This window comes from Adiantum capillus-veneris, chromosome 27, assembly GCF_014529385.1.
Source record: "Adiantum capillus-veneris isolate H3 chromosome 27, ASM1452938v2, whole genome shotgun sequence".
Lineage (NCBI taxonomy): Eukaryota > Viridiplantae > Streptophyta > Polypodiopsida > Polypodiales > Pteridaceae > Adiantum > Adiantum capillus-veneris.
Window position 1 is genome coordinate 14,492,089 of NC_140957.1, and position 144,179 is coordinate 14,636,267.

Genomic DNA, 144,179 nt, shown 5'->3' on the forward strand with positions numbered 1-144,179 from the left:
AGTTGAGTCGACTGCATCCCACAATATGACATTTATGTACATGGTTCCACTGTCTCTACAATAAGATAGTGAGGCAACAAGAGAGTCTACACTTTGGCACCATTTCCGGGGACGAGGTGATCTAAACTAGAAAAAAATATCAATGATTAGTAGCATTTTCTGAAACTTCCATTGGATTCACCTAGAGTACAAAAACCAACTTGTAGAAACCACACAATTGAGGTGGTCTAGTTTAGCTGTGTAGAAGTGTCTTTGGAGTAGTTGTACTCATCAAGGACCTTTAGGCTTAGATTAGGTTGTTTGTGTTGGAAGCTTGGACTATGTCGAAGTCTAGGAATTGACACTCTTTTCAAAAACAAAAACAAGAAAAAAAGAGTGTTGGTGGACATTTTCCACTACCATTTGTTGAGTTGACTAGGAGTAGGGTAAGTAGAGTTCGAGAAGGATTTCCAACCTATCTCACCCTTTAAATTTCCATCAATGAAGTGTTTTGCAAAATTTCAAAGATTTCAGGTAGGATAATCATGAGGTGAGCTTAGAACACAAAAACAAGATTTTTGGTCATCATTGATCTTGGGAAAGCTTGGTAAGTCAAAAATCAGCTTTCAAGAAAAAAGTCAAATTTTGGCTAAAAAAGAGCTTATTATCTTCTTTGTATTAGATGCATGCAAATGTGATTATTTTTTTCCAAGAGTACTTGAAATAGCGTGTAGAAAACCAAAATGCCATTAAAAAAATTAAAACAGTACAGATTCTAGCCAGTAGATAATCACTACTTTGTATGAGGGCTAAAATCAAACTTTTTTCACATGTATATCTTGTTTGGGTGAGGTGTAAACTCTTCTGTGAAGGCACAAAAGAATTTGATACCATTTTGGTGTAAAAATTGAGCCAAAACAACTTTCACCTTGGATGGAGAAAAAAATGGCGCTAAGAACACTCAAAACTGAATAGAACTTGGTGAGACCTCTTGAGGTCTTGAAATACTTTGTTACAGCGCATGAATTATATGATGAGAAATATGCAAAGGATGCCTGTGAGACGGCCAAGACAAGGTCCACTACAAGGGGAATCAATTCGGGACTGGCAAGGCCATTTAAATGGTGTGCCATTGAAGGGAAATGGACTAACCATGAGATGAATGCGTGCTACTATCGATCAAATATTTTTGAAACATTCATTATGTGCCAATGCAACAACATGAACAACTTATGTATATGTATCTGCCTAACATGGGATAAATGCAAAAGCCACCCATGGCTATGGAGAGACCATAGCCATGCTAGGTCAACAACCATCCCTACAAAGAAACAATGATGTGTTAAGTACATGCATCATGAGAAAAAGTTGAAGAGTAATCCATAATTCTAGTTACGCCCTTCATCAGCTCTGGTAGTAGAGGAGTAGTATATTCAACAATTGCAGACTACCACAACAAAACCATTCTATCAAGAACCTCCAAAGGTAGCATCGATCTACTTCATTGCAATCTAGGGGGCTAGGCCACCCATGGTGAAACAAATGCCAAAGCCCAAAGTGAAAAATTTCCATAATTGTGGATCTGACGATCATTGAAAAAATAATTTTCCAGAGCCTGATAAGAATGCTAAACCGGTTGAGGCTTACTGCATGCAATCCAGCTAAAAAGGGGGTGTTTTCTTAAATATTTTCTTAGGAATCTTGCAAATAAAGGAAAAAAGGCCATAACATTGTACAAGTCATGCCAAGTAGTTACTCAAATAGTGAACCTATGGTTCAATCAAGTTTGTAACAAGGACACATGCCAAGGAAAACAAACACAACAGTGCTAGAAAATTTGATAGCAACAAGAAGTCTTCAAAAGACGTCCATGCTACGAGCTTAAGAGAAAATAACAACAAAGGAAAGTTGAAGAGAAATCCCAAGAAATGGTTGAGGAAATAGCTAAGTCTATGTTAAATTCTTAGACATATTGTCTCAAAAATGGCATTGCAAAACTAATATGAAAAAAGCGGTAGTGATCGTTGAAATGCCTAGACTAACAAATATCAAGGCAGAATCAATAATTCATGGAACATTGTGGATACTATTGTAGATATATCTACATGTACGCTATCATTGCTAAGCCCATTTATGCCCTTATCACTCACCTGGTATGGATCAATGAGTTGTGAAGAGTCATTTCAAAATCTCAGACAGGCTTTGTCTTTAGAACCTATCTTGAAGGCTCCATACTGGAGAAAAATTTTCCATGTGCATGTCAATGCTTCAAACTTTGCTATTGGTAGCATATCAGCACATCCAAGAGAGGGAACCATGGATTTTTCCATCTCATATGCTAGCAGGTAATTGAACATTGCAGGAAATAATTACACCATGAAAAAAACGAAAGGACTTGGCATGGTCTATGTGGTAAAATAGTTTATGCACTACTTATTAGTAAATAAGTTTTTCTTCTTTGTAGACCACCAAACTCTCCTCTATCTTGTCAACAAACTATGTAATACCAATAGGATTGTAAGATGGTTAATCATCTTGTTGGAGTCCGATTTTACAATGGTTGTTAAGAAGGGCACCACACATCAACGAGGATATCACCTATGGAGAATCACCTCAAGAGAACCTCCCAAGGGGGTTGATAATGACTTGCCAATTTTTTTATCTATTCTTGGTTGAGATAATTCCTAGATGGTTAGAGGATCTAGTTACTTTGATAACTATAGCTCAAGTAGACTCACATATCCCACTTCCTATAACACCATGGATGATTGAGCAAGTGGCTATATATCAGTTGTTGGTAGGGAGGCTGTATTAAAAAAACAAGGATGGGATTCTACTTTTGTGCATAAGGCCATAAGAACAAGCCAACTACTTACATCAGGCTCATACAACAGTGGTGGAAATCCATTTTATTAAGGAGAAAACATTGAGATGACTTACATGATTAGGGGTTCACTATCCAAACATGAAAAAAGATGTTCATGCCTATGTAGGCAACTACTCTCAATGAAAAAAACAAGTAGCAATACCACAAGCTACTTTGTTCCAAATCTTGATTGCACCTAAGTGGAGAAAATATCCGGTAGAGTGCTTGGTGAATAGAAAATTCCTTGAAGACATGAGTAAACAAAGACAAAGAGCAATTAAGGAAAAGGCAAAAAAAGTACTCCATGACTGCCAATAGCTATATAGATGAGGAAAGGACCAACTACTAGAGATAGTAGAGGAAAGGAACAACTACTAGAGATAGTGCCAATGAAGATGAGGACATTCCTATCTTGGAACAAGCACATGCTGGTGTAGCAGATGACCATTTCTGTCATGAAACATAGAAATATAGATGGTTGGCATATGGTGGCCAACTCTATTTGTAGATGCAAAAGAGTTTATTAAAAATATGTTACTCTTGTCAAAGAGAAAAAATATTGATTAGAATGGATAGCATACTATTGCAACCAATGATGGGAGCAAGAGGATTTCTAAATGGGGTATAGACTTTGTTGATCCAATACAACCACCTGCTTATAAAACTCAGGCACAATATATTATGATTATTTGACCAAGTGACTGGAAGCTAGGGCATTCTTGTATGAATGTATATACATGCAATGCGAACTTCCTATTGAGTGCATGTATTCACCTGATGTGGACTTCCTATTGAGCTCATGAGTGATCGAGGGACACATTTCCTCATGAGGTGATATAAATCTTTCTTAACGAGTTTATGGTCATCCATAATAAATATGCACCCTATCATCCTCAAGAAAATGGCCAAGTAGAGCATACAAATAAGATCCTTAGCTCAGTGCTTACAAAGATTGTAAGCTCAAGAAGAACATGCTAGGAGATGAATCTTCATTCAGTCTTATGGGATTATAGGGTTTCATAAAAACAACTCTGAATGCCACTCCATTTAATTTGGAATATGGACTTGATTCTAAAATTTCCAATGAAGTTTTTATTACCAACACTCAGAGCTGCACATGAAGTAGAGTGGGCATGTCATGTCCTCTTGGAGAACTAGAACATCTCAAGCAATTAGACGAGCAAAGACTAGCAACTATTGCATACATTTATGCTCAAAAAAGGAAACAAAAACAGTTCTTCAACTCACACTTATCAACAAAAATCTTCAAGCAACAAGATTTGGCATTAGTCTATTCACTAAAGCAACACATCCCTAAATTCAAGAAAAAGGGACATGGTCTTTTTTTCATTCAGGGTGTTTCACCAAGTGGGGTGGTTAAATTGGCCACCTAAAATGAAAAAAAAAATTGGATTAGTGGATGTCGTTTGTAGAGATACAATATTCCATAGACTAATGATCTCTTAGAGAGGATTCTTGCGACAAAAGAATACAAGATTAAGTGACAATAGGTTGTAGACGAAGCTCTCGCATTTGAGTTTTAAGAAGGAAAGTGGCAATGCAACCAGACCCTTAAGCCATGCAAATTAACATGCCTCAAATTTAGATCTGCATTTCACTCAAGCTTGAGCAGAGGATGAAGTAGAGACATACAATTAATGGTTGGATGGACTAGACATGAGGATAACAGTAAGTTTGAAAGATGGATTCAGAGTCAAGTCATTGGTAGATATACGTACTAGGATAAATGCAATAATCTATTTAATATATAAGAAGGTGACTATTCAATCATTGGAGTATTGTAGAGCTAAAGTGAAAGTGTGCCATAAAGAGTCTACTCCAACCTTGGGTATGATCAAACTGAATATCTTGGTGCACAGGTTTCTTTGCTCACACAAATTTATTAGCCTTCTAGATTAGCATATGAATGAAGATATGATACTAGGAGTTCCATGGATGTGAACATATAAAGCTGCTCAAGGTTGAGATGCAAAAGTGTTGGAACTAACAGTCAAAAGGGGACAAATAAAGGTAGCATTTTCTCACATCAAGGAAGAGTCCAAGGCAGATCTCAAAGGTTCAAAGTCAGCAAAACAAAGTCCAAGCATTGCACCATTGTCAATTGCTAAGCATAGGAGTTGTCCTCATAACTCAGACATGCAAGAAACCAGACAATATTGGGTACCAAAAGCTCAACTTCATGATAACCCTGAGTAGATCTAGGTACCTAAGAACCAAAACAGCAAAACACATGCGGTTCATCACAAATAGCTCTACAACCAAGAAATCCACACCATCCCTTTGAACTCCTTCTTCTCCCCTCGCTCCCCATTGAGCCACTTCTCCCCCTCCCTCCAAGATTTACATAGTTGCAGCACATATGGAAGCTTTTCATAGCTACACCACCTGTCTCCTCCTTTCATCTACACCATCCCTTTGAACTATCTCTTCTCCGCTTACTCCCCATTGAACCACTTCTTCCCTCACTTCATTGTTGAAGCAACATGCCTATCTCTTTAACACCATAACTCTTCTTCTTTCGGTGCTACCATGTCAACCCCTCCACTTCAAGGAAGCCAAAGGCCGAGATAGAAGTGGTTTGCTTGCATAGCACTAGGGATTCTGATGGGGAATGTGTGCCGCAAGTGTTTCCTAGAGAATCTTGGGTCTTCATGCAACCTGTAGTTATCGGGTCCTATCGGGCCTCATCAAGTACGAAAGCGTGGCAACCTCAACGAACATTGGAATGAGAGACTTCTTGGTTTCAAGAACCATAGTGTCAATGTCATAGTGGCCATTGCTCAACACGTGTTAGTTTGGTCACAAGAGAAGCACAATGTCACAAAGAGCTTTCGCTCGTGAATGCAATGATGGACAATTCATGAGGGAGTTATGAGATTGAGAGAGAAGAAGGAGAGTACATAATGCAATTCATGAGGGAGTTATGAGATTGAGAGAGAAGAAGGAGAGTACATAGTTCTCTCTAGAAGACTTCATATGCTTATTATCCAAAAAAAATTCAAAATATTTACAAAAGTTGGATTTTATATCTCAGCAAAACGTTTTAAGCCAAAAATGGGTATTCTTCTAACTGTTCTACAGCAGCCTAGGGAATTATTTATACAATTAAATTACAAAGGAATTTGGCTAGAGACATCCAGATTGCTTTAAAAATGACAAATCACCATACAGTCTATTACATAAGCTCCAATTTTAGCAATGTGGCTAACATTTCAGCCCCTCCTAGGTTGGATCGTCTGCAACATAGCTTTAAGGGATTGAACAGTGATCTGGCTTTCTTGCCTCCCATTACTTTTGTAAAGCTTCAAGGGCATGCTAATACTTAATGTGCATTTTCTTGTTTGCTTCTGCTAGAAATTGTAGGTCAATGGGAGTTTTGAGCTCCATGGCCATGTAGCCAACAAATCTGGCACGCAAATTTTATACCACAGAGCCAAAGATACATTATCTAAAAGTGAAGAACCCCATGTAGAAGGCCTCCTTAGATGTTTACATGTAGTAAAATGGTAGAAACATGAATCTGGCAAAGATGCTGTACAGAAATTCATCAAGCAGTTGATTTATCAAGTCAAAATAAAGCCCCTAGTTGCCTTCAAGGAAAGCCATCCACGGAGCATCAGTCTTCTCTACTTGGTGAAACATCTATATACATGTGAAAATCATCTTTACAATTTTGATGAACATGATGTAGGCAAGGTCGAGGATCCTCTTGATGATCTCAATGGCCTCTATGAGAGTCTTGAGCATGTAATCTTTAGTTTTTTTGCCTTTGGGTGGAGACAATCATGGATAATTGAGCCAAGTAGGGGTTGATTCAAAATGAGTTGGTGACTTTCCCAACTTTGGGCTCTAGGCATCGAGCAGATAGTAGGATCCTTGTGAATTTTTGGATGATTGTGGGTGAGCGGAATCAAATACCTAGGATTCCTCTTTAACCATAACTTCCTCTAGGCCGGGTGTGGATCTACATTGTGTGCGTCCTGATTTTTAATTATTCTTTCCTTGACTTTGAGGATCCTGTAATTGACAAGAGGATGTTGGAATTAGGGTTGCAGAGAACGCACACAGCTTGGAGAAGACGAAGGAAGCTCAAGCCACACAACAGAGAGTGTGTTACTTAGTATGTAATGGAAAGATAGATAGTCCTAGAGTGATGGGCGTATATACAATGCTTGGGGGGAAAAACCTCCTAAAGAGGTAAAAAATGCACCGGTGGTCCTAGTGTGTTCACATACATCACTACCACATGTATATGGTAACAAATCCCCCCTGGAGTGATGCGGTGAACGAGAGCTGGCACATGAGTAAAGGGAAGTGCCATGTCCTGAGGACATGATCAGTCCACAAAGGGGAGTAAGCCCAAATCTTTGCAGAAAGCTTCAAGCTTCTCACGAGACAATGCCTTTGTGAAAAGATCTGCAAGGTTGTCCTGTGTTGGTACATAAGCCAAGATGATCTCTCCTGCTGAGAGCCTCTCCCTGACATAGTGGTAATGCACCTCAATGTGCTTTGTGCGAGCATGAAAAACTCGGTTCCTCGGAACAACTGCCAATGAGCTCTAACTGTCAGTGTAGATAGTGTTGGCAGTGTCCTGTCCAACACCCAAATCATCCATAAGGCTTCTGAGCCATAGACACTCAACCGTAGCTGTGAAGACTGCCATGTACTCAGCCTCACAACTCGAAGTGGCCACAGTAGGTTGCTTCTTGCTCAACCATGATATACAAGAACTGCCAAGCATGAAACAAAAACCACTTGCGGCCACTCACGTGTCAAAACAACCAGCCCAATCTGAGTCTGAAAAAGCATGTAAGCCTAGCGGCAATGATACCCCCTTGGGATAAAACAAGCAAAGATGTAAAGTGCCACTAAGGTGGTGGAAAATTCTCTTGTTAGCGAGTCGCCGCGACGGACGTCTGCAGCATAGCTCTTTTGTACTAACATAATGTCAATATGCAAGGAAGCGACTCGGGGTGGGGCACGGAGACTTAATGAGAGTGTCAATCTCACCAAAGTGAACTTGAAGACTACTCGTTCTTATAACAAAAGCAAATCAACCACTTCCTAGTCAGACAATCAGTATGTGTCCATTCTCAACACTCAACACAATCACGCCATTTCGGTATCCAAACGAATCCGGAATGTCACAAAACTTAAGGAGAGGTATTACAACACTTACAGGCTCAATCCTACCAAGTTCTGTCACCATCTGGGAAGGTACATAAATCACGATCCATCACAAAAAATGTGCAGAAAACTGAAACAGAAGTACTTGGAAAGATCTACCTTAAGCATAGAAACACTTATCCAAGGTCAAAACACCAAAAAACAACCATTTTAACTCCCAAATCAATGCATTTAGCTCACAAACGACTCGTCCCGAACCACAGCAGAATTGGAAATGATTACACTTAGATCGAAGAGCAAGAGACAAGGAACGCAATGTACTATTCGCAATAAAATTCTGATTACCCGTTCAGGAGAAATGATGATTACAAATTGTAGTCACAAGAAGCTTTCGCAGTGCACGTTTTCTTCTCCAAGCTAATGATAATCCACCTTTCAAAACTAAGGGTTTTGACTTTAAAAGTTAGGGGGCTTTCCCATGGCCATCCGGACTCTTACAAGGGGTAGACTCGGAGAAAATAAAAAGGAGTATGGTCCAATCTCGCTATGATTACAACTCATTTTAGGCAGAATTACAAGGTTTTTGCCGAAAAATAGAGTATTCGTCGGGTTTGGTATGCATACGCATGTTCGCTCGTATCCACCAAACATTTCCCCCTTCCTATTCATTGCACGCCCTCGTGCAAGCTGCAGCTGAGGGAGTTCACTTTAGTACCTTCTTTTGAGTGTTGCGGTGAGATTTCTGAACTTTTGCACTCTGGCTTCGATCTCGACTTTGGTTGCCAGTTCTCTGAAGGGATTATTTGCGATAGTGCTCTTATAAGCAATGTGACGGGCTGTCAGATCTTTCATCATTGGATTGAATATGGAAGAGTCCACTTCGAAGAAACCTGTCATGAAAGCTTCTTCGAAGGTCAGCATGTATTGAGATGGCAGAAACATGACTCTTGCATATAATCCCATGGTAATATTTATGTTGGGGATTTCAGTCTCCATGTTCCAGCCGATACCCCGTGTGCCCTTGACAAACATCTACCATGGATGCTCTGCCACTTCAATGTATGTGAAGGTTGTAATGCTCGTGATGAGCATTTTGGCAATCTTTACCAGCATCTGGCAAGCGAGATCTGGGATCTCCTTCATCATATTGATGACTCCTTTCAAAGTTTGAACCATGTAAATATCCTAATGGGAGGTTATTATTGATCGGCTTGGCTATTACAGGGTAGTTCAACACTGCCAGTCTTTTGCTTTGCTAACTATAAAAACTGTCCCAGGATTGTCGCCTGTTGATAGGACAGTAAGTGGGGTCGATCCTGAGATGTTGGGGTGCATTCCTGTAATATGTTTCGTCAGTAGGTCGCTGATCGAAACATTTATTTCTCCAGAGGGGTTGATTGCCAAGGATTGTTTCAATCTGAAGAGCTGTAATTGGAACCTCTCTATAATCCCCTCTGTTGTTTGGTTCAATTTATAGGAGCATGTTTTGTTTCCATAATCGAACCTCTTGCCGCATCAGCGATAGTGCGATCATTTCGTGCCTAAAATTTTTTGCCACCTCATCTGGAGTAATCATGAGGAGGGCTGCTGATTCCATCACTTTTAATTCATATTGCAGATATGCCTTGTGTGACGGGTCTTTGACTTCTCAGATCCAACGTTGAATTTCATCTTTTGCCGACTTCGAGGTGGATGTCGTGGTTGGATCTGCAGACTCTTGCGTGCCTTTTCCAGTGCTTGTAGTTGCCATCTCCGTTTGTTGAGTTTCAAACTCGAAGTGATCGAATTTTTCTCCCTGCTCAAATTTTCATGTGTCCTGCTGAACCTTTGTTTGATTTGCTTTCAGATCCTCTACTTCCTTTCTTGCCTCAGCCAGCTGCTTTTTCAAGTCTTCAATTTCCTCATCCTTTGCCTGTTGTAGTGCCCTATGACCTGCTGTCATGATCTGTCTATCATATTTTTCTTGTTTTAGGGCTTCTTTTAACTCTTTGATCTCCTGGCTCAAGGAAGTAGAGCCGGCAGGCATAGTCAAAGAGGATGGTGTCTTCTGTATTTCCAAAAGTTGAGTGAGAGACCTGTTGGGGTATAAAGCCCAATGTGGTCGCCCAGGTAAGTGGGCGGGCTGCCAAGTATGTACACATATTCTTTTGTAAAAATCTAATAAGAACTCACTATGCTCTACACATTACAGTAGAGCGAGTTCACCATATCGTCGTGCTCTTCTTCTCGCACTCTCTCTCATGTCGCACTTCCGCTCGTACTCCTTCAACTTGTATCAGAGCTTAGATCGAGGCTCGGGGCAGCATTTGTAGGTAGCCAGAGTCACCTGCTCAGATTGGAGTGAGATTCGACAGGCGAAGACACGGCCCCAATTCCTATGGGACAGCCCAAAGGGCTTGGTGTTCTCAGATTTTCATTCTGAGGTCATCTCGGCCACCGTTCGGCTTCGACAAAGTTTTGCGCAGGCCATTTTCAACTACGTGGTCTCGGCGGGTGCAGATCCGACTCTGCAAATTTGGGGTTTCGGCCTACGACTGCAGGTGCTGAGGATATCGGCACTCCCAGAGTGCTGATTTGTGGCTGTCTACACATCGAAGGACAGCTCACAGTTCTTGGAGGCGTGTCACATGCGACACGGGCGCATCTACACACAGATTGTAGGCGACATCCACTAGTTCATCAGGTAGCTTGTGTTTGCTGCTTGATATTCCAGATTTCATCCTGACATTGCAGGTACTTCCACATGGGATGTATTGTCAGAGATGATGTATGTCTGTTGAGGGTTTGCTGGCTGTGAGTCACGCAGCAAACAACCGCCGCAACGGTTACAGCATATAGTGGGAAATTTGTGGATGTATGACTTTGTGGGAAGTCTATGTATTGTCAGATTTACTGCAGCCTTTGTTGAGGGTCGAGTGAGGTGTTATTGAGCTGAGGGATTCTCGAATGTTGAGATCCTTTCGGTGATACAGGTCTTGGAACGATCCCTCGAGCACCCTTAGATAGGCAGCTAGGATGTATTGACTATGAGTTAGACAGTTGGGATTGCATCTTTGGTTTACTGCCGTTGAGGCATTGTCGCAGTCTATGCTTACAGGACAATGACAGGACAGTGAGAGACAGTACAGGTGCAGGACAGGTTTACCCGCAGCTTACAGTGTCAGAGAGACAGTGGTTTTTTGAGCTGTTTTTGGTCTGTTTTTTGAGCACCAGAACCATTTTACAAAGGAGACTGCCGAAATTTCTGCAGAATCTGAAGATTTCTTGGTTCATTTGACAGGTTGATATTGGTTCAGAGGTCAATTTACAGGGGAAACTCTGCCAAATTTTTCCCAGGAAAGTAAACTACTGTGAAGCGTAGCTATGGCTGGATCACAGGACACTGCTCTTTACAATATCAAGAAGCTGGATGGAACCAATTTCCCATTGTGGAAGAAGCAGATTTGGCACGTGCTGGTACAAAAGAAGCAGATAAAACCTATAAGCTCAAGGGGATAAAACCAGAAGATATGGACAAAGATGAATGGAGCGAAATGGATGAATTGGCACTTTCTACCATTATGCTGACTTTGGCAAAAAGCGTTTACTTCAATGTAGCAGACAAGATGTCGGCTTATCAAGCATGGTTAAAGCTGAGTGACCTTTATGAGAAGCAGAGTGCAGCTTCACAGGTATACTGGCTTAAGAAGCTTGTTGACTTGAAGATGAAAGAAGGGACACCTATGTCCAATCATCTGAATGAATTCAACAACATCTACAGTCAGTTGTCAGCTCAAGGTGTCAAGTTTGATGAACCTGTTAGAGCTATGTTCCTGTTGATCACATTGCCAGAAAGTTGGGACACTTTTCACATAGCTTTGAGTAATTCTGCACCTCCATATGGTTTGAACAAAGCAGGTGTAGAAGGAAGTCTGCTTACTGAAGAAACCAATAGAAAGACAATGGACAAAGGCAAAGGAATAGCCTTAGTTGTCAGGGGAAGGACCAAAGAAAAGTACAAAGGTGGAAAGAGGAATCAGTCTCGTAGCAAGTCCCGCAGTGCTAAAGGCAAGAGTGACATAGAATGCTACCATTGTGGCAAGAAGGGTCACATGAAAAGAGACTGCAGAGAATGGAAAGCAGAAAAAGGCAAAGAGAAAGCTGAAGACCATGGTGAGAAGAACAAGTCCTCATTGAAGATTCAAGAAATAAATGTGACAAACACTGTTGCAGAGGATGACAGTCTAGTGTCGGGAGACATCCTCTCAATAACATGATCATTTATTGGCAGTGGATAGTTATCCCTAATGGTGGTTGCATTTACTTGCTTAAGATTTATGTGTTTTCAGGCCCATCATATAAAGTTCATGGTTCTTTGGGATCTCGTTTGGGTTTTCGCACCACTATCTTCCTATCCTAAATGGTATACTTCTTATAGTGGGATGGTGTATCGAATTTATCATCATTTGATTCCTCGTCAGTTTCCATTTTGATTGTCCGAACTTCTTTCAATGCCCGTTTGAAATCATTGTATTTGACTTTACGTTTCATTTTGGACAACTTAGACGGTTTTTCGATATGTTTCTCTTTTTTTGGTTTATGTTTTAATGATGTTTTGGTTGAATCATGTTTCATGTATCGCTTTGATATCCTGTCCTTGAGGCAGTTAGTTGCTTCGACTAATCTCAAGTACTGCGTTTTGTCAGTTAACAGAGGTACTAAGTTCTCGTGGTGCTTGTTGTGGTTGTTTCTACATTTATCTCAATACCTGTGTTGTCTTCGAGGGTTTTGGTTTGGGAAATCATAGTAGATCACTCGACGATCCTTCCGTTTGATGCTCAAGATCGAGCTACTGGATAGCTCATCGTCCACGTTCTCCTCTAGCGTCTTATCAGTCGAGTCTTGAAACTCTTCTTCGTCATCAGTGTTTGGACAAGGTCCCTTACAGAGATTTTGTCCACTATGCGTCGGCACTCGGCCATCCCTTCCTTGTCAGGTACGTCTTCCTCAGTATTCGGAGTTAGACGAACATTCATCATCTGGAATGGAATGATATCGTACCCTTTCTCATCACAAAATTTGGTGAGGGTCACTTCGTTGACACAAACATCAAGAGTAGCTAGTATTTGTTGCCATCCAAACGGTTCGAACATCTCCTCTGGAAAAGGTTCTTGTATGTATGCTTCATCTTGTGCAATCCTTTCAAGAATGCAGTCTTCCTTTTTTAGACTTCCAGAATCCGAAGCTTCTCCTGTCCATTGGTAATCTTTGTTTTGGAGCCAAGCCGGTATTCCTCCTTCCGGGTCAGTTGTGGACTGTAGGTCTTCTCCTGGGGCTCTGTCTACGTCTTTATAGCTATGATCGATGACACTAATTTTTGTAGTGACATCCTTGTTCCTCAGATAGATATAGTCGTAACCCCAATCTTGGACCATTTTGAGCTGACTCATGAATGGTCTACCCAGAATGATGTCGAAATTGCTGCTCTCATCGAAATTCATGATAGCAAAGGTGTGTTCGTATGCAATTCCACAAGAGGTTTTTTTCAAATTTTTTGCGACCTCTCCCCAAAGATGCAGTCTAATGTTCAGCAACTCTGACAAAGTCAGTGTAATTTCCTTACCTCTGATTGAGTTTCAGGGTTACAAATAAATGAAGGTAAAGTCTTCAACGATTGTGGTTTACTGTCTTCCGATATCGATGGTCTGCATCTCCATACAATGATTGGATGTCATTTGGGTAGAGCTCATGCTCCAGGTGGATTTCCGGGATAGGAGCTGACACAAGTGTGACACTTCCATCCTTCCTATTCCTGATCTGTTTCCATAGCTCTTGAGTCCATTGTTCTTCTACCTCTGGATTTGGTGGTGGTACTTGAGAATGCGTTCCATTTGTTGCATTGGCTACTACCCTCGTGTCCAAAGGTGTTTCGTCGACCAGATTGGGTAGGTTATTCACTTCAATTCCCCTCTCATCTAACTCTCGAATCTTTTCTTGTATGAGTACCTCGGTTTTTGGAGTCGTAGGAACTGATGGTTCCATAAGCACTTGAGCGGCTTGAATGAGCTCTTTGCACATCTTTAGCCTCTCTTTCTCATACCCTGGATGAGGGTACATTAACCACCGATCCTCTTGGGTTTGGTTAGGCTTTAGCCTTGCTTTGTAAGCTTTCAATATTGCGTCCAAGGATTCAACCACCTTGTCTACTAGGATTGACCCCCCAGAAGGCAGTTCTGACAGTTTCTTTGTCTCGTTGTTACCATTAAGGCCTCTTTCCCTTTGAAGTTGTTCCTCCATTTTCCACAATTTGGTTTCCAATGCCGTTTTTTCCTTTTCTCTTTTGGCCTTCATCTTGTTTCATTTTGCCTTCCGGGATTTTCTAGGGGTTCGGACAGACAAATTGTCTATCTCTGTTTGGTTGGCTGGGACACTCTTTGCTACCTCATGTGCTTGAGCTCTAGTGACCGATTTTATTCCTTTCTATTTCTGATCCACTTGAGCTTGACACGATCCCTATTTTGTTCATGGTTGCTTTTCCTTTATTTTTGGGGTTTTTGGGCAGTGTGGAATAAGATGGTCCGTCGTGCATGCGTTTGCAGAATCGAAAAAGTTTCACCCGCTCTCCTTTGTTTGGACACACTCTAGCCCAGTGATCCCCACCGCATTCATAGCATGATCCTATAGGTGGTGGAGAAGCTTGAGGAGCTCCCATTGGTTTTCCTATTCTAGGAGGGTAGCCTCTAGGTTTACAGCCCTGATTTGCCATAAACATTAGCATATTTTCATCGACCAGGTAATGATTTTTGGTTGGTTGTGCTATGTATGAGGGCTCGGGCATTTCATCTGGGATTATCCATGGATTATATCCCTCTAGAGCATATGCATTCCTATCACTTTCCCTTTCATAAGTATTGTCTGAATCTTCTAGGTGTGGGATTACCTGGATCATACTCTAATCAGATGGTGGTTCTATGGGTTGAGAAATCCTTACCATAGCCCTATTTTCCTCGGGTAAAGGAGGTTGATGTCCCAACACCGTTTGAGCTTTTTCCTGACCCAATATTGCGTTATTTGGCCCCACTTGGTACCTTGGAGGGGGTGGAAGTTGTTGTCCTCCAGGTGGTCCGTATTGTCTCTCCCTAACATAGTTCCGACTGTAGAAACATTCATGAGTTTCATGGTTTGTCCATTTTTGTTATGTAGAACACCATTTCAACATCCGATGTGCATTAGCTATTGGCCTTTGTTGAAGGTTGCACCACTGGGTTGGATGGTCATCTCCACAAGTATCGCATTTTTGGGTGGGTGGTTGTCGTGTGTTTGGGTTCATCCTGTTTCCTTGGTTCATCCTCCTGATCACTTCCTCGATCACTCGATCAAAGTCCGGTACACTTGGGTTTTTCCCTCCCGATTTTGTCGTGGACTCACTCGTAGTTGAATAGGTGCTACTAGTCCCCTGATCTGTGTCTTCAGTCACCTCCCCATATGCTTTGCCTCTTTCATGACTTTCTCAAAGGTGACACAGGCTTTTAGGTGCAAGTCCTTCTTGAGCATGTCATTTTGCAATCCCTCTATGAAGAGGACTGATAGTCTTTCATCCTGAGGTAGTTCTCGAGAGGGGCATCTTTCAATGTACTGCCTGAAAGGAAGCGATGCTTCTTTTACTTTTTCCTTTTCTTTTTGCCTAAATGCATAAATCTGGGAGACAGTGTTATGCTTGATCCCTCTTTTTGAGAATTCCTCAGTGAATTCTCGGAGAAGTTGCTCAATACTTGGGAATTCTAAGTTGTTTAATGGTTGAAACCAAGTCAGGGCATTACCTTCCAATGTCAACCCAAATCCTTCATACTAAATATGGAAATCATTCACCTATTCCATTCTCAATACTTGTTTAAAGGTTGAAACATGGGCGATCTGATCGCCATATCCATTATACTTTTTGGGTAAGCATTTTGCCACTTGGGATGGTCGCATATGCCTCTGTAACCATTCTAACAACTCCTGGTCCCCCTGGGATGGCTTCTCTTGGTTCGTAATATCCTCTTGGTACTAACAGTGGTATCCTATCCGCCCTACGTTCATCAATTCGATCTCTTGTGATAGTCGGAGGGATTCCAGTGGTGTAAGTGAATTCAGGAACAGAGATGCCCCTATATGTGTTCATAAAAGCCCTAGTCGCCGTCGACCCTAAGGGTTCTGTTCTCGAAACTCGTTCATGTCCATAAGAATCCTCCACTCTTGTTCTCAAGGGACTCTCAAGTACAGTCTCAAGTTTGATGTGAGTAGTTGTGGTTTTTTCAGCTTCCGGATTTACATAGTATTGGTGGATTGGTCCTCCAAAATATGTATATCTCTCTAACTCCTTCTGGTCCATTGGGGAGTACTTTCGGCCATACTTGTCCACTATGACCACCTGAATACTTCTACCCTCCGTGTAAGTGTAAACATACAAGTTTTTCCGGTCGGTTAATTCTTTGATGCCGGGCTCGTCACATCTGTAATAGAGTGTTTGGTCTCCATTATTGAATTTATAAAGCCCCACATATGTGTTGTCTGTGTTAAGGCGCTCAGTCTCATTGGTGCATCTGAGTACCGCATTTTGTTTCCCTAATTTGGGTGGTGCATCGGCCGGTTCATTATCTACTTTGTCCTTGGTGCCGGTCATTCCCCATTTATCCACAATATACGGGTTATGAACCACTAAGTACATCATTCCCTCTCGATCGAAATACCTATCCCCATCATAATCAACATCTACAAGGTCTCTGAACTCGCTCGGCCTATTTTCCAACTTAACACAGTAGTGGTCCATTCCATCCTTATAGATTTTGGCTTTAAGCACATTTTCAAATTGAAACTTCAGATACAACAACTTCACATTAGATGTGGGTTGTGAAGGACCTGCACCCATCGAATATGTTCCCTTAGGGTTTGACTTGTTAGAATCTTCAGTCATGAGGCCGTATGATCTCTCAGACAAAGTGTCAAAGAAACTCTCCTCTAAAATGGGTTCCAAAGGTGGTAGTGGTCTCTGATTCACACTTTCTTCTGTTGAGTGATTACTCCCTTGATCAAAGATATTGTGGTTCCTATTCTGGTACAATCTTCTTGATCGTAGATTCCCTTAGGGTTTGACTTGTTAGAATCTTCAGTCATGAGGCCGTATGATCTATCAGACGAAGTGTCAGAGAAACTCTCCTCTAAAATGGGTTCCAAAGGTGGTAGTGGTCTCTGATTCACACTTTCTTATGTTGAGTGATTACTCCCTTGATCAAAGATGTTGTGGTTCCTATTCTGGTACAATCTTCTTGATCGCAGATTCATGAATAATGGGTAACAAGAAAAATCCAAACCGAGTTACCTCATTAAATAATTTGAATCTCCCGTTTGTTCTTGCTTGCTGGATAGTATCTTCTAATACCTGTAACCTGCTAAAAATGTGCTTGATAGCTATAAGCTTACAGCTGTTCTTGTCAGTTCTTGCTTTTGTTAGATAAAACTTGGCACACAATTCCCTACACAACCTCAATAATTTTGATCCAATTTCAATTTTGAAAGAAGCACCTGGTTGCTATGGCCTAGCCCCTTGTGTGGTAAGTTTCTGTCTCTGTGCTGGCTCAGAGGTACATAGATCGCGATCCATGTTGGGAAGCCATTTGAACTTTTGTTGATACCCTCAACTTCAGCATGGTTAAGGGATCTTATGGTATCAATGTTTTTAGAAATGAATCTCTGGATCGGAAGCTAAGTTGATTTTGTCACTTTGCCTGAGCTCCTGTCAGTTCTGAGCTTTTGGAAGGGTTTCTTGCACCCAATTTCAACTCTGGAAGGACCACTAGACTCTCTGTGATCCTCTCTAGCTATGATACTAGTTTGGTGTCAATTTGTATCAGAGGAACATGGATCGCGAACCATGTTCCTTTGTGTCAAAATACATTGAATTTTGTCCCACAGCCAGTCCTTGGCCTAGTGATGCTACCTATATGGTTTTTGAATGCTTTAAAGCTTTTTAGGACAGGCAAAAAGTCAATTTTAAGGTTTGTATCAGTGGTTTCCTCCCTTGACTTGATTTTTTTCACCTTTGCCCTCTTTTTGAGATTTCCTGATAAGGGTTTTTTAGGAGAAAGTGCTCCAATTTTTATCAGTGCCCTGCTTGTCTTTTATCGGCTCAAACTTCCAAAAAGGTACATGGATCGCGATCCATGTTTGGCATGATTTTGGAATGACACTTTGTGAGCTGATCACACAAGGTATGATGATGCTATTCCCCAAATATTTTTGGATTTGGTCTGTTTTTTCCAAGTGAGAAGCAAAGTTTTGTGTCTATTTTGCGGTTTTTTGCAACCCACTCCCTTTCTGGTATTTTGACCAACTTTTTTCACTTTTTGTCTATGGCTCCTTTTGGAAAAGTTGTTCAACTAATAATCAGGAGTAAAGTGGTCAAATCTTGATGTCAGATGTCTACCTGGAACATGGATCGCGATCCATGTTGGAAAGCACCTGGGCATGAAATTTGGTTCAGTGGATTCCTTATTTCTAGTTGGTCCCAATTCTCATCCCTTTTTGAATTTGGCCATTTACAAGTTCATTTTTTCCTTGTTTTCCCCTTTTCTCCAAGGTTTTGGTCTGCTCACCCCAATCTTGATTTTTATGATCTTCTAGTCCTCTTCTTCTCACCAAACTCAATGTTATGATGCTTGAGAGCCTGTCCTAAGCAGAGGAAATAATTTTAGCACATTTTGCCAAAAAGGTACATGGATCGCGATCCATGTTGAGCAAGATTTTTGACAGGTTTTTGCATAGTCTTTTTCAACAAGTGTTTTTATCCCCTTCTTGAAAGTTTTACTGAGTTTGGTCCAGTTTTGAAGCTCTAACCATCACTTCTTCAATTTTCCCGAGTTATGGTCTTCAACACCAAAATAAGATTTTTGATAGTTTTTTCCTCGATCCTTTTGGCCACAAATGATGGTGTAATTTGTTACCTAACCTACTCCTACAACTGAAATGAATGTGCAAACATAACTGAACTTAATAGTACTGTGTGGTGGAACAGCCCTTTCCAAGCATGTGAAAAATCAAAGAACGAAATACTATCTTGTACCTCACTCACAGCTTTCTTTGCTCTTAAGGTATAGCACTGGCTAGTCTCGGACTCCAGTCGCTATTAAGCACTAAACCTACGTTTAGCTGCTTCATTGTCTATGGGTAAACAGAACCTGTATCAAAAGCTTGAAGGGAGATTTCTCTTTTTGTTTTTTTGTACACTGAGTCACTCACCACCTAAGGATTGGTTTCCCCGGTAGTGGCGCCAATGTTAGCGGGTCACCGCGACGGACGTCTACAGCATAGCTCTTTTGTACTAACATAATGTCAATATGCAAGGAAGCGACTCGGGGTGGGACACGGAGACTTAATGAGAGTGTCAATCTCACCAAAGTGAACTTGAAGACTACTCGTTCTTACAACAAAAATAAATCAACCACTTCCTAATCAGACAATCAGTATGCGTCCATTCTCAACACTCAACACAATCACACCGTTTCGGTATCCAAATGAATTCGGAATGTCACAAAACTTAAGGAGAGGTATTACAACACTTACAGGCTCAATCCTACCAAGTTCTGTCACCATCTGGGAAGGTACATAAATCACGATCCATCATAAAAAATGTGCAGAAAACTGAAATAGAAGTACTTGGAAAGATCCACCTTAAGCATAGAAACACTTATCCAAGGTCAAAACACCAAAAAACAACCATTTTAACTCCCAAATCAATGCATTTAGCTCACAAACGACTCGTCGCGAGCCACAGCAGAATTGGAAATGATTACACTTAGATCGAAGAGCAAGAGACAAGGAACGCAATGTAATATTCGAAATAGAATTCTGATTACCCATTCAGGAGAATGATGATTACAAATTGTAGTCACAAGAAGCTTTTGCAGTGCACGTTTTCTTCTCCAAGCTAATGATAATCCACCTTTCAAAACTAAGGGTTTTGACTTTAAAAGTTAGGGGGCTTTCCCATGGCCATCCGGCCTCTTACAAGGGGTAGACTCAGAGAAAATAAAAAGGACTATGGTCCAATCTCGCTATGATTACAACTCATTTTAGGAAGAATTACAGGGTTTTTGCCGAAAAATAGAATATCCGTCGGGTTTGGTGTGCATACGCTTGTTTGCTCGTATGTACCAAACACCTCTTGACAGCCTGCCAATGCTTAGACCCTGGGCTATGCATAAATCTGCTGACCTGTGAGACTGCAAACTGAATATCTGGCCTCGTGATGCATACATAAATGAGGTAGCCAACAGCAGTTTGGTAAAGAGTGACATCAGCACGATCACCAGCATCATGCAAACTCAACTTCAAACCTGTTTCCATGGGAGTGGCAATAGGTTTGCAATCCTCAAGTCCAAACTTACATAGCAATGTCTCTATGTAACTTTTCTGACACGAGGCAATATAACCATCACACTGCTTAAACTGTATACTCAAGTAATGATGCAACAGCCCCAAATCTTTCATCTTGAAAGTAGCATTCAAATCAGCCTTAAATTCAGTAATATGTCTCTCATTTGGTCCAGTGATCGGCAAATCATCGACATAAAGAACCACAATGAGAAGTACATCACCCTCACGCTTTACATACAATGTGCTTTCAGTTGGACTGTTACGAAAGCCTCGTTTAACCAAATGAGTGTCAGCTTTCTCATACCAAGCAAAAGGAGATTGCTTCAACCCATACAAAGCCTTCTTACATCTGCACACTTTGTCCTCTTGTCCTTTTATGACAAAACCGCGAGGCTACATTACATAAACTTCCTCAAATATGTCACCATTCAAGAAAGTAGTAACAATGTCTAATTGATGTACATCCCAACCAAAATGAGCTGCCAATGCACATAGAAAAGGCACAGTAGTCATACGACAAGTGGGAGCAAAAGTATCTTCATAATCTATGCCTTTTTGTTGTGCATAACCCTTTGCAACAAGTCAAGCCTTATGGTGATCGATCTCACCATCCGGCTTGCGTTTCAACTTGTAAACCCACTTCTTACCAATGGCCTTTTTGCCAGGAGGCAAATCACATAAAGTCCATGTGTCATTTTCTATAAGTGCATCATATTCTGATTGCATGGCAGCCATCCAATTTTCTGAATTTTGTGCTTCATCAAAAGATAGAGGCTCCTCAACATCATGTAAACTAGGCACAGCCAAAGCATAACAATCTGATGCATAGGATGCATGGCGAGAGCCTGAACAAGTACGACTAGACAAAGGTGCATCGAATTTACTGTCATGCAAAGTGTGCACCAGCCATTTTGGCATATCTCTAGCCTGCTCATTTTCAGCCCTTTCCTCATCAAGTACATCATGTACATCTGCATCAGTAATAGGCTGATCTAAAACATTTTCAGAAACCCCCATACGACCTGTAACCTTTGCTTTTAGCACTATAACCAACAAAAATGCATTTGACAACCTTATTATCCAATTTTCTGCACTGTGTTTGTGGCACCAAAGCATATGCCAAACATCCAAAAACACGCATGTGCTCAATAGAAGGTTTTCTATCATGACATGCTTCATATGGAGTAATAGACTACAAAGCTTTCGTAGGACACCTGTTTAGTACATAAGTGGCACACATGATGGCCTCAAGCCAAAAGGAATGCGGCAAATCTTGACTTTTGACCATACATCGTGCCGTTTTCGTCAGTGACCTGTTTTTCCTCTTATCAACATCATTTTGCTAATGTGTATAAGGCAATGTACATTGGTGTTTTATCCCACGACTAGCCAGAAATGCATTAAATTCATGAGACATATACTCCCCCCCCCTCGATTGGAACGGAGGGTGTCCATAGTGCATTTCAAGACATTTTCAGCCATAGCCAGAAATTGTTTGAAGCACATAAAAACTTCGAACTTCGCTTTAAGCGAAAATACCCATGCATGCCTAGTGTAATCATCAATGAAAGTCACGAAGTAAAGGTAATTGCCCAAGGATGGAGTTTGCATGGGCCCACAAACATCACTATGCACAAGCTGCAACCTGCATGTGGCCCGAACTGAACCATCCTTTGGAAACTTAGAACGCTGCATCTTACCCAAAATACAACCTTCACAAACATGTTTGACAGCTGCTTCAAGAGGCGGCAAAGAAGCAACCATACCAGATTTCTGCAAACGCAGCAAACTGGCAAAATTCAGATGACCAAAACGTGCATGCCAAAGTTTTGCATCTGAAATAGCCCTTGAATCTGCAACAACATTTGCAAAATTTTTTCCACACTTGTCATACAAAGTGAGCTTATACAGCCCATGGCACAAAAGGCCAGATGCAACAATTTCATCACCAAAACTGAGATCATGAACTGTACATCTGTCATCCACAAATTTGACTACAAGTCCAAGTCTAGCGAGTGCGGATACAGACAAGAGATTCTTCTTGATCCCAGGTACAAGTGCATCAACAAGTGTGAAGAACTGCCATTTGCAGTAGTAAGCACAATCTTTCCAACTCCCTGAACCGGATAAGAGGCATTGTTGGCACAAGTGACTGAATTCCCATGAGGGACAGACTCGAGAGAGGTAAACAATTCACGATGTGAGGTAATATGCTTTGTAGCACCACTGTCGAAATACCACACATGTGAATCTGCAGCAAAACTGACAAGCATGCATCATGGACAGCAAGATTGTAAGTGCACTCTGCGCTAAAAGCCCATTCTGCATCAACATCAGCAACACAGTCTCCTTTCACAGAAGACTCAACAATGGTTGCATTTGTAGTGGAACCACTCTGCGCTAAAAGCCCATTCTGCATCAACATCAGCAACACAGTCTCCTTTCACAGAAGACTCAACAATGGCTGCATTTGTAGTGGAACCAGCATTTGCAGTGGAACCACTCTCTTTCTTCTTAGCCTCTTTGGCCTTCAACTTAGGACACGACTTGATCAAGTGATCATTAGCTTTACAATAATGGCAACGCATCTTCTTTTTGCCCTTATCACCAGAATTTCCAGATGAATTGCTGCCAGTAGAAGCATTAGGAACAGAAGTTTTGCCACTTGCAGCAGAACCATAAGAAGTTGCCGCATTGTTGTTACCACCCTTTCTTTGAGAAGCAATAAAAGCATGTTCAACTGCACACTGGCTAGTTCTGTTTTTTTTGGAAAGTGACTCTTGCAACAGCAATGTGCATAATGCATCAAACTTCACAACTTCAGGATTTCCTTGGGTCATCAGTCTCCAAGTACTAGCAAAAGTCTGGTAGGAATCTGGTAAGGCATCAAGAACAGTCTGCACAAGGGAACTGTCTGGAATGACTTCACCTGTAGAAATAAGTTGCTCATTGATATCCTTGACACTAGCAAGGAAAGTTTCCATATCATCTTCCTCATGCATAATCTTCGACTCCATCTCTTTACGTAGCAAAGCAATTTTAGCCTCATTGCGGCTTGCATAAAGACCTGCTAGAATATCCCAAGCCTATTTTGTAGATTTTGTTGAACGAACGTGAGGAACAATGGTGCGCTTCACAAAAAATGCAATCAATGCATGAGCCTGCACATCCTTTACATCCCAACGAGCTTGTTCTGCCGTAGGCAAAACAACTCTAATAGCAGCAAGAACTGCAACATCCTCAACATCGCCTACATCCTCAGAACCAGGACGTACATTAATGACTTGCACAATGTTCCAGACGCCCTTTGACACAAGAACATGTTGCATCATATAAGCCCACATGGGGTAGTTGTCCCCATCCAACCTATCCTCAACAGCAAACATCTTGAACACATCTGTGTTGTTGTCAGCCATGGTAAATGCTGCACCTGATGTAAAAACTACCCGAAAATAGGAGAAATGGAGCGGGAACAACACGTGCTATATAGCACAAACCGTAGAAGACTATGAGGCACCTGTTATGCAAGAAACGGCACTGACAGAAATTTTGCACAAAATGATGAAATTGCTTGTGCAGTACTGCCTATAGTGGAAACGGCGACCAAAATGAGCCCAAATCAAAAATCTGAGCAGACTGAGCTCCACGAGCACTCCCAAAATTTTTGTCAACCTGTGAACGCTTGCCAAACCTCACTGAGGTCGGAGAGAGTGAGCAGGCGTGTGCTAGAGCAGCTGGCGACTAAGCTCGGGAGGACGCAACCTGCTCTGATACCAATTGTTGGAATTAGGGTTGCAGAGAAACACACACAGCTTGGAGAAGACGAAGGAAGCTCAAGACACACAACAGAGAGTGTGTTACTTAGTATGCAATGGAAAGATAGATAGCCCTAGAGTGATTGGCGTATATACAATGCTCGGGGGAAAAAACCTCCTAAAGAGGGAAAAAATGCCCCGGTGGTCCTAGTGTGTTCACACACATCACTACCACATGTATATGGTAACAGAGGATAAGGAAGCAATTGATGATGCCATGTGTCTATGATTTGTTGGGAAGTCAGGTAGGTGACTGGCAGAATGTAGTATACATTGTTCTTAGGCCATTGCTTCCTTCCATATATCATTTGTCTCTTGCTAGATGTTCACCTTCAAAGCCTTTTTAGATTCTCCATTGAAGTTGTCTAAGGATCCTTGCTCTACCTGAAGTTCAATGGGGGCGGACTCTGGAAGTGTGGTGGTAGACTCGGTCTCCTCTTCATATTGTAATAATTGCAAGGCTTTTGCTTCTATTGGTTGTGACTAAAGAATAACCTCTTCGTGGAACTTTTGTTTGCCCTTCAATTGCTCTTGAGCTTCCATCAAAGCTACTTGCAAAGTGGCAATATGCTTCTAATATGTGTCTTTTTTGTTCATGAAATAGAGGGACAGCTCTCGGCTTTGCATTTGCTCCAGCTTTAGCTCGGTCTTTTAGGTCCTTGTTCCTCTTTTCCATGCACTAGTAAGCTGGATTTGACCCCTAGAGAGTGAGAAATGTGGGGTTGGCCTTCAACTTCTCTAGCAGCTCACTTTGGTCCTTGAGTCATACCTCTACCTATGCCGCCTAGAGGTTAGTCACTTAGTCATGTCCTATAAGTTTTTTCTTGTTTGGATTTCGTTTTCTTGGTAAACTAATGAGATTTTTTTGTGGCATAGTAGTTAGCTTCTATTGTCTGACATGTAGTAGAGTGTAGATAGGGATTGAGAATGTTTTCCAAGAGATTGAAAATCTCTTGTAGCCTTCATGTACTAGTCAAGTTGACTCTATCCCACGGTATGAAATTTATGTTTGTGGTTCTCACTGTCAGTAACATAAGATAGTGAGGCTTGGAATTCGGCGAGCCCCAAATTTTGGCGTCGTTGCTAGGGATGAAGGTGACCTAAACTAGAAAAAACCTCAGTGCTTAAGTAGAATTTTCCAAGAAAGTCCTCTAGGTTTTCCTGGAGTACTTGAACAAACTTTTAGAAATCGCACGATTGAGGTGTGTCTACTTCAACTGTGTAGAGGTGTCTCGGGAGTAGTTGTACTCACCGAGGATCTTTAGGCTTAGATTAGGTCGTTTCTAGTGGTTTATAGCTTAGATTATGCCAGAGTCTAAGGATTCACTCACTTTTCAAGCAAAAAATAAATAAGAACCAGTGTTGGTAGACACTTTTCACTATCTTTTGGCAAATATTAGGAGTAGGGTAGGTAGGAATCGAGGAAGGTTAGCAATCCATCTCTCTCTAAATTGACATCAATGAATTTGCTTGTGAAAAAATTCAGAGTTTTTAGGAACGGGACTGATAAGATGAATTCAAAGCTTCAAAATCGCATTTTTGGTCATCACTAGCCTTGGAAAGTCTATAGCAATCCATAAGTAATTCAAAAATCAACTTTCAAGAAAATTTTCAAAGTTTGGCCAAAAATCAACTTATTATCTCCCCAGTGATAAATGCATGCAAAAGTGAGCCTTATTGGCTAAAAGTGTTTTCATAGGCTTGTAAAGGACATGATTGCCATCAAACTCCCAAGAAAGTACAAAATTTGTCATGTAGATATTAAGCAATTTTTTTCAGACTGAAAATAAACTTTTTTCACATGAACAACTTGCTTGGGTGATATGTTAACACTTTTGTGAAGGCACAAGTGATTCTAACTCAATTTGAAGAGGTAAAATTGGGCCAAAACAACCTTCTCTTTGAACAGACACACAATTGGGGATAAGAGCACTTGATATTGAATAGAACTTGACAAAACTTCTTGACAGGTCTTTAAACACCTTGTTAAAATTATAGAAAGTGAAAAATGTGACAAAAGTTGCAAAAATCACCATCAAGATATTAAGCGCTCTTTGCTAACAAAGAAAAACTTTAATCATTCCTCAACTCCATAGGAGTCTAAGGAGGCTCTAATTCAAGCTTGGAAGCAATTGGACTTGCAGGTCGTCAAATAGGCTTAGAAATCACTAAAACCAGACTCTAGACACAAAATTTGGCTTAGAAAATTCAAAACTAAACTAAACTTCATGAAACTTGATTTGTGACTTAATTAGAGTGTGCACATTCAGTATAAGCCAAAAAGTTGAAAAATTGCTTCATTTTGACCCTGGAGATAATAAGCGCGCTTAATATCTCTTGCCCTAAAAATTGAACTTTTGTAAGTTTTTCCAAAGGGGATTGGGTCTAGGGTAGCAATACGATTCTTGGAAGAAGTTTCAAGTAATTTGGACATCATTTGACCTACGTGACCATTAAATTTGCAACTAAAGCTGCTAGATACAAAAACTCTCAGGGAATAAAGATTTATATGGATCCTAATGAAGAGTATGTGGTAAAGATTGGTGATCACACAATTGAGTTTGAAGAGGAGGTTAGAGCCAATTGAGTTTGAAGAGGAAGTTAGAGCCAATAAAGATTTATATGGATCCTAATGAAGAGTATGTGGTAAAGATTGATGATCACACAATTGAGTTTGAAGAGGAGGTTAGAGCCAATTGAGTTTGAAGAGGAGGTTAGAGCCAATAAGGAGGATACCTTCTCTATAGGCCAAAATAGAGTGCAATATCTCAAAATAAATAACCCTAACATTGTGGACAAATGGGGATTAGAAGCCGATATTTTGATTTTAGACATTACCACCAAGGAGAGATTGTCAGTGTTAGAATTAGAAGGGTACAACCAAATAGATGCTAAACCTCTTAAATACATACCTATTGATATTCCACGACTTGGAGTTTATTGCTGGGAGGACAATAATGTTACTGACTTAATATGGACATCTCATGCTAAACCAGAGCAGTTTACACCCTTGAAATCATGTACACCTTCAAGATAAGGGAAAAAGGCCTAGTAGACCTTCTCGCCCATCCCTTTAGGGATTGTTAGAGCAATAAATGTGTTATGATGACTCCAAAGGAGGTAAGAACAAACAAATTACTATGGATACTCAATCCAAGAAATCATCATGGATATGAGACTTGAAACAAAACAAAATTTGGGACCAAATGAAAGATCCTTTTGAAGTATGGCCAATCAACATGGAAGCAAGGCTTGAGGGAGCCACCTCAATGATGGAAGTTGGAGGAGAGACGCAAAAACTACCATCAATTGAAAAACAATGGGTGATACAAGGACAAGAAGAGGTCCACATGTGCCATACCTACCAAGAAACTGGTTTGACGGCTTACTACGCAAAACACTGGCTAGGAGAACATGTGCTAAACATAACCCTAGGGTTAGACCAGTTGATTTTCAAAAAAGGGTCAAAAAATATAGTGGATCAAGGGATCCATATGAACATTTTGCAAGCTTCAGGCTAATACAAGCCTAATATGACAAAATAGTCGCGTATGTGCCAATGAGGCAATAGAGACAGTCCATGTATAGGTATCCACCTAACATGGTCCCGATACACAAATCGCCTATTGCTATAAAGAGATCGGAAGCGGTATTAGGTCAATAGCCACATCTACCAAGAAACAATGTTGTGCCATTTAAGTACATGCTTCTTGAAGGGCAAGTGGATGAGAAGGCTCTAGTATCAGTTGCACCATACAATGAAGCAAGTTTGTCAACCTTAGGAGTCGAGGACCAGTGGTCCACTCAGTCAACTCCTACCATGGTGGAACAAGTTTATCAGACACCTCCAAAGGCAACACCAATTTACTTTATTGCAAACCAAGGAGCAAGATCAAAACCAATGCCTAAGCCAAGAACAAGGAATTTCCATAATTGTGGTTCAGATGCCCATTAGAAAAATAATTGTCCCGAGCCAAATAAGAATGCTAGACCAATTGAGCAGTATTGCATGCAATGCAGTAGAAAAGGTCGATAGTTTTTGGATGACTGCCCTAGAAATCCAGCTAACAAAAGAAAAATAGCCACAAATGTAGTGTAAGTCATGCAAAGTATCTCATCTAATGGTCAATCTACTAAATCAATCCGGATAGTTACTAGGGTACAAACCAAGAAAAATAGACAAAACAGTGCAAGCGGGTCAGATACACCCAACAAGCCTTCAAGAGACTCTAAGAGAGAAAGATGCAAACGATACAATCTCAAAAGGCAAAAACAATGAAGGAAAATTGAAGAGAAAGTTCAAAAAAGAGTTGAGGAAAAAGCTCAGTCAATGTCATTGGAGTTTAAAGAATCAAAACCAATATCAAAACAATAGACAAAATTTACAAACCAATCAATGCAACCTTGGAAGCTTTCCAAGCAAGATTGAAAGTGCATCAAACATTGAAAACAAAATGGAAAAACTACCCAACACCTGATATGAAAGCCACAAATCTTGAAGCTTATAAAAACTTAGTGTGAATCACACAGTCAACACTGGAAGCACAAAAACCAAAGCTAAAAATCATAGAAAAACCAACGAAAAAAGAAACGAATCCAAAACCTATGAAAGATGCTAAAGAATCAACAGAATCTTTAGCAAGAAGGCGGGAGTTTCATTAAGGTATAATCCTTTTGTAACCTACTTTTAGTTTGACATACTAAATCCATTAAGTGACTTCTTTCCAGTGGACGTGTCCCACATTGGGTGAACCACGTATATCATGTTCTGTGTGTGTGTGTGTGTGTGTGTGTGTGTGTGTGTGTGTGTCCCACATTGGGTGAACCACGTATATCGTGTTCTCTCTCTCTCTCTCTCTCTCTCTCTCTCTCTCTCTCTCTCTCTCTCTCTCTCTCTCATGTGTGAAGATTATCTCTCTCCATTAAGTAAACTACTCTAATATCTACTTAACTATGTCCTATTTTCTAACAATTGGTATCATAGCAAGGTTTGCTCATAACTAAAGTATCTTAAGGAAAAGATTCATTGAACTGAGTGGGAGTAATGGCGAAGGAAGGTAAGCTCAAGATCGATAAGTTCAACAGTATAAACCACCAACATTGGAAGACGCAGATTGAAGACTATCTCTACCAGAAGGACCTTAATTTGCCACTACACAGTCTTATAAGGAAGCTCGCAACAATGGCACATGAAGTATGGATATTCCATGATCGAAAGGCATTAGGAACAATCCGGTTAAGCTTGGCATTGATGGTGGCCTTCAACGTTTTGGAGATGAAGACCACGGAGGACTTGATGAAGTCACTTGACGGCCTCTACAAGAAACCATCGGCATCCATATAAGGTATTTCTCATGAAGTGCTTGTTCAATCTAAAATGGTAGAGGGTGGTTCCGTTGCAAAACACCAAAATGATTTTAACATCAACATAAGTCAACTTTGATCTATGGAATCCTGAAGATGGTAAAATCTTTAGAAGTAGGGATGTAATTTTCAGCAAACAAAATATGCACAAAGATTACTTAAAAAGAAAACGAACAAAAGATACAGGTGATGAGTACATGGAGCTTGAGGACGGTGAAGACTCAAGGAGTGTAAACGATGACAACGTGCAATAACGTCAACCGAATGAGGAGCCTCAACCTATGCCCCAAACATCTACAAGAGCAAGTAGACCTCCAGAAAGGTTTGTTCCTTTCTTCATCCATCTCTTGGTCTTAGATTCTGGAGAGCCAGAATCATACGAAGAAGCTATGCAATACGAATCAAAAGAAGAATAGTTGAAGAGCATGCAAGTGAAGATGGACTCATTACATTGCAATCAAACATGGGATTCGGTTGAGTTGCCTAAAGGTAAGCGGGCACTGTAAAACAAATGGGTGTACAAGAAGCTGAACGAAGAAGAAGGTGGAAAGAAAAGGTACACGTCTATGCTTGTGGTAAAAGGGTTTTCTAAAAAGAAAGGTATTGATCTCAATGAAATATTTTCTCTTGTTGTAAAAATGAACTCAATTAGGCTTTGTTCTAAGCCTTGTGACTGCTCATGATTTAAATCTTGAGCAAATGGATGTAAATACGGGGTTCCTTCATGGTGACTTAGAGGAGAAAATTTACATGCTTCAACGAAAGGGATATGAAGGAAAGAGTAAGAATAAAATGGTTTGCAGATTAAAGAAGAGCTTGAATGGTCTAAAACAAGCATCAAGACAATGGTACTTGAAGTTCGATCAGTGGATGTTGGATCACGGATTCAGAAGATGCAACTCAGATCACTGCGTCTACACAAAGAATTTGGGAGATGGGAAGTTCATCATCCTAATATTGTATGATGATGACATACTGATTGCAAGTGCTAACATGCTGGATATCAAAGATACAAAGAGGAGCTATCTAAATATTTTTCAATGAAAGATTTATGTGCTGCAAAGTGGATACTTGATATGAAGACATCAAGGGACATGACGAAGAAGAAAGTAAAGCTATCTCAAGAGGATTACATCAAGAAAGTACTAGAAACATTTGCAATGTAAGATGCAAAATTTGTTTCTACACCTTTGGCTAGTCACTTTAAACTAACCAAGGATATGTGTTCAAAGACATAAGAGGAGATAGCCTATATGTCTAAGTTCCTTATGCTGCAGTGGTAGGTTCTCTAATATATTCTATGATCTGGACAAGGCTGTATATTTCACACGTAGTGGAAGTTGTGAATATGTTCATGGATAATCTAGGTAAAGAGAATTGGTAAGTTGTGAAGTGGATACTTAGGTATCTAAAAGGAACAATAACAAATGATTTGTATTTTGGAGGCACTGATATTTTGTTGCAAGGGTATGTTGATACAGATATGGCAGGTGACAAAGATACTCGAAGGAGCACTATTGGCTATGTCTTCATAGTTGGAGGCACAGCAATAAGCTGGGCTTCAAAGATACAGAAAGTTGTCTTCAAAGATACAGAGATACACGGAAGCAAAGTATGTAGCAATGACGGAGGCAAGCAAAGAAAATTTGTGGCTTCACAGATTCTTGGAGGAGCTTGGGTGGATATAAGCAAGACAATTGTGTCTTGTATAGTGACAGTCAAAGCGCCATTCATCTTGCGAAGAATTCAGTCTTTCACTCAAGGACAAATCACATTGAGTTGAGATAGCACTTCATACATACTCTTTTGGAAGAGGGACAACTAAAGCTAGGAAAGGTGCACACAAGTGAGAATCTTGCAGACATGTTTATAAAAGTGGTCAACAAGGAGAAGTTGAGCTTTTGCTCATCTTCAATCGTCATACAAGGATAAGAAGCCAAGATGAAAAGCAGTCACACGTTTGGTGTGGAGATCAGTTTTTGAGTGGAAGATTGTTAAGTATGGAACCTGATTTACCCCTTGTAACTTCTAGTCTTAAAAATGCACATTTATAAGCCCCCCATTATGAGAAGCCATCGTGTGTAAGAAAAATCACTCGTCGGAAAACCAAAAATTTATTGAAATATTCTCTTTTTCGTCAGAATATTTATGGTCGAACGACGATCGAAAAGTGATCAAAAAACAGCCAATCAGTTGGCCAGTGGCCAAAAGTCTTTGGCCGGTGGCCGCATTCAATGATCGATGGCCGATTTCTAGGCAGACTTGTATTCTCAAGGACGGCCACACATGGATGCATGGGAGAATTCAACTCGGACTTGTTTACACAAAGGCGGCTACACACGGCTACCTCTAGGGCAACCCTTTTGGCCTATAGAAGGAGGCCTCTTCTACAACACAACATGCATTGTGAAGCTGAAGTCAAGGTGCATGTAAGTGGTGAGAGTAAAACAAGGCGGGAGTTTCATTAAGGGTATAATCCCTTTATAACCTACTTCTAGCTTGAAGTACTACAGCCATTGAGTGGTTACTTTTCCGTGGACGTAACCCATATTGGGTGAACCGCGTATATCGTGTGTGCTATCTCTCTCTCTCTCTACTCTATAATCTCTCATGTGAGAAGATTATCTCTCTCCATTAAGTAAACTACTCTAATATCTACTTAGCTACCACCCTATTTCCTAACATCCCATTCCCATCACATTCTCTTCTATCCCACTGTCTCTATATTATTCTCTTAAGACTCTTCTTCTTGTCTATTCTCTCTCTCTCTCTCTCTCTCTCTCTCTCTCTCTCCTCCCAACCTATTGAAATTAAATAATGTGCTAAAACTTATGTGACAAGTGAAGAAGGTACATCTTACGAGGCTTTAAAGAATCAAGGTGAAACTTCAAAACCTATAGACTTGGTGCATCAAGAATAAATGAAATAGGTGCATCCATCCAACAAGCTTAAGGAAATTAAGGGTGTGAAGCCACGAATTGAACTTTAGGAAATCAAGGTGAAACTCCAGAACCTATAGGTTTGATGCTATCAAAAACCAATGCAATAGGTGCATCTATCCAACAAGCTTAAGAAAATTAAAGATGTGAAGCCACAAATTGAACTTTTTGAGCACACAAAGAAAAACGGAGTGGTGCAAGCCAACCATCGACAAGAAGAAAATCAAGGCACACCTTTAAAAACAATAGAAAATCAAGACAAAGCTTCATCCCTTGTTAGCTGTTATGAGTTTGGACACCCTCCTATTGTATGTGGTTAGCATTACAATTGAGATAGTTGGCATGTAATGGTTAATTACGGTGTTTATTTGCACGATGTTTTAGTTATTTTGCCAACAAGGTTTTATTGTATATATTTAGTGAGAACTGACCCTATAAAGGGTCATGCAAGAAGTGATAGCCACCACTCTTGAACTAAAGTGTAAAGAGGAGACTCAAATGCTTGGCACCTAAAATAGGTTTTCTGATAAAATTAAAGAGGTTCTGTGGAGTTTGGGGGCTAGAATTTTAGGCCATTCTTGTGCAAGATTTTCCTCTCTCACTCTTATGCTAAGTGTTTGTGCGGAAATCATGTCTACACTACAAATGTATCAAAAAACTAGAGACTGCATCCTTCATTGGGTCTTACATTGCAGGTGGCAGTTTTTATGTGCTAGCCCTAGGTAACTTGCAAGAGGAAATAAGTCTAAGGCAAAGAGTGGATTGAAATTCACAAACCATGTTTTGCTATATCATCTAGTCTCCCATAAAAAACCTTATTCCCAAGAAGGCAGCAAAGAAAAAGTTGTAAATGTCATAGAATCATGTGGTATAATGAAGAAGCATATACATGACGAAGTAAAAGGGCCACCTTAGAGCATGTCTTCACCAAAGAAAACCACATTGTTAGACAAATCTAATCCAAAAGCTCTATGCCAAGTCATGGAGTTAAGTCTAAGATTGTAGAAAAGGCTAGAGGTGGTGAAGTCCAACTTCACTATACTCAAGGAATCCCATTGATGGCTACACCTAGTGCTAGCACATATCCAAGCATTATTGCGCCCTCCATGGTGAAGTCTTATTCACCAAGATAGTCAAAGAAAGTGTATGCAAAATGTAAGCTTCCTATGGATTCATCTAGATGTGAAGCTCAATAATATCTAACAAGCTCAATGGACTCTAGAGCATCAATTGCAAGGGCACCAACACCACCCAATCCACACCCAATGTGCCAGGTCATCTTAGAAGACAATCAACAATAAGCGTCATTGACAATGACCACCAAGGGTGTAGAATCCTCAACAACCTCTACACCACCTACAAAGCAACAAACAATGTCAAATTCTTCAAATCCAAGGGAGCCCCATAATGCACCCACCAAGCAAAAACTTGAGGTCGCTAAGGAATAGGGAAAAAAATGGGCCAACTACACCAAATCCAATGGTTCAATCAAATAGAAGCCCCTCCACAACTTAAGTGAAGATGCTTAATGGTACTTTAACTTCTTCCACAAAGGCTTCTCCAGAGAGTGCACCCAATGACCACGTTTAAACCCTCCATGAGGATTACAAAAATGCTTTACCATTTGAATGGCTTTAGTTTAAGGTGTAGTGCACTAATTAACAAAGATGCAGAATTCAATATGGTGTTTGAAAGTATTTGGCATCAACTTGGTCAACCAATGCATGCATGTCAACAAAACTATAACGACGTCTTTTGGCACGAGCAAAGGGGTTGAGTTGACCATTGGCTTAAATGATTATCTAGGATCAATTTGAGGTGATGGACAAGGCACACCTAGTTGAAGAAGTGATCCCTCGTCAGCCCCATGTCTTTTTATCAAAGCAAGCTCCAAAAAAATTTGTAGTGCTAACATCTTCCAATACCAAGCCAAGCTATGTTAACAAGGCCAAGGAAAAAGTGAATCGAGCCCCAAAGAAGTTGAGAATAGCGATACCACATGCTTTGTTGTTCATGCATAGCTACATGGGTAACAAGACAAGGAAGGAATAAGAGTTCGCGTACAATGGTGCCTACTTTGCTAGAACTCATTCCAAGCAGCTATAAGAGGTAGCAATTTAACCCTAGATACCTATGAAGGAAGCAAGCATCCAACTTTAAGCCACGATGGTCCACTTCCTCACAAGTAAGCCGACACTCATATGATAAGTTAAGGTGACAAACACATATATACAATTGTTAATGAATCAAAAGAATGGTTAACTACTCATAAAGATAAAAGCATGTATTAGTGGTACCACTTTTTGCACTGTTTGGTGATACCCTTTAAAAAAAGAGAAGAGAGGTAAATTTTTTTCAAAAAAAAACAATTAAAACTTACTAAACTTTATAATTTTAGATTCTTCGTGAAAAAATATATCCATTGATATACAACATGCTAGTTTATTTTACATGTAACACATGAAGATGGGGCTTGTAAAATGCTACCAAAGGACTGTCCAAGACACCCCCCTTTTGGTACATGCTTTGGCCCATACGTCATTAGTTGCAAAAGAGTATTACAGTGGTCAAAGAGATTTGTGGCTACTAAGTCCATAAGTCACAACATACAAAGTATAGTCAAAGAGTGACTGTACAAAGCAAAACCGCGGTACAAATATAGACAAAAGTCTCAATCATCTAGGAAGAATCATCCCCAAGTCTACAATGACAATAGAGCTACTACAAACGCTATCAAAGCCTGGCATTGCACACCATCACATATTGCAAAAAGTGGATATTGAAGAATCTCCTTACTTCATAAGAGTACTGTGAAGGCCATTGCCATTGCGAGGCAAAATCAACTACCAATCAACCCAAGGCCAAGTTCAACTCGATCAAAGCTATAAGGAGATCTTAACAGCAAATATGGACTCATAAAGGAAACAAGGGTATGGCTTTCAAAAGCTTTTCAATGCAACGAAAACCACCTCAACCATGTGACATGTTGAAATAGTGGCATATAAATATGTGTGTGTGTGTGTGTGTGTGTGTGTGTGTGTGTGAGAGAGAGAGAGAGAGAGAGAGAATAAATTAGTACATGGGTGTGTGAAGCAAGCCTAAGTTAAGGTTTAAGAGGAAACGACAAATAGAGGAGCCCATTGAGAACTACTCTTGCTCTAGCATTTCCAAGAAGGGTTTTAACAATCTTGAGAGCCAAAGTCCATGGCAGTTAAAGCTAGCAATTATAAAGGACCACTCAAGTCTTTCATAAGCTTAGTCAAAATCCACTTTGATGACAATGAATTCTTGTCCTGACTTGTTTGTATGCTTAAATCCCTCCCATATTGAGATGACACCCTCCATCCTTGATGAACCCTTTCTACTATGAACAAATCCTCTTCATCAAGTGGAAAGTAACCATGTTGGTGGCTTCCTTAGCAAGCTGCTAAGTACAGAGCTTGATTCACTCCTTGCCTCAAAAAATTACATTGATAAGGCCCCCGCTATGAAAAACCATCGTGCATGAGAAAAATTGCTCGTCTGAAAACAAAAAATTCATGCTTGAAATTTCTTTTCGCTGGGATATTATGATCGGACGGCGACCACCGAAAAGTGATCGAAAAACCAAACGATTGATGGCGGTTGGCCGATGACCGAAAGTCTTTGACCGGAGGTCGAATTCAATGGCCGTTGGACAAATTTCAAGCGAACTTGTCTACGACTATATATGGGCGCATGATTGAATTTAAGACAAACTCGTCTACTTACTAACGGCCACACATGAGCACATGAAATAGTTCAAGATGAACTTGTCTACACAAGGACCACTACACACGAGTCTCTCATGAGAGTGGGTAGCTCTTTTGACCCATAAATGAAAGTCTCTTCTACACACAAAACGAAATGAAGGTGCATTGAAGGGTGTCTCAACTTGTGAACGGTGATGAGTGAAGCGAGGCGGGAGTTCCATTAAGGATTGTTAATCCCTTTGTAAATTACTTCAAGATTGAAGTACAAAGCCATTAAGTGACCACCTTCTCATAGACGTAGCCCACGTTGAGTGAACCACGTATATCATGTACTCTCTCTCTCTCTCTCTCTCTCTCTCTCTCTCAAATTCTTTCCATATTAAGTAAACCGCTCTAATCTATACTTACCTTTGTTTCTTAACAATTGGTAGCAGAGCAATGTTTGCTCGTAACTAAAATATCTTAAAGAAAGGATTTCTTGAATTGAGTGGGAGTAATGGTAGAAGAAGGTAAGCTCAATATCGAAAAATTCAACGGCAAAAACTACAAACACTGAGGAGAGCATATAGGTGGTGGGAGGTATTGCACACCGAGATGGCGGCTTCCCTTATTCATTTTCTAAGGATATGCACTTCATTTTGAAGCACACACAACGTTGGATTTGTGAAGGTAAAATTTGTTGAAGGTAGCTAAAAACATGTGTTTAACAAACCACTCGTCCACATAGCATGTTCATCATCATGTTTCTACTTTTCATGCATATCCTTGACATTCAAATAAATACTTACTGCATTTTCAGTGTGCTTGTGGACTTGAAATTAAAACCCTAAAAAGACATATAGAACTCCAGATTTTCCATTATTGCTAACAACCAATATTACACCAAAGCACGGCACCAACATGCTTTACCCCAAGGCTCTAATATTTTAGGCAAGGGCTAAATAATGTATGGGGTGTGTGTGTGTGTGCACGCGCGCACGTGCGTGCATGAGCCTGCTTGGATAAAGTGAAGAGCCTCATGCCTCCACAATCGATGCAAGAATGCAATCACCAGCATCCTCTACTACGGTTCCTCTGAGACATGAACACTCGTATCATTAATATGCCTTGTAAAATATACTCTCCTTCTACAAGCACCCTTACCTCTTGCCTCTGGATGTTGTAGTCTTTCAAATGTTGATGAAGTTGAGTTTGCCTTTCAAGCAGCAATTGGAGGTCCTGCAAAATTCAAGAGTTCACCATAAGCCTGTAAACCACAATTAACCAAAAGCAAAACACAGTGTGTGCTCTTCTTGCAGGAATATATCCCCTCCAAGCTGAGAGTTAAAACACTCTCAGCTGAGGACGTTCTTCAAGGTTAGCACCCACATTCAGACAGAAGTGTGAACCTTAGAATTGCTACTAGCTAATTTACAAACCTTTCGAGTCTCACTTAGCCCCGTCTCTAGTGTCCTTAATCGCTCCAAGGCTGCAGTTGTGAAGCTTTCCTTTGCAGCACGAAGGTCCCGTCCCTTGCTTAACAGGGTAACCACCTCCTCTAGTTTATCTAGCCTTGAGTGAATTGTTGGACAAGTGTCCAGGTAAAGGGGAGGGTAAATACCATATGGAGGCTCAAGACCACCGACTGGATGTACTCCATGGTCACAGTCATGCAATAATTTACGAAACGGTCGCCTGCGTTCAGTAGTGTGAGCACTTTTGTGATAACACTTGATGTGGCGAACTCTTGTCCAAAGGCTCACCAAAACAGCCACGAGGACTGCCACCACACTTTGTGGTAATTTGCAAATCAAAGCCCTCCACTCGGTCTCATTGAAGAGTCCTGAAACAATGCTAGGGAATTATTCATTTAACTTAAAGAACATGTAAGCACAAACATAAATCGAAGCAACCAAACCATTCCTACCTAACCTAAGTATTGTGCTTTTACTGCTTCCACATTCACTATCCATGGCCTTATCAACCACAAGATTGCAATCTCGTTCAGCTGAATCCAGTGGTATTCCTTCGCTCGTGAATGGATCCACAGGATTTGCATCACAATTTGACTGAGTGAACAAGAACAAGAGAGCAACTCTTTAACACTAGCGACACATCATTGTCCCAATAGTCAATCAGCCAAAAGGAAACCGATTGTTAAGTTTATTTCCAAATTAATTTACAAGTTGGTGTTTCATGTCTACTTGCAGTCTTAGGAGAAAATGAGAAGCATCTTTCGACATACACAAACCAACAATTTCCACAACACATTAGGCAAGAGTCGAGAAAAAGGTGACCATTCCTATCACTCATTAGTTGGAAGAAGCAATCATAAAGATCCGAAATCAGTATCCCAAAGTTAATGAATGCAGGAGTGCAGAACAAGAGAGAACAGTAATGATCCGGGTAACAATTTGATCAGAAGGTAGAAAATAGGGCATGGCTCACACGTATTAATTTTCCTTAGAAATGGATGTAGCTACGTGAGCAAAACTATAACAGCAGAGATCCACAGGAGGAAATGATATTTCACCCAGTATTTCTAGTCACCCTTGAAAGAAAATCACCACTCTCAACTTCAGAATTGTGGTGCTCCATCATTACTCATTTGCCCTTGCAGCTATCATTTAACACCACTAACTCTCAATGAGTACATCCAACATGACAAACACTTTGCAACCTCTGAAGAACCATATATGTGCAAGCTCACCCTTTCTACTATAATTCAGTGGTGATGCCTTTGCACTTTAAGAAGCAACAAAACATTCGCCCATAAAAACCACTTTCATAGATGTTCTCACCTCTTCACAAACAGGGGTCAATTTTGGACCATGAAGGCTAATACTCCCTTGTGGTGATATGATCTCGTCCACGTCAGATCCTGACTCTGCTGTTGAGAGAAACGCCTCTTTACCCTGATAATTAATCGCAAGAAAAAAATGAGGACCAAACTAATCATCAAGACAATAAACTTTTGAGCGAATACAAAACCAGAACAAGTGACACTGTAAGGGTTAGTCTGTGACCGATGGGATCAAGTACAGTGATCTTTGGGAAGATTGTAGGCTGCATATCAATCCAAGCATGACAATAAAACAAATTATCAAGCATACTACTGAGGCAAAAATAAAGGTCCTGACACTCAAGTTAAGCATAGTCTACGCAAGGTCCTGATATTTCCACTTCTTAAGTAGAAAATTCTCTCCAACACAATAAGGCCAACAGGAGAGGGACCTGCCTGCATGCACCGAGGTAGAACTTCACCCTGACCCCCCTCGGCACGTTCAAGCCGGGAGCTTTAATAGGCTTGGACACTCCAAGCGAGAAATCTACAGCAACACACGTGAGAAAACTACAAACAACTGAACTGAACTTGAAGAGAGAGAGAGAGAGAGAGAGAGAGAGAGAGAGAGAGAGAGTCGACACAAAGCAGCAGAGTTCCACTTCCAGATACACTGGCGCCAAAGACTGCCTCTTTCGGTACTTCTTTCTTATTGATGCTTCACAAGGTACAATGTCCAAGGGTCCTCTCTCTGCAGCGCTTCCAAGAGAGAGGCCCTAGCAGTTTATTTAAAGGGCCTTGGCCTAAAAGCATACAAGGTGAAAAGCTCTCATCTCCAAAAGCAACTTCCCACAAAAGTTGGCACCCACATGGCCGCCTGCGTTTTGCGGATATCCGTATGGCTAGCCATGTCAGCAGCTTCCGATCCGCTGGTACTCTGCTGTATCTACCAGTCTCGATCTGAAGCTGGTGTGAAGATGTGCGTATCTGGCCAATAGCAAATCGTATCCCATGAGATAAGTGGGTGTCCATGTATCTGGGCCTCGTCACAAAACCATCCTTAGTAAGCTGGAGAAGATTCTCTCTATAGAAAGCCATCTTTGTGCCCAGCTCCTGTGCCGAGCTCCTGTGCCGACTGTATCCAAGTCCTCGAAGTTCATGTTTTCAATTGTCTGGTCAACGATAAAATCAAGGCATGGCTCATCAAACGGATCTCCCTCCCTGACTTCGCTATATGCCAATGCCTCTCTTAGTTTGCAGATGATACCAACGCCCTCTTGGCTAATGATGATGCTTCTCTCCTTAAATTCTAGCTCCATTAGTTGGCGCTTAAGCCCAACATTCTCACTCTTAAATTCATTCTTTGCACACTTGATGTCTCTTGCAGTGCCTCATGTTCTGTCACAAAACGGGAGCGTACACGAGCACTTAGAAAATCTGAAAATTATAATTCTTTGAAAACATGAGAGAAGGGAGAAGATCGACACAGTATCGGGGACCAGAAGACGTGCCCCCCCCCCCGTTAAGAGTATTCTTTTATTCAGGGAGAATTCTTATACAAGCACGAGAACCCAAGGAAACCCCTCCGTTCTGTAATCTTAGACCCGAAGGTCGTGCTTCCCCGTAAAAGGACTTGGGCACAAGGCCGTCCCTTCCCGTAAGGGACTTAGGCACGAAGCCGTACTTTCCCGTAAGGGACTTAGGCGTGAAGCCGTACTTTCCCGTACGGGATTTAGGCGTGAAGCCGTACTTTCCCATACAGGATTTAGGCGTGAAGCCGTACTTCCCGTGAGACGGGAGTTTCCTACAAAACAAACCACACAGAGCAACAATTCTCAATGCGTATCAACACCTTATACCTGTCGCTCCTTGTGAGGAGAATCGACCTCCGTACTCAGTCGTCACGCGAACACTTGCAAAATTCTGTCGCCAATCTCTGCTCCAGAATCCTAGCGCTAGTGCTTTTCTGCTGCTTCCGGCCCTCTCAAACTGAAACGCTGGCTACCCTTTGATAGGGTCTGACACCCGGCAGGAATAGGGGTCCAAAAGCAGAGCTTGGCGCTCCTAGAAAGAGGAGAGAGAAAATCGCGTTTTCTAGAGAGAGGAGAGAGAGAGAGAGATCGCAATTCAGCCCCCTCCCTTAGTTTTAGCGCTGGCTTTTTTTATTAGAAGCCTTGCTTGCTTTATTTTATTAATAAAGGGGCCGGTCACTTAAAAGTGATCGGTCACTTTATAAAATAAAGTGTGAACCTGTTCAAACTTTAAAACTCACTCAGTTAGTGAAAACAATGCTACACGGACACATTCCTGGCGTCCCCGGGTGCAGGACGCGACACAGATGCAATGCAGACACAGACTCCTCGCAGAAAAACGTCTGTCCTCCCGCGATTGTTCCTGCTTTTTGTAAAAAGCGTCATTGAACCCATCTTTATTCTTGTGCTTGCGTTCTTACGCGTACTTTCTTACTCAGTTCGGATTTCCTCCTTAGCCTACGGGATGCCCCCTTACTGATGCACCCGTCACCCATCATGTGACGCAGCAGGGGCACTCGTAACCCGGCCCTTTCCACCGAACTTACGGAAACTCCTTCGCGATGTTTACAGTCACCCATCAAATGACACATCAGAGTTGTCCGTTCCTGATGGCAGTTCCTGTAGCTACAATCTTTTAACAGTTCTTAGTGCACATAATAAAATATCATAAAAAGAAAAGATTAATCATAAGAAAATAGTCCAATTAGCAACATCCCTCTGGCTTCTAAACAGTTGACCTCAACTGTAGTGCTTGGACATATACCTCCAGTATCTCGGGATAAGCTGCTAATTCCTCCTACGTCATCCACTCAGCATCTAGATTCGAGTAGTTCTTAAACTTAACCAAATACTTCCGTGTTATCTTTCCGGATTTGAGAGACCGCTCCTGATGACTCACTATCTGCTTCGGTTGGAGTATTTCTTCTGTTTCCTCAACCTCAGGAGGTTCCTCAGCATTAGGCTGGCTTGGAGGCGGTCCCACATACGGCCGGAGTAAACTGACATGGAAAGCATTATGGATCTTCCAATTAGGCGGTAGCTCTAATCGGAAAGCGACATCATTCACTCGCTCAGTGATCTTAAACGGCCCATAATAACGGGTAGAAAGTTTTACCACTTTCCCCTTATGAGACGCTTGTTTCTTAAGTCTTGCCTTCTCAAACTTGAGTAAGACTAACTGTCCGACTATTAAGTCTAGATTCCTTTTGTGCTTGTCTGCAGCTTTCTTATGCTTTTCCTGAGAGCGTAGAATAGCTCTCCTAACTTGCCCGTAGGCAGTGTCCAAATCCTGAACAAATTCATCTGCTGCAAAGATCTTATCCTTAGTTAAAAGGATGGGTGGAAGCAAAGGCTTACCATAAAGAATCTCAAAAGGTGCTTTCCCCGTCGATGAGTGTATGGTATTGTTATACGCATACTCGACAAGAGGCAAATATTTCTCCCAGTCAAATTGCCGGTCTGACACATAAGCTTTTAACATATCTAATACTGTGGAATTGGCTATCTCACTTTGCCCGTCCGTTTGAGGATGGTAGGCAGATGAAAAATTCAGCTTTGTACCAAGATTATCCATCAAGGCACGCCAAAAATTTCCTGTCATGCGAGGATCTCGATCACTCACAATTGACTTAGGCATTCCATGATGTTTAAAGATCTGTGCCAGGAAGACCCTAGCCATATGATCTGCTTTGATCGTTTTCTTGACTGGTATAAAGTGTGCTTGCTTGCTAAACCTGTCCACAATGGTCCAGATCGCGTCATTTCCAGTCTGAGTTCTAGGGAGGTCCATGATGAAGTCCATGGCAATACTTTCCCAAGGTTCATTAGGCACATGCAAAGGTTGTAGCAACCCAGGTGTCTTATGCCGATCATACTTCACTTTTTGGCAAACCAAGCATTCCCTGACATACTTATCAATGTCTACTTTAAGGCTAGGCCAAAAGAAGGGAGAATACCCCGATGACCCGCATAAGGCGAAGCGTGTGCTTCATCCATGATCTTCTTTCTGGTCTGATGGTGGTAGAGATAACCGTCCCAAATGGAATAGGGAAACTCATTCTCTCCACGATGTAGCTTTCCCCAAATGCTGGGGAAGTCTGGATCATTCGGATACAAATCCGGTAGTGCTTCTAATTCTTGGTGATACACCGAAGTGATAGCATTCACCCTTGGCCGCCTAGACAGTACGTCTGCGACTACATTCTTACTCCCAGCCGTGTGAAGGATCTGGAAGTGAAACATGGACAAAAAGTTTGCCCATCTCATCTGCTACTCAGATAGTTTCCTTTGCGTAAGAAACAATCCTTGTACTTTTCAATAAATTGAAGACGCTTAATTTCCAAACTAGAGAGAGAGAGTCCCTACTAGTTTTATCCTTTGTAAAAATCAAGTAAGCAGAAACACACTTCTTCATTTCTTTCTTAATGGAGATATGGCTTACAATTGGGAACTGCCAATCTCCTGCATCAACTTGAATCTTTATTTTCTTACCCCCATGATCAAAAGTGAGGGTCTTTTCCACATAATCGGGAATAGGTGTCATGTGAAAGTGCCATGGCATACCCATGATATCAATGGCATACCCAAGATGATATCACATCCCTCGATGGGTGCCATCAAAAATGATTCGCGGTCCTTGTACTCGCCAATCCGAAGATTGAGATGTCCTTGCACGGGAGTTGCATTGGTTGTCAACCCCTCGAATGCCGATCCGGATGTAACCGGTGTGCCAAGCTGAGCCGGTGTGAGGCACAAACGTTCCGCAGTATCCAGGGAGATGAAGTTATCCGTGGATCTTGGATCATAAAGAATCAGTACTCGCTGGTTGTTCAAAAGACCCCCAGCCCTTTAGAAGTTGACGCTTCCCTTTCTCCGTTTCTGTGTTTCCTTGAACATCTGGAATGGAGTTCGAGCTTGGTGGTGCGGGTTCCTTCCTTGCTTTCTCTTGCCTCATAGAGGCTTGCTCTTGCCGTTGCTGCTTTAGCGGGCAATCCGGTTTCATATGTCCTTTCTCGCCACAGTAGAAGCATCTTCCTTCCTCTCTGAAAGTTTGAAGTTGAGTAGGAGAAAGGTACTTAGTTCGCTTGCCAGTGCCCTCTGGCTTCTGAGAATGATCATCGTCTCTAGATGGAGGACGTTTTCTTCCTTGGCCCCCTTGGTCATCGTAGACCCCTCTTTGTCTTGCACGGTAAATGCTATGCTCCATCTTTCTCGGCGTCCCAGTTGAGTGCAAATCCTCAGCAATGATTGCTGACTCCATCATCCTCTGAAGAGTATCATGAGGATACACCTTCATACTCTTTCGAAGCTGCAGTTGGAGACCCGATTCGAACTTTCGTTTCTTTTCCTCGTCGGCAATCTTCATGAAGGGAGTGAATTTCAGAAGAACCGACCAATAATTGTCCACATAGGTCGTTACTCTTTCATGTTCCTTCTGGGCAAGTCAGTCCCATTCCTTCCGTATGTCTTGCTCGAAGTCAGGCGGAAGAAATTGTTCATAAAATTCAGATTTGAAGCTCTCCCAAGTTCTGGCCCGAGAACCTTCCAGAATCTTGGCTAACCACCGATTACTTGCCGTTCCCTTGAGGTGCATCCCCACATGGCGTAATTTGGATTTTTCTGTGAAGTGCCCATTGGTAAAGGCGAATTCAAACTGTCTGATGAAGGACAGTGCTTTGGAGATGTCTCTCCGTCCATTGTAGGTTTCGAACTTGATGTCCTTGTCGCCCGATTTGAAGACTCTCATGCGATGTTGAGACTTGCGACCATGCTTCTTGAATCGAGGTTTATCTTTAGGTTGATGTAGGGTAGTGGCAGTAGTAGCGGCTTCCTTCTTCTGACGAGATGATCGAGAAGTAGAAGTATAATCAGGAGAGTAAGATGGAGATGAGATAGAGATGTACTTGCTCTCGTCTAGCAAAGAGAGCGCTTTTTCCTGGCCTTTCCTTGAAGTAGGCCGTTCATTCCGATCCGTAGATCCTTTGTGCACCTCGGCACGTTCTTCTTCTCTTGCCTCCTATGGTCTCACGCCAACAGTGTTGTCTGGATGCTTGGCTGCATCAGTTCCATTCGTTTTCTTCATTCCGCCCAAAAGCTTTTGGACGTCTGGCAACAGTAAGATTTGTTGCAACTCCGCAAGCTGAGCTTGCACTTGTTGAAGCTCCTCTTCAACGCTTCTCCCTTGGCTCGACATGGTTCTTCCCGTTCTTCCCGGAATCGTCCTTCTTTGCAGAGAAAGAGAGGAGTCCGAGCTCTGATACCACTGTCACAAAACGGGAGCGTACACGAGCACTTAGAAAATCTGAAAATTATAATTCTTTGAAAACATGAGAGAAGGAAGAAGATCGACACAGTATTGGGGACCAGAAGATGGGCTGGTCCCCCCTGTTAAGAGTATTCTTTTATTCAGGGAGAATTCTTATACAAGCACGAGAACCCGAGGAAACCCCTCCGTTCTGTAATCTTAGACCCGAAGGTCGTGCTTCCCCGTAAAAGGGCTTGGGCACAAGGCCGTCCCTTCCCGTAAGGGACTTAGGCGTGAAGCCGTACTTTCCCGTAAGGGACTTAGGCGTGAAGCCGTACTTCCCATGAAGGGCCTTCCCGTGAGACAGGAGTTTCCTGCAAAACAAACCACACAGAGCAACAATTCTCAATGTGTATCAACACCTTATACCTGTCGCTCCTTGCGAGGAGAATCGACCTCCGAACTCAGTCGTCACGCGAACACTTGCAAAATTCTGTCGCCAGTCTCTGCTCCAGAATCCTAGCGCTAGTGCTTTTCTGCTGCTTCCGGCCCTCTCAAACTGAAAAGCTGGCTACCCTTTTATAGGGTCTGACACCCGGCAGGAATAGGGGTCCAAAAGCAGAGCTTGGCGCTCCTAGAAAGAGGAGAGAGAAAATCGCGTTTTCTAGAGAGAGGAGAGAGAGAGATCGCAATTCAGCCCCCTCCCTTAGTTTTAGCACTGGCTTTTTTTATTAGGAGCCTTGCTTGCTTTATTTTTATTAATAAAGGGGCCGGTCACTTTATAAAATAAAGTGTGAACCTGTTCAAACTTTAAAACTCACTCAGTTAGTGAAAACAATGCTACACGGACACATTCCTGGCGTCCCCGGGTACAGGACACGACACAGATGCAATGCAGACACAGACTCCTCGCAGGAAAACGTCTGTCCTCCCGCGATTGTTCCTGCTTTTCGTAAAAAGCGTCATTGAACCCATCTTTATTCTTGTGCTTGCGTTCTTACGCGTACTTTCTTACTCAGTTCGGATTTCCTCCTTAGCCTACGGGATGCCCCCTTACTGATGCACCCGTCACCCATCATGTGACGCATCAGGGGCACTCGTAACCCGGCCCTTTCCACCGAACTTACGGAAACTCCTTCGCGATGTTTACCGTCACCCATCAAATGACACATCAGAGTTGTCCGTTCCTGATGGCAGTTCCTGTAGCTACAATCTTTTAACAGTTCTTAGTGCACATAATAAAATATCATAAAAAGAAAAATTTATCATAAGAAAATAGTCCAATTAGCAACATGTTCTAAAATAAACCATCATAAAACGGGGTCTTGTGGAGCGGCCGCCCGCTGACCATTACCCTATTCATATACATATACAGTCAAGAAGGAGCTCCTCACTTTGAGTTGTGCTCCATTCCGAGATTTTAGGGATATTGACTGGCTGACGGTATTTTGTTGAATGACTTTATGAAAAGATGTACATTGAAATGGGATTCCTAAAATGAACTTGTTACATGTGCTTTCTTATGTGTGTATTGTTTGAGTACGTGTCAAAAAGATGAAATGGTTGCAACATTTTATCTATTCACTTGATGGGTGATGTGAATGTAATAGTAACAAGATTTAATAGATCAAGACATCCGTGAAAAGATCAACGCGGTCTGGATGTGATTGTTAAATAAGTCACGATGATCATGATTCTCATTTGAGATCTGGACAGGGATGTAAATGTGATGTGAATATTCAGTGACTTTCGTCTTTATGCCAAGTGTTGGATGTGTGCAGTCTAGTGCGTAGGTACTTAAGAGTCAATGTCTATTGAGCTAGTTTTTGTCCTTTGTCTGTTTTGCAAGCGTAATCAAGGGCGATTACTATTCTTTCAAGAGGAGGGTATGTCACAAGTTTGTGACGTGGCATACTCAGAGGGTTAGGTTATAATAAACCTAACGCTCTCGACTTGAAAGATTGGCCGAGGGGGGCACTAGAGGGTTAGGGTTTCCTCCCATCTTATCAGAGTGTAGCCGAGGGGCCTTAAACCTAAAATAAAGCAAGACATGGATTGCTAACGAGGCACAGCATACAGTCACTAGCACAAAACATGTCCCCTATGTCACATGGAGCCTGAGACAGAGTTGCACTACACATGTCGTTGCCCAATTTATTATGAGATATGAAGCTGCTTTCACTAGCTCTTTAGAGAGACCTTTGGCCTGCTCTCTAGAGCCATGGGGTATGAGGACCAGAGATGTCTGGGACTGTTTTTGCTCGAGCTATGCAGACACAGAGAGAGCTAGATGAGAGGAGAGGCTATCCAGTCTCAGAGACGGATCACAGACTTCTTTAGAGCGGACACTGGGCAGCCGAAGCTCACGTTCTTCTCACACCACAGACACGTTGATCGATCGAGCGATCGAGCTAGGGAGATCAAGACGCTCGCGACTGTAGAGCACTACACATTATCGACAGAGGTTGCATCAGAGGATTCGGATCACTTTGGCCCGACATGCACAATGCCCGGTCACACTACTAACCATGGAGGAGATTGATGAGATACGCCAACGATGATGATGGATCTCCTGTGATTTAGCTCTTTTGAAGATTGTACACCTTGCTTACTTGTACCAGCCTTCATATCAGCCTTTGTATCAACTTTTACCCATTATATCCCCACACACACACACACATTGTGTTGTATTAGCCCTCAATCACTACTTTGTGTAAGAGTGAGCAGCGGAAAGAGTGTGAGCCACGCGCGTTGAAAACGTTGGAGAGAGAGAGAGAGAGAGAGAGAGAGAGAGAGAGAGAGAGAGAGAGAGAGAGAGAGAGAGAGAGAGAGAGAGAGAGAAGACCCTAAGCATTCTATTTATAGAATCTTAGGTTGAGGTAGGGCAAAAATGTGTAACTGGTGCAAAAAACATAAAAGCCCAAAAAATGGCTAAAAATGTGTGCACCCAACCAGGCTCTAAAAATGATCAGACGGACACGTGCTAAAAGTGTCCACCCATGCAATCTACATGATGTGCGATGGGTGGCCAACCCGGGGCAATCACTAGCCGTACAAAATGGCGCAGCAACGATGGTGTAACTCTTAACACCCCCTCTCAGCAATATATGTTGAGACAACACAGAGGAGTCGAAGGTGAGAAGCCAAAGTCCGCTGAGGTACAACCTTCATGAAGATGTCTGTTGCATTGTCCGTTGTAGGAATATACTCCAAGTGAAGATCTCCAGCCAAAACCCGCTCCCGAACATAGTGGTACTACACCTCAATGTGCTTAGTCCGAGCGTGAAAGATAGGGTTCTTGGCAATAGCATTGCAACTCTGATTGTCGCACAAAAGACGAGTAGTAGCAGTATGAGGAAAACACAACTCTCCCAGTCCATATGGCCTCACAAGCAGCATAGCAAGCTACTCTGTACTCCGCCTCTGTAGAAGATAGCGCAATGGTGGGTTGCCGCTAACTGCTCCATGAAATGGGTCCCGAGCCGAGTGTGAAAACTACTCCTATAGTAGAGCGCCGAGTATCTCGATTTCTTGCCCAATCTGAATCGCACCAACCAAGTAAGGTGCAACCCTTGGAACGACCATAGAACACACCATGGTCCAAGGTGCCGCTGATGTACCGCAAAGTACGCTGGGCTGCCAATGTCACTGATGAGGTCGGGTGTTTTTTTTTCCCAAAAAAAAGATCCTTCTATTAGTTAATGAAACTGCCCATAGGGCTACAACCACCTCTGCAAGAGAGGGCTACAACAATCATGATGGGGAAACTCTCCCAATGAAAAAACAGCATATGTACAATGAGGCTAAAGCAAGATGGGAGGAGGGAAAAGCCACACACGTGGACAGTAGTGCCATCAGAGCACACCCTGGACCATGGTGAAAAAAGGCCCAGGATGCCAGAGTCGAAGGAAAGCCTCTCTGCGCTCCCGCATGCGGTCGGAGCTACCCTAGAGTCTCTCGAACTGTCCTCTGAGAGTATGGATCAGCTCTAGCCAAAGATCCCGAACTGTCTCTGCTGGTGGTACAGGGCGAGCCTCGAAGATGCGAAAACAGCGGGCCCGCCAGATGAACCAGAGTGTCGGGCCGTTGATGAGCTCCAAACACTCCTCTCTCTCACTGCACCACTCCTGTGGAGTAAGCTCTGTAGCAGGCTGGAGTGTATCACTATTCGACCCCCTTGCATCACTATCATCCTACTGGTGGAGGATAGCTCAAATTGAAGTGTCGGACCCGTGAGAATAGACCAAGCAGCTGCCCCCAAGTGTACTGCCGAGCTGTGGAAAGAGCTGGCATCAGTCGAAGAACACGAAGCCACACCTGTTGTGCCAAAGGATAGTCCCAAAGACAGTGACGCTGACTCTCCACAAGATGGTCACAAGCTGCACATGCGGCCGAGAGACCACAATGTACAAGCCAACTCCCAACTGCTGTAGCTCTGTGTGCAACCAGCCACTGGAACAAAGTGACTCGCCTCGGCTGTCTGGAGTCCCACAACCTCTCCCAGAAAGCTGGCAAGAACTCAGCTGTCAGACCCTCCTCTTGCCAATGAGGTGCTGCACAGCAGGACGAGCCTCTCTCTACGCTGCCAGTATGTGACGTCCCAGTCGAACAGTGTACTGAAAGAAAGGGACACCTGGATGGTCTGCTGAGGAGAAAGGGTCCCTCCAAAGCCACTCTCCACGATCGCACTATACTCGTGCAAGTGGACAGCTCTCCCAAGCCCACAGTCTCCAGTGGCCAGTCTCAAGAGCTGCTGGGTCAAGATCTATGACACAAGTCCTCCCACAGATGCCCACCACTTGGATCCTCTTAAAACAGCACTCTGCAACTTGTGGGGCCTCTACTGCAACTCGGTATAAGCGTCCCTCACCCTGTAGCTCGAAAAACAGGGAGGGGACAGTCTTTGAGCAAGCCCTAACTGAGATGAGAACCTCCAGTCGCGTAAAGGCCCCCATCCATCTAGGCGTTGCTGACTCGAGAGGTGTGAGTCACTCAGCTGGTACTGCCTCTGAGATGTCCTGACACATACTCTGCACCCCTCTCATGCCCTGTAGCTAGATGCCCTGAAGCTCCTCTGACAACCCTGAAAACTGTAGCCAGTCATCTAAAGTGTGTGCTGGACCCTCTGCCATGGGACCCCAGGAAACATGAGGCCGATTACCAACCAAGTGGCCTCTCTGAGTGCTAACCATGGGGTTCCAAACAAGGGGCTATCTCAGGCGCTCCTCCGTGCAAGTAGGCTAACGCTGCTCCAGCCCTCTCCGCAGTTGCTCCCAGGATCGGAGCAAACTCACAGCAAAGCGGTCCTCCAGTCTCCTGCTCAAGCCAACTCTGCGCATCCTTGTGAAATCCATCTGGTCGAAGGTCGCCAGGGGCCTCCAGCTTGCGGCACCCTAGCACTGAGCCGCTGAAGCAAGAGCTCCTTCCAAGACTCCTCTCTTGGAAGAAGTCCTCTGACGATAAACTTCCTTAGAAGGGCTCTACTCTGTTGTGCTGAGTCTATGATCCCCAACCCTCCCTGAGAACAAGGAAGAATGATGACCCGCCATGCCACTTTCGCCCGGGCTATCTGAGTGTCACACCCTGACCAAAGGAGTCCTTGATCAGCCTCTCTACCTACCTGGCTGATGCAAAAACTCAAAAAGATCCAACAAGAGGTGATGTATCACATAGTAGCCAGCAACACTTGGTTGGCCACTACAACTCTGCCTACCAGAGAAAGTCATACGGAGCTCCTATGTAACAACTTCCTCCTGATGGACAGGAGGAGATGAGCAATTTGCTGCTCGCAAGACAAGTCCAAGCCAACCTGACAGCCCAAGTACCGAACTGCAGTCCCTAGGGGAATCCACCTGAAACCCTCATCTGGCATCTAGTCAGGCGTAGGAGCACTACCAACCAAGAAAGCCACTATCTTTCTCCAGTTGATCAGTGCGCCTGATGCACAACAAAAAGTCTCAAGAGCCTGCACACACCTGTGAAGGTTGGGCTCGTGGCCATCCAAGTACAAGGTTGAGTCGTCTGCAAACTCAGCATCCAGTAGCTATCTCCCCGAATAGGGAGCGCTAAGCCACGTAGACCAACCTGTTGTGAAACCAGAATCCTGCTCATCGCCTCAACATAGAACAGAAAGAGGAAAGGAGCAAGAGGGCAGCCCTGTCTGACTGACCGTGTGAGCATGAAACGATCACCTCTACCTCCTGACAAAAGTACCTGACTGTGTGCCCGTCTGTACAGAGCTGACACACCTCTGATCCTAGCATTTGAGAAGCCCATAGGTCCTCCTCCATCCACTTCGCATCCAATGCATGATAGTTCTTGAACTTAACCAAGAACCGTCAATTCGCTTTACCTTCTTTCTTTCTTTCTGTGCCAATTTCTGTTCTGGAACAAGTATCTGCTCGTTTTCGTCCAATTCGGGTTGCACCTCTGGCTTCCCATCATCGGGCACATCGCCTTCAAAAGGCTTTAAGAGACTCACATTAAAAAAAATATTGTGAATACTCCAAGTATTCTGGTAGCTTCATTTCAAAGGAGATGTCATTTATCTTTTCGGAAAACCTGGAAAGGTCCACACTATGTCATGCTAAGCTTACCAAAGAAGCCACTCCTTTCCCTTTTGTTTTCTTTCTCGGTCGTGCCTTCCCATAATGTAAGAGCCCCAATTCTTCTCCTTCAATTTCAAATCGCAACAATGGCGATCTGCTGCAGAAAAAGTCTTATCTTTCATGCTAAGGAAGGGTAGAACCTTCGTAGCAAATTCAAAAATCTCAAATGGAATCTTCCCCATCAAAGAGTCAAACGTGTTTCACTGAATTAGCAATCTCTGATTGCACGTCAGAGATTGCACGTCAGTCTGCTGGTGGAACGATGACAAGAACTGCAACCGCGTTCTCCCAAACAGCCGTCCGAAAACAAACTCGTGAACCTAGGGTCCCTGTCGGAGACAATCATTTCAGGCATGCCATGTAATCTGAAAACCTGGGCAATAAACAGTCATGCCCACACTGTGTTCTTGGGAGATCCATTTGCAATACTTTCCCAGGGTGGGTGGGTTTGGGTAAAGGCTGTAACAATCCCTCTGCTTTATGCCTGTCAAACTTGACCTTCGGGCATACCAAGCAACTGCACACAAACTCTTCCACATCCTTCTTGAGTCTCAGCCAAGAGAAGTATGTCTCTACCTCTTTCAAGGTGGTAGCAATGCATCAGTGACTCGTTAAAAGGTGGACAGTGGCATTCGGTTAGAACCTTTTCCCTCAACGGCTGTGTAACGCACAACATGATTTTCTTCATCAAGTAGCCATCCCGAATAGAATAACCCGCTACTATCTCCCCTTTCTGTATTCAATTGAATACATCTGCAAAATCTGTTCTGCGGCGTACTAACCGACCATATCCTCGAAGTTCCTATGATGTATCGCGGAAATAGCCAGAACCAACGGCTTTCGGAACGAAGTATTTGCCACCAATTTTTTTTGTCCCTGCACATGGACAATCCGGAAGTAGATGTTGGCCACCGCATGTGCTTTTTCCGGTAGCTGCTTCCGTGACAAGAAGTAGCGTAAACTCGCATCATCTATGAAAACCGTAAAATCGGCTCCGAGTAGGTAATGTTGCCACTGAATAAGAGCATGGATAGCCGCCAAAAGCTCTTTCGCACAAATCTGTGCTGTCAATTCTGGCCTTGAGACCAATCGGCTCTCATAGGCAATGACATTGGCCTTCTTGCATTAAGACCGCATCCAAACTACGACCATAAGTATCACAACATACTTCAAACGACTTCTGCAAGTCCGGCAAAGTCAAAACTGGTCCCTGGTCAATTTCTCTTTCAAAACCTGAAAGGCAGTCACCTCTGTGGATCCCCACGAGAAAGGGACTCCTTTCTGTGTCAAGATATGCAAAGGGGAAGCAACCTCTGCAAACTTTCTAATGAACCACCTGTAGTACGAACACAATCGCAAGAAGCTACTAACTTCATGGACATTCTTCAAATCGGGCCAATCACGGATAGTCTCTATCTTAGCCGGATCCATTCATACTCCTGTTGTTGCTGACACACTGTGTCCCAAAAAGTGTATCTCTGGTAGGAAAAAATCACTTTTCTTTGCATTAATCACCAACTTGTGATCTCGTAATGCCTGAAAGACCTGAAGCAGATGATCTTTATGTTCAGCCTCATTCTTGGAGAAAACAATGATATCGTCAAAGAAAGTGCCAACAAATAGCCTGTACTCTCCAAAAAAATCTTGTCCATCATTCAGTTAAATGTCACAGGAGCATTGGTTAAGCCAAAAGGCATCACCAAAAACTCAAAGAACTCAAAAGTCGTCCAAAAGGCTGTCTTGTAGACGTCTCCCGGCGCAATTCGGATCTGATGATATCCACTCTTCAAATCAATCTTGCTAAAGCACGAGGATCCCTGTAATCTGTCGAGTGTATCATCAATCCTAGGAATCGGAAATCTATTCTTGATGGTGATTTTGTTGAGAGCTCTATAATCGATGCACATTCTCCAAGATCCGTCTTTCTTCAAAACGAACACTAGAGAGCAATACTGTGAAGTACTAGGCTAGACAAGACCCTTTTCCAAGAGGTCTTTCACTTGGTTCATAATCTCTTCGTTCTGGGCTCGGCTCACACGATAAGGTGGCCGGTTCAGTGGTGTGCTTCCAGGTATTAGATCAATAGTAGGATGAGCGGATGGTAGCTCGCCTGACAGGCCCTCTGAAAAGCAATCAGCATGAGTGTAAAGAAAATTTTGGCTTCTTTTGTTCAGGTCAAAACATATTCGGCCTTTATCCATAGTTCAGTTCTCTCCCAAAAAAAATGAGTAAAGAAACTGAAGTTCATCAAGTACAATCTCTGAGCCCTTCATTTGTAAAAGTCGCTTTCTCCGCCCGGTAGTCAACCACGGAGTTGTTGTTGTGGTACCAAGGGATTCGAGTAGAACGTCACAACCTTCCAAGGCAAATACGTAAAACTCGGTGTGCCGTAAACACCCCTATCATTGCAAACGAATTTTGCCAATGCTCGGTGTAATGGCAACATCCTGTCCAAGTGCCACTCGAACTACCTCCGCCGGTGACCTCAGCCTATCGGGCATAATTCTAAATCGAGCCGCCAATTCCAAGTGAAAAGAAGTTGGCCTTGGCTCCTTCAAAAGAGCTTCCTAATCTTTCACTTTGCCCCAAAAGAGGCAAAGTTTGTACTTTCATTCATTTGATTTGGTTCAGGCCCCACGCAATGTGGTAACAGTTCTGCTTTTTATCGCCTTTTCTACCACGTCTCTCAGTTGCTTTAGAGTTCTAAGGCCTTTCTTCATCCTGTTCATTCGGTGCCTTTTTAGGGCACTTCGCGGAGATATGCCCAATTTCCCTGCATTCAAAGCACTTCCCCTCCTTTATGTAGAGAGCCCTCTCTTAAGGAGTAAGCTTGGGTCGTGCATCTTTCTTTTCTAGGTTGCTCTTTCTCTTTCTACTTTCATTTTTGAAGTCTGTTCGGCTCTTTGTGTCATGATCTCATTGGTGGGGTAGGTCAAACTGCCAGAGTGAATGGCAAACCCCGTTTCGCATGACTCATCAACTCCTGAATAGAAGCTAACTTCTGTTCCAAGCAGTGATCTTTGATCTCTATAGGAAGACCCAAGGTGTCATGGGGACGTGGCAACTGTTAACTATGTCACGAGGACGTGGCACCTGCTAACTTTAGTTGTTGGTTTCTTTCCAAGGGGTTTTGATTTATTTTTGAGACCCTCTTCTTGAAGTAGAGAACGGTCGGACATTGTATAGCCAATGTGAACGGTAGTTTCACCCGCAGATGGGTAGTGGTCGGCACTGGAATTCGTATGGTAAGAGGATGTCTAGGCTCAGAGCAAGATCATATAGGTTCCCCCGTCGCACTTAGCAAGTTGGTGGATACTAGGAAGTGAACTCAATAAAGGCCTAAAGTCAAGGTGTGACTACCAACAGAAAGTATCCGACAGTTGGGCCACATTGCACTTTTGGATGCGATCCCAATGAGGATAGATGGTCAGATGACCACAAGGAGCCCAACGGAATCATTTCCTACAATTTAGGGAACTGCTATTTTGGGCCGTGAAATGTGTTCGCGTCATTACCTCCGGTATGACTAGGGGAACATTTTACAACTCTGCCGCGAAGTCAACTGGGCGACCAGTTGGGAGATTTTTAAGCGACGAACCCGAAACAGGAAAATGCTTGTAAATGCGCCAAGTGGCACATTTCTGTGCACTTGCCTCACAAAGGAAGAGTTTGCGCTGAATTTTAAGCTGAGAGGAGCCTCATTTTGCATCTGCCACAGGTTAAGAGCTATGGAGTGCTTCCTTTCCCCCTCGTGTACAGTGCGATGCCAGGAGTGATGCCCTGCACAGATCTTCTTGAATGAAGAGGCGGGTAGAAAAGAGCTCCAGAATCTCTCGCAATAAGCGTCCACTGTATCCCTCTTGGTCATCTGGAGATGGTTCCAAGCAGCTCGTATATCGCGTTCATACTCTCGAATCAGCCACGAAAAAAAAAAAAAAAGCTTCTTAAATTTCAACCATTTAACTGGCGCAGTCTTTTTTAAAAGAAGCGTGGACCACCAAGTTCGAGCATTCCCCCCAAAGTAAGAGGGGGCTCTCCGAATCTTAGAGTGCTCTAAGTAGCGTCCTCCCGCGAAAGCGATGTCAAACTGATGTACAAAAGACAACCTTCGAAGCCTCTCTATATCCCGAAAACGTGACAAATTTAATTGACTGTCCACCTTCTTTAAACTCTCGGACTTTCTTGCTTGTCTTCCAGAAAGTCATACTGGTTGGCTCTGTAAAAATTCTTCTTCTTTGCATAAAAGTTGTTGTCGTCAGAGTCTGAAATGTCTGTACACGAGTCCTCTGTAGAACTGTCACTCACGGGACGAGATTTAGACTTCTTTGCCTTTTTCTTGCCCTTTCCGAAGCGTTGCTTTTTGCTTCGCTTTTTGCCTTTTCGGTCTTCTTCGCTCAAGTCAGATGAGCTAGAAGAACTGTCTGAAGAAGAAGAAGAAGAAGAAGAAGAACTGGGTACTCCTTCAAATCGAACACACTTCTTTTGTTTCTTTGCCTTCTCAAATGTCGACTGGCGACCATAATAACCCGGGAAGTCAGTGCCTTTCTTCTGCTTTTTGTCTTGCTTTTTAGCTTTGTTCTGCGCGTCAAAAAGCTGAGCAATTCGTGCATCAACCACCGCTTCTAATTCCTTCTCTGTATATTTCTTGTGAGCAGAAGGTTTCTTGAGAGCGGATTTTGGAGGTGGTGTTGTGGTTTTCTGCCACTACGCGTGCACTTCCTGAAAAGAAGTCTCACTCATATATTTTGCAAATTTTGGGTCCTTCGCAAAATTGAGCATCATCTTTGTTGCATCGCCGATCAATTGACAACGCTCCATCTCTCGACGCTCCACCTGAGTAGGCCGAGGCAGGCCATACTCCTTGCCGGAATCTTCGTTGTGATCCCTTGCCGCATCTTCGGATGCAGAGGGAGTCGACTGATCTTTGCCTGAAGCCATAGGTGCCGCGGAAAAAAAATTGGGATCGGATCTCCCATAGAAGAGAAATCAGCCGTGCTCTGATACCACTGTAACAGACTTGGACACTCCAAGTCAAGAATCTACCACGACAGCACCACATAACCACTTCAAAACAGTTCACAGTTCACAATTGATTCAACACTGGCCCGGCGGAGTTCCGTGCCTAGAGATATTGGCCCCAAAGACTGGCGCCCCTTTCGGTATTTCTTTTTGTATTAATCTGAGTTCAAAGTACAAGAGTGCGGGCAGTCGCTCACACTCAGACTCTGCGTCCAGATGCTCTAAGTTGAGAGTGGCCTACCCACTTATTTAAAGAGTACAAGGGTTGCTAAAAGCAGAGCCCCAAAAGCTGTAAATCAAAAGCCCAAAAGCTTTGTAAAAATAAAGCAGAGGCTCTTTCTTTCTCTCTCTTATGCTTTATTAAAATAAAGCAAAAAGAATTCCCACTCTCTCTCCTTCAATTTGCGTAGAAAAAAACAGCAAGCTTTGCGTAGCATAAAAAGCAGAAACTGCCGCTGATTTCAGCCCCACAAGCTGCACCGTAAATCACGGGACTCTGCCACGTCAGCATGCGTGAAAACCACCGCAAATTCCGCAACCAGCTACGTTGCCATTTCCCAAGAAAATGTACAAGGGAGCCATGTCAGAATTAGGGTTTCCTGCAGGAGGTCTTTTTCGCACCTAGGGGTAGTGTGTGTGCATTGAGCACGCCATGTCACCAGTTTGTGACAAATTATTTGTGGTGTCGTGGTAGATTCTTAACTTGGAGTGTCCAAGTCTGTTACAGTGGTATCAGAGCACGGCTGATTTCTCTTCTACGGGAAATCTGATCCCTATTTTTATTTTGCGGCACCTATGGCTTCAAGCAAAGATCAGTCGACTCCCTCTGCATCCGGAGATGCGGGAAGGGATCACAACGAAGATTCAAGCAAGAAGCATGGCCCGCCTCGGCCTACTCGGGCGGAGCGTCAAGAGATGGAGCGTCGACAATTGACCGGCGATGCAACAAAGATGATGCTTAATTTTGCGAAGGACCCGAAATTGGCAAAATATATGAGCAAGACTTCTTTTGAGGAGGTGCACACGCAGTGGCAAAAGACCACAAAACCACCCCGAAAACCCGCTCTCAAGAAACCTCCTACTTCCATGAAGTATACAGAGAAAGAATTAGAAGAGGTGGTTGATGCACGAATTGCTCAGCTTTTTGACACGCAGCCAACAAGGTCAGTGTCCTAGGCCTTGAAAGTTGAGAGGGCCTATTTGACCTTTTGAGGCATCAGCAACAGCATACCCCGCAGGCATATGTCCCCTAGTCATCCGAGGCACAAGATTGCGGCACATGGCTATTTGATTAATTGTAGGTCCAAGTAGTCCCCATTGCAATGTATTTATTTATAAAGATTCTTGGCTAGGGGCAAAGGCAGAGGCATAGAATGTTGTTTGGGGGGCTTGGCTACGGTTGGCGTAACTAGTCTGCACCACGTGCCAATGGGAAAACCACTGAAACAAACTCTAATACAACTGGAAAATAACTCAGAACACTTCACACTCGTTGACCCAGAAAAAACGGAATTCCCCTTCAAAGTGTTGGCCTGCCCCTCAACCGGGCTCCAAAAGCAATTCAAAAGCATCTAATATTACAACTGTGCTCAAAAGAGCTCAAATCATCCCCTATGTACAACATCCAAAAGTAGCTTAGATGAGAGATCAGCAGCCTTAGTCTTTGGTTCATATAGAGGGCTCTGTGTTTCCACGTCTTCGAGGGGTCACCAGCGAGCGACATTTCAAGCTTTCTGCCTTGAGCTGATCCACACATTCAGAGGGCAGTATGACAGCAATTGGGGCAGCTTAGACGGGGCTGCAGATAGCACCAAGAATTCATAGGTCTACAGTGGCGACCACAACCTTTTTACACGATGGAGCAAGGTCTTTATTGGTATTACAGACCACCTGTTCACCTTTTACGACCTCCTATTTCGTGATGTAGTTATTGTGTATTATCTGTCGATCATTTTAAGAGAGTCTCCCCTTGTACAATTTACCATCATGGTAGGGGTGATGTAGCCCATTAAGCAGATTTTCCAACTAATAGAACAAATTTTTGGTGTTACCCTGAAAAGCTCGCAGTTTGAGGAAGCTTTCTCATCGAAACTAGAGATTGTAACTATCTGCCTGGCATTCTGTACTTCACCATCAATGACTGCCTGAAACATACAATATGAAACGCTTCTCAATCTTATGAACTAGAACTGGCTTTTCAACCAGAATTTTACAGAGAAATGGAAAGGGATCAGCAAAATATACACAATTGGCATTGAAGAAGTGCGAAAAGAGACCCAGAAAATGCTCAGGAATTAATTGACCTGCATGATAAGTGAATCATTCCAAGGGCCCTTGTCAGAGCGAAGGCAACCTCCTTTATTTGCACAGCTACAGCTTCCTCCCAAGAAATCAGGCAATTCACTACAAAAGCAAAAGAAATTTCAAGAAAGTGCTGCAAATCCAAGAATTTAAAAGAGGAGACCAAACCAATTTTACCTTTCATCTATCACCTCTAAAAGCTTACTCTGAAACTTGTTTCCTAGAACCTATTTGTTGCAAAGATGCAGGTTAGATGGCCATGACAAGATAACCATTATGAGAAGGCATGGATAAATTAAGATCCTGTTAAAACCTGTAAGAAGGCTTTAAGGCATAGATAAAATAAGCATTACACTGATTTTGCCAGTGGTCTTTGGATCCAAGAAGCTCTTCATAGAATTCCACAAAATCCTAAAGCCTGGACCAGCATTTACGATGAACATGTGATGCAAGGTCTGTAAAATCATGGTAAGTATTCCAAACAATCAAGAGAAAACTTGAGTTTTAATGCACAAAGTCAAGAATATAGAGTTAGATTGTGAAGGTACCACAAGAAACTGTTAGTTTTGATTACCTCTGGATAATTATCGGCATCAATCTTATGTAATTGTAATGCAAGCTCTCGAGCACTCTTGCTGACATTCTTCAAGCCCTGCATCACCAAGATGTACATCAGGACACAATTCTCAACAGAGACCACAGCCCCGTCCAGAATTGCAAAGGATAGGAAAACGTATAACATCCAGCAGGCTAACAAACCTTTTTGTTGGGCAGGTGTAACTGGAGATTAATGACCAACTACTAGGAAATGAAATAAGACCCAGAAAAAGGCATGTGCAATTGAATGTAAGTTGGAAGGCCCAATAGAGAGGAGAGGATAAGTTCATCGAGACGGCAAAAAAAAATCAACTTTCCATCCCTGGGTCTGCAGACACTTCCCACTACTATCTCTGTAGTCATTAAACAGACTAAGTTTGTTAAACCCTATTATCAACCCTGTCATACAGATAATCGTTTCGTTTGATAGCAATTCGTTGTGCACCTATCAATTCTTTGGAAGACAATAATGCAACCATATTGCTATGCAGGGTTCCACTGACAGCTTCTCATTTTCAAGGAGTACATTGCACGCAGGTCGTGTGATCTTGACCTACGGATAGATTTTGAGCACTTCAAGTGCTTCGAGCGCTTCGATCTCCCTTGATTTCAAAAGCTTTGAGGTTTTTAACGGATACCGCTGCTGCCACATCAGCAGCAGTGCTCGAAATTTATCATCGCCCGTGATCTTGTATATCACGAGGATTTGCTGCATCAATTAACCTATATCTTGTACCATTCATTTATGTTGTTAACACATGTGCACGTGCGTGTGCATGTGCGTGTGCGTGTGCGTGTGCGTGTTAAAGTGGCTGGCAAAGGATGTGAGTACAACCTCTAGCAGTGCCTGTTAATAGTTCAGATACAGGTGGTCAACTGTAGTACATTAAATAGACCTACAAAGGTCGAACTCCTGCTTCAAATAACTAAAGAAATAGTAGCATGGATCCAAAGGAAAAGAGACGTGAGACTCATGAAACACAAAAAAGTCTTCTTTCAAAAACCTTACCAATCCAGCGACATCCAATATAGTGGTGATACTGTCAATGTGCTTCTTCCCTGCAACTGAGCAGGCTGGAAACTTCTTCTTGAGTGATCTCTCAAACTCCAAGATGTGATGTTTGATATACCTTTCGACTGTAGTTACTTTGATCAATTTACTTGGGTCCACTTTCCCCAATCTTTCGATGTATACAGGTCTTCCTTCTTTGTCCAGCCCATGGTAGCCCTGTGGGTAGTATTTGCGCACTTCCTCTAGCTCCGTATAATCAAAGTCCTATATAAGGATAAAGAAGCTAATAAAAATGAGCATATGAGAACCCCTCTGTTCAGAAATCCACAAAAATTTACAGGAAAAACTTTCTCTGCAAGTGGGAGTGTATCACCTCCTCGATTGTGTCAACACCAAAAGATTCTCTCCAGTCAAGCATGTTAGCCCACATGTTTTTTGTCTTTTCCAAATCAAATTTGCGAGCTTTCAAAAACCTGCAAGCCAGCAGTAAGGCAGTAAGGCAGTTCCCCAATGGTGTAGTATTTGCAAGATTAGGTTGCTCATTACTAGAGAAATTTCAAGCCTTGTGATTGCTTGAAACCAAACATGCAACAAATGCCACGACCAGCTTATATTGTTTACTTCAGTTCTTGAGGTAGCATGTCAAGGAAGCCATTCACAAAACAATTGGGCTACCTGAGAAGAGTGTGGTAGTCATCATGCCTTTTCGGCAAAAGACTCTCCCCTATTAAGACCTGCCGAAAGGCTTCTACAAATCTCTGCTCTTGCTCATCTCGGATGTCTTGAATCGCAAAATAATGGACAAGCCTGTGGGACTTCCTTGCTCGTCTCCTTAAAGAGTTCCTGATTCTATGTGAGTTAATCATAGCCCTTAGAGTTGCCATCTTTCTTTTGCCCTTTCTCTCATCATCTGTGTCGTGCTCTGCATCCGACTTCCTTTCCCGTCCCTCATAAGCCATGAACCCCCAGCTTTAAATTTCAACATCAACATTCAATAGGAAGTGTCTTGAAATCCTGCCCCAAAAACAATGGAGGCATTAGATATGAATGAACACATCATTAAGCAGTCTTATCAAAGGAAACATCAAAAAAACCACCCCAACAGAAACCATTTTATTTAAAACACGAAAATGGGAACTCTTAATTCTTTGAGGAATCAAACGCACAAACATTATTGCAACCCTTCTGACTTTGAATATGCTCGCTAATCCTGCAACCCCCCCAGCCTGCGTGTGTGGCCTGCTGCAGGCCACCTTCAGCATAAACCTCTCCCAGATAACTGAGCATGCTTTATACATCTTGCGCATGCTAGGGTTAGGGCGCATTAGACTTGGCACTTGGTTGCACAGCCAATGCATATGTATACACTTGTATGTTCTTGTGTCAGGTTTTAAAGTTAAGATTCTGCCTCTAGATCAAAGATGCAATTGGCCATCACATCCATCTGGCCAGTCACAGATTCTCTCTCTAGAAAGGTGGTCCATGCCAAACTCCGGAATCCTCATGTCCTGTGCACTAGCTCTCTCTCTCTCTCTCTCTCTCTCTCTCTCTCTCTCTCTCTCTCTCTCTCTCTCTCTCTCTCTCTCTCTCTCTCTCTCTCTCTCTCTCTCTCTCTCTCTCTCTCTCTCTCTCTAGCTTCTCTCTCCTCTCTCATCTCATCTCTCCAAAGAGTGCTGATATTCTCCCTGTAAACCTAATGTTCTCTCTAGACTGTTCTTTCTCTAAAACAGTTCAGTTCTCTTCTGGACTGTTCTCTCTCTAAAATCTGCTCTCATGTTCCCGCAAGAAGTTAAATCTGTATTTGAAAGAGAGCAGATTTCTTAAACTTTTTTTTCCCTTGCTTTTCGTGTCTTAATGCCATGAATGTAGCACCAAAAGGTGGCGCTATCCCTCCTCTATGCATTCCCTCTCACCAAAGGGGATAGCCCTGCATGCCAAGCCATACCTTGCATACCTCCCATGTATCTCGGCATAGAAGATACAAAGGCCATATAGCCTCCCTGATGCATCCATGGACTCGGCCTCTGTATCCAGGATAATTGGGCATACCCCCCGCCGTCTGCTATGTTGTTGCTTCAAAAAGGGCGTCGGTAGTCATTCAACAGAGTTAGCATCCTTGGGTGTTGGAGGACTTTGTTTCCTTCATTGAAGCCTGGATTTTAGAATCGTAGGCACCTTGATCTAAGAATTGTTTGAGTAGTGTCTTCATAGCCTTCTCTTGCATGTGCTTAGCATACCTTAATCCTTGGAATGCTCCAAGAGGTTGTGAACCTCTACCTTCCTTTCATTGTCATTGTTCCTCCACTCTTGTGTGATCTTCACCCCAACCCGTGTGCTCTTCATTCCTCGTCTTCTTCCTCTTCCACAATGACCTCCACCTCTTCATACCCTTCATATTGTGTTGTCACAAACTCAAGTTTGTGACATGGCATACTTGTCCCCAACTTATAAGTTTGGCCGAGGGGACAACAAGGAATTAGGGTTTTAAACTCTAACCCTACCCAACTTATTGAGCATAGCCAAGGAGTCTAAACCCTAAAAATAAAGGAGTTGATGTCACAATACAGGCACCACATGCCAATAGAAAAGAACAGACTGAAAAGACTTTTAGCACTTCAACAACAACTAAACTGAAAGAGAGAGACAACACACGACACGGAGTGGCGGAAATCCAGCCCAGAGAGTATTGGCCCCAAACCTTGGCGCCCCTTTCGGTATTTCTTTATATTGCATCAACACAGTACAAGCCGGTACTCCACGCTCTGCACCTTCTCCCAGAAGTGTGTCAGAGAATGAGCCCTAGCCTCATATTTAAAGGCCCTTGGCCAGTAAAAGCAGTTTACATGAAAAGCTTTAAACTCAAAAGCAACTGGTCCACAAGTTCCAAAAATCTGCCAACGCGTTTTGCGGAAATCCGTACAATTGCCACGTCAATAGCGCAAAATCCGAAAATCCGTACAATTCTGCCACGTCAGCACAGCCAACGCAAAATCCAAAAATTCATACAATTCTGCCACGTCATCAGCTCCACGCGTGTGTGTGTGTGTGGGGTCTTGCTTTATTTTATTCTCTTGTGTCACTTGGGCTGTCACGATTGTGACTATGTTAACAGCATTACATCTACTCCTAGTTGCAGATACGCGAAGTGCCATGCCAAGGAGAACCCCTACGCTTGGATGGTCACGACCCTTCGCTCAAGAGTCGTGCCTCTTCGCCAAAAGCCACACTCCTTCGACGATTGGTCACACCTCTTCGCTCTACGGGTGCGACTCTTCGCCCAATGGTTGCAACTCTTCGCCGAAAGGATGTGTCTTTACGTCTAAAGTCATGTCTCTTCACCAGGAGACATGTCTTTTCATTTGTGTCTCTTCATCTCCTATATAAGGAGCCTATTGTACTCACTTTCAAGCAGTCATTCAATCAATCAAACACAGAGTCTTTTGAGTCTTGTTTGTGAGTTCAGTTCAAGTTTCTTAAGTCTTAATCATGAGTTTAAGTACTTAATTAAGGATTAGTGAAACCGGCCTGTTCAATCCAAAAAGGGCGGTAGACTTTACTTTAAACCTTGATTTAGCTTTCACCCATTATTAGTCGTCTATTTTACCTGTACTTTCAAGACACAACAAAGGGGAGAGGGATACAGGCTGCTAGATTGCACCTGTATGAGTAGACGGACACCAGATTGGCCCCTAACTTAGGCGCCCCTTTCAGTATTTCTTTATTGTTCAAAAGAGGGAATAAACGTTGTGGTTCCCTACAAGCTGCCCCGCACAAACTCGGCTGAATTTCCACTTTTCCAGCCCGATTTCGGCAGCATAACTGTACTAGAACCCTTCACAGTCAGTATTCCCACGCATTGAATGACTTTCCCGACGCATACGGGCACTTTGCAAAACCTGGCGAGAATCTGCAGCACGCTGAATTCTCTGTTTTCAGCCCTGAAAATGCGCCAGATCACCTGTACAACGGTCCCCTTACGTCCCCGAACCTCCTGGGGGTATTAGGGTCCGTTTAGGGCCAAAACCCTAAACCTGCAAAAATACACAGCAGGCTGTAATTCACTGTTTCGGGCTCCGTTTCGCGTGCCGGTCGCATCCGTAGCAAGTCCTCGAGCTCCCGCACCTGTAGGGCTACTTGCCCTTTGAATCGGACGAGATTTCTGGCGTGAAACCTCTCCGAATTCACCTGTACCTGCGGGGGGATTAGTGATAACACAGTTGGTGACTCTGCAAGTTCACCTTCTTCCATCCACTTAGCATGCATTGGTGGATAGTTTCTGAACTTTACCAAGTAACGCCTAGCAACCTTGCCTTTCACTTTCCTTTCTTTGTGTGCCAAAATCTGTTCCGGGACCAAGATCTCGTCAAGTTCCTCGACTTCCGGCTGATCTTCAGCTGGCATATCTTCTGGCACATCACCCACATAGGGTCTGAGAAGACTCACATGAAACGCATTGTGAGTCTTCCAACTGTCAGGCAATTTCAGCCTATATGCAACATCACTAATTATGTCGCATACTTGAAAAGGCCCATAGTAACGCATGCTGAGCTTTGGAAACAGTCTTTCCTTGCCCTTCATCTTCTTTAACCTTGCCTTTTCAAAGCGTAAAAGCACCCAATCACCAAGTGAATATACCACTTCACGACGGTGACGATCAGCTGCTTTCTTTTGCTTTGCCTGAGTCCTTTCTAAGGCCACTTTGACCTTCTTGTACATTTCATCCATGTCTTGAACATACTTATCTGCTTCAAATATCTTGTCCTTTGTATGCAGTATGGGAGGAACTTTCTTGCCACCTTCAACTATCTCAAAAGGTGCCTTGCCAGTTGATGAATGCACAGTATTATTGTATGCATACTCCACCAATGGCAAATATTGCTCCCACTTTCCTTTATGCTTTGACACATAACACTTCAACAGATCTAGGACAATAGAATTTGCCTCTTCTGACTGCCCATCTGTTTGAGGATGAAATGACGAAGAGAATTTGAGCGTGGTGCCCATATTCTCAAACAAGCCTCTCCAGAACAAACTTGTCATGCGTGGATCACGGTCGCTAACAATCGACTGTGGCATGCCATGATACTTGAAAATATTGCTCATAAACAAGCGTGCCATCTGATCTGGCTTTATCTTCTTCCTGACAGGAATAAAATGAGCCTGTTTGCTGAATCTGCAAATAATGGTCCAAATACCATCGTTTACTGTCTGCGTTCTCGGAAGATCAAAGATAAAATCCATAGCAATACTTTCCCATGGTTTATCTGGAATAGGTAGTGGTTGCAATAACCCTGGTGCCTTTTGCCTGTCAAACTTGACCTTTTGGCATATTAGGCATTCTCGCACAAAGGCATCCACATCCCTTCTCAATGTAGGCCAATAGAAGAATGTCTCAACCGCTTTAACTGTAGCATCGATACCACGATGCCCTGCATACGGTGGGACATGACTCTCTTCCATAACTTTGTGTCGCAATGGCTTTGTGACACACAATCTGCCATGCATCATCATGAACCCATCTTTAAGAAGATAGTGTTCATGACGTTGTCCATCCATTAGTTGCTCGAAGACCCTTGCAAAATCTTCATCATTTGCATATTGTTCTCTCATATCATCAAGTTCATGATGATAAGGAATCGACACAGCTGAAATTTGTGGCTTCCTTAACAAGGCATCAGCCACAACGTTCTTCTTGCCTTCCACATGCACAATCTGAAAATGGAACATGGACAAGATATTTGCCCATCACATATGCTTCTCAGATAACTTTGTTTGTGTCAAGAAGTATCGCAAGGTCTGATGGTCCGTTTGGACAACAAAGTCTGCACCTAGCAGGTAGTGTTTCCAACTTAAGAGCGCATGAATCACAGCCAGTAACTCTTTCTCATAGACCTGCATGGTCATCTCTGGCCCTTGCAAAATTCTGCTCTCATAGGCTACTACCCTGCCATCTTGCATTAGCACTGCACCAATGCTACTACCACAGGCATCACACTGGACCACAAATGACTTCCTAAGATCTGGCAACACAATGACTGGATCTGAAGTCATCTTTTCCTTTAAGAGATTAAAAGCTGAAATCTCTTTTTGAGTCCATCTAAAGGTAACTGCCTTCTTTTGAAGAGCATGTAAAGGTGAAGCAATCTCAGCGAAATTTCGGATAAATCTTCTGTAATAGGAGCATAGTCCCAAAAAGCTTCGGACATCATGCACCGTCTTCAAATTTGGCCATGACTTGATCGCTTCAACTTTTGCAGGATCCATTCTGACACCATCCTTTGAGACAATGTGTCCCAGAAAGTGAATCTCTTCCAGAAAAAACTCACTTTTCTTTGCATTGATGAGCAACCTATGACTGCATAGCTCTTTGAACACAATGGCCAAGTGATGCCTATGCTCCTCTTCATTCTTTGAGTAGACTATCATGTCATCAAAGAATGTACCAACAAACTGCTGGTGTGGACGGAAAATTCTGTCCATCATCCTATTGAACGTAGCAGGAGCATTTGTGAGACCAAAGGGCATCACTAAAAATTCGTAAAGGCCAAACGTCGTTCTAAAAGCAGTCTTGTGCACATCCTCTGATCTAATGCGGATCTGATGGTACCCACTCTTTAGATCTATCCTGCTAAACGTAGCTGCTCCTTCTAATTTGTCCATAATATCATCAATTCTAGGTATAGGAAACCTATTCTTGATGGTATTCTTGTTCAGTGCACGGTAGTCGATGCACATACGCCATGAGCCATCCTTTTTCTGCACCAACAACACTGGAGAACAGAATGGAGATGAACTGGGCTGAATCAGCCCCTTTTCTAACAGCTCCTGTACTTGGCCCATTATCTCTTTCTGCTGAGCCGCACTAACCCTGTACGGAGGCTTATTTGGTGGGCTACTGCCTGGCACCAAATCTATCGCATGGTCCTCATGTCTCTCTGGCAATAATTGAGACGGTAATGAATCGGAAAAACAGTCACTATACTGTTGTAAAAACATTGACCTTTCTTTATCTAGCACAGATAAATTTGATTCATCACAATCTGACACTTCACGTGCAAAAACCAAGTACGCAGAAAGATGCTTTTTCATTACAGAAGTAATAGCAAAAGCTGATACAGTAGGAATAGACTCCCCTTTAAGCTTTACATCCAGAATGTGAGTCTTTCCCCTGCTCTGTACAGTGATCTTTTTGTTGTAGGCATCCATGATTCCCTGTACACGAAACAACCAAGGAATACCTAACAACACATCACATCCGTCCAGTGGCATGATGTAAAATTCTTCAGCATCTACATAGGACTAGATATATAGACGCAACTTTCCAATGATGGGTGTCACAGCCTCTATATGGCCAGGACATGCCAAACTTGCCTCTGCTGTATACCCCATCTCTTCAGGTCTAATTCCCAACTTTGAAGCCAATTCTGGGGAAATGAAGTTGGCTTTGGCACCTGGATCAAAGAAGATAAGCACTGTTTGATCCCTGACCTTTCCGCATGCTCTGCAAAGCTCACTTGCATCTGAATTTAGCTTGTCGCCCACCATATCTGGCACTAGACCAGCCATGGGCTTCTTTCCTTTCCTGTCCTCCTTGTCTTCAGAATCAGCTGGCCTTTTCTTTGTAGGACAATTGTAAGCAATGTGGCCAGGCTGCTCACATATAAAGCATTTGTTCTCTGTCCTAAGGACCTTCTTTTGCTCTTCTGACTTGCGAGGAAAACGTCTTTTCCATTTCTTTGCTGGTCCTTTTTCTGATTCAGCCGTAGCTTTGTATTTCCCTGCGTTGGCTGACTCCTGAGTCCCTTTAGGAGCCTCATTGGGAACGTGCTTCTTGGCTGAATTTTTCTTGCCTGATCCTGCCTTGACGCCAGTGTTAAATTCACAATCTTCTCCCTTGAGCAAACCATTGCCAGTGTTTGCTACCTCGATGAGCTGCGTCAAAGTAGTGACTTTGGTCTTCGTGCAGTATTTTCTCAATCCTTTAGGTAGGCCACAACAGTATTTTTCAATATGTTCTGCCAATGGCACAAACCTATAGGAAGTTACTGGAAGTAGAGCTTTCCAAAACTTCCGATTGTAATCATCCAGATTTCTGCAAGTGGCAGCATTTAGCTGGTGCCATTCTGTCATGACATCTGCTTCAAAGTCATCACATAACCATGCTGCTGCAAAAATCTGCTTGAAGTAAATCCATGTGGACGGAGCTTGCCCTTGAAGCAATAAAGTTGTCCACCATTGTCCCGCATTCCCTGTCAAGAAAGTGGTTGCCTTGCGGACCTTTGAAGCCTCTGTAAAGTTTCCCCCTGCATAGGCCTTGTCAAACTACTGGAGGAATGAGAGAGCCTTCTTCCTGTCATCAAACCCTGTAAAGGTTGTGAATGACACACCTTTGCCACCTTCTTTGTACGGAGTTGGCCTCTCCAGCGGCGTTAAATTGTCATATGGAAGTGACTGAAACATGGGAACACTATTAGGGTTCATCTGTGTTCCTTAGCCGCTATTAACTTGACCTGGAAATGCCATATTTGGCTGCTGATTTGTAATTCCAGCCATACCAAAATTTGCCAGTGGCATCCCAAATTGGCCCTGAGTGCTCTGAAACCCTGGTAGCATGCCTGTGACACCATACATGGGGTTAGGCATCATCGTTTGAGCACCCCCAAACACTGTTCCTGGCGTGTAAAACTGATTTCCAGGTGCATGACCAGCCATGCTCTGGAATACCGATCCACCTCCAAAATAGCCAGGATGTACTGAAGGTGGTGGGAAGACCTGTTGCATAGCCTGTAGGTTGCTTCCCTGCCCATTAGAACCAGCTATAGGCTGCTGAAAGGTGGCGGGCTGACCTGGTACAACCTGAAAGACTGGCATCTCAGCCACCTGTTCTTGCACCTTAGGCACAGGTTGTGGAGAATGCATGTTCTCCGTCAAGTGTACAGGTGTTTCCATTCATTGTGCAGTATGAATCACCTGTGCTCGAGCCTTAACAGGCTTTTGAATATGATCCAGTGACCCAACTTGCTGAGACGGAACAGGAGGTTGCAGAAAAGCTAAAAACCTCGGGTTCTGCATTACTTGTGTGAACATAGCCACAGCAGTAGCCAACTAGGTCCTGAATATATCGTCATCTGTCTGTGGTGGTCTTGACGACTCACCCACTTCATGTGTCTGTTGACCCTGTGAAGAGGAAACCTCTTCAGTCACATCATCTGGTCTGTCAGCCATAATTGCAATTCCCTGTGTCTTCAAACCCAAAACTGACCAAGGCTCACTTCTATGGGAAAAAGTGATTTAATCCCATCGATGGAACCATGAAACCGGCCTGTTCAATCCAAAAAGGGCGGTAGACTTTACTTTAAACCTTGATTTAGCTTTCACCCATTATTAGTCGTCTATTTTACCTGTACTTTCAAGACACAACAAAGGGGAGAGGGATACAGGCTGCTAGATTGCACCTGTATGAGTAGACGGACACCAAATTGGCCCCTAACTTAGGCGCCCCTTTCGGTATTTCTTTATTGTTCAAAAGAGGGAATAAACGTTGTGGTTCCCTACAAGCTGCCCCGCACAAACTCGGCTGAATTTCCACTGTTCCAGCCCGATTTCGGCAGCATAACTGTACTAGAACCCTTCACAGTCAGTATTCCCACGCATTGAATGACTTTCCCGACGCATACGGGCACTTTGCAAAACCTGGCGAGAATCTGCAGCACGCTGAATTCTCTGTTTTCAGCCCTGAAAATGCGCCAGATCACCTGTACAACGGTCCCCTTGCGTCCCCGAACCTCCTGGGGGTATTAGGGTCCGTTTAGGGCCAAAACCCTAAACCTGCAAAAATACACAGCAGGCTGTAATTCACTGTTTCGGGCTCCGTTTCGCGTGCCGGTCGCATCCGTAGCAAGTCCTCGAGCTCCCGCACCTGTAGGGCTACTTGCCCTTTGAATCGGACGAGATTTCTGGCGTGAAACCTCTCCGAATTCACCTGTACCTGCGGGGGGATTAGCCGCTAGCTAATCCAGTACCTGTGCAAGAGGCTCTTGCCTCGGCAATCGCGCATGAACCCACACAACTGTACATTGGTCAAATGAAGAGCCCACTAGAGGGGCATAACATACTGCCAAAGGGGAGAGAGAGGGCAGTGCGTAGCGTGCAGGGCATCACTCCTGGCACCGCACTGTGCATAAGAGGGAAAGCAAGCACTCCATAGCTCTTAACCTGTGACCGAGACTTGCAAAATGAGCCTCCCAGCTATAAATCACGTTTTTGCCTTCTCTATAAGTAGTAAACTGGCCTCAGAGTGCCAAGTGTCACTCATTTGTGCATTTTCCCCCTTTAGACCCTCGGGTCTAAAAATATCTCACCTGCAGCCTCTGTTGATTTGGCCACAGAGTAACAAAATGATCCCCATGTCAAACTGCACGTAATGACGCGAAGACATTTTCAGGTCCCAAAATAGTAGTTCCCTAAATTTTAGGAGATGCTGCCATTGTATCTTTCTAGGTCATCCGACCCTCTTTGTACACTGCGGCCACATCCAGAACTGAAATGTAGCCTCTGTAGCAAAGGATTCCACTTTGGCTAGTCAATAACCCCACTTGGCTAACCATAGTCCTTGTCCAACCTTAGTGCTCTCTTGCCCTCAGGCCTGGACTCCCTCTGGACAGTTCCACTAGCTATGCAATGCAGGGCAGTTAGATTTCCTGAGGGGTGTTTCCAAAAAGTGAAAGTAAATAGATAATAAGAAAGAAATCAACAAAAAGGATAGATAGTAGTCACACGCTGGTGACAATTAGTACCTAGAATCCTTACAATGGTATCAGAGCAAAAAAAGTTCTCGGGACCCAAAGGTTGTGAGCCTCTCACCCTCACCGCTACACTCTATCCCCTTCTAGAAGTTGCATGCAAGCAGAAGAAAGATGAAATTCAACTTCTTCGTTGATGGTATGAGGTAACATGAATTTATCTGTTCCAATTACATAAAATAAAAGACAGAAGAGCTATGTGTGTGTGTGCGGCGTACCCGAAAAGCTCGCACCCCTTCGTCGGATTACGCCTCTTCGCGCCTGTGTACTCACACCCTTTCCTCTGAAAGGACATTGCCCTAGCAAACAAGTACCTCCTCGCATTCACACCCCTTCATGCAAAAGGATGGGCCTCTTGATGTTGGACTGCTAAATCAGTGGGCTGAATTGTGCCTTTTTACTCGGCTAAGGATCCTTTGCATGACATGGTACTCGTGCCTTCCCTTCTTGCGCACACCCTTTCCAAGGCACCCCTTGGCGCACCCTCTTTCATGCTTAACACTGCTGGGTTGAAACGTTGCTGGCTGCTCACGTTTTTCTGCGTTAAAAGTTTTGCTGGGTTTTTTTCAACGCACCAGCAAGCCAGCGTACCTTTTCTTTTAAAAGCCCTTTGGCCGGCCAATGCACCTAACTTAACCCCTAATGTGTAAGCCCTCTTAAACGTGCCCCTTCAATAAATTGAAGTTACGTACAACAGCCATGTCAGCCAGCGTCTCATCGTGGGTGCGAATTCAGCCAGAATATAGCTTTTGGGGCAGCAGCGAATTTGGAAAACAAAACCCAGCGTGGGTTCAACAGATTTGTAAGTCTCATTACCCCGGATATTGGCAATCACCCACCCTTCGCCCACAACATGGTTTCGCTACCCCCTTGGTGCCTAGTTTGCAGACGAGCACAGCCCAATAATGGTTCAGCATACTCTCTTCTCCCAGTAGCTATTGCTACATAATCGGCGACGACAATATATTACCGAAGATCCGATAGCAGTTTTCAAAAAGGAGATGGCAGCAACTTCAACAAGCCTTGCATTGATTCACACTCGCTTGGATCAGATGCAAATGCAAACCTCTTCTCGGAGTCAACCAACAACTTCTCGGACAATACATGCATCTTCTTCCGACGCTTCAGTGATCGACGAGGCAGAACCACTCAAATCAAAGGCTTCAGAACTCAAATTTTTCTGGCACAAAGCATGGTTTCTCAAAGACAACTAGACACAAAGTACCTTCGTGCGAGCAACAAAAGTCTCAGTATGAATATTCTTGGAAATGCTACAGTTCTAAGCAACCAACTTCTCATTGGAATCATCAGCAACAAAAGCAGCAATATGAAGCTTCCAACGGATCATCAACGATATCAAGATGGGCTTACTAAGTGGCACATATATCCGACCCTAGTCGAGTACTCGGTCGTGAATCCCGCAATGCCGGACAAGTTCCCCCTCGCGAGCCATGCCCTACATTTAAGTCTTTCTTATCTGATGGTGGTAAAGTTGAAGATTTATTGATCCTTTCCTTGTGCAAGAGGATCCTTCAGAGGTCTAAGAGGCAACAACTCCCTCGACCTCCCCCTTCTCTATTGGAAGCCTTAATACCCGCTGAAACAGCTGAAGATTCAGAAGATTCTGGTTCTTGTGCGACAACGAACAAGCACAGGACCCCTTCTATGGCCGTGATCTAGGCAGAAAAAGTCGCCTCATCACCGCCCTTGCAGAATACACTCTTTGTCTCTAAACAAATACCAAATGCAATGGTGAATGATAATTTTTCAAACTTGAAGACTTCAATTCTTTCCTTCAATGGTGCAAAGGATAAAGCAGATACAGACTCTTGCAGCACGACTTTAGTCGTTGCAAATGAATCTTTGGACACAACTTGTTCTATTGATAAACCTTTACAAATGGATATACCTCCAAACACTACTCTCTCTCAGTCTACAACATCCCTTCAGAAGGTTCTTATTGTTCCAGACAAACCAATGGAATACCTTACAGATTTACAACCAGTGGTCATCACTCAACAGAAAACTCAAGTCAGTTTACCAATAATTTCACTCGAAGCAGATAAAAATTCAATCTTTTATTGGACAAAGCTCGAAGTTACAAATGACTTTGACAAAGACACTTATCAAGTTGCAAATATGATCAGTTTTCAGTTTGGAAAAATAGTTATGGTCAATAACAGTGCCATGACATGGGACTTAACAGAAAGAGCTTTGGATGCAGAAGCACAACAACAATACATTTCCTTCTCCCGGCGTTTCTACAACTACCCTGGGTTTTATTTAAAGAGGGAGGGAATGTCACGATTGTGACTATGTTAACAGCATTACATCTACTCCTAGTTGCAATACGCGAAGTGCCATGCCAAGGAGAACCCCTACGCTTGGATGGTCACGACCCTTCGCTCAAGAGACATGCCTATTCGCCAAAAGCCACACTCTTTCGACAATTGGTCACACCTCTTCGCTCTACAGGTGCGACTCTTCGCCCAATGGTTGCAGCTCTTCGCCGAAAGGATGTGTCTTTACGTCTAAAGTCGTGTCTCTTCACCGGGAGACATGTCTTTTCATTGTGTCTCTTCGTCTCCTATATAAGGAGCCTATTGTACTCGCTTTCAAGCAGTCATTCAATCACTCAAACACAGAGTCTTCTAAGTCTTGTTTCTGAGTTCAATTCAAGTTTCTTAAGTCTTAATTATGAGTTTAAGTACTTAATTAAGGAATAGTACCTAGAGTCCTTACATGGGCCCCATCGGACGGGGTCGCATAAGTTGGAAAAAACTTCTTCTTCTTCGTCTGCTTATTCTTAGGGTTTAGGCCCCTTGGCCGAGATCTGCAAAGTGGCTCCATTCTTCAGTGGCTTGACATGTCAGCAGTTTGTGACATACACCCTTCTTGAAAGAAAGTAATCGTCCGCGATTACAGCATATCTGCAAAACAACTCAAGTTAGCTCAAAAATTTCCGAGACAATCAGTTTGCTCTTTTTTTGTTAAGGAGTTGGCTTCTCCTTTCGTCCCAATCGAACTCCTGATATTCCGGCGTAGTCAAATTAGCCATCACACCCAGACATCATTGATCTTCCATGGGTGTCTTGATGCACTAAAATTACATACCCAGGCAATCTCATCCAATTAGGAATATTCAGTGGTTGGCACATCACAATGCAACACAAATGCTCACATATGCATGTTACAAGACATAGAAACATAAAGTCGCCGATGAACACTCCCCCCGCAAATAACCATCAAGGTCCGAGCCATATGAGTTGTTCAACGACTCCCTCATCACTACTCCCGCAAATAGCCTAAAAAGATCCGAGCCATGAGATATAGAGGCCTTTTAGAGTCAAACGCCCCCCAGACCGCAGCCTATGTTGTTTGGAGGTGCTGAGAGTAACGACTGCTCAGACTTCTTAATACCCCCCCATAAATAACCATCCAGGTCCGGGCCATGAGTAAAAACAACACTTTCAATCATTCAATACTCCCCCCGCAAATAACCACAAGGGTTCGGGCCATGAGTATGAACAAGCATTCTCACACATCATTTCTCACTACTCCAACCTGGAAGTAAAAATTACCAATCATTGAAACTAGTATAAAACCAAAGTCAGACAATTCAAATCAGCACCAAGACAGCTTTAAAACAGAATCCATTTCAAACAATACTTTCTAAAACAAAGTTCAAAAGTATCTAGCTATAAAACAACTAGAGAGTTCATTCAGGGTTTTGTTCGGACAACCGACCTTTGAGGACGACTAGCTTGCCCTTTTGCATCAGGGTGATGGTTCGTTTCGAACCTGGAGAGTTGCGTCATTCTTGTCATGCCAAGGCATGCCCAAGAGAGCGTCGCAATTGCCCAAATTCATAATGTGGAAATCAGCTTTTCCATGATAATCTTGGATAGTCACTGGAAGAGCACCAATGAGCGATACCACTTGCCAAGTCCTTGGAGCAGGCGGTTGTGTCGCGATTGAGCTCCACCATTGCATAGCATTATTTTTAAGAAATCCTACTGCTCGAGAAATCTTGGATTCTTCCGTATAGTTCCCCAAAGCATAGATGTTGTCGAATTGCTGTAGGAATTACAATGCTTCCTTATGATCTTTCACCTCGGAAAGAGTGAAAAAATTAATTGTCGTGCCGCCATCCTTGAAATCTTTGGGTTGGCTAGGCACATATCTCGGGTATGGATGATAAGGGTATCCATGTTCCATATGGGCTCCAACCATTGTAGCCTGGTGGCGGTGGTGGTGGGGGAGGTGGGGCAATGGCGGTGGCAAAGGCAGTTGCACTGGATCAAGGTCAGATGGCTGCACCATATTCCTGAAGACTCCCCCGATCGGAATAGACCGCTGAGAAGGTTGCCGGTTAAAAGCTCTCGTACTTTCTGGTGTCGGAGGAGGTACCACCTAGGGCATCAGAGGGGATAACATGTAGTTTAAAAATTGTTGAAAACTTTGCAGCATCGGAAGATTCTACAAAGGATGCCCGAAAGAATGTCGTGAAGCTCGGCGAGAAGAAACTGCAAATATTCTGTTGAATCCATGAACGCCTTTATGGCTTATGCCCTATAAGACAAAGCGGTGAGGATGGGGTGGGAGTGGCTGATAAGTCCAAGGTCGAGACCCGAAGATACTTCAAATAAGATTCCAATAGACTTTGGAAGCGCCGGTTTGCTCTGTTTGCTCTTTTGTAGGACCGGTATGCTTTCAGAAAAGCACACGCCTGATGCTCTGATACCACTGTCAACAAGACGGGCACCACGTGCCAATAGACAAGAACAGACTGAACAGACTTTTTGCATCTCGATAGCAACTGAATTGAAAGAGAGACGACACACAATATTCCACCCCAGAGAGTATTTGCCCCAAACCCTGGCGCCCCTTTCGATATTTCTTTATATTGCATCAACACAGTACAAGCCGGTACTCCACGTTTTGCACCTTCTCCCAGAAGTGTGTCAGAGAATTAGCCATAGCCTCATATTTAAAGGCCCTTGGCCATTATAAGCAGTTTACGTGAAAAGCTTTAAACTCAAAAGCAACTGGTCCAAAAGTGCCAAAAATCTGTTAGAGCATTTTGCGGAAATCCATACAACTGCCACGTGTAACAGACTTGGACATTCCAAGTCGAGAATCTACCGCAACACCACAAAATATCACTTCAAAACAGTTCACAGTTCACAATTGATTCAACAATGGCTCGACAGAGTTCCATGCCTAGAGGTAATGGCCCCAAAGACTGGCGCCCCTTAGGTATTTCTTTTTGTAATAATCTGCAACTCAAAGTACAATGCGAGTGGGAGGCTCTCACTCTCAAACTCTGCGTCCAGATGCTCTGCAGAGTGGGAGGCCTGCCCACTTATCTAAAGAGTTTACAAGGGATGCTAAAAGCAGAGCCCAAAAGCTTCAAACAAAAGCTGTAAAAAAATAAAGCATGCTCAATATTTTCTCTCACAAGGCCTGCTTGTAAAAATTAAAGCAAAAGCTCTCTCCTCTTTTCTCCTACACACTACGTAGCCAGAAAAGCAGCCCAAGGCTTCTGTAAATTGCGCCGCAAAACGGGGGTGTCTGTACGGCAGGCCACGTCAGCAGCATTCAGCATGAAATGCCGAGGGGGGGGGGGGGGGGGACTGTACGGACAATGCCACGTCAGCAGTCTTAGCCGGTTCCTCCGCGGGTCTGTCCATGCCAAAGGGGGGAATAGGTGTGTGTGTGTGTGTGAGTGTACTAGGCAGCCACATCACACAACTGGGCAGCCACGTCACCAGTTTGTGACATACCCCCCTCTTGAAAGCATTGTAATCGCCCTCGATTACGCCTTCAAAATAGACACAATCCATAAACTGTCTTAGCAGACACTGACTGTTAGTACTGACGCACTAAAAACACACATCTAGCACATGTACCAATTGACAATCATACCACACAGTAAATACAGCGTGCTGAATTTACTGATTTTGGGCAAGAATCAGAGGGTCATTGCCAGCAGAAGTGAGTTCTAGCAGGGGAATTGGTTTCGTGCAAGTTTTGGGGCTGTTATGTTGTCGAAATTTGGCCAAAACAGGTGGTATCTAGCAAGATACAGGTAAAGGATTCACAGGACTCTACTTTGTAATTTACCCTCTCAAAGTATAAAGAAATACCGAAAGGGGCGCCAATTTTGGGGCCTACAAGTTGTCCGCGTCTGCTCGGAGCATTCTAGCTTCCGAGTTGTGTGTGTGCTTGAGTGATAATTCCCGTCGCAGGTTTCCTTTGCACGTTCTCTCTGTGTGTGTTTAAAGTAAAGAATTTCGGGTGAAAGCCAAAGCCTACCGCCCTACGGGCCGGTTTCAAGGTTCCATTGCCGGGATATCAATCACTTTTTCCTCAAGAAGTGAGCCTTGGTTGTTTTGGGTAAATAGTACAGGAACGCGGGATTACACTATTGCCGACAAAGGGAAGGGCATTATGGAAGAGGGTTCCTCTTCGAAGGACATACAGGAAACTGCTACGGTGTTCGAGATTGGTGAGAGCTCACGGCCACGTCTGTCTGTGCCTCCTGTTGATGTGAATGTCCCTCCAGTAGTACAGGGCTTTATGATTGGGCAACTTGAGGATGATGCGTTCAGGACTCAGTTAGTTGCCGCGGTGAATGTCTTTTCGCAACTGGTGCGGAATCCAAGGTTTATGGAGTTCTTGCAAACGCCACCAGTGCAACAACAAAATAGGCAACCTACACCACATACAGAGCTTGTTGAGGCTCAAGCCCGAGAACTCATGCGACTCAACAGGGTAGAGAACACTCGCATGTTGCGGAGTTAGGGGCTCCAAAATAGGTTCCTCCCGTGCTTGAACAGGTGACTAGAACATCTATACAAGTTATGCCAGTTCAGACCACCACCTTTCAGAGCCCCCATGCTGTCCTGAATGGACAAGGAAGTGGTTACCTGGCAATGCACCCAGTTTTTCCACCACCCACGGTACATCCTGGGTATTTCGGGGGTGGATAAGTGTTCCAAAGTATGGAAGGTTATGCGCCTGGAAGTTAGCCGTACATGCCAAGAACAGTGTTTGGGGGTATGCAAGGCATGATGCCAAATCCCATGTATGGTAGTATCCGCATGCAGCAAGGTTTTCAGTGCAACCAAGGCCAGTTTGGGGTACCACAGGGTCATTTTGGCATGGCTGGTTTTTTTGGACAGCAAGCAGATATGACACCTTTGACGCAAAATGTTAATGGCCAAGATATGCCGATCATGCCTACTACAGTGCCCATGTTGCAAACCATTCCTTATGACAACTTGGGACCGGCGAAACCGAAAGCTTACAAAGAAGGTGGTGCAGCTGTAAAGTTCAGCACTTTCAATGGCTTCGAGGATAAAGCAAAGGCTCTCACTTTCCTCCAGCAGTTTGATACAACTTATGCAGGAGGGAATTTCAAAGAGGCCTCTAAAGTAAGAAAAGCTGCTACTTTCTTAAAGGACAATGCCCTTACATGGTGGACGACATTATTAATGCAAGGACAGGCACCCGCCACTTGGGTTTACTTCAAGCAAATGTTTGCATCTGCTTGGCTGTCAAATGAATTTGAAGTGGACGTCATGACAGATTGGCACCATCTTACTTCGGCTACATGCAAGAGCTTGCTGGAGTACAATCGGAGGTTTTGTAAAGCGTTACTCTCAGTGACCTCCTACAGATTTGTGCCATGGACAGAGCAGATAGAGTAGTACTATTGTGGGCTGCCTAAAGGGCTTCGTGATTACTATACCAAGAACAGAGTGGCTACCCTTACTCAGCTTATGGAAGTTGCTAACATTGGTCTTGCCTTGTTGAAAGGAGAGGACAGTGGGTTTCCGAGCAACGAGAAAGGCGGGCAGCAAAAGAAAAATTCAGCAAAGAAGCCCTTCGTGAAAACGGCTCCTGAAGCGTCACAGGGGTCGGAAAAGGCCACCAAAGACAAGGATTCAGCCGGGACTTCTGGAGTGCAGACAAAGAAACAGAAAAGGAAGCCTTTTGTGCGCAAGTCGGTCGAGGAAAAGAAGGTCCTAATGTCTGAAAAAAAATGCTTTATATGCGAGCAACCTGGTCACTTTGCTACCAATTGTCCACAAAGGAAAAGACCAACTGACTCTGATGATAAAGAGGACTAGAAAGGCAAGAAGCCTAAACCCACGGCAAGTTTGGTGCCAGATATGGTGGGTGATAGACCCAGTATAGATGCCAGTGAGTTATGCAGGGCATGGGGTAAAGTTAGGGATCATACGGCACTCATCTTCTTTGATCCAGGTGCCAAAGCAAACTTTATCTCACCAGAGCTAGCTATGAAGCTGGGCATCAGAGCTGAAGAGATGGGGTACACAGCAGAGGCAGGGTTGGCATGTCCTGGCCACTCAGAGTGTGTTACTCCCATCATTAAAAAGTTGCGTCTGCATATTCAGTCGTATGTGGACACAAAAGAGTTTTATATCATGCCAAATTCCGTGGATGTTCAGAGTACATGGCGTGCTGGATGTCTTCGGCAAGACGATCACCTTTCAGCATAGGGACAAAACTCATGTTTTGGATGTAAAGCTCAAAGGGGAGTTTGTCCCTATTGTATCTGCTTCTGCTATCACTTCTGTAATAAAGAAACATCTTTCTGTGTACTTGATTTTTGCACGTAATGTCTCAGATAATGATCAATCAAATTTATTTGTGTTAGATAAAGAAAGGTCAGCATTTTTGCGAGAGTTTAGTGACTGTTATTCTAATTCATTACCGTCGCAATTGTCGCCAGAGAGACCTTAGGACCATCGGATAGATTTGGTGCCAGGGTGTAGTCCACCAAATAGACCTCCCTATAGGGTTAGCGCGGCACAGCAGAAAGAGATTATGGGCCAGGTTGAAGAGTTATTAGAGAAGGGGCTGATTCAGCCTAGTTCTTCACCCTTTTGCTCCCCAGTGCTCCTAGTGCAGAAGAAGGATGGCTCATGGCGCATGTGTATTGATTACCGTGCGTTGGATAAGAATACCATCAAGAATAGGTTTCCTATTCCTAGAATTGATGATATTCTCGATCGTTTAGAGGGTGCTGCAATTTTTAGCAGGATAGACCTTAAGAGTGGGTACCATCAGATTCGTATAAGGCCAGAGAATGTGCACAAGACTGCGTTTAGAGCGACATTTGGTCTTTATGAGGTTCTAGTGATACCGTTTGGTCTAACAAATGCTCCTGCCACGTTCAACAGAATGATGGACCGGATTTTCCACTCGCATCAACAGTTTGTTGGGACATTCTTCGATGACATGATAGTCTATTCGAAGAATGAAGAGGAGCATAGGCGTCACTTGACCATTGTATTCGAAGAGCTGCGCAGTCACAGGTTACTTGTCAATCCTAAGAAAAGTGAATTCTTCCTCTAAGAGATCCACTTTCTCGGCCACATAGTCTCAAAGGATGGTGTCAGAATGGATCCCGCAAAGGTCAAAGCTATTAAGACATGGCCAGACTTGAAGACTGTGGGGATTGTGTTCCTACTATAGAAGGTTTATCAGGAATTTTGCAGAGATAGCATCACCTCTCCTCGCTTTGCAAAAGAAAGAGGTCACTTTCAAATGGACCCAAAAAGAGATTTCAGCTGTTAGTCTCTTAAAGGAAAAGTTGACTTCAGATCCAGTTATTGTTTTGCCAGAGCTCACGAAGTCATTTGTGGTCCAGTGTGACACGTGTGACAGTAGCATTGGAGCAGTGCAAATGCAAGATGGACGGTAGTAGCTTATAAAAGCAGAATTTTGCAAGGGCCAGAGGAGACTATGCAAGTCTATGAGAAAGAGCTCTTGGCCGTGATTCATGCGCTTTCTAGCTGGAAGCACTACCTCTTAGGTGCTGATTTTGTTGTCCAAACAGATCATCAGACCCTGCGATACTTCTTGACACAATCAACGTTATCCGAAAAGCATATGCGATGGGCAAACATTCTTTGTATGTTCCACTTCCAGATTATGCATGTGGAAGGCAAGAAGAATGTTGTGGCTGATGCGTTATCAAGGAAGCCACAAATTTCAGCTGTGTCAATTCCTTATCATCATGAGTTAGATGACATGAAGGAACAGTATGCTACTGATGAAGATTTTGCAAGGATCTTTGAACAGTTGCAAGAGGGGCAACATCATGACCACTACCTCCTCAAAGATGGTTTTATGATGATGCATGGCAGACTTTGTGTCACTAGGCCATTGCGACATAAAGTCATGGAAGAGAGTCATGTCCCACCGTATGCAGGGCATCGTGGTATTGATGCAACAGTTAAAGCGGTAGAGACATTCTTTTATTGACCTACCTTGAGGAGAGATGTGGATGCCTTTGTGCGAGCATGCGTGATTTGCCAAAAGGTCAAGTTTGACAGGCAAAAGGCACCAGGGCTCTTACAACCACTGCCGATTCCGGATAAGCCATGGGAAAGCATTGCTATGGACTTTATCTTTGACCTTCCAAGAACGCCAATAGGGAATGATGGTATATAGACCATTATCTGCACGTTCAGTAAATAGGCCCATTTTATCCCTGTGAAGAAGAAGATAAAATCTGATGAGATGGCACGATTGTTCATGTACAATGTGTTGAAGTACCATGTTATGCCACAATCGATTATCAATGATCGTGATCCTCGCATGACCAGTTTGTTCTATAGAGGATTATTTGAGAACATGGGCACTACGCTCAAGTTCTCGTCTTCGTTTTATCCACAAACTGATGGGCAGTAAGAAGAGGCTAATTCTACTGTCTACGATCTGTTGAAATGCTATGTGTCAAATGATAAGGGCAAGTGGGAACACTTTGCCTATGCTTGAGTATGCGTACAATAATACGGTGCATTCGTCGACTAGCAAGGCACCTTTTGAGATTGTTGAAGGCAGCAAAAAGGTTCCTCCCATTTTGCATACAAAGGACAAGATCTTTCAGGCAGATCGATATGTTGAGAACATGGATGAAATGTATAAGAAAATTAAAGTTGCCTTGGAGAAGACTCAAGCAAAGCAGAAAAAGGCTGTTGATCGTCACGCTGTTATCACCTTGTGATTGGGTTCTGTTAAGGTTCGAAAAGGCAAGGTTTCCTAAGCAGAGCATGCGTTACTATGGGCCTTTTCAAGTGCTTGACAAGATCAGCGATGTGACTTACAGGCTGAAATTGCCTGATGCGTGGAAGATTCATAATGCGTTTCACGTGAGTCTTCTAAGACCCTTCGTGGGTGATGTGCCAGAAGATAATGCCAGATGAGGATCAGCCAGAAGTTGAGGAACTTAATGAGATCCTGGTACCTGAGCAAGTTTTGCTACCTAAAGATAGAAAAGTTGAAGGACAGGTTGCAAGACGCTACTTGGTGAAGTTCAAGAACTATCCGCCTATGGATGCAAAGTGGATGGAAGAGCATGAACTGTCAGAGTCACCAAATGTATTGCAGCTTTACCTTGAAACCTTTGGGTTACAGCCTACCTATGCCCCAACCCAACGTGTGCAAAGGAGGGGTAATGATAGAGCTAGCACATCAAATGTACATATGAATTCAGTGTAAGAGATGGAAATGACAAAAGTATGAAGGTCTCATTAAGTCATTTGTATCTATGTGTTACGACCTTTCTTGCGGATACATGCAATAATAAAAGAGTGCTAACAACACAAGATCATCAGTGACGTGTATTTATGGTATGCAATCAAGGACGTTTGCAATTTCAAGAGGGGGGTATGTCACGAGGACGTGGCAATTGCTAACCTTAGTTGTTGGTTTCTTTCCAATGATTTTTGTTTTATTTCTGAGCCCCTCTTTTCGAAGTTGCAAATGGTCGGACATTGTATGGCCAATGTGAACGGTAGTTTCACCCGCAGACAGGAAGTTGGTCGGCACAATTCGTATAGTAAGAGGATGTCTAGGCTCAATGCAAGGTCATGTAGATCCCCTCGTCGCACTTAGCAAGTTGGTGGATACTAGGAAGTGAACTCAATAAAGGCACAAAGTCAAGGTGGGATCACCAACAGAAAATATCCGACAATTGGGCCACATTGCACTTTTGGATGCGGTCCTAATGAGGATAAATGGTCAGAAGACGAGTGGGAGCCCACGGAAGCAACTCCTAAAAATTAGGGAACTGCTATTTTGGCTCGTGAAATGTGTTCGTGTCATTACCTTCGATATGACCAGGGGAACACTTTACAACTCTGCTACGAAGTCAACTAGGCAACCAGTCGGGAGATTTTTAGGCGGCAACCCCGAAACGGGCAAAAGCTTGTAATCACGCCAAGTGGCAGAATTTCATGCACTTGCCTCATTCAGAACAATGGGCGCTGAAATTTAAGCTGGGAGAGGCCTCACTTTGCATTTTGTCACAGGTTAAGAGCTATGGAGTGCTTTCTTTCCCTCTCATGTACAGTGTGGTGATAGGAGTGATGCCCTGCACACTACACGCTACTCTCTCTCACCCCTACGTGCAGTTATGTATGCCCCACAAGAGAGCTCGTCATTTGACTGATATACAGCTATGTGGGTCCATGCTTTTGTGCCGAGGCAAGAGCCTCCTTGAGCAGGAACAGGGGTAGCTAACTGCTACTCCAAAGCAAGCACCGGTGAGGATCATAACCTCACCGTATAGGTGCGTTTTCAGCGCTGTGCGTGCGCTGTAAATTGACTGTTTTTCAGCCATACGGACGTCAAAACCATTGGGAATAGTGCCCCACTGGCAGAGGACAGTTAGGGGACTGTTTGGGGCTGAAAACAGGGCAAAAACCAGTAAATACAGCGTGCTGAATTTACTGTTTTTGGGCACGAATCAGAGGGTCTATGCCAATGGAAGTGAGTTTCAGCAGGGGGATTGGTTTCGCGCAAGTTTTGGGGCTGTTATGCTGCCGAAATTTGGCCAAAACAGGTGGTATCTAGCAAGATACAGGTAAAGGATTCCCAGGACTCTACTTTGTAATTTACCCTCTCAAAGTATAAAGAAATACCGAAAGGGGCGCCAATTTTGGGGCCTACAGGTTGTCGGCGTCTGCTCGGAGCATTCTAGCTTCCAAGCTGTGTGTGCGCTTAAGTGTTAATTCCCGTCGCAGGTTTCCTTTGCACGTTCTCTTTGTGTGTGTTTAAAGTAAAGCATTTCGGGTGAAAGCCAAAGCCTACCACCCTATGGACCGGTTTCAGATTCTCGCAATGAATCCAGTGAAAAAGGAAATTGTTCCACCGACTACCATACTTCGCGAAGATGAATACAACCCCAACGGGGAACATCATAACCAACGAGAACTCCAATGGAGCATACTTCCCTCCGAGGAATCGGGGACACAGCATGGCTCGTTCCTGTTACGAGATCTCGACGCGATGGAGGACTGGCGTCAACTACAGGTTGACATGTATAACAAAAGAATGTGAAGTAGTCAAAGTAGTAAAGTATCTAAAGAGTTGCCACAACTTTGTGGCGTGGCATCAGTGTTCCCTCGACTTAAATGATTGGTCGAGTGGACAAAGGGGGTTAGTGTAATGGACTTGGACACTCCAAATCAAAGATCAACTGCAACACACGTACAAACAACTTAATAAACTTGAATAGAGGAAGAGAGAGAAGAGGAGAGTCGACTTGGCAAGGCGAAATTTCAAGCCAAGATGCACTGACCTCAAAGACTTGCACCCCTTCCGATATTTTTTTATTATTACTTTGCAAGAGTACAATGTCCGAGGGTCCTCTCTCTCGCATTCCTCCCAGCCAATCTCCCAAGAGTGAGGCCCTGGCTCTATATTTAAAGGCCCTTGGCCAAAAGCATACATGCAAAGCCCTATTACCAAAATCATTGGGTCCCAAAAGCAATATCCCCAAAATTTGGCGCCCCGTGGGCTACAGCATAAAACGTGGGTGTCCGTACAATGCCACATCAGCAACAGTCAGCGGAAAATACCGAACGTCCATACTAGAGTGCCCCATCATCAGCTCTACACAAATTTGGGTCCTTTGCTTTATTTTTTTCCCATTAGGCCTCTTGGCCGTAGTCCGTAAGTTGGTAAAACTTCTTCTACTTCTCTTTATTAGGGTTTAGACCCCTCGGCTGGTTCTACCAGCTAGGCCATGCCATGTCATCAGTTTGTCACATACTGCCCTCTTGAAAGAATTGTAGTCGCCCTCGATAACGCTTGCAAAAACAAGCATAGGACAAAAACTAGTTTCAATAGACACTGACTGTAAATACCGACATACTAGACCACACATATCCAACACTTGCACAAAGAAGACAGTCATTGAACATTCACATCATATTTAGATCACTATCCATGTCGAGATCTTAAACGAGAATCATGATCATTGTAACTTATTTAGCAATCATATCCAGACCGTGCTGATCCTTTTACGGATGTCTTGATTTACTAAATCTCATTACTATCACATTCATACCCCTCAGGTGACAAATAAAAATGTTGCAGTCATTTTATCTTTCCAATATGTACTCAAACAATACACGCATAAGAGAGCACATGTAACATATTCATTTTAGAAATTCCATTTCAAATGTACATCTTTACATGAAGTCATTCACTAGAATATTGTCCGGCTATCAGTATCCCTGAAATCTCAAAAGAAATCCATGACTTTATTCCCATCGAGGTAACCTATGACAACGGAGTGGAGTGACTCCTTTCTTGTGCAGCCTGCACGGCACCAAATTTCAACCTACTAATTCATCGATAACTTTTGGAATAGTCGGTGCTAAACCAAAAGCCTCAAGGTAAAGCTCTAGTATCTGAGGAGTATCTGCAAAGTCCTCCTCCTCCATCCACTTGGCATCAAGAGCTGGATAATTCCTGAACTTGACCAAATACCGTCGCGTCAGCTTACCTTTCACTTTCCTTGTGAGCCAGGTGTTACAGACTTGGCCACCCCAAGTTGTTAATTTGATAAGACACACAAGAGAATCACTTTAAAATAGAGTGGACACAGCCCGGTGTAGTTCCTTGCCCAGAGATATTGGCCCCAAAATCTGGCGCCCCTTCCACAGTATTTATTTCTATATTATTGCTTGAACAAAGTTACAACTCCCTCGGCCCTCTCTGCTCAGAAGCTCGTCATCTACCTGAGGGTAAAGAGTGGCCTTGGGTTCTTATCTAAAGGTCCTCGGCCATTGAAAAGCAGTTACATGAAAAGCTTTTAACTCAAAAGCAACTAGCCCAAAGCAACCAGAAAAAATCCATACAGCCTGCCACGTGGCACAATGCAAAACGCGGAGATCCGAACTACTGCCATGTCAGCATACCAACGCAATTTGCGGGATCCCGTACTGCCACATCATCAGTCCGGCTACCACCACATCAATTTGCGGCATACCCCCCTCTTGAAAGAATTACACTAGACGACACAAATTTAGCACTTGCACAAAGACGACAGCCATTGAACATTCACATCACATTCAAATCAGATGACATAAAATCCATCCACATTTGGGACCATAATTCCTGGCAATGTATTTAGCAATCGCATCTAGATCATAGTTACTCGGAACGCGGAACAGGAACGGCGACGGGATCCCTCGCGGAACGGGGGAACGACAAGGGGTCCAGAACAGGAACGCCGCGGAACGGGAGGCATAAAAGCACCCAAATAATGCAATTTCAAGCTCTGTGTGATTGAATAGTAGTAGTATCGGAGTCCTTTGACTCTTAACACTCACTAGACACTTGATTTGAAGACCATTCAGTCTTACTATGGCAAACGTGTGTCGTTAGACTTGAGAGCTTGAGAGGGGGAGAGAGGGAAGGGGGGAGAGTGAGAGAGCTTGAAAGTTGAGAGAGAGAGGGAGAGAGCTTGAGAGAGAGGGGGAGAGCTTTTAGCCTTGTAGACTCTAGAGTCTAGACTTGAAAGCTTGAAAGAGGCTAGAGCTTGAGAGTCGAGACTCAAGAGGGTAGAGCTTTAGCTTTGGCCCTTGAAAGCTTGTATGCATTGTGAAGGTAAGGGGTGGGGGAAGGGACATTTAACAAGGGGAAGGTTCACAAGACAAATCACCAAAATCTGAAAATCTGCCCATTCCCAACCGTTCCAGTAACAAAAGTCTCTGCGGAACGTTCCGAGCCGTTCCAGACCATGTAACCCCCCCCCCCCCCCCCCCCACCCCCACCCCCAAAACCCCCCCCCCCCCCCCCCCGAACGCCGTTCCAGTATTCCCTGCCCATGGGGTGGTGTTCCCGGTAACTCTGATCTAGATCCACACCAGACCTCGCTGATGTCGGATTAACCCTCAAATGGTGCCTTCCCCGTCGACAAATGAATTGTGGTGTTATAGGAAAATTCCACCAAGGGCCAATACTTTTCCCATTGAGTCTTCTGTTCCGAAATATAAGACTTCAACAAATCCAAAACCACTAAATTGGCTATCTCAGATTGTCCATCTGTCTGTGGGTGGAATGAGGACGAGAACTGCAACCGTGTGCAATGTTCTCTCGGATTGCCCTCCAAAATAAACTAGCAAATCGGGGATCTTTGTCCAAAACAATAGACTCAGGTATATCAAGCAATCTAAAAATCTGCGAGACAAACAGTTTTGCCAAATGATCGGGCTTAACTGTCTTCTTTACCGAAATGAAGTGACCCTGCTTACTGAATCTATCGATGACCAACCAAATGCCATCATGCCTATTCTTATTCTTGGGTAGATCAAAAATAAAGTCCATTGATATGCTTTCCCAAGGTCCAGAGCGTATAGGTAGAGACTGAAGGAGACCTGGTACCTTATGCCTGTCAAACTTGACCTTTTGGCATACTAAACAACTGCGAACAAAGTCCCCATCCTTTTGGAGTCTCGGCCAAAAGAAATAACGCTCGACACCTTTCAAGGTGGCATCTATGCCGCGGTGATCTGAAAAGGGGGACAATGACACTGTCATAATATTTTCCCTCAATGGCTATGTAACACACAACATCATTTTCCGCATCAGATAACCTTCTCGTATGAAATAGCCTACAATTGTCTCCCCACTATGTATCCGGTTAAAGATGTCTACAAAATCAGGTCAGTGGCGTACTGATCCTCGAAGCTTCTATGATGAACTGCCGAAATAGCCAGAGCTAATGGCTTGCAGACAACGCGTCTGCCACTAAATTCTTTTATCCCTGAACATGGACAATTTGAAATGAAACTGTGACCGAACGTTTGCCCACCACGTTTGCTTGTCCAAAAACTCTTTCGGAAACAAGAAATAGCGCAAACTTTGATGATCCGTGAACGCTGCAAAATCGGCTCCAAGTACAAAGTGTCGCCACTGAGGAAGAGCATGAATGATTGCCAAAAGCTCCTTCTCATAAATCTGTGCAACCCATTCTGTAACCCCTAGGATCACTTATATAGGAAATTTAAGCTAGGTCAAGCAGTGCCAGATTGAACCCCACAACCTTGTAAAATCATGCTAAAATGTCACGTATTAATAAGTTGATGAACTACTAATAAGAGGTGCTTCGCATGCAGTTATTACCTAGGCTTGGTACTAATATTGTTGAACGGGAATACTCCCCAATGCCTACACCTAGTAGACACTCCTTGTGCTCATGGGCAATCAGAGGGTATGCAACTAATCTAAAGTGCCTGGACATGCACATCCTGCGTACACGCTCACAAGGGTGCCACAACGCTTCCTAGGTTTTCCTTAACCCTAGAAATAAAAGTTAGCTTGTCCACATGCACATAGGGTTAGATGTGCACGTGACACATCATGCCCACTTTGAGTCTTTAGAAGATCAAAAATAAAGTCCATTGTTATACTGTCCCAAGGTCGGCTAGGAATGGGTAAAGGTTGTAGGAGACCCATGTGCCTTGTGTCAATCAATCTTGACCTTCTGACACAAACAATTGTGAACAAACTCATCCTCATCCTTTTTGGGCCTTAGCCAATAGAAATATTTCTCGACACCTTTCAAGGTGGTTTCGATGCCTCGATGCCCAGCAAAAGGTGGACTATGGGACTGTCAGAACCGTGTTGCTAAGCCCCTGAGTAACACACAACATTGTGTTCCGCATTAAATATTCTTCCTTTAGAATAAAGCCTGCCACTGTACCCCCACTTTGCAACGGGTCAAAGATATCTTTGAAATCTAGATCTACAATGTGCTGATGAAAGTTTTAACAGTGTATCGGTAAAATAGCCGATATCTCTGGCTTCTGCGACAACGCGTCGGCCACCAAGTTCTTCTTTCCCTTAGCATGGACGATCTGAAAAGGAAACTGTGACAAAATGTTTGCCCATCTCATTTGCTTATCCGAGTTGCTTCTAGGACAAGAAGTATCTCAAACTCTGGTGATCGGTGAGCATTGTAAAATCTGCTCCAAGTAGAAAATGGCGTCACTGAGTAAGAGCATGTATGATTGTCAATAGCTCCTTCTCGTAGATCTGTGCAACCCTCTATAATCGCTAGAACATTCTACTCTCATAAGCTACAACATGGCCCTCCTGCATTAAAACCCGCCCCAGATTGCGTCCACGCACATCATAGTAAATCTCAAATTGTTTCTGCAAATCTAGTAGAATCAACATTGGACCAATTGTCATCTTCTCCTTAAGAGTCTTGAAATGCGGCAATTTTCGATGGTCCGAAGTAAAGGGTACTCCTTTTTGAGTGAAACTGTGTAGGGAAGAAGCAATCTCCACAAACTTTCGAATGAACCGCCTGTAGTACGAGCATTAGCTCAAAAAGCTGCGAACTTCACGTACATTCTTCAAATCTAGCCAGTCTCTAATAGTTTCGACCTTGGCCGGGTCGATCTTTACACCCTCCAAAGAGACAATGTGCCCCAAAAAGTGTATCTCTGGCAATTTTTCCCATTAATACCAATCTACATAAGTGTTTCATCTCCAAAACTCACATGCAAGCACTATAAATATTCCATTGGTCTTGAAGATAAAGCCAAACAGATAATTTATTTATCTATTGTACCACTTTAAAACGGTTCACAGCACCACATCTTGAGTTGAAGATGGTCGTTGTTTTTCTTTTTTTTTCAAAGTGTCACCTTTGAGAGGAAAATAAGACCAATCAATGATAGGGATGTTGACTTCTCATCAACGCTTATCCACAGTTCTTTTCTGCTTCTCTTGAGACATGATCAAGGCCCCTTTAACTTTTGCAAACATCAAATTTAAGTCAGGACATATTGATCTGCTACAGAGATTTGTCCTTGAACTTGCTTAGGTTTTCCGATGGAACATTCATCTCTTGATAATGCGTTTCATTCGCCATATAAATCGTCAATGAATCCAAAAACTGAAACTTGCAGTCTCAGAATCCCCAAAGGTGAAGAGAACTTGAGAATGGTGCTCATGTTCTCAAAGTATGCTTACTATCACTCACACTACCACACAACATCCCCTGAAGTTGGATATGAACCATAAAACGTTATTCTTACGATGAATGGGTATGAATTGAGCCTGCTTCTTGCCAAATCTGTCAAAAATACTGACCGTGCTCTTTGTTCTCTCTTTACATGCACCCAGACAGGTTGCAGACTAAATCTGATATGAAAAAATATCGCTTTCTGGTAAGTATTTCGAGATGATGAAGATCCAAAATTCCACCTTAATTATACAGACTAGCAAGTAAAGTGTTAACCAGAAAAAATATTCTCAGAAATCAGCTAGGGAAGAAGTCTAAATGAAGCGAGCATCACATGCGTCTGGTATCTCCCAACAAACACTACCGGCACGAGTAGCCAAGAGTCACTTGTGTCACGATTTCATTAATCATGCAGGCCCTTGTTAATCACGCAATATAGGTCCAAGACTAAGATCAAAAAGGGCAATAAAATTTGAGCTTTTCTTACGGATCTTCCATTCGAGCAATGCAGTTTAAGATCTGTGTAAAGAAATTCTTGCAGAGAAGGGGAAACCTGGAAACAACCAGACGCTCGGCGGTAAAATGCAATCTGGCAAAATGCATTGCCGCAACAGGCTCTCCACTGCAACCAGCAGCAGCAGAAACGATGGCGAGCTTGCGTGCAGATAAAACAAGCGAAATTGTAGCGGAACTGACAATTAAGAGACAGAGATGCGAAGTGCAGAAATGGAAGCTGCGTTTCACCTACATAGTTCAGTATCCGTAATCTATTTATAGTTAGTTGTCATTAAAGGACTTCCGGTTTCTTTAATATTTATTTGCATATGGAGTCCCCACTATCTTACTTGAACCTTTGAAGTTTGCAACCCCTAGTATTTTTTTTTGCCGTAGCCAACTTCCGATGCTCATACAAGTTCATGCCACCATCCCCCTATGACACTTGGACACCAGCCGAGTGTCATTTTGCTTGAGGTTGGACATGACAATATCGCATTGGGCTCATGTTAAAATGTTGCCCATAGCATTCCGTCCATCTAACGTTTGCACAACCTTGAACTTTGCTTTTGGCTCAATGAAGGCAACTCCTTGCTCACCCCAATGCGTGCCTAGTGACTATGAGGAGCACTCTCTCTCTCTCTCTCTCTCTCTCTCTCTCTCTCTCTCTCTCTCTCTCTCTGCTTCCTCGTGACACATGGAATGGCAAGAGTTGCCCTTAATTATACCAAGTGCAACCCATGCGCTTCTCACAAAGGTGTCATGTTGTCAAAAAGTTGCACAAAGATCTTATGGAATTTGGATCCCTTATGACTCGTAATCTGTTGTAGACCCCTTATTGACCATAAAGGCTGGATCTTGACCATATCTGCATTTCTACTCACCTTTTGAGTAAACTTGAGCCTGATTTGATTGTGGAATTTTGAATCTAGAGTAGGCTCACCTTGTAGTTGATCATCTACTCCCATTTCTCTCTTGATGGGATATTTTTCTTTATCGTTAAGTCCCCCAATACGTCCGTAACTAATCATTACTTAAACCTTGTTCTCTTTACTAAGATGCATCTTCAAAATTCTCATTTGCCCATATTATCCAATATTCTTTTCCTTTTGTATACTATCTTGCAAAGCAATGCAAATTAAATGCAGTAGGTGTTGCAAACGGGCTCATTAAGGGATATCTCGGCCAGATACCCCTTCGCAACCAAAGTAAAATACAAAGGAAAGCATATGGGAAGTGGGTATGACAGGAGCGTGCATGGCGTAGAGGGAGGGCAACCTGCACTAGCGCAAGGGTGGCAGCAGGTAGCAATACTATCATAGCCATGTGTCGACAACACCAGCGGCGCGATAGGTTGCCAAGACTCGCAAAGGCATATGTCGGTGTGTGGGCAGACGAGCATCACTTGGTTTTTTTTTAAAGAAAGTGTGCATCGCTGAGCATCCAACACATTCATCGGCAAGAGAAGGGGGGAGATCACAGTGGGCATGGGGTGCCAGATGGTTGGGAAATGGAGGAGGCGATAGGGATGCAGACACGTCGTGGACTAGCAAGCTAGGTGCTAGCCCTGGTGTGCAAAGCGATTAAGATTGTAGGTTACAGGGCACGAAAGCTATGCTTTTGAGCATTATGTACAAGAAATGGTTATGAGATGGGCATTTGGGGGGTTGCTCACTTCGCTTATGCTATGCTTAGATGCCCAAGTTCTGTCCAAGTGATGAGATTATGGATTTCTACCCGATATGGGTCACTTTCAAGGGCTTTCTTATGTGGTTGAATGACTATATCGACTCCATTGCAGGTAAGTTGGGTAGGACAGTTTTCACTCTGAAATTGCAGCGGATAGGATCGTGATTGGACGTAAAGCTATGTATATGGTTGAATGACTATATCGACTCCATTGTAGGTAAGTTGGGTAGGGCACTTTTCACTCTGAAATTACAGCAAATAAGATCGTGATTGGACGTAAAGTTCTGCATCCTTTGGAATAAGCAAGCCAATTCCCAAGTATTTGGACTTGAGTATGGGCAGTTTTGGAAACTTTAGCAAGAGTTAGGCTTCTCTTCATTTCCAAACGCCCGTTACAAATGTCGCAGGCTTGGTCATTTTGCTGAGGATTTCCATGAGGTAGATGGTGCCCGAAATTCGCAGGTCACAACAACTTGGAGATGCATTACTAGGGAGGTCAAGCCCGATTTAGATGTCCCTAGGTCAGAAGATAAGGCTGAAGAATAGGACCTCTCAAGCATAGAGACTGCTGAAGACAAAGGTTGTCTTCGAGTGGAGACGCAAGATGAACCAGTCACACCAATCGGCATGCCTACTAAGGAGGTAAACAAAGAGACCATTTGTTTGACGACAAAGTTACAAGATAAACTAGAGACGCTAGCCAATTCAACGGGAGCGATGATGATGAATTCTAGTCAAATTGTCTCAAATATTGGAGATGATTGTCAAAAACTTGATCTTAGCAGCCAGGTTGTTCATGTTTCAAGTACTAGGACTAGCATTGTTATTCTGCTTAAATGAAAGAAAAAGAAAAAATGAAATTTATGGTTATGGAGATTTTCTTTTGTTTGGCGTCATATATCTTGGACACTGGCTTGGTGGTTGTGTGTGGGGGTGGCCGGGGGGGGGGATGTGGTAGGGCTAACTTCTTGGTGGCAACCCCAAGTCAGCCTATGTTCCCTTTTGTTGTGTTTGGTCTCTAAGGTGGCCCCCTTCATCAGTCGATGTATCTAGTATGTCTGATTGTATGTGGTGGTGATGGTGGTTGATGCCATGGCTCAGATTGAGCATGGCTTCCTATGTAACTTTTTAAAACATTTATCACTCACAATTTGTGAGTTTGAAAAAACAAGGTGAAGAATGACTGTGGCTTGCTAAGGAATGTAATGCAAAAGTAGATGAGGGTTGTGTTTGTAGAATTTATTTTTTCACAACAAATATTTTAAAAGGTTGTAAAGAGGCAAAAGGTTACTAATAGGTCAAGTTGTTTCACTAGTGGCAAACATGGAGAAGTTACTTGTTGATCAAATTTGGTCAACCGTGGAAGGTTAGTTTGTTGCTTTTTGAGATAAATGTTGTAGTAAACTATGTAAAGAAACCAATGTGATTATATCTATATAGGTTGGGATTTTAGAGTTAATGTCGATATTTAAATGACATCAAAGTATGATCTAATGACATTGATTATTGGATTATAGGAATGATAGGCCGAAGCGATTTTGTGTGAAAATTTAAGTTAATAATAATAATATTTTATGAAGATGGCACTAATAATTAATGGCATTTTTCTTCTTGCAACATTCTCTTAAGTGTTACATGGGGCATGCATATATGAGGTTTTTCTTTGAAATGCATTTTATCAATGTTGAAAATGTCTAACCTAATCCCTAATCATTATATATGTTACACTAAAATTGATGGCCATCCAACTTGCTCTATTTTAGCATTATATGGTGGAATCTTAGGAAGGTTCCAAAAATTAAACCACCATTTAGGCCTCACTGCATCTGGTGAGATCGATTGCTCGCTTCGCGCCCTTGCAGCCTTCTGCATTTAGGCCTCAAGCTTGCCTTTGCGCCCTTGTAGCTTCCTGCATGTTACGACCAGCCTTGCAACTTGAGAGGGTTGCGGGCTTCTGAGGGGATGGCAGCCCTCCTACAAAGGTGCACATTGGTGCCCTCATGTGGCCCTCCCTCCTAGTCCTTCTCGTACATGCACACACATATCATATATGCATTTGTAGCTCAACAGAGAGACGGAGAGAGAGAGAGAGAGAGAGAGAGAGAGAGAGAGAGAGAGTTTGCAGCCCCCCTATTATCTTTTCGAGAAAAGGAAAATCCATGACATTGGGCGACCTCATCGAGACCTTCATTCACCTACACACACACACACTGCTTGAGGAGAAGCTTTGAGAGAGATAGAGATTGCATATGGAGCAATTTTGATCAGTGATTTCAATCAAAGCAAAGCAGAAAGAAAAAAATTACTCCCTTCTTTGCCTTCAGTCGGCACCCATATTACTTGTGCAGCAATGCGGCCTCGTCGAGACCTCCATTCACCTACACACACATCGTTTGAGGAGAAGCTTTGAGAGAGAGAGAGAGAGAGAGAGAGAGAGAGAGAGAGAGAGAGAGAGAGAGAGAGAGAGAGAGAGAGATTTCCTCTGGAGCAATTTTGATCACTGATTTCAATCAAAGCAAAGAAAAAAGAAAAAAATTGCTCCCTTCTTTGCCTTCAATCGGCACCCATATTACTTGTGCAGCGACTCTTGCTCGCACAATGTTTGCCTCATTGCCAGTCGGCAATCTCCTAACCTGTCACATCCAAGCTCACCTATAAGAAATGAACCCAAAATCGTTCAGACATACTCATGGTTTATGTTACACTAAAATAACAAGGTGACTTTTACACATTAAAACCAAAAGCTGAAAAAATATATTAGTTGTGAAGAAATTCTTTCATTTAAGGACAAATTACATTCTTTTGTGAAGAAATTGTCAATTTTTTTACAATTTACAATTTACAATTCTTTCATTCTTAGTTGTATGAAAATATTTCATTTAAGGACAATTTACAATTTGTTAGTTGTAAAAAAAATTACAACTAAAAATGTATATTTTAAATAAAAAAGTTGAAAAGAAAGTTACGGTCCTTTTAAATGAAGGGACCCATTTACTAACTAAACAAAGAAAAGAAAAAAGGTGAAAATTCATGGCGGCCTACAGGAGGACAAAAGAATGGGGAGAGCTTGAGAGAGAGGCAATGTTAAGGTTGGTTACAAGGTAACATATTGTATGTTGCGGAGTGATCAAATCAATACATGAAGTTTGTCCCTCATTCGTAGTTGGAGATTGTTGAGCTAACCCAAATGTGGTCTAAAGAAGATCTATGGATAGTTGTAACATTTGTTATTAAAGTTGTAAAGAGAGACTACTTTGATTATTTTGTTGTTTGTGGACTTAATGGTTGTATGCAATCCTTGGATGAGAGATACTCGCATAATCAAAGTGGATGAGTGTCTTTTGATGGAGAATTGAGACACCCATTTCTCTATTAAATTGGTGTTGTAGAAAACCTGGTATTTTATGCGGTATTTTTTTTTGTTAGCTTTGTCTCTTGCAAACAGAGTACATGTGATGCCATTAGGATGGAATTTGTTGTAATCTTTGTTATGTGTTTATTGAAAGAGACGTCTATTCATGTTTTCTCCGCCCAATTGCAATAACACATCACATTCTTGGATTGTCCAATGGACATACTTTCGAGATGATTGCAAACTCGTGAAAGCATAATATATAGCCCATGGTAGATACATCTATAATTAGAAGTCCTTTTTGAAATTGTTGAAGCAATGTCCCAACCACTTGTTGTTTGCTTTCTCCAGTTGTAGCATTATGAAGGATGATGACAAGCCCTTTTTCAGATTTGTGAGCAAAAATATTAATGACCTCCATTGTGAGACACATTGATGTCTTGCAAGTTTCGTATAAAGCATTAAATTGTGTATTGCTTTCACTTGATGAGTCCATTTGTGATGCGAAGGACAATGAAGCGGATGATTACGTGACAAAAATTTGTTAAATAGTTATCAAATAGGCATTGTGACATGCTAATCCTAAACGATTTAAAGCTTAAGTTTGTTTGCAATATATTATGAAGCTCTAGAAACAACTCTTGATTAAAAGGACGTGTCTCCATAAAGACCATGTCAACGTGTATGTCTTTTGGAAGATTCAAATTAGTAGGATTCTCCATGACCATCACAAGTAGGGGTGTGTGTGTTTATTTCTATGTGTGTGTGTGTGTGTGTGAGAGAGAGAGAGAGAGAGAGAGAGAGGGGGGGGGGGAGGGAGGGAGAAACTTGTCAAATTTTTAAGGCAAATATAGGTGACAATACCAAACAAGCCAAACAAGAAATGGTACACAGAGAGGGAGAGGGGGAGAGTCCATTGTTTTACAAGTGATTGAGAGACATAGTGAGGAATTGAGAGAGAGAGAGAGAGAGAGAGAGAGAGAGAGAGAGAGAGAGATTGTATGTTGATTTACAAGCATTCAATAGAAAGAGAGAGGAAAAGAGTGACAAAAGGATAAACATAGGTACAAAGAGAGAGAGACAAAGATTGTTTTGTTTGTGAGTGTGTTTGTGCGTCTGTTTTTCCTTCTTAAATGCGTCAAAAATAAAATGAGGTAAATAGATAGATATATAATTATAGAAATAAAGAGAGAGAATAGAATTTGTTCTTTGTGTGTGTACGTATTTACTGTGTGCTTTGGAGATAGAAAATGCTCAAATTCTAAAAGCAAGTAGATGTCACAACTTCTACAAAACACACACACACACACACACACACATAGTCAGACACAAAGAAGCAAGAAATAATGTGTGTTGTTTTCATTAATTATTAGAGAGAGAGGATGCGAGAAAAACAGAGAGATATATAGAGAGAGAGAGAGAGGGCACAGAGAGGGGAAAATGATTTTTTCTATATATGTGTGTCTCTGTGTGTGCGCCTATTTGTATTTGTTTGTAGACAGATAGATAGATAGAGAGAGAGAGAGAGAGAGAGAGAGAGAGAGAGAGAGAGAGAGAGAGAGAGAGAGAGAGAGAGACATGAAGAAGAGAAACAGAGAGAGACAGAGAAATCCTTTGAAAACTCAACGTAAGTACAAACTGCACAACGCTTAAAGGCACAACCAAAAGTGCGCAAAGGCACGTTACAAACAAGTAGAGTGGATGGAAGTGTAGCTTTGATTTGAAGAGTTGGATACAACAAGCATGCGAAAGTGAAAAGACCTAAAAGGTGTAAGATTCAGGTTCAAATGCCACTATGTGCCCGTTTGCATTAATTTTGAGCGACCAAAGTGTGAGCTTGTTGCCAAGGTATCTCTTGCCTCAGAAACAAAGTCAATGTAAATCTGGTTGAAGCTTCTATCCAATGCAAACACTAAATCCACTGCTACACCAATGATCTATACATCAAGAACCTTCTTATCTTCAATTGCAATGAGTGCTTCCAACTTTGGTCATGTGATTATTGCGGTGTTCTTATTGCAAGATCCACAATAAGGTCCTTGCCTAAGCATATACACTTTTGTGGATGTGCAATTTGAACAATGCTTCTCCAACAGCACACTATTGAAATTCACAAATCGGAGCGTACCAACAACCTACACAAGTTAATTACATAATGAAATGAGTCAAACCACATGCAATATAGCAGTTTATCTTATGTGACCAAGTTATCTTATGTGACCAATTTTCCTCGGCTTTGACATCACACGAGAGAGTGAGAGTGGCAGGGCTCTCCTCTTGCATAGCCTCACCATTGGCTTCCCTCCCACGCCCATTCTGGAGTGGATTTGGCTTTGATGAGCATCCTTGGTTTCTCGACCTCGACATTAGCAGGAGACGATTGAGAGAGAGAGGCATTCACTCTCTTCTAGCCCCCGTCTAGAGCGGCCCGACTCCAATGTACTCTCCATGACGTTTCGGTTTTGCTATTCTCTAGTTTTCGGCTTCGACGACACACATACAACACATTCGGCTTCCGCTCGGGGACGAAAGTCCCGCATCGACGTCATTTTTCTTGACTTCTACTTAGCGAGAGTGAGAGAGAGCATTCTGAATCTCCTCTGGCATTGCTTCAGCATCGACTTCCCTCCCACGCGCATTCCGGAGCGGATTTGGCTCCGATGGACATCCTCGGTTTCTCGACCTCGACATTAGCAGGAGATTAACAAGCGAGAGTGGCATCAGCTCTCCCCTACCCCCATCCGAAGTTTCCCGGATTTGACGTAGTCTCCACGGTGTTTCGGCTTTGCTCAGTTTTCCGCTTTGACGAGAGAGACATACAATAGATACGACTCTAATGGCCCATTTTGGAGTGGGGTTCTGATCGACGAGTTTACCGACCGGTGAGGTAGTGTGTGCTCACAAGTTGCACAGTCTTTGCATCATAACTAATGCGGCACATGTAGTACTCATGTACGATTATGTGGAGCATTCCAGAGAGCTTTTGGCACGGTCTTGTGCAGTTTCATGCTATGTACTCATTATGCGGACACAATTTGAGTTAGCTATAGCTTGCAGGTACTAGGTTCACAGGTTTGTAGCATTTTGGATAGGTATAAGTCCATAGAGCCACTTGTTCAAAAGTGAGCCAATTTGCGAAGGTTTTGGCAGTGCTATGTATGTCATTTGTGGATCTGTTTTGGTGTAGTTTTTGCGTATGTCTGTTTTGGTGTAGTTTTTTTGTGAGATTTTACTCAAAATACACAAAAATTTTGTCCGTTTGTCCCCAGATTCTCGTGATGTTTTGCATGTATTTGTACTTTTCTCTTTGATGGTTTAGTGGTTGAGTTTACTCCCATTCTGGCAGTTATCCGTAGTTTTCTGGCTTGCGGTTTGCAGTGAGTTTTGACTCATTTTGCAAAGGAAACTCTGTTCGTTTTTCCACGTCTTCTCGCCATAAAAGTTTGCAGTGTTATGCCATCTTGTACAGTGGTCGATATATTCCCATTTTGACAGTGATCAAGTGTTTACTCTCACTTTGACAGGTTTTGTCAGCTGGGACACAGTTTCGTGTTCTTGTACCCACTCTCGTAGGAGTGAGGATTAGCATATGCTTGTGTGGCTACAAATAGACAGTCACACGTTTCACATGTTTTTTTGTAAATTTTTGTAGGCAGTTTCTCTTGTGGGATGCGTTTTCAGCTAGTTTGCTCTCTACTTGCGTATATGGTTATGCGCTTTATGCTCTATTGAGCTGTTTGTCCTAGTTTATGCTTGCAGGTAGCAGATTGTGGAGCTGTTTTATGCATATACAAGCATCGATTTTGATGCGATTGGTCATGGTTTTCATGATTATACACTGGTCGAGTGATCCCCCGCTTTGTTACCATTTTGGCATTTACTTATGGCAGCAGACATGTGTGACAGTGAGAGATGGCGGTCTCGTTCTTGCCGATATGTACGATGTTGGCATCATGGTCACACATGACACATTAGGCACCATTGTTTCAGACCTATGAGACATCAACGAAGATGTATGTGTGATGCAGTTACGTCTTTGACACATGTTAGAGAGGCAGTTCCAGTGGCAATCTATGCCAGTGATGACGGTGATGTCATGCTTATCTCTCTTGCAGATTTGTCTATGGATAGCACATATTATCCACAATGGTTACTAGATAGCGATGCTACTTTCCACATCACACCATGTTGTGAGTGGTTTAGTATGTGACATACAGGGTGCAGGATATGTTTGTTTGTCTTTGCCGACACTGGTGCATCAAACACGCTACAACATGTGCGTTATGCTCCTCAGTTTTTAGTGAGACAATTAGTAGATTTTGGTTGTCAAATACTGCTTAGAGAGCAATCATTTCAAATGCATTGCGGATCACTAGTGATTGCCAAGGGAGCCAGTAGTGGCTTGGTTTGCCCTGTGCATGTATCTGAGGTACGAGATGAAATCATCTCGATTTTGTTGCTGGCAAGCTTTGAGCGAAGGACGAGACGTGTCTCCTTCGCGGGTGACCTCCACCATGCTCACGAGATAGAGCATTTAGCTATGTAGGACATGCCAATAGATTCTGTAGAGACAAAGGTAGAGCAGTAGCGCTTTAGTGAGACACAGCAAGTGTTGTCAGAGTTTGTGCAGGCAAAGGTAGAGCAGGTTTGCTCCCTAGAGACACAGACAGAGATGACAGACATGGAGTTCTTTGATATTCTCATGCTAGAGGTTGATGAGTTGATGCCAAGGCACACGGTTCCGCCTATGGGTGAGAGGGACATAACCATCCCACTGTCGGCGTTGACACATCCATATGTGATGAGTAGTCCTAATGATGCAGAACATGTAGATATCATAGGGGAGATGAGTACAGCCATGTTTGTGAAAAATTTGCCAGCGTTCGAGTGTCTCATGTACGGCCTACTTGTGTCAAGGCTCGACCTAGCAACTGCATTGGGAGCATTTGCAGCAGGGATTGTCAGTTGCACGGTGAGTAATACTAGCATGACACTTCGTGGAGCTTTGCAGACCATACAGAGTTGTCTACGGGATTTACATGCAGGCTCTAGCGTGGATACGCATGCTCGCCTACCACTAGAGTAGATACGGCTACATGTAGATCAACTCAGTGAGCAAGTGGGCATAGGTTGAGAGAGTCTCTCACCTAGTTTCTTGTACATACTAGTAATTTAGCTAGTAGGTCTCACTTATCGGCGCATCGTCTTTAAGTGAAGTTTGTTGGGGTAAAGGCGTTGCACCTTTGCCCAGGCTGTTCAGCCGCCCGCCCACCGTGTGTACATACCCTTATTCTTTATATCTTATTCTTTATATAAAGAATAAGGAGCTCCTCACTCATACACTTGCTGAGGTTGCGCCACCCACACTCTCGTGCTTCTCCCCTTCGCCACAGCACCGCACTGCATCACGCACGCATGCATCCGCACACACGCACACTCACAAAGTTCATGACATGAATCTCAGAAAAACATGCTTTTGCAATAGCAAAATCTCACGTGCAAAGTTCACCGATTCATTCAAATGAAATAGTGTGTGTGCAACACCCTTGTGAGGCCTATGAAGTTCTTGCTTCAATATTTTCCGAGGTGGCGATGATGTGCATGCAATAGGAGACCTGCCAATACATTTACTGCTCGACTTAGGAGAACCTTCTATGAACCTTCGAAGCTCTGTAGAACACTAATTGTGAGAAGCTAATGTGTTCGACATGCAATGAAAAATTCTACAAAGACTAGTAGAAACACACGCAATTATTTGTCATAGAAAATGTTCAACACCACAATTTTTTTACATCATGACTCCTTGCATATTAAAAGGCCTAGAAGATGGACATGCTACTGTGGTTGCAAAAAGGTCAATAATCATATGAGAATCACCATATTATAGTGCTCGTGGTAGGGGAATCTATGTGTGTGTGTGTGTACGAGAGAGAGAGAGAGAGAGAGAGAGAGAGAGAGAGAGAGAGAGAGAGAGGTGGGCGATTGAACTTTGAAGCGAAGAAGGGTTAGAACTCACTATGCTCTACAATAAAGAGAGAAGGAAAGAGAGGAGATGAAGGGGACTAAATGGCCAAAAGAGTGCTAGCAACAACAACAATGTTGCTTCACCAAAACAGGCAAGCTCACACACCAACCTCGTGTAGCCACAACTTATAATATAAGAGAAGAGAGACTGCTCATATTCATTATCTATGTCTCAACACAAATGATACTTCCCCATACCAAACCCACAACTATTACTCAATGTTAAACAGTGCAGACCTCATATGCTTTTGCATAGTCCCCCCCCCCCCCCCCCCCCCCCCTCTCTCTCTCTCTCTCGATGTCAAGGTCGTTTTCTCCTTCAAACCATACTTATACACATAAGTGGCAAGACCTAAAGATAAGGGTGATGTCTAGCATTACTCTTTCACAAGGAGTTCTAATGCCTCACATAGAGTTGTAATAATGGTGGACTTTGATTACTAAAGCAAGCGATGTAGCTGGGATGTAATCAATGATTAATAGATAAGGCTTTGCACTTGGTTGATGCCCACATGTGGTAGATACATACACCAAGTCTTGTCAATAAGAGAAGTATTTTGCAAGAAACTACAAAGAGCTATTGTCTTGTAAAAGTAAAGATAAAGATTGCTTGGAATCTTGTTGCTAGGCACAAGAAGATATAAAAGTAAAGCATTTTGACATCGCGCTATGGAAACCTATTAGGCTATGCCGCTCATCAGATATTGCAAGATAAAAATTCTTATACTTTATGCTGCACAATCTACAAGGCAAGAGCTTCAGCACCTACAAATGCACCTAGCCTACACATCGAACGAGCAGGTCTCAAAGCCGACATTATTACTACACCAACTTGATAGATGGCCTATTGAAGGCTAATGAGCACTCATACATATCAAGAAGAGGGCATGCATGCCAAATCGCATCACTTCTAGGAACCTAATAGACAATCTGTTGAAACCTAATTCGAGTAAATATCCCTTTGGTCACTTTGATACAAACCTAAAAGAGCGAATGCACCCGCACCCCGAACATGGTCACACAACAATAGCCTGAAAGATGGATTCCAAAAAGCTGATGAATTTAATAAAGCCCTTAGCGTAGTTAAAAATATGAAGAACGGGTACACCTACATCAAGCCCATACTTAGTTAGCAAGGCTATTGAGTAAGACAAGAGAGCAAGGCGAATGTCAAGCAAGATATCAAGCCAAACAATACCCAGCCACCTTCTCACAATAGAACTCCATGAGCCCGCATCCGAAGTCACCAAGAGCTTTTCTTGGATGATAATGCAGTTGCTCTTCTAAACTCCTAATCATTTGGATTGCTACCTTTAGAGTTTCTTACACTCACCCTCGGTAACCTTACAATAGACTTATCCCTCGACCTAGGTAGTAGGCCACTCCCAACTCATTCACATTGAGAGGCACACCGAGTTGTAGTTTGGTGGCGTTGTTGGTGCAGATTCTTTTTTGGTTTTGACACCGGAGGATTGGAGGCAGGAGATATAGGAAAGATGACGTAGATAGATTGGTCTGGAATTTCCTCTTCTTAGATATTATTGACAGGAGAAACTGCTGAGCCTGGCTTCCCTTCTTCATACAGGATGATTACGGTGCACACAGCTTGGTCTGACCACACCTCTTCTCACAGGCCCTTCACAACGAAGATTGTTGAGTTTAGCTTTCTACTCATCTTGGATTATCCTACCTACTGATAGACACCATTCGATGGTAGTCTGTGCGGTCTATCGGTGACTGCTACAGCTTACGACAGCTTCTACAATGCAAACTTTTTAGTCTGGCTTTCCTTGTTTCAGAGGACGTTTACAGTGCAGATTGCTACATCTGGCCTTCTTGGATTTTTTCACAGCTCAGCCACCTGGCCACACTGGGTTGCAGGTTCATGGGTTGACAGGCTTCCGATCATTCTCATGAAAGTTCATATGCTTCTCCATTTTCTCCAGACGATTTGACTACAAACACCACATACCCTATTGGGCAGCACACCTGCAGGTCTATTAGCACTTCTTTCACGAGATGGAGTTGTTTTCACACTTAGTTTGAGACCTTCACGTAGTATCTTCACCCTGTATCGATGGAGTACAACAATTTGCTACACTTCTTGTGATAGCACTTTACCATGGACATCTCTCAGAGGTTGGGACACCCCAAACTTATGCATACATCGCAACATACATCTTCATCATTTGCCTCACATTTTTGGCTTCATGCGGTTTGTTCAACATCCAGTGTTGAGAGGGAGTGTTAATTTACACCACTCTGCTGCTTCACATAGGTCTACGACATACTTGTACGACGTGTATGTCTCCGGGTTGGCCACCCATGTATAGGTTGCACTTTTGTCCGGCCACCCCTTTGGTACTCATATATATGGGGCCATGGGGGTACCCATTTCACATAGACTGACTTGTACAGGTCTTATGCTCCGATAATCAGGGGGGCTGATCACTCCCTCTTCCCCATACCATTGTTTTTTGTGTTTTCTCTCTCTCTCTCTCTCTCTCTCTCTCTCTCACACACACACACACACACACACACACACACACACACACACACACACACACACATACACACACACACACACACACACACACACACACACGCTTTTGCACATGTGCACTCTCACACTCATTAGAGGTTCCACACTGACCATTGTACTTATTTATCTCTTTATGTTGTATTTCCCTTCTTATGTTTTGTGTACCATCTTATCACTTCAAGTAATGAAGAAGAAGTAGCTTTCACCCTCCATTTCCATTGTGTGCTCATTTGGTTGTGTATTTGCATCCTTGCAAGGTCTACCCATTAAGACTGATGGCTCCTTAGCTTGTCAGCTCACTCATTAGAGGTTCCACATTGACTATTGTACTAATTTATCTCTCTATGTTGCAATTCCCTTCTTATGTTCTGTGTACCATCTTATCATTTCAAGTAGCTTATACATGTCTATATTGCATTTCACTTCTTATGTTTTGTGAACCATCTTATCATTTCAAATGGTGGAGAAGAAGTAGCTTTGCTCCTCCATCTCCATAGTGTTCTCACTTGGTGTGTGTATTTGCATGCTTGCAAGTGCTCAAGCTAGCTCCTTCTTCATCTCTTACACTTAATAGAAAGCGTAGTCAATGCATGATCTTATACATCTTACCGTCCCAACGTGTTGGCTTCGCAGTAGTAGGAAAAACAAACTCTACATGTAGAATTTCTAGATCACGTAGTATCATAAATATAGTCTGTATGTGTGGAACATGGTCCCACATCATAACCCTAGATAGTTTCAAACACCCTTTACAACATGAACATATTGCATCATGTATACCCAAAGTGGGTACTTGTTCTCATATAGTTTCTCTGTAGGAGACATCATACAAAAAATCATTGCTAATGTGAGCCATGGATGATAACTGGACATAATACAAAAATTGCTTCTGTAGGGAAATATTACACAAGATAAGCTTGCACAAAACTTAAAGGATTGCTAGATAATTCATATTTTTCCTAATAAAAAGCCTTGGAAGTAAAGAGCTTGAGGCAATTTTAAGAAGCTCACTCATTAGACGTTCCACATTGACAATAGTACTTATTTATCTCTCTATGTTGTAATTCCCTTCTTATGTTTTGTGTACCATCTTATCATTTCAAGTAGCTCATACTTGTCTATGTTGCATTTTTCTTCTTATGTTTTGTGCACCATCTTATCATTTCAATTAGTGGAGACGAAATAACTTTCCCCTTTCATCTTCGTTGTGTGCTCACTTGGTTGTGCATTTGCATGCTTGCATGAAAGGGCAAAGGGTACACTGGCATGTGATTCTCCTCCCCACCTCCCTACTTATAGTCCTTGGCCCTTGCAAGTAGGTCCCCTTAACGCATGCCTAGCCCTCGGCTCCTAGCCGTACTGAGCCATTCAATCCCTAGCCCTTGGCCTGCTGCCGGTCCTACCATTGTTCTGACATTACTCCCCCCTTGGAGAAGTGTTTTCGTCCGCGAAAACACAAGTGATGGTATCTTCATAAGAACACTAATGTTTTCCACCGTGACATCCCTCATGGATCCAACGGTTCATTTGAGTAGAACTCAGTTCAGTAGGAGATTCAATGAAACCAAGAGCAACATCTTGATTTTCTACATTGTTGTCCATTTGCAACCATCTGATGGTACTGGTTCCTATCCAAACATAGTGTGTAGACTCCATTTAGAATGCTCATGAGCATGGTAAACGAGTTTATCACAAAAAAGATGTACCAAAAAGAGAACCTCTAGTCACTTTCCATGAAAGTAACTTGCTGACATAACTCATTAGCCAAGTTTAAGTCCTTGACTTGTTCCAAAATTTCATCATCAGTAAACAACCCCACCCTAACGAGTGTTCAAAGTTGAGAACCTGACTTATACATGAAGAGACTAAACCTAGTCACAAACATGCATTAACTGATAGTAAGTAAACTCCAAGAAGAGCAATAAATGATTATTAATTGGAGTGCTTGGGCTAATGTACGCACTTTGCATATCCTTTAGCCCAAGATTACACTTTGTAATCTGCTTATCCCCTTGGATAACTGGCAATACTGAAGTTCTTTCCCCATGATTTACAGACAACCCTCCCTGATGGCCCGTAAATGGGGATCACAATATCATACAACATTGCTGAGCAAACAACCATGTCCTGACGAATAACCATCTTGGTTAACGTGAAAATCCCACAAGCCCCCAAACTGAGCCATGACCTCTATTGATGATTGGTAGATCCGAAAGTAAGCTCAGAGAGATACTGCACATAGAGTGCAAAATCCTTCATAAGCAACAACTTGATGAATATGCATGCCATTCCAAATCAGTCTTTGCTAAAGACTAGGGCCCATAACACCTAGTGTGCATGCATTTAGCAAAAAACAGATCTGAACCTATATGATCATCCTTGCCAATCAGTTACCCGTATTCAAATGCACAGGAGTACGTCTGCCACTTGTGAAAAAACCAAGCAACATTGCACGGGAAACCTTGGGTGTACCTTCACAATCCAAATCCGTTGGGTAGAATCTACATAGTTAAACCCCTTGGTAAGACCCTTTGTAGAAACTGCTCAACTAGCAGGTAACAGTAACCAACATAGTTAACTATGTACATAATGATAAGAATCAACTTGAAAAGTTAAATTTTTCCGCTACCGCGTGGTAGATTGCAGAATTCTTTCCTTGAAAGTATAACGGGAATGGATCAAACTGTGATCCTCAATGCCTATGGGGTGATTTAGTAAGCACCCGCGGTGTCTTACCCCAAAACAGTGCGTCCGTAGACACTCGTAGTGCTATAGAGAGAGTAGGAGATCCACACAAGTGAGATGCCTAGCTCGTATGAACAGCCATGCTGTTTGCTGCCTCTAGACTCCGTGGTATAGATCAGCTGATGTGAGTTTAAGATTATCAAAAACTCAACTTGCACGTCACACTAAAAACATGTAGTGCAAAAATGACACCCTAAACATCCGTAATGACAAGATGCTTGCTTGTCCATTAACGTCGAGGTGTTCGATGTGTATTCCACTGGGTAGATTTGTTCAATCTGAAGAAGAATCACCCAAGGAATGTCAACAGTTGGGTCGTACCCGAGATCTGACAATGACTCCTAGCCACGTGTGTGGCTGATAGCCCTGATGGCAATTAGTGTTCAATCAACGAACCGATGAAGACTAATTTAGATGGCGTCTTGCCCTATGTCTAGCTGAGAGTTAGAGCACCTTGGCCCAGGCTAACTTCCAAACAAACATGTTCAAAAGAGTCCTAGAAAGTTTTCATTATTCTATGAGAGAAATAAGAAAGAGAGCATGCGGGACTGAGGAACTTTCCTTAAGTTATTACCTTGTATATACTATTCTCATGCTCGTGTGTATCTCATGCATAGCGTGCAACTTATCCTATAAGCATCCAACATTCTGGCTGTATAACGCTCTCTTTGAGAGAGGTAACAGAAAACACAAGTCACATCTTGACCCATCAATCTTGTAGCGGTCGTGACGAGAAGAGGATGACTTAAATAGGGCACTTTGCCTCTGAAATAAGTCCTATTTTTAGGTTCCTTTTAGTGTTGTTGTGTGTTTACAACAACCAAAAACCATGCTAACAATCCATCACTTATCGTGTCCTTGACAGAGTTGCGAGTGTGATAGCGGAAGCGTAATTCATGAGGCGGTAGAATTGAATCCACCTAACTAGCCTACCTTGCATGCAGAATTGTAAGCCCTCGTCGAGAGTGATGCCGCAAACGTGAGAGCCAAAAAGTGCCTTGCTGGCTTCACATAAAACTGTCAAAGCACTTTTCTTTGCACAACATACAATATTGTCCAAAATAAATGTGAAAACATGAATAACAAGTCAAACTTAAAATTGTCTAACCTAGTCATCCCGTTGTAACTAGTTGTCTTGAAATTTTGAAGGAAAAACTCGCTGGAAGATGGTTCATAGCCATAGTTGCTGCATGAGAGAGAGTTGTCGTGTATATCATATACACCCTCTTTGCATGTAATGAAAGAACACGCTGACAAACTGACAAATTCCTTGCAGGTTGGATGCTCATAGCATAAGCCAGACGGGAAAATCTCAATGCAAGATGTCGAATTGGAAGCCTTGCTTCCCTGAACAACTTATGGAGTTCCTAAGAGCTCATAGTCAACGGATGTGTATGCTCGTGCTTGCGTGGCTTGATTTGTTATCCTCTAGATTTGTAGATGGAGCCTTGCTCCCGTGATGTCGATCACAACGTTGTCATACGCGAGATAGGCAAAGGAAAAGTAACCCCGAGTTGCACATTGCCGCTTGGCATGCAGTCATTGCCAGTTACGTTAGAAAACATGTTGGAGCACATTCACATGCCTTGCATGTACCAACATGCCACATGCCTTGCTTGAGCCTTTGGATCGAACATTGCCGCGGAACCATGTCCGAGCAAAAATTCCAACCCAAAAGTGAAATGTTTACCATAACTGCAAACCGTTAATGGTAGAAGTCATTGGGCCAAAGACTGTGCTCATAGCTATTGAACATAGCATATCCCATGCATGAAAAACATTCACGTGTCGAATATGATTGAGCGGCTCGATGATTGAAAAGACCAATGTATGCTTTGAAACTTAAAGAGATCTGCAAAATTCAACGAATTGAGAATTGAAAATGTGAAAATCGACTTGCTTATCAATGATGACAAGCCCTCTTCGAGCGGTGAAACCATGTCGTCTTTTTTCGGATGTCCTTGTTAGCAACATCTGACTCGCTGCATGATTATGCATGTACTTTGTCCTTGACAAACATCTCTTGGAACAAACTCCCCTTCCACCATGAGGCATGGCCTTGAAGCTTGCTTGTACTAATGAAAAAGTCTCTACAAAAGAAACTCAGAAGCAAGCTAGCTTTAAAGAAATCTGTGTATTGGGGACCGTGTCGACCCACTAAGGATATTTTTCTGTTTAGCGAAAGTTGAGACAAAATTACCTCGTCTATGTGTGATTGTATCAAGTAGGATATCATATTTAAAGCAAAAAAAGGATCGGCAATGATTTCACAGACAAGCCATACCTGTGTTGGCCCATATCCATTGCCAATGATCATTGAATCATGTTGATGCCCCTTTTCATGCCGAATTTTCCAAGGCGTGTCGACCATTTTTGTTGTCGGTCAAATTGTACTGCCTTGGCATGCATGATGGCATGCTGCAGCTTCCCTGTGCGGCTGTCCTACTGTACATTGTCGTTTTGGTATGGCCATGCATCTTCGCACGGAAAATTATGACCACATGGTAGTGTGACGAGACCCTTGGGTGGCCCATGGGCACCCTAGGGCGCCCAATTTCTATGAGAAACGGAATTCTTTTAATAAAAAAATCGAAGCTCCTAGCTATGGCAGCGCGCCGCTGTCTGTGTGAGGAAACATCTTGCGAGGACGCACGGTGCGGTGTCGGTTGGGCTGAAAGCTATGACGTATTCCACTGCTTGGCCCAGGGTGAATCCAGCGCACTCAACACCGCCTGGTTTCGTGCAAGTCGAAGCCGCCCGCCTCCCCCATGCAAGGGTTGCTGCACACGTCGCCCAGCTTCGAACCCTTGCCCACGTCTTTGGTCATGCAACTTGAGCCCGCCATGGAAGGGGCTGCTCCTACAGTCCTACGGCCCTATTCTCTTCCCCTTTCCAAGGGACCCTACCCACGCCATGGCAGCCTAGCTCAAAACAGATAGATAGATAGATAGATAGATAGATAGAGAGAGAGAGAGAGAGAGAGAGAGAGAGAGAGAGAGAGAGCATGCAACACCATGCAAGGTTCCCACCAATGAAAGGAAGGGTAGACTGGCATGTGATTCTCCTCCCAGCCTCCCTACTTATAGCCCTTGGCCCTTGCAAATAGGTCCCCTTAACGCATGCCTGGCCCTCGGCTCCTAGCCGTACATAGCCATTCAGTCCCCTAGGCCTGCTGCCCGGTCCTACCATTGTCCTGACATTGCAAGTGCTCAAGCTCACTCCTTCTTCATCTCTTACACTTAATAAAAGCGTAGTCAATGCATGAACCTACACATCTTACCATCCCAACGTGCTAGCAGTAGGAAAAAAAACTCTACATGTAGAATTGCTAGATCACACAACATCATAAATAGAGCTTGTATATGTGAAACCTTGCCCAACATCATAACCCTAGATAGTTTAAAACACCCTTTACGACATGAACATATTGCATCATGTATACCCTAAGTGAGTAGTAGTTCCCATACAAATTCTCCAAAGGAGACATCATACAAAAAATCATTGCTAATGTGATCCATGGCCGATAATTGAACATGATACAAAAATTGCTTATGTAGGAAAATTTGCACAAAACCAACTTGCGCTATAACACAACCCACAAAATAACACCAAGTCTTTGTTTACACAATACTGCTAATAGTGGAAAGGAAGCCGAATCAAAATTTTATATGTACTAGCTCTACGTGTTTTTGTGAAGGATATGTTTCCTTGTCAACGTTCACCAAATATGAACTTAAACTGAGAAAGTGAGCCTAAAGGGTGATGGAAACGATGCCTAGGATGCCAAATTTTGCTCTGATATCAATCGACTACAAGCATGCACGTGAAGATGGAGAAGATGAAGGAGAAGCTTAATGGGACATAACACATGAAGTGGTATGACAAAGTATGATAATCTGAAGATAAGATGTGTGCCCTAGAAAGATGGGCAAATATACATGCTAGGGGAAAAAACCTCCTAGCATGGAAAAAGGGTGCCCCTATGCCCCGATGGTTCTAAGTCTGTGGTAACAACAAAATGCCAATTTGGACTTTTTGTTTGTTAATTGAAAATCCAAATCTAAAGTATATTTGGTGAAATCTATTGTTTCTCTTCTTTTGTGCTCTTTTAGTGTGGCTTCATATGTTTTTGAATCTCTTGGCAATTGTAACATTTAATGGCCTAAAATCTTTTGTGTAGCGGAATTTAGCATGAACATAGTGGGCATTTCATTAGAGTTGATTCCTAATGAGAATTACAAGAGTGCTTGGGTGGAGAGAGCAACAAAAAGCATAACACCTAGTTAGATAGCATCGACAATACTTTCAAAAGAGAGAGCAATTAAGCTATTGACAACAGTTGAGGACCGGATTTGCATGGAGCCGGTCCCCCCTCCAAAAGGCTTTGTATTATGGTTTCTCCCATCAAGAGAGACATTGTACAATACAATTCTTTGTGTTCCTTCAAGACTAGCTAGTGCAATGAAGATGGAAGCTTCATACACCAAGCAAAACACTTAATCAAACACAACTTGAATTATCCCCGTTCTCAGACCCAAGACCTCACACACCTTCGAAGATGGTGAGAGCTAGCAGGGTATGAGAGTAGATTGAGAGGAAAAAGAAGTATCTTACGAGAAAGAAGTACATCTCCTCACATAATCACTCATATTAGCATAGCTTAGCTTAGTAATTAGCTTGGTAGAGAAGATGAGCATGCATTGAAGCTTGGCTCTTGGTTGGATTTGCATCCACATGCCAAGAGAGTGTTGATGTAGGCTTCTATCTCACAAGCTTGGAGTAGGTGATGAGCTCTCCATTAAAGCTTGGGAGGAGATAGAGTATTTTCCCTTCACACATGGTCAAGTGTGAGAGTGTGTGTGTCAATGCCAAGCAAAAATCAGCCCCCCCTCTCTCTTGGGCGAGCCCTAGCTGCTAAATAAGTCTGGCCTTTGCCTCATTGGACCTCCCCAGGTCAAGCCAATAGGAATTAAGCAGCATAAGTGATAGCCTTCTGACATGTGTCCCCCTTTCCTCTTTTGTGAGAGCTTTAGGTAATTAAATAATTAAACTAAACTCTCATTGGACCCCTTTGCCTCCTGGCCAATAGGAATCAGGCAAGCCATGGGGCTCCTGAATGCTCATTGGACCCTTTGGGAGACTGCCCAATAGTCTTCTAGGACACTTAATTCTTATTGGTTTCTTTTATTAAATGTTTTTAAATTAATTAAACTAGATTTACTCTAGCTTAATTCTCATTGGTCCACTTCAAGGGTCTTCCAATAGGAATTGGGCACACCTTGTGGGCATCTGGCCTAGGGAGCTGACATGTGTCCCTCATTCCCTTTGTGTAAAGGGAGCCTGTGTGTGTGTGTGTGTGTGGCTTTCTCTCTCATCCCCTAGCTTTGGGGCTCGCCCCCTCCCATGTAGGGATGCAGAAAGACTTTTTGGGCACACACTAAGCATCCAATTTTCCCTAGGGTTGACCTTTGGACACAACCTTTGAATTTTGGAACCTTAGCATTTTGGAAGTCTTAATGGGCTGAACCTTAGGGTCTTTTTGGCCCATTGTTTCACATGGCTCTTTTGCAGATGGCCCCCCCTTTGGATCCCTATTTTCCCTCCTTTGGATCCCTACTGTGGCCGGTCTGCTAACTTAACCAATATTCTAGCTTTTTCTCCCTTGGCACTTCCCCACATTAAATGATCAGTTTAATATGAGAAAATCATTTAGGAGAATTAGATATTGATTATTATGACATTACCTCTCTCTTGAAATCATAGTCGTCCTCGACTATGGTGTAGAGAAGATAAAGCATATGCATGAGTCCTTTTCTTAGCGGGTAGAGGATCCCTATGTTACCCTACGACATCATTCCATAATGGATGACTAGTCCATTTGGCGCTTGAGAGCCTGAGGCTGCCGCAAGCATGTCTGCACATTAGTCCTATCAGTCTTCCATAGTAGAGTGACAAGCTCTACTTGGTGTTCGGGAGACGTCGTCTCCGCAAACTTGATCTAAGCATGCATACTACTTCATTTTTGTGCACAAATAAAGAAAAAGAGAGTCTTATAAGACAAAAAAATTTTGTTCATTTTTAACATTTTGTACATTTGCTTACTCTTGGGAAGCATTGTAAGCATTGACAAGGTTTAGGTTATCCTTTAATTGTATGCCTTGCATCCATCTAGCATCTTCAAAAGGATAATTCTTAAACTTAATAAGATATCGTCTGATAGTCTTACCGCCTCTTAATACCTTGTCTTCATGTCGGAGAATGGACTCGGGCTGTAGCACCTCCTCGTGGTCCTCGATCTCCGGTGGGTCTTCAATAATTGGTTCTTGAGGTGGCTCTCCTTTGTAAGGCTTTAAGAGGCTCACATGAAAAGCATTGTGTATGAGCCAATGATTGGGCAATTTAAGTTGATAGGCCATCTCATTGATTGGCCTAAGAATCTGGAAGGGACCATAGTACCTTTTTGCTAGTTTAGCATAGTACTTTTGGTGGCCCGTAGGATTCTTGCCCGTAGTGTGCCTTAATCGAGCCTTGGGAAACTTTAACAAGACCCAATCGTTTTCTTTAAAGGCTTGGGCTCTTCTGTGCTTGTCAGCAGCAGTCTTTTGCCTTTGCTGTGAGATAGAGATAGCATCTTTAATCTTTTGGAAAGATTCTTGTAGGTCTCGGCTATACTCATCTGCAGCGAAGATCTTCCCATGTACCTTAAGTAGCAAGGGACTTTTTGATCTTCCCTCAATTACCTCGAAAGGTGCAGTGTATGTACAGTGTTATTGTAAGCATACTCTACTAAGGGTAAGTACTTCTCCCATTGGGATCTTTGATCTACTTCCGTTACATAGGCTTTTAGTAGATCGAGAATAGTTAGGTTAGCTATTTCACTTTGGCCATCAGTTTGTGGATGATAGGCCGAAGAGAAGTTTAGCCTTGTTCCTAAATTCTCAAAGAGACCCTTCCAGAAATTACTGGTCATTCTAGGATCTCTATCCGACACTATGGACATTGGCAAGCCATGGTACTTGAAAATTTGTGAAATGAAGAGGGTTGCCATTTGATGGGCTTTGATAGTCTTTTTGACAGGTATAAAATGAGCTTGTTTACTGAACCTGTCTACTATCGTCCATATTCCCGTATTCCCATGGATAGACTTGGGCAATCCAAAGATAAAATCCATGGATATGCTCTCCCACGGTGAATTAGGGATTGGCAAGGGTTGAAGCAATCCAAGTTGCTTCCCTCTATCAAATTTTGTCTTTTGACATACCACACATTTGGAAACATACTCATGTATGTTCACTTTCATGGTAGGCCAATAGAAATATGTTTCAATTCCCTTTAGGGTAGACTGAATCCCTCTATGCCCCGCATATGGGGGAGCATGAGATTCATACATTACTTTCTCACGTAGTGAGTTAGTAACGCATAGTCTATTGCCATAGAGAAGATAACCATCTTGTAAAGTAAATGGTTCTTCTTTCTTCCCTAATGCAAGGGCTGAAATCACATCTCTAAAATCGGGATCAATAGCATACTCATCTATCATTAAAGATAGATCATTGTGAGTTGCTATGGAAACCGCATTCACTCTCGGTCGTCTTGAGAGTGCATCGGCTACTTGATTATGCTTGCCAGCAATGTGAGCAATATGAAAATGAAATTGCGAAAGGAAATTTGCCCACCTCATTTGTTTGTCGGAGAGTTTGGTCTGCATCATGAAGTACTTAAGACTTTGGTGATCCGTTCGCAGAATGAAAGGAGTCCCCAATAAATAGTGCTTCCATGAGTCTAAGGCATGTAGAACTACAAGGAGTTCTTTTTCGTATATGCCTAGAGCTTGCTCAACAGGGTCGAGCCTTCGACTCTCATAGCCTATGGCGTGCCCTTCTTGGAGCAGAACAGCCCCAAGGCAATCACCACAAGCATCACATTGGACCTCAAATGGTTTTGAGAGATCCGGTAGTGTAAGCACAGGTTGAGAGATAAGCTTTTCTTTAAGCTTTTCGAAAGCATTGTTCTCCTTAGCAGACCACGTATACCTAACATTTTTCTTTGTTAGGTCATGTAATGGTCCCGCAATTTGTGAGAACTTTTCTATGAAGCGTCTATAGTATGCACACATACCTATAAAGCTTCTTAGTTCATGAAGATTCCTTGGTTTAGGCCATCCTTTTATTAGCTCTAACTTGGATGGATCCATTTGGATTCCATCTTGAGAGATAATGTGACCTAAATATTGAATCTCTTGCAAGAAAAATTCACTTTTCTTTCGATTAACATAAAGTTTATTCTCTCTTAAAACTTGAAATATTACCTGGAGGTGTTGCTTGTGTTCCTCCAATGAATTAGAGTAGATGATAATATCATCAAAGAACACTCCAGTGAAGGTTCGATGAGGCCTGAACAGCTTCTCCATCAAGCGGTTAAATGTGGCTGGTGCATTAGTCAAGCCAAAAGGCATGACAATGTATTCGTAAAGACCAAATGTAGTACGAAATGCGGTCTTTACAATGTCTTGATCAACTATCCTTATTTGATGATAGCCACTTTTTAGGTCAATCCTACTGAAGTAGGTCGATCCTTGTAACTTATCAAATAGGTCTTCTACCTGTGGAACGGGAAACCTATTCTTGATAGTGATCCTATTTAGTGCTCTATAGTCGACACACATACGATATGTGCCGTCTTTCTTTTGCACTAATAGCACAGGTGAGCAAAATGGAGATGAGCTAGGCCTAACCATGCCCTTCTCAATTAACTCATGCACTTGCCGCATAATCTCCTCTTGTTGAGCTTGAGAAACTCTATAAGGAGGTTTGTTAGGCGGTGAACTTCCTGGAAGAAGTTCAATTGCATGGTCGTCATTACCTCGTTTAGGAGGTAGCTCACAAGGGATGTCATCAATAAAGACATCTTGAAACCCCTTGAGAAAATCGGATAACTCTAATTCCTTTTGGTTGCTTTTATTTTCTTTTGCTAAAGCATTAGGTTCATTTTGAGAATCTTTAACAAAAATCATGTACACGGAAATAGAGCTCTTTATTGACTTGTTGAAAGCTGGTGTATGTACAATGGGGATGGTGTTACCCATCTCCCTAGCATTTATATACATGTCTTTTTCCCTGAACTTAAAGGAGATTCTCCTTTCAGGAAATTTAACATGGGCAGCCAGACGGTCAAACCATGGTGCCCCTAGGATTACATCCTCATGCTTGAGAGGAGAGATAAAGAAGTCCTCTTTGTCCACATAGCCTTGGACATGAAGCCCCAATTTCCCGATTAAGGGAGTGACTGAAGCTTCTTGCCCCTTGAAGGCACTGTCTGCGGGTAGGATATCTCCCATCTCGTAGGATTGTATGCCTAGCTTGGTGGCTATCTCCATAGATATAAAATTGTGAGTAGAACCAGGGTCAAAGAGAATAAAAGCATCATGTTCTCTTACCTTTCCCCAAGCATGGCATAGAGGAGATCCTTTGTGGTGAGTTTGGTGAATCTCCTCCTCTTGGATTTCAACCAAAGAAGCTCTAGGAGGATCTTGGCGGTTGTTCTTTTGGGGACAAGCGCGGTACGCATGCCCTTGTTCGCCGCACTTGAAACACCGGTTATCTTTACGATAACGCTCAAGCTCTTCAGGAGAGAGTTTATTCTTTCCTTTGTAAACTCCCTTCTCTTTAGCTTTGTTGGAATTGCCCTTAGGAGACTTTTGGACATTGTCCTTCCCCTTAGGCTCATTGGAACCCTTGTTTTCCGGGGGCTTATTATTTCTTTTACCCCCCGTTTGGAAGTTGATTCGCGAGGCCACCATAGTATGGTGTATTACCGCCGATATGGTACGTGGCCTTTGGGAGTTGACATACTCCGCCATTTCTTCGGTTAAGCCCGCACAAAATTGTTGCTTTTGCTCTCCAAAATCCAACTTTTTGAAGACAATGGCTTTGAGTTGTAGGTCCCAAAACTTGTCTACATATTTGTGGATGGATTCATTGGGAGAGAGCTTTAAGCTTCGCCATTCGGTGAGTACTTTGTCTTTGGCATCGGTGGCCAAAAACTGCTTCATAATGGAAGCTCTTAAAGCCTTCCATGTTCGTGGAGCTTCACCGTTGGCTCGTAGGCTAGACCACCATTGTCTGGCGGACTTTTGAAAGTGCATAGCTACATGGCGTAGCTTAGAGGACTCCGTGAAGCCCTCATCTCCAAACGCCGCATCGAATTGCTGGATAAAGGCCAAAACTTTGTCTGTAGCACCGAAGGTGCCATCATAGGTAAGGAAAGAGATGCTCTTCCCTCCCTCTTTGAATTTCTTTAGCTTGGACGATCTCTTCCATGCGGCATAGGATTTTCTATGGCCTCTTCTTTTTGATGGTTCAAAAGTTGCACCATCACTTTCTTCAGAAGATGAAGAATTTGAAGAAGGTGGAGAAGAGGGTGACCTCTTTCTCGCCTTTTTCTTGTCTTGATCTTTGTCGTCTTCACCATAGCTTTCATAAGAGGAAGAGGATGAAGAAGATGGAGAAGAGGGTGTCCTCTTTCTCGCCTTTTTCTTCTCTTGCTTTTTATCATCCCTCTTTGAATTATGGCGTGGAGAAGAGTGTGATGGTCTTCTCCGCTTTGGTGGTGATGGAGAGCGTTTAGCCCGCCGTCTTCGTGGAGCCATCTCCGCCGAGGTGGCGGGAGACTCGCTTCTTTCTCGTTCCTTCGGTGGAGGCTCTTGAGTTCTCCTTTGGGAAGGAGATGCATCATCAAGAAGTAAGTTCTTGAGCCCTTCATATGGATTCTCTTCTTCTTCCCGAATCGGAGAGAGACCTCTTTTGGTAGTCTCACAAGGAGGCTTCCTAGGTGTTCTCTCGTCATGGTGATGAGCTTGGAGAATCCCGTGAGCACGGAGCTGCGTTGCACTTCACTTTGGAGAGATGGATTGCCCATGGCTTGTTGAAGCCTAGAAACAAGATAATTAACAAGCATTGAAACATCATTAGTAGCTTGCTCATGAGCAAAATCAAAGTTATCAACATTAATTTCACTCTCTTTAATATTGTCAGCCATTCTAACAACTTTTAGGTGTAAACTTTTTAGGTGTACTTTGGCACTTCAAGCCCTAGTTGCTACTCCTCTTTACCCCTTTAGAAAAAGCACTCAAGCTACTGTACCCGCGGCTCGAATACCATTAATTGCAAGGAATAGAAGAGAGGGTCTTTCGACACCAAAACAACACCGGCTCCTGTCAAGCTTCTAATAGCTCAATAGTGGTTAAGCCGTAGGCAAGCCCCGTAGGACTCCACTATTAAGACCATAGCTCTCGACGGTGATGCCCCGTTAACTGCACAAAGGCAGGCGCACTGAAAGGCTGAAAAATCCCTATTCTACTTACTCACAGGCAATTAATAATACCAACCATTTGTAGCTAGCTTGAGGACCTCCCTTCTTGAGCAAGAAAAGAGAAACCTTGAGCTCTGATACCAATGTAACATTTAATGGCCTAAAATCTTTTGTGTAGCGGAATTTAGCATGAACATAGTGGGCATTTCATTAGAGTTGATTCCTAATGAGAATTACAAGAGTGCTTGGGTGGAGAGAGCAACAAAAAGCATAACACCTAGTTAGATAGCATCGACAATACTTTCAAAAGAGAGAGCAATTAAGCTATTGACAACAGTTGAGGACCGGATTTGCATGGAGCCGGTCCCCCCTCCAAAAGGCTTTGTATTATGGTTTCTCCCATCAAGAGAGACATTGTACAATACAATTCTTTGTGTTCCTTCAAGACTAGCTAGTGCAATGAAGATGGAAGCTTCATACACCAAGCAAAACACTTAATCAAACACAACTTGAATTATCCCCGTTCTCAGACCCAAGACCTCACACACCTTCGAAGATGGTGAGAGCTAGCAGGGTATGAGAGTAGATTGAGAGGAAAAAGAAGTATCTTACGAGAAAGAAGTACATCTCCTCACATAATCACTCATATTAGCATAGCTTAGCTTAGTAATTAGCTTGGTAGAGAAGATGAGCATGCATTGAAGCTTGGCTCTTGGTTGGATTTGCATCCACATGCCAAGAGAGTGTTGATGTAGGCTTCTATCTCACAAGCTTGGAGTAGGTGATGAGCTCTCCATTAAAGCTTGGGAGGAGATAGAGTATTTTCCCTTCACACATGGTCAAGTGTGAGAGTGTGTGTGTCAATGCCAAGCAAAAATCAGCCCCCCCTCTCTCTTGGGCGAGCCCTAGCTGCTAAATAAGTCTGGCCTTTGCCTCATTGGACCTCCCCAGGTCAAGCCAATAGGAATTAAGCAGCATAAGTGATAGCCTTCTGACATGTGTCCCCCTTTCCTCTTTTGTGAGAGCTTTAGGTAATTAAATAATTAAACTAAACTCTCATTGGACCCCTTTGCCTCCTGGCCAATAGGAATCAGGCAAGCCATGGGGCTCCTGAATGCTCATTGGACCCTTTGGGAGACTGCCCAATAGTCTTCTAGGACACTTAATTCTTATTGGTTTCTTTTATTAAATGTTTTTAAATTAATTAAACTAGATTTACTCTAGCTTAATTCTCATTGGTCCACTTCAAGGGTCTTCCAATAGGAATTGGGCACACCTTGTGGGCATCTGGCCTAGGGAGCTGACATGTGTCCCTCATTCCCTTTGTGTAAAGGGAGCCTGTGTGTGTGTGTGTGTGTGGCTTTCTCTCTCATCCCCTAGCTTTGGGGCTCGCCCCCTCCCATGTAGGGATGCAGAAAGACTTTTTGGGCACACACTAAGCATCCAATTTTCCCTAGGGTTGACCTTTGGACACAACCTTTGAATTTTGGAACCTTAGCATTTTGGAAGTCTTAATGGGCTGAACCTTAGGGTCTTTTTGGCCCATTGTTTCACATGGCTCTTTTGCAGATGGCCCCCCCTTTGGATCCCTATTTTCCCTCCTTTGGATCCCTACTGTGGCCGGTCTGCTAACTTAACCAATATTCTAGCTTTTTCTCCCTTGGCACTTCCCCACATTAAATGATCAGTTTAATATGAGAAAATCATTTAGGAGAATTAGATATTGATTATTATGACAGCAATCCCACTAGTGTTCTCGAACCATTGGCTACCTATGGCTATGGTCAAAGATTTTATCAAACCTAAAATTTATGAGAATTACATAGAAATCAATGCAAGTGCTATTGACCACCTTTGTCACTTTTGTACACTGTGACAATTTACTCTTGCATCATAGCTTTTGTCTATAAAGGGGAAGAATTTTGTTGCACAACTTTATCCATTATAGCTAATCACATACGATGGATCATCATTAAGACGCCATCCGGTAGCCTCAAAGCAATGAAAACATCTTGTAGCAAGTAAGGGTCAGATCATGAACAAGCTTATGGTGGAAGTAAGTCATTGTAAGAAAAGAAAAGTTAATCGACGAACTATACAACAAGTCAACGGGACTTGACATATGTGACTTTGCTAAACTTGATAAAGTGTGCAATCTAGAGTATGAAGATCACATTATCTCACGGTTATAATTACAATGTTTAATAGCTAAAACAAAATTTGAGGTAAGTGCAAATGCTTAATGTTAGAGCCACCAAATGAGAAAACCCACAAAGCACCTTGACGAAGCAATTGCTTCTCAATTGGCCCGACAATGTAGAGTTAGATATACTAGGTACTCATTAGCTTGTGAAAATAAATTTTCATGATTGAGTAGACTCGTATAATCTATGCAACACCTTTGTTAAGCATGCATTCAAGAATGGTAGCTATGAGTAAGATGCCAACATTTTAATTATCAAAATAACTATTAATTCTCAAAAGGAGCTGCTCTTGGTAAATTCACATGCACACACATGAGACTTTGTGACTTGCCCCGTTTGTGTGGTGAACATGTATCCTTACATGTACCTTTGTTTATCATACTTATGCATGTTTGTGACATACTTGAAAATAAATTGTGCACTTGAATGTTTCACAAACACACACACACACACACACACACACACACACAGATTTTACAAATCTGTATGTATTTTACAGATCTTTATGCATGTAGACACGTAAGCAGAGAGGTATATTTTTGTATTTAGATCAAAAGGACATACATGAAGAGTGCACACTCATATGTATGTATGTAGAAAAGTAGAGAGAGAGAGAGAGAGAGAGAGAGAGAGAGAGAGAGAGAGAGAGAGAGAGAGAGAGAGAGAGAGAGAGACGTCTGTATACTTAGCTAAGAAGGATGTGCCCAAAGAGACCATGCATGCGCGCACCCATATATCTATGTGTGTCTATGTGTGTGTGTGTGTGTGTGTGTGTTTGTGAATATATGGATCTAAAAGCTAAATCCACCACCATCTCTCTCTCTCTCTCTCTCTCTCTCTCTCTCTCATTCTCATTCTCATGTATAATTAACTACATATATTTATTTATGCTTTGTATGTTTTCTATGCATGTGGGTGTATAGCAAACATGTGGGTAGACATGCTAAGAGGGAGAAGAAGAAAACAAAGAAAGAACGACACTCATTCATGACTAATGTATGGTGATGAAGGTAGACATACAAATAAATCCAAATGGACCTGTTGTATCTGGAAAGCTTATCAAATATCTCTATGTAAATGGACACATAGAAACACACAATGTACATAATGCTAAGGGTATGCACATGATCAGATGGGTGATAGAAGCCTAGCTACTTACTTAATTAAAGTGTAGGTCTCCCCTAGATGAAGTGGCAAGTGGTGAATCCCCTCTCATCATCTATGATAATGGCCATGTAGACATGCCCAAATCCAATGCTAGAGACAATTGACTATGAGGGTAATTATGCAAAGTCTTAATAGAGATTAGGGAAAGCTAATCACACAAATGCATAACGGGAAACCTAGCTAGCATATTCTGGCACTCTGATACCACTTGATGAGAATGGGATCGTGCTAGCTAGGGTGGATGAAAGAGAAACATCGTGCACACAAGTGACTGTGTGTTGGCTAGATTATCACTGAAGCGAATTAGGTTCCAAGATCAATTAACTTGGATTCATAAACACAATCTTGAGTATTTGCTAAGCCATCACAAACTCACCATAAACAAGAGAGATGTAATGCAAAATGGAATGATTTTGTTTATTCATTAAATGAGCTTTAAATGATTTTGTTTATTCATTAAATGAGCTTTAAGTAGCTCTACAACCTTGCACCAATACATGTGGGATAATTCCACCCTTTCTCTCCTTGACTCATACTCTAGTACTCTAGGACAAAGCTCACACCTTATAATTATTGAGTGATTCACCTACAAAGCAACCACATCATAGGGATGTTTTCATAGAGCCACCTATTCTTATGGAGACATAAACACATTCCGCGATCATAGAGCATACATATATGACTTGTGAGACATTGTCACATCAGGTTCCTATAGACCTGACCACAGATATCAGAGCCATTGGAGCCTAGTTTGGACTCCACACCACCATAGTGTAGCGCTACTTTAGCAAGGCACACGAGAAATTCTAGCCATAGCACGTCTCATAGAGCTTACCAAAGGGCTAGAGAGGTTTATGTTCCCCCAGTGTAGTGCTACTTTAGTAGGGCACACGAGAGATTCTAGCCACAGCTCAACTCATACAGCTTAACATAGGACTAGACAGGTTTATGCCTCTGGTAGGAGAGCTTCATGATAGATATTTGTTTAGTGATGACACACTTGTGTGGATAGCAATCCATAGAGCACATGATGGTGCATCACAAGGATGACTAGCTTCTATAGAGGTACATGGATTTTATGAGGGACATAGACAGGTTTGGGTTCCTAGATGTTGCATAGTAGCACACTTCATAATAAGCACTCATAGTTCTTTTATGCTTCCTAGAGCATATACATTACAGTAGAGGTGTCTAGTAGAGGGACCACGATAGTATACGACATGTTCATGCGACGATAGAAGCGGCCCTCTACTACGAGATAGTCTAGACCTAGAGTTGACGAGCTAGAGCTTCAAGACGACCACATGCAAGGAGAGCTCGACTTGCATTCATAGAGATACAAAAAAACATCAAACATTTGTGTAGGGATGCGTTGTAGCACGACCTAATCGTAACCCACAAAATTATCAAATCTGTGGATCGAGCAACCCGGCTAGGGCATGGAAGCACGAGTCTAAGATGTATAGACATAGAGGATTCAAGGGATCCTTCTTCTCATCATAGAGAGAAGCCATGGAAAGGGCTTCCTCTAATCAACAACACATTCCTACTCACTAATCACTTGCACACAATCATGCGGTTGAAATTAATCTCTCACATCAATCACTCTTATTCACAACTCTTAATCACAACTACACAAGCATGCAATTGACATACCTACTCCGCATTAGTGTGTCCATTCCGGCACAACCCCTCAATACGACTACGTATGCACACACACTAACCGCACCTTGTAGAGAGAGATGAAGAGAAGGAAGGCATAGCCCTCACACACCATGGCCAATGGTGTGGATAGATGTTGGGAGAAGAGGGGGAGATCGACCGCTTAAACTATTCAACACAAACTTCCAAGCAATCACCATCAACCTGTCCACCTCTTCTTCCAATTTCCAAGCACACACACTCACCTAAACTATGACACACACACACACACACACACACACACACACACACACACACACACACACACACACACACACAGTAAACATAGAATTGACATAGACATGCTTGTAAGAGAGTGTAAGAGATGTGTAAGAGATGGAGACTAGATTAGAGAGTACACAACAAATAACCATAGCATAAGAGAGTAGAGAAGAGAATCTGCAAGAGAAAGGTCTAAATCTAGCCCCAAACTCCACGGCACCTCTCTTGTGGAGTTGGTATTTAATATATTATGTTTGAGTTTTAGGTGCCAAAAATTGAGGCCCCTCTTTTTACAACCACTTCACTTTTGTAAATGAGTGAAGCTCATTAGTTCTTGCATGACCCATAAGGGGAGTTCCCACTACAACTATTTACAGAGTCATAGTGGCTTATTGCAATGATGTTCTAAGATACTGTGCAAATATAAAATGGCAAAGAGTAATTGCCGGCGCCTCTTCATCAACTCCCCGCATTCCACTCTACAAAATCATCATCAACTTAATTAGTAAAATATATAGACAGCACATAATTAACCATTACGCGAGCTATCCCAATTGCAGCTAACCACTACAACAGGAGAGTGCCCAGTCTCGTAACATCCCTCCCACCAGGGATAGCAACTGTCCTCAGTTGCTCAATAGAGAAATCAACTGGAACGTGAGTGATGGAAAGTGTGGAGAAGGTCGGGAAAGTTGCGAAAAAACTTTTCAGGCATCCATTTGGCATCCTCTCTAGGGTGACCCTTGAAGGTCAAAAGGTAACGGTTATAAACCATTCCATTGCATGTAGTGGCGGTCTCATGGTCAACTATTTTGTCAGGGATGAGTTACTCTTCTTGGTCTACAAGTGAAGGTGGGTCTTCATAAATGTGGTGTGTAGGTAGGGGTCCTCGGAATGGGTGTAAAAGACTAATGTGAAAGGCAATGTGAATGTGCCAATGTGCAGGTAGTTCTAAACGGAAAGAAACATCATTAATGACAGCTGAAATTTTGAAAGGTCCATACAAACGAGGAGCAAGCTTAATAAAGACATTAGTATCAACACTTTTGATCCTTCGTTTTTCAATGCGAAGTAAAACACGATCACCTTCTTTGAATTGGTGTGCCTTGCGGTGCTTGTTAGCATGCTTGGTGTAAAGTTCTTGTGAGTGTTTAATGGCAGAATGCACACTTGCATAAATATCATGAAAGTCAGTAGTGAAATCATCAGCGGCGGCGGCAGGCACAACATTAGAAAGACGTGAAGCAGGTGTAGGAAGTGAGTGACCATATACAATTTCAAATGGGGACTTACCCGTGGCAGTGTGAGTGGTGTTGTTGTATGCAAATTTCAAAATATGTAGGTAATCATTCCATTTCTTAGGTTGAGAAGAAACATAAGCCTTTAACAAGTCAATAATAGTGCGGTTGGTGACTTCGGTTTGACCATTAGATTCAGGATGAAATGCAGAAGTGAAGTCAAGTGTAGTGCCAAGATTTTCAAACATAGTAGTCCAAAAGGAACTACAAAATTTTGAATCTCAATCAGAAATAATCACTTTAGGCAAACCATGATGTGGGAAAACAGTCTTAAGAAACAAAAGTGCAGCTTGATGTGCTGTGAGTGTTTTCTTACACAGAACAAAATACGCTTGTTTAGAGAAACGGTCAATAATAGTCCATATCATGTCATGTTTGTGCATTGTGAGTGGGAAACCAGTAAAAAAATCCATTGAAATATGTTCCCAAGGTCTTTCAGGAATGGGGAGAGGATGTAAAAATCCTAATTTCTTACTTGTAGCTACTTTGATTTTTTGACAAATCAAACAAGTTGAAACATACTGTTTAACATCCATTCTCATAGTAGGCCAATAGAAATCACGACATAAATTTTGAAAAGTTGCATCAAATCCTCTATGTCCAGCATAAGGTGGTTTGTGTAATTCTTCAATAATTAATGTACGGAAAGGTTTAGTCACACACAATTTTTGTTTGAAATAAAGGAAGTTTTCTTGAATAGTGTATTCGAGAAATGTGTGTATAGAATTATCAAGCATGTGCAACCATGTTGTTTTGAAGTCATCATCATGTGCATAAGTGTCAGGCATAGTGTCAAATGAAGTTCCTGTAATGGTTGATAGATGATTAAGTGAGGGTCTCCTACTCAAAGCATCAGCTACAACGTTTTCTTTACCAGGTTGGTATTGAATGTTGGGTTGAAAACTTTGAATAAAAGCGGCCCACTTAATATGTCTATCATCTATTAAGGGCTGAGAAAGTAAATATTTGATACTTTGTTGATCAGTTTTAATGATCAAGTCAGTACCCATTACATAGTGTTTCCAAATTTTCAATGCATGTACCGCAACAGTCAACTCTTTATCATAAGTACTGAACTTTGTTTCTGACTGTTTGAATTTACGACTTTCAAAAGCAATTGGATGGATATCTTGCATAAGGACTGCACCGATACCTTTTCCACTACCATCAGTGACTACCACAAAGAATGGTCTTTCAAAATCATGCAATTGCAATACAGGTGCATTAGTCAAAGCATGTTTAAGTGCATTAAATGACCTTTCTTGCAAATCAGTCCATTCATAAGGTGTGTTTTTGTTCAACAAGAGAGTCAAATAATGTGATTTGTAAGCAAAATTATGAACAAATTTTCTGTAATAGCTACAAAGACCAATAAAATATCGTAGCTCATGCAAGTTTTTGGGTCTAGGCCATGATTGAATGGCTTCAATTTTCTTTGGATCGACATGTATTCCCTTACCCGATACAATGTGTCCCAAATATTCAATTTCAGATTGGAAAAATGAACTCTTTTCAGGATTCAAATACAAGTGATTGTGCAAGTAGATCGAATACACATGTTAGATGTTGTTTATGCTCTTCTTCAGATTTACTGAATACCAAAATGTCATCAAAAAATACAATCACAAAATCTTGATGGTCGATGAAAATTCAATTCATCATGCGTATGAATGTAGCTGGTGCATTTGTCAAACCAAATGGCATGACAAGAAATTCATAGTGTCGAGTTTGTGTTCTGAAAGCAGTTTTGTAGACATCATGTTCAAACATTTTGACTTGGTGATACCCTGATTTAAGGTCAATTTTGCTAAAGATGTTTGCCCCTTTCAGTTTGTCTAATAGATTATCTACCCTAGGAATAGGAAACCTATTCTTAATGGTGATCTTGTTTAAAGCCCTGTAGTCGATACACATACGAAAGGTTCCATTTTTCTTCTTGACAAGAAGTACTGGAGCTCCGTATGGTGAACTACTAGGTCGGATTAGGCCTCGATCAAGTAAATCAGTGATTTGAGTTTGTATTTCCCTATGTGCGGTAGGATTTACACGATAAGGTGCTCTACAAGGAGGTTCACTATCCGGTATGATGTCAATTTTGTGGTCTTCTGGGCGTGATGGTGGAATTCCAAGTGGCAGATCATGCATGAAACAATCTTTAAATTGTGAGAGAAATTCATCGTTGGTGGAGTTACGTGAAGTTTTCGTTTCAGCAGAAATTTGATTTACCAACACTAGATATGTTTTCCCCTGTTTTCGAATTGCTCGTTTGGCTTGAGTGTGAGAGAGGAGTGGAAATTTTTGATGTGCCAGTGTTGCTTGGATGGAGAAATTTTTATTATTATGAGTGAGAGACATTGTACGTGTTTTATAATTAATCAACGGGTCAAATTCATGACGAAATGGCATTCCCAAAATCATATCAAGACCATGCAATGGTGCTACCAAAAATGTACGTGCTTGAGTGAACTCACCAATGCAAACTTCAACAGTTACTTGAGTTTTACAATTAAAACGTTGATTATTAAAAACAGTTTTGACCTTGTGAGGTGATGAGATTTCAGAGAGTAATAGTTGCTGTGCCAATCGTGTGGAAATGAAATCATGGCTACTACCATCATCTAACAGAATGGTGACATTTTCACCCTTAACAGTGCCTTGCACTTTAAACAAAGTGTGAGGAGATATAGAAGTACCTGAGGATGGGTTGTCATCGTTATCATAATCAGGATCATATCCCTCACCGTAGTTAACTTCCACTTCATTGTCGTCGGGTGTAGCATCTTCAATGAGGTTAAGAGTAGCTCCATTGGGGCGGTTGTTGTTGAAGGGTTTTTGACTTGAATTCCTGTTGACTCCATTTGAATGGCCATTGGATTGACCATTTCCCTTAGCATGACCATTTGGGCACTTATCTGCATAGTGACCATACTGGAAGCATTTAAAACACTTCACCTTTTTGTTACCATTAGAATTTGGAGGAGAATGTTGGTTGAAAGGATTTTGGTCGCTCGTTGCTGGGTGTTGTTTTTGTTGTTGCTCGTATGAGGTTGAGTAGTTGTAGGAGAATTGTCGAATTTACGTCGTTTGAAAAAGGTACGGCTTTGGTGTTTGTTTCTGTCAAAGTTAGTCGAGAAAGGAGGTCTCTTGTTGCGGTTAGTGTTAGTAGGTTGATCAGTGTGAGAGGAATGTCCATCTTTCTTCTTTTCTGCGTTGAGAGCCAAATTAATAGCCTTTCACAGAGAATCTGGTTCGAACATATCTACCTCATCACTAATTTGTAGTGCCAAGCCTGATATGTACTTTTGCTTCAACGACTAACATGTTCAATAGCTTGCAATTGAATTAGACAATTCCAAAAACGGTCAGTGTAACCCTGTACATCTTCATTTCTACCCTGTCGAATTAAATCCCATTGACGTCGTGCTTTAGCTTTGTACTGTGTGGGCAAAAATTGGCGTAAAAACACTTTTAAATGCATTCTAGGTACGTGGTCTTCTTCCATGTTGTTTGGTGGCGTTCCACCACAATGCAGCGCTGCTAGTGAGATGATTTGATGCACACTTTACCATTTCACGCTCGGGAAAGTCTTCATCATGAAAATAGTCATCTAGTTGACTAACCCATGCTAGAACCGTGCTAGCAACTTTAGTGCCATCAAAATCTTTGAAAGTGAAGGATTTTCTGCTAATTTTATTTTTCTTGGGTGCCGGTGCAGATTCGTTGCATGCAGAGTGCAATAATTTATCTTCAAGTTCTTGCCTTCGCATGCGTTCATATGTGAGTGTCTGTTGCAAATTTTGAAGTTGTTCCGTAATCGTGAGTGCCTGAGGAAGGTGTGCCATGATTTCATGCTTTTTATGTTTTTTTTATAAAATAAATATTTAAATGGTAATGCTTAAAAAGGCTATTTGGTGATATTCACAGATGCAATATGCGGAATAAAAAGTAAAATAAATAACAGAAACGTAATGTACTTAGCTGAGAAGTAGCGGTGGCGTCCAGTCCGGAATGGCGATGTGCTAGGGAATTGCCAGAAAAGGGAGTGGTCTGACGGTGCGTCAGCTAGCCGGTCGAATTTTGTAGCGCCCGATCTCCCGTATCACCAAAAAGGTAATGGTAATTTTAGCTTTCACTGTAAACTTTGGTTCATAAAATCGGCTATCTTTGATGAGATCATGATTCTGGAAATTATCATAACAAAAATGTAACCACCAAATGTAGTCAGATATGGTCGAGGAGGAATGGACAACCAATATTTTCCTTTGAACAACAAGAGAGAGTGCTTGTGCGGCCGAAGGAGTCGGTGGCTTGATGTCTTTTAATGGTTGGGTTGGCGGAAATCGACCAAGAGAGTTGGAGTGGGGTGTGTATAGGTTCTTATTAAAGGGGGGGATAATTTGCTTCTTAATTTGGATGGCCGGCCAAGCTTTTAACTAAGGCCACACTTTTTAATAAAGTGTGGAGCCACCAGTGCATGGCGTGCAGGAGACCGCCGACAGCGCGAGCAGAGGAAGGCCGAGGGTGACTCGCAGACGCCGTTTCGGTCGGCGTGCATGCCCAGTAAAACAACCACCCCAATGCCAGGGCGATCCCTTCGATGCTGATTGGGTTCGTTTGTGCAGAGGTCGACAGTGATACTTGTTGTCCAACAAGGGAGGATTCCCACAGCACTGCTTTGTTTTGATTGTGTCGGACCTCATCTTGGCTACAAGGTGTTGCAGTTAACACAACCTTAAACTCCTCGTGTGATGAAAGGCTGTCGGGTGTCACAATCAGATCCTTCTTTCTTTCCTGCAATCTTCCTCTCTAATTAAACTTTTCGATGTCGTCCTTCATGACAAAGCAATTGCTCGCTTGCAACTAGTTTTTTTTTTTCGAAGTAAAAAATCTTCCGACTCTTTTGAAGTCAAAAATATTCTGACTCTCCAAGCTTTTTTGCTTTCTTCTTGCCTTCACAATCCGTAATGATTATGCATTAGAATTGAAGGTGAACACTCGACATACCATATTTTGATCGTTATGAAGCCGAATTGGAAACCAGTTGCCAATTAGCCACCAATTAACAATCGAGTTTTCTTCCGCAAATTCGATCAATTATACTTTGAATTCCATGAGTCCTCTAATCCTTGAATTGCAATTCGGAGATTAGAGAAACCCCTTCTTAAGATTGAAATCTGGTGCCGATTTATCCTCGAACCTGAGGCTCTGATACCACTATTGGGAGAAGAGGGGGAGATCGACCGCTTAAACTATTCAACACAAGCTTCCAAGCAATCACCATCAACCTGTCCACCTCTTCTTCCAATTTCCAAGCACACACACTCACCTAAACTATGACACACACACACACACACACACACACACACACACACACACACACACACACACACACACACAGTAAACATAGAATTGACATAGACATGCTTGTAAGAGAGTATAAGAGACGTGTAAGAGATGGAGACTAGATTAGAGAGTACACAGCAAATAACCATAGCATAAGAGAGTAGAGAAGAGAATCTGTAAGAGAAAGGCCTAAATCTAGCCCCAAACTCCACGGCACCTCTCTTGTGGAGTTGGTATTTAATATATTATGTTTGAGTTTTAGGTGCCAAAAATTGAGGCCTCTCTTTTTACCACCACTTCACTTTTGTAAATAAGTGAAGCTCATTAGTTCTTGCATGACCCATAAGGGGAGTTCCCACTACAACTATTTACAAAGCCATAGTGGCTTATTGCAATGATGTTCTAAGATACTGTGCAAATATAAAATGGCAAAGAGTAATTGTCGGCGCCTCTTCATCAACTCCCCGCATTCCACTCTACAAAATCATCATCAACTCAATTAGTAAAATAAATAGACAGCACATAATTAACCATTACGCCAGCTATCCCAATTGCAGCTAACCACTACAATAGGAGGGTGCCCAGTCTCGTAACAATAGAATAGATTAACTCAAAAAAGGGATTAGAGATCTACCATCACACTAATACAATCTCACTCCACATAATCAAGCAAAGAAGACTAATAAGAAAGAAAGAATAATTGATTATTAGAAATCAAGAGCTACATGGGCATGGAAAGCCCATGAGCCTCATGACCATCCACTCTACAAAGAGGAGTCCTCACCCAAGAATGTCTTCTCATTAAGCATAGGGCTCTTTTATAGCTTTGGGCCTCAAACCCTTCAACTATGGGATAAAGTGAGCTCTTTAGCCTAGACTCATACAACTTTGGAACTCCTACATGAGCCCAAGCTCTATACAATGAAAAGGAAATATTGTGCACTTTGGCACATCCACAGCTTGGTGCATAATTGGTGTAGCTTGTGTTAGCGGCTGCTAACATTCTCCCCTTCCTAATTTGGCGCACGTCCTCATGTGCCGGTGAAGCAAGACACGGTGACATGGTAGAAAGCAAGTACATGGAAGAAATGTTGACCTGTAAAATGTAAGAACAAGTAATGAGCAACAAAGGCCACCAAGAATGAATAAAAGATGAAGCACAACGAACAAGCATGCAAAGTGATTTTTTTTTTTTTGCTTCTAAAAGATGGGTCAATCATAGTAAAAAACTAGACAACATAAAGCAAAAAAGACACTTAAACTATTGTAAAGATTAAACCACTTGAAATTTCAGTTTTATGCATGAAACACAAGCAATCAATTATGACCCTATGCTAATGCAAGTTCATAAACCTACTAGCCTAAAAACTATGTGAACAATCTTATGTGAACTATGTGAATAAAACCTACGAGTTGGAAGAAAACTCACACCGAAGCTCGTAGGAACTTACCACACATAGAAGCCGATAGCGCGCACTCTTGGTATCTGTGTGTAGCTCTCGCCGTTGCTAACACAATGGCGGTGTCGCTTCTCCAATGGCGGCTCCGTAGCTCGCGTAGCAAGTAGATAAGACTCTCTCTCTCTCTCACTCTCTCTCAGACACAGTCACGGCGCTCAAAAACTCACTTTGATTAATAATCTGAATCTCCTTAGGTTACAAAAACTTTGGCTTATATACCTCAGCCTTGGAGGTGAGAACATCTCTAACTAATTACATCAGCAAGTGAAATTACTTCGGGATTACAAGCTGGAAACTCAATTGAGTCCCGTTACTTAATGAATGGCTTAAATCAAAATCAATGTCGAAAAGACATTTATTACAATCAATGGTTACAAAATGATGAGTGTGAGCAAAAATGTGGGTGTGATCCTGTGCTGGCTCAACACTCCCCCCCTCCGCATTCATGTCGTCCCTGACATGACTTTTATGCTTGGTCAATAAAGTCCTGTCGTCTTGAGCATCTGCAAATGTGATTCGTATCTTAGGTTGCCGATGGTCAAGGTTGGGCCGAATATTTTGCTTTCGTGGGTGAAAAAGCCGGTGTAGAAAGCTTCTTCGAATGTTTGCATGTGGAAGCTAGGCAAAAACATAATCCTTTGGTATAGGAGATGTAACACTTTTGGAGAAGGCTGCAATGAAAGATCGTACATCATATCAGTCACCGTGTCGGCCGTCGATAGTAGACTCGAGGTCGTGGCTTTATCTGGCACGAACACTTCAATGCAAGCTAAGAGAGTCCTGCAGATTTTCTTGAGCATCTTACATGAAAGGTCAGGAGAGCCAGTAAAGAGCTTGATGGTGCCCGTTAGGGTTTTCACCATGTAGGCTTTACCTATTCTCTCTCCTGCCTTTGGTCCTGGCATCCTGGGATAATTAAGCCAATTTGGCTTCTTTTCTGCAATCATGCCATGCTCTTTCCAGTTTCTGACTCTTGGCACCGGGCAGAAGGTTGCATCCTCCCGGATCTCCTTTGGTGCCTCCACCAAGTAGATGAGGTAGGCTGGGTATTTGTTCAGCCAACCTTTCCTCCATCTAGGTTGTGAATCTACTATCTTCTTTGATTGTTCCTCCTTTGTATTGTCGCCTTCGTAAAGAGCGACATACTGCTCCTCCTCTATTCTCTTTTTCGTCTTTAGCACTTCAAATTTCATCAAAGGGAAACAGGCTGGGTTGCATCCACTGTTCATGGAGCACTTTTGTGTCAAGTCCCTGAAGTCTAATGGAGATTAGGAGTCTCCTCTCCCATTCCATTTCCGCCTTGGCACTCTCCTCTGCTGACTTTTCTATTTGGTCATGGAGCCTTTGTTCTTCTTCTTCAGAGATTCTTGAAGTCGAGGCCACCTCTTGATCTGGGGCTGGATCTTCAATTGTGGTTGCCTCTCCAGTTTCTGGTAGCTCTATGGCTGCTCCACCTGATTCTTCGTGTGGTGTCTCTGTCTCTCTTCTTTGTTGCTCTTGTAGATCTTGGAGCTGTTTGCGGAGGGCCTCATTCTCTGTCCGTAGTGTTTGATTTTCTAATGTGAGCCTCTCCTCTGCGGCCAATGATCCCTCCGCAATGTGCAACCTTTGCACTTGCTCTAATCTCAGCTCTCTTTGTAAGCTTCGGACCTGGTCTTCCAAAGCTGGTATGATAACTCCCTCTTGTTCGGTTCCTGCTCTGCTAGCTCTAGGGGTAGTCCTGAGTCTAGTGATTGTTCTTTCTTGGAGCTCGACTCTCTCCCTTAGCTCAATGAGCTCATCCTTGGCCGCCTCCAACTCATCCTCTAGCCGCTCCCTTGCTTCCTGTGCACTTGTCACTTCTCTTGAAGCCTCGGCTAGCTGGAGTATCAAGCCGTCTCTCTCGTTTTCCGCGTCATAGAGTGATGCTTTATGACTTTCAGATTCAGTCATATCATTCTCTAATTTTCTCTGCAACTCCGCTTCCCTTTGTTTGGCTGTCTCAATCTCTACTTCCTTTGCCTTGGAGCTTTCTTTTATCTTGCTGAGCAGTTCATGTACCATGTGCATGTCTTTTTCATCATCATCTGTCAACTCTAAAGCTCTTTCTGCCACCACCTCCACTGAGTTTGGCTCTTCTAGTGCTTTCGGTTCGTCCAGTTTCTCTTCACTTTCTTTTGTACTCTTTGTTTTTTCCTCCGTCCCTCTCCGTTCATCTTGTTTTTGTAGGGTGATCCCATAAACCGCTTCAAGGGCCTCTTCTTCAGTGTATCCTATCGCTACCAGATCCTCATAATCATTTCTCTTTTGCTGAACTGGATCTATCTTCTTTTCTTTAGTCTCGGCTTCTGGCTTTTCCATAACATCTGTGTCCACCTCTACTGTGGTCTCTTCCACAATTTTTTCCGTCTTCTTCGGGCTTGGTACATTAGTAAAAGAGGGATGTTTGCCCTCAGCTTTCTTGGATTTCCCTTTGTCGGCTTGCCCGTCTATCTCTTGAGGCTTAGTAGACTCATCTACTTTCCTTTTCCCCTTGTCGTCTTTTTTCAGCTCAACTTTTAATTGCTGTACCTCCTCTTCAGTGTATGGCTCGACAGGTTGCTACTCCAGAATAGCCTCCGACTCCTCATAAGCTTTAATATATTGATCGTATTGATCAATATGTGGCCTGGCTGAGCTAGTTCCGACTTTAGTGGGGTCTGGCACCCACTTTTCTTCAAAGTCACCCTTTAGAGCTCTTTCCGCTCTAAACTGCTCCACTAGTCTTTCCATTCTTGCCGCTTTCTGACTTTTGGTTTTCTTGGGAGAAACCTTCTTCTTTACTTTCTTCCTAAGCGGCTCGTCCACATCCTCTGCAGGTTCTGAAACTACTTCTAGTTTCCGGCGTGCTCTTGTGGATGCCCTCTTGGATACTTCGGGCTGTTCTTCCTCCTCGTCGGCTTCTCTAAGCCACTCATTCTGGGAGGGAACCTTTGGCCACTGATCTCTAGCTCCAATAGCTTCATAAGCTATTCTTGTCAGAATTTCCGCTCCTCCTATGTACCTTGGCTTCTCGTTGTGCATGGCAATTACTTGCTCGTGGATGTGTTGAGCGTAATTCACCTCTTTTGGCATATTGCTCTTTAATGCCCATGTGATGGTGGTCGCAATGGCATGGGGTGGTGTCGTATACTTTTGCGGTCTTTTACTGCAAACATGAAGAAATTGGTTGTACAGTCGGCAAAGGGTTGCCGCTCTTGGGTCCGCCATATCTCCATAGGTTGCATTTTGCTTCTTGGGCCCATAGACCTCTATGGCCTCCCTTCTTTCCCTGACCAAGCTCCCTTTGTTGTGCAGCTTCAATGCGTTTGCAATGAGCTGTGGAGTGATCTGTACTTCTACTTTCTCTCCATCCATGACTGTCAATGTGGCTTTTCCATCCTTCTGAATGGATGTTGCCAACTAGTACACTCTTCTTGTATCCACACCTGATGGTCTCGAGGTGAAGAAACTGTGCAAGTCTGCCCTTTCCAGGTACCTGCTGATGTCTTCTGACCGGCTATAATCTACCAATTCCTGTGGGATCATAAGTACATCCACTGCTTGCCCTTGAGGATCTCTGAAAGTCCCCTGGTAGATCTTTATTCCCTCTTTCTCCAATACCGCTTCCTCCACCCAAGTTTTTGTTGGCTTGAGGGTTTCTGCTGGAATGTCAAAGGGTTCCGCTTCTGCAAGAGCATCTTTGATTGTCGGTCTTTTTCTCTTCGTTGCCGATGACTTGGCGGAATCCATGGATCCTGTAACTCCAATTTCAGAAGTTAGCGTCTTTTTAGTACTGAAAGCCGAAATGAAGCTTTTAACTATTCAAATGACTTGAAAATTGAAACATGAGCTATTCAGGGCCTAAGGATGCAAGGTAGGTGAAAAAATATGAAAAATGGGCTCAAAATCATGCTGGAGACATCATACGCGTATGATGTCTTTTGTGTCAAAATGACTTCATATTGGTTGTGCTTGTAGCTGATAGTGTATACATGATTATCATATGCTTGGATTTGAGTTTGGATACCATTTGGTCAAGTTTTGGCCAATTTAGTTCAGTTCCGGCTCTTGGCAAAATTTTGAATGGGATTTGGATTTTATGATCCAACTTGGATAAAACTTGGTGGTTCACTTTCAAATGGCATGTAGATCACTTCTGTTTGGTGGTTGAAGCCCTGAGGTGCCAAAATCACATAGTGAGACATCATACGCGTATGATGTCTTTTAGTGTATTTTTGGACCAAATTTCTCTATAAGCTTGGATTTGGCTTTAGATAGGCTTATTCAGTGGATTTATGAAGTTTGGATAGATTTTGGGCTAAAAATGGCTCTGGAGACATCATACGCGTATGATGTGTTTTTCATCAATTTTGCATGGGATTGGTTCTGTGGACTCCCCATGTACTAGTGAAGGACTATATCTACTCAAATCTTGGTTTGGACTTGAGTATGTTGGATTTGGGCCAAAAATAGGCTTTAGGTGAAGGATTTTCCTCAATTGGGCTAGTGGGGTGATCCTCTTGACCAAATGGTTCCAAATTTCATATGTAGCATGTATTAGATATATATAATGGATGTATGATGACAAATGAGCAGTTTTGGCTCTGTAAATGTAAATAGACATCATACGCGTATGATGTCTTTTGTGTCAAAATGGTGCTTTTTGGTTCCAGATAGCTTGTAAATGTGTTAATCAACAATCTTACAAAGTTTCAATGAGTTTGGAGTTATTTTGACAAAATTAGGACCAAAAATCAATTTTATGGCCTACTTTGCGTCTTTTTGGTTTTCCTTGGGTTTTCTAGCTCCAATTCTCATGATACTTGGTTCATAGGATGTGATTAACATGTGGAATGAGGCTATGCACTCAAATGTTGAAATGGATGTGAAATTCATGCTGTAAGACATCTTACGCGTATGATGTCTTTTCTTGAAATGTTGATCTTTTTGTGCAAAGAATGCTTTGTGCTAGTGCCCTAAGCCCTGCTAACTAGTTTTCAACTTAAAAAGTCATCAGTTTAGCTAAAAAGCCCCCTTATAGGCATTTCAGTCTCCGAAGTCGTCTTTTTGTCTTGGAGTTGATTTTCTTCAACTTTTCTTCTCGAGAGTTTCATTTCTAGCTCATTGGATATGTTGTGAAGCCATCTATTTGGTTGAACTTGACTTTGGCTCCCCGTTCTCCATCTTTCTCCATTTGGTTGCCCGAAAGCGTCTTTTTCACCATTGGTAAGTGAATCAGCTTTCTTTTGGGTTTTGCTTGCAAACATAAGTCATCCATGTATATTTGAAGCTGCTTGTGAAGTTTCATTTCATTCGGTCGTCAATTTCAGCCGTTATGCCAAAATGACGCTTTGTGTGTCCGCAGCCGAATCGGTTGTTCCGACCTACTTTTGGTGGTCCAAACCTGGAGATACTCTATGGTTGCATTGTCCTTGATGTGGTTGAACTTCTTGTGAAGTTTCGTGTCGTTTCGACAATTTTTTCCTGTCTGCCTCTTGCTGGCTCTGTTGACCTAGGGTTTTTCCAGTCGTTCTTTCTCGAGCTTTGAGTGTTAGAAACCCATCTTCTATACTAGGGTAACCCACCTATAAATTCTTGCAAGGTTTGGTTAGGCGGTTGTGCCACTACCTAGCATTCTACCGCATTCCCCATCTGCTCTTGTTTCTTGGTTTTGGTCAGTTTTCGCGACAAAAGTTAATGATAAGCATCAAAAGCTTATGGCAACGAGTCTACCTCTCATGTCTGGTGTCCTCTGAGCTCTCGTAGCAGTCGTAGAAGGCTGTAGAAGGTTGGATGCTCCTGTGTGCTCTTTGCTCTCTCCAAGAAGGTAATAGTGGAAATGAGCTTGAAAGTGAAGTGAAAAATACTTAACTTCGGACTTCCCCGATCACTTGTTACCAAATTTGACATGTGCTCCTATCTCGTCGTGAAAAGCACTTTAGGATTTGAAATTTCTCATTTTGGACTCCGTTTGACCTGTTTCTGAGAAATCTGTCCACTTTGCCAAAATTCTGTCATTTCGGGCTTTCCGCAACTTTTCCCGAATTGTACTCAATTTTTATCATGGGTTGCCCTTGTCATTAGGATCATCACCATCTATTCTTTTCTTTTTTCTGATCTCGTTTCACCTGCTTTTTTATTTTTCTTTTATTTTTATTAAGAAAATCATAAAAAATAAAGGAAAATAGCAAATTGAAGTCAAAAAATTCCAAACATACACAATAAATAGCTGGTAACCCTGTGTATATGAATATACACTTATTTGTGATTTCTCGACTTGGATTATCACTTTTTTCTACTTTTTAGCTCCAAACACACTCTTATTTAGTGATATTTACACGTCTAGAGACCCAAATTCATCATTTGATCTCTTCTTGTTGCAAAACAAGGTATATAAGGGCATAAATATGATCAATATCTGCAATCAAACATAAAAATTGCAAAATCATGTAAGACACTGCCCTTGTAATATAATTTTTGTTTTTCTTTGTTTTTGTCGCTTGTAGCTGCTTTGTAGCTCCTGTATACCTGTATACCTCCCCCCTCCTAGTCTGAGTCCTCCCGGACGACTATGAAGTGTTTGTGGACGAAGCATTGTAGTTGTTTTGGTCATAAGTTCCCAATGCAATTGTAGAGCGATGATACAACAGTCTTTCCAATAAAGCTGCTCTTTGTTTGATTGAAGGATTGGTGGTCGGGTTTTGGGTTGGTTTTGGCACTTCGGTAGTAGAAGCAGTAGACGGATTCTTCTTTACCTTGTTGTTCTTTTTCACAATCCAAATCTGCTTCCGCTTCGCTTGTGCTTGCCACAAACTCTTTGCGACCCAAACCTGCTTTGTTCTTTGTGTTGATTTCCTCGCCTTGAAATACCTAGGAGTTTCCGTTGATTGTACTGAAGGGAGTTCCTGTTTACAAATCTTTGGGATCCAAATTTGCTTGCTATAGCTTTGTGCCGTCATGAACTTCTTTGGAATCCAGATCTGTTTCACTGTCCTTGATTGTCTGGAATCACTCTGTTGTCTGGTATTGAAGACTCTGTTTTCCACCTTTGTTTCTCTGGCACAACCTTTTTTGGTCTCCATACCAACTTTGACTCCGTTTTTTCCCAAGGTTGAGCTGTTATATTATTGCTTGTCTTCCTTATCCACTGTTGAGAGTTCCTCGTCGAAGAGCAATCCAGTTGTATAGAAACTTTTGGTTGCCATTGCTTCTTCTTTTTCTCTGGTTGTTGTTTACCTTTGTTCTTGGATTCTTCCTTTGGAGTTGGCTCTGCTTCTTTGGTGAACTTAACTGATTGGCTTTCACCTTCGTATTTGATAAGCACTGATTTAGAACTCCATTCAATCATTGCATTGTATTGCTTCTGCCATGGTTGTCCTAGCAATAATGGATGTTGTGTAGCTTGGTCTTCAACCACGTAAAACATATGAGGATACACATACTGGTTAATCTGTATATGTAAAACTGTGCATCCGACAGTTTTGATTGAATTCTCAGAGTAACTCTTTAACTCTTGCTTGGCAGTTTGTAAGTTAGTGTCATTTGTCAATTGTCTATACAAACTGAGTGAAAGTAGGTTAGTTTGAGCTCCTGAATCCAATAGTGCTCTGGCTTTGATTTGGTTGGTTCCTACTTTGCATTCAATGATGGGTTCTTCTTTGTCATTATCCATTTCTGTTATACTGACTACGTTTATTCGTATTGCTCCTTCATTGCGGTGTTTCTGACGCAGTAGTCTTCTTTTCTCCATTCTTTCCTTCGCCTCGGCTTGCGCTTCCTCCACAATCTTTTTCTTTTTCTGGACACGCAGCTTTTCTTGATGTATTTTGAGAAGCATGTCTTGGGTTAGCGGCAAAAGATACTTTTTCACTCTGCATCCACTAATCCAATTGGGCATTTCTTCTCCGTCTAATGTAGCAAGCTTGACGGCTCCACTTGGTGATAGATCTTTAATCACCAGAGGTCCCATCCCTCGCTTTTTAAGCTTCTTAGCATGCTGTTTCAGAGTGTAAACTAGGACATAGTCCCCAACCTTAAACTCTTTAGTCCGCACATGCTTATCAAAAAATTCCTTTTGTCGCCTTTTTTGAGCGTAGATAGAAGCTACTGCTTTTAGGCGAAGCTCGTCTAGCTTTTCCAGGTCATCTATTCTATCAGAAAGCTCGTGCCCTGTCCACTCTAGATCCTTAGCCACCCTTAAGGTTGAAATCAAGAATTCTATTGGTAAGATAGCATTTAGCCCAAAAACCATGTTATATGGGGTCGTTCCTATTGATGTTTTATATGCTACCCTATATGCCCATAATGTTGAATGCAACTTCTGGTCCCAGTCAGTTCTCGACTCAGATACAATCTTCGTAAGGACCGTGCATATGGTTTTGTTTGTTGCTTCAGCTTGTCCGTTTGCTTGTGGATGATACGGGGCTGATTTCCTATGGATTACCATGAATTCATCTAGAAGGATCTCTATCACTTCATTTATAAAATGTGTGCCTCGATCACTCACAATTTCTATTGGCAATCCATATCGTACAAAGACGTATTCATATAGAAATTGTGCCGTGGTCCTGGCATCTGCTTTTTGAGTTGCCTTTGCTTCGACCCACTTTGTTAGATAGTCTGTAGCCACAACGATGTATTGTGCATGAGTCTTATATGCAGGAGGTGAAATGGGTCCAACATAATCAATCCCCCATTTTGCAAAAGCTCTTGCCCCATCATTGGTCTAAGCGGCATATCATCTCTTTTAAGTGGTACTTTGGTCCGCTGACAGTCATCACACCGTTTAACGTATTCCTCAGCGTCCATATGTAATGTTGGCCACCATATTCCTGCGGCTAAGACAAGTTTTGCTGTCTTATCACCTGAGAAATGGCCTCCACCTACTCCTCCATGAGCTTGCTCCAGGATTATCACATACTCAGACTCTGATGCGCAAATCCTAAGCTGGTTGTCTTTACCTCTCTTATAGAGTTGATCTCCTATTAAAGCGTAATCTCTAGCTTCTGTCTCTACAGATTTCTGACGAGCTTTTGACGTTCCTTCTGGGAAAGTTCTATTTGTGAGATATTCAACAATATACTGACTCCATTTCGGAGCGATCATTATCTGATATAATGTCGAATACTCTGCTGGCGGTTTTGATGAACATACAATACATACAGTGACATATTCATGTACGCTTTCTTTCATTCCTGGCCAATAGACTCCCAATTGTAACAAATTCCTATATGTGTTCCTTCTTGAACAATGAAATGCACATTCCTGAACATGTGCTTCGCGCAGATATATACTTATATTCCTCAGGATTGATGCATAGTCGTAAAACATGATCATTTCCCAATTGATACAACCTTCCTGCAACCAATTGAAGATTCTTGGATTGCTGAATAGCAATATGTTTCTGGTTGTATTCTCTTCTATCAAACTCTCCTCCATAGGTTAATAGGCTAACGACATTTTGAGACCACTTCGGTATCATTTCTATGTTGAACAAGTACGCGTCTGGCATGTCGTCATCTACTCCTATAGGGTCTTCCCATTCGTCAATCGCGAAAGATGATCAGCTCTAAGATGTGTTTTTCCTTTCTTTACTACTACCGTGAAGTCGAATTCCAGTAAGATAATGAACCATCTCACTATTCTCCCGGTATTGCATGGTTTATTCACTAGGTAGAGCAAGGCTTGGTGATCCGTAAAAAACACAAACTTGTTGGCTAGAAGATAATGCCGAAATTTCTTCACAGCATATATCATTCCTAATCCTTCTCGCTCTGTTGTGGTGTAATTCTTCTCTGCATTGTTGAGCTGTCGACTGGCGTAACAGATAGGAAAATCCATGTTTCCTTCTTCTGGCTGAGCCAGAATGCATCCTATTGCATATGCCGAAGCATCTATATGCACATGGAATATCTTCTCCCAATCTGGTGATTTCAAGACTGGAGCAGTAATGAGTGCCTCTTTCAATTTCTTGAATGATTCCTCACACTCCTCTGTCCATTCAAAGTTCACTATTAGCCTGTAAAGTGGTTGGCCTATTATAGCGTACATGTAAATGAATCGTCTATAATATCCGCAATGTCCCATAAAGCTCTGTACTTGTTTCGCATTGGTTGGTCTAAGCATATCCACTATAACTTTTATCTTCTCTAAATCCGTGGATATTCCGTTTTGTGAGACAATATGTCCCAGAATTCTGCCCTGTCGGACCATAAACACACATTTCTCAGGATTGAGACAAATGCGATATGTCCTACATTTCTCAAATACTTTTCTTAGGTGTTCTAGATGCTCATCTCTCAGAAGAGAATGTACACATAAGTCATCCATGTATATTTCTAGAAACAACCTTAAGTATTCTTTGAAAGCATGCGTCATCAGCCTCTGGAAGGTTGCGGGAGCATTGGTTAGACCAAAAGGCATAACCCGATAAGCATAAATTCTCCACTCCGTTGCAAAAGCTGTTTTATGTTGATCTTTCGGTGCTATGGCTAGCTGGTTATATCCTGAAAAACCATCAAGAAAGGAGTATGCTGTTTTCCCTGATACACGCTCTAGAACATGATCAGTTATCGGCAGGGGATAATTGTCCCTGATTGTTGCAGCATTCACTTTCTTTAAGTTGACACACACTCGGAGTTTTCCGTTCTTCTTGGGTACCACCACAATTGGAGATACCCAATCGGTGTGTTCAATCTCGTATATGAATTCAGCTTCCATTAGCTTATCTATCTCTTCTTTGATTCGCTTAGCAAACGTATCATTATATGTGTATGGTCTCTGTCTGCTAGGCTTTGCATCTTGTTTTAGTGGGATTGTGTGTTGGCATATCGATGGGTCAACTCCCTTTAAGTCCTTATAAGACCATGCAAACACATCCCTGTACTCTCTGAGAAGACTCAAAAGTCTCTCTTCCTCGCTTGGAGACAAATCTGTGGCTATGTACACCGGTCTAGGTGTCTCACCTGGAGCTGCTAAATCCACTTTTTTTGCATCCTCCGGTCCGTCATAAGATTCGTTCTCCCTTCTCTCTCGAATAGGTTGGGTTAATACCACCTTCCTATCCTCAATTGTGAATTTCCTGTAGTGAGAGGGAACATCCATGTTTTCCTTGATTTTGGCGTTTTCGTCCTCTCCACTCTCAATTTCTGTCGTCCAAACTTCTTTCAGAGTTTTCTTGAGCTCTCTGTACTTGTTTCTACGTTCTAACTTGGACTCCGTGTGTTCTCTGTTGCGCTTGTTCTTTACTGATTTTTCTGTTTCAGTTTTCGTTTCATTCCTTTGAACTTGATTTCTTGAGCTTCTTTTGTCTTTTCGTAAGCTCTTTTGATCATTGCCTCTCATTCTTCCAGAAATCTTGTCCTTAACACAATCTTCCGCCTTTACTAGCATTAGGAATTGATTTTTTCCTCTTATTCTAGGCATCGGATTGGTTCTAACCCCCTTTGTTTTTCTCTTTGCTCTATAGCGTTTCTGGCGTTGTTTAGTTTGGTTCGGGAAATCATAAAATCGGACATCCGTTATTGTTTCTTCGTTTCCGCTTGAATTGTCCGTTGACTCGTTGTCTGCTTCATTTCCCCACTCTGGATGATCGGGAATGTCGTGAAACACCTCTTCTTCATTTTCCTTTTCCAGTGTATCGTTCTTTTCAGTTTCTTTTTCGAGTATAGTTCTTAGCATGAAGTACGGAACCACGTCGTACCCA

General features: G+C 42.7%; 1 protein-coding gene across 2 annotated transcripts; it reads right to left on the reverse strand.

Moving 5' to 3' along the window:
- Positions 1-37,072: 37,072 nt before the first annotated feature.
- LOC147421541 (phosphatidylinositol/phosphatidylcholine transfer protein SFH12-like) lies at positions 37,073-91,690 on the reverse strand. 2 transcript variants are annotated; one of them, XM_086503254.1, is made up of 15 exons: positions 91,477-91,690; positions 74,341-74,541; positions 61,485-61,823; positions 61,183-61,282; positions 60,807-61,073; positions 59,775-59,852; positions 59,554-59,655; positions 59,378-59,427; positions 59,203-59,302; positions 58,951-59,043; positions 39,016-39,129; positions 38,142-38,283; positions 37,654-38,057; positions 37,379-37,453; positions 37,073-37,309 (listed from the first exon to the last, which is right to left on the reverse strand). In XM_086503254.1, the coding sequence occupies exons 3-15, from the start codon at positions 61,766-61,768 to the stop codon at positions 37,283-37,285; spliced, it is 1,836 nt and encodes a 611-aa protein (XP_086359380.1). In that variant the 5' UTR covers positions 61,769-61,823; positions 74,341-74,541; positions 91,477-91,690; the 3' UTR covers positions 37,073-37,282. The 2 variants fall into 2 exon arrangements, with proteins under 2 accessions (XP_086359380.1, XP_086359379.1); XM_086503253.1 differs by lacking the exon at positions 74,341-74,541.
- Between the last annotated feature and the right edge of the window lie 52,489 nt (positions 91,691-144,179).

Excerpts from the sequence above, each read along its gene's own strand:
- LOC147421541 (XM_086503253.1), bottom strand. The coding sequence starts at position 61,768 with ATGGCTTATGAGGGACGGGAAAGGAAGTCGGATGCAGAGCACGACACA. Across the intron at positions 61,283-61,484 it reads GACTACCACACTCTTCTCAG|GTTTTTGAAAGCTCGCAAAT; the intron begins GTAGCCCAATTG and ends GCTGGCTTGCAG. Across the intron at positions 59,656-59,774 it reads ATGCCGATAATTATCCAGAG|ACCTTGCATCACATGTTCAT; the intron begins GTAATCAAAACT and ends ATGATTTTACAG.